This window comes from Lactuca virosa, chromosome 5, assembly GCF_052849685.1.
Source record: "Lactuca virosa cultivar CGN04683 chromosome 5, Lactuca_virosa_CGN04683_v6, whole genome shotgun sequence".
Taxonomy (NCBI): Eukaryota; Viridiplantae; Streptophyta; class Magnoliopsida; order Asterales; family Asteraceae; genus Lactuca; species Lactuca virosa.
The window spans coordinates 10,595,657-10,739,835 of NC_136430.1; the positions used below are offsets into that span (position 1 = coordinate 10,595,657).

Sequence of the window (144,179 nt, forward strand, 5' to 3'; positions counted from 1 at the left end):
AGTGATCAAAAGGAGACTAATTAAATATATGGGTTGATTGTGTAAATCATTCATTCTTATATATGTGGGCTTGTGATCCAAGATTCCTTATGTTGGACTAAGTCCATGGGGTGACCCATGGATACTCCATGGAGGTTAAAATCCATGGAGCATAAGGAATGGGTAAAGTTATGAGTTACATGGTGTAACCCTAATAGCCACCATATAAAAGAATCCCATGGCTCAAGAAATCGTGCACTAATGTGTGAATATGAGGGCTAGACGATTTCAAGGAGTGTTCCATTTCTCTCAAGTCATTCCATGTGCATTTGGTGTTGTGTGAACCATTTGAGGTGTCACACTTGGGGCACTAGGCACTCAAGCTTCATGGAGACAAGCTACATCAAACAAAGGTATGTATTCTATCCATTTGATTACCCAAGTATCAAGTATTGTATGCTAGATAGGGTAATACCTTGGAAAGTTCATAATTGCATGTATAATAGAGAAAACATAGATCCAAGGTATTTAGGGTTGCATGTACACTTAGGAGTGTTAGAATGCGCAAAACCCATCAAAATCGTCATTTACCTACCTTCAAATATTTTGCAGTTTGGATTACGGCATCCCTCTTCCAAATTGTAAAATATTGTGTAGGGTCCTAGCCTTAATATTTCATTTGGGTGTTATATTAAGGACTTAAATCAACTAACTTGAATTTCTCCCATTGTAGATGTCTAGTTCAGACAACTATGGTCTTCCTAAATCATTTGGAACAAGCTTTCCTCTTGAAGATGATGTCCCGCGGTTGGATCGTGGAAGTCATACTTCACTTCCTCCACCTCCTCCAACAATTCTCCCTAACCCACAAGTTCAAAGACTTGAAAAATTCAAGGTCACTCAAGCCCTACTTGCAATGAAACATCAAGATGGAAGGCCTGTGTGTACTCATGTCTTGGAGATGAAGTCACATATTGACAGGCTGAGAGTATTGGGTGTCGAAGCCTCAAAGGAGTTGGATGTTGACTAGGTTCTTTAATCACTTCCTGATTCATATAGTGAGTTCATTAAGGACTACTATGTGACAGACCACGACATGACCCTTGTTGATCTTACCTATTTGCTTGTTGCTGCTGAATCAGCAATGATTTGGTGCACTGGAAAAGCAAATTTGATTGGAAGATATACTCCCCAAACTTCCATGGAAATTGAAAATGGAAACATTGGAAGTCCAGAAAAGATTTCTCTTTCCAAGGGAAAGAGAAAGGCTAAGTCTAAGATTGTCCTGTGTATCATTCCCAAAGATTCCATATGTTTCTGTTGCTAAGAGAAGGGACATTGGTTGCGAAGCTGCCCTGGCTACCTGAAAGATCTGAGAAAAGGTAGAATCGAAAAGTTTGACTCTGCTTTAGGTAAGTCTACTGTCTAACTCTATTAAGTTCCTAATTGTTGATTCTTAATACATGATGTGACAAGGTTTCATTTTGATGTTTTGTAGGATCATGCAAAGGGAAGGAAGCTTGAAGGAAGAGTATGTTGAATCTGATCGCGAAGATAGATTTCAATCGCATGGTTCGAAGATCGGATTTTTGAGCTGCTGCTTAGGAGTTATGATAAATCGCTAGGAAATATGTAATAACATAGTTTTCATTTGTAATTGTATTGTAAGGAAAAGTTTTTTCCGCATTTTATAATAAATAAAATTTTGTTTTATTTTTATTATATCTCCTTGCAATGGCATTTGTGAAAATTGATGTTTGTATGTTTCTATGTTAGCAATATGAATTTGATTCTTTCGTTTGTGGTAGTGTCGAGTATTTGCCAAATAAGGGAAGATTCTCATCACCCAAGTTTCAATTGGACAGAACTTGGAATCATGCAAGTTGTGTTGTATGATGAATGAGAATTTTCATCTTTGGTAAATTAAGACTAATTCTTTGTTCACATGTATATGTGAGTCAAGTGAAGGACTAGGGGATCGAGTACACTGGGTGTGCACTGGTCAAGATCCACCACAAGGGTTGATAAGACTATTCGTCATGATTTACTATAGTTTAGTAAACATGGTTATGCTTACAAGTTTAAGTATAATTCTGAAACATTGGAAAAGGTTCAATGTATGGCAGAACGAATGAGAAGAATCAAATTAGGCAGAAAGATAAAGGTTTCTCCAATCTGAAAAGATGGGAGAGTACTTTAGTATCGTGTTTTATGATCATCTTAATGTTTTTTGGAAAAACCATATCACAATTGATCCTCTAAAGACATGTTAGTACATTTGTATGGCTAAGAAGAGGAATCGTGAATTGTTGAAATAGTTTAAATCAAGAAGATGAGTCATACTTCGTTCCCAAAACAAGTCTTAGAGTAATACTCCAATATTGTAACTCTGAGTGACATGATCTTAAGAAAGGTTTAAAACACTTATCAAATGTAGAGTAAAAGTTTTCTACTCTTGAACATTTGAAATTGGTAAGTTGTGATGTCTTGGATAAAACAAAGACCAACTAAGGCCAATTGTGTGAAGTGTTTGCCTTGATTAGAATCCGAACTAACTCTTGAATATTGGTTTGTAAAGTAATGTTCCTTGACAAAGTGAATCATATATGTCAACAGTTCAGTGGGAGTCTTAAAGACCTTGACAAGTTTCAAGAACCAATCAAGAATAAACCTATTGTTAAACACTAGCATACGACTTGAGGTTTGTGACCTATCGTGTTGACATATTCTTGTTTTTGTGTCCATTCCAGTTAAAGTTGACTATGCATGTGAGTTCTGAGAGTTCTCAATTGGTTGCATGGCAACTTGGAAGCAATGGTAGGCCCTTGTGCTGCCAGGTGGCAAGAAATTAAGATTTAACAAGTTCAGTACATATGAGTTTGGATTTGTCACTAAACATGTCTTGTGATTATGGTCGTGACAAATTCACATGGATAGGAACACATACACCATAAAATCTAAGGGTCATAAGGTTTCTTTCCGATTCATGAAAATGATTGTGAGGAAACGCTTTCACTAAGTAGATTTTAAGGAGATAGAAATTATGATATTTGCATTCAATTATGATTACGGCATCCCTCTTCATAATTTGAATTGTGAGAAATGGCAAAGGTCTAAACATTTCAGACCTATGGTTATAAGTTCTAAAATTGTTAAGACACACATGGAAACTATTGTTGGATTAATTTCTAAGTCCATAACTATATTTGGTATGTACTTGACCCGACCCGGCATGGTCCATTTGGGTTGCACTTCACCGGCACAATTTATATGGATAGTCTTTTGAGAATAGTATATTTATGATTTATATTAATATATTATAAGTTCTAACATATTAATATGGAATCATATTATTTAATTAGTATTGATCAAGAATTAATTTAGAATTAATTAAGTGATCAAAAAGAACTAATTAAATATGGACTCTTATATATATGGAATGGGCCAAGTTCATTTAGGTTGGGCTAAGCTTTCATGGATGGTCCATGGAGCTTTTAACCCATGGATCCTATGTAAATGAAAGGTCATGGGTATTAGGGTTTACATGGATGTAACACTAATCCTCCATAATATATAAAAGGGTCCTTGGCTCACAAAATTGGCACAAGTGTGTGAAAATAAGAGTGGGCCGATTTTAGTGTGCATACATATTCTCTCAAGTTCTTCCAAGGTGTTTTGGTGATTTGTGATTCCATTTGAGGCTTCCACACTATTGGGGCTAAGCTCTTAAAGCTTGAAGACATTAAGCTACATCAAAAGGTATGTCATCTAACTAGAACTTTGTAGTATAGGTGCTTCATAATATGCTAGTTAGGATGAAACCTTGGAATAGTTCATATTTGCATGTATAATAGAGAAAACATAGATCCAAGGTTTATAGGGTTGCATGTACACCATAGGAGTGTTAGAATGCTCAAAACCCAACAACTATCTAAGGAAAGGTGTATGAGTTTGAGAAGCCTAGATAGAGCCTTATCGAAGCATCTCATATCAGAAATCTGAACTTTGGTAAGAAAGTCAATAAGTATTGATTTCTAGAAGTCCAGCTGATTTCTGAATACATGTCAAAGCTAGTGGGAACATAAGTGTTATGCTAATAATAATTATTATTATGCTAGTGGGATCATAATTATTATGGTAAGTGTTGCAAGTCAGCAATGTTAATTATAGAAAACAAAGGTTTCAATTCACAAAGTTGCAGGGTTTGAAAAGTTGTTTTGCTATAATTAAGGGAGAGAAATTTATCCTTCATTTCAAAATCTAAAAGCTTAGATTGAGATTTTAATAAAATTTAGTCAAATATATATGAATGTTATGTTGGAATGGTCCAACATGAGGAAATTCTATATATGGAAATGTTAATTATGTTCTCAATTTGATTATGATTACGGCATCCCTCTTCATAATCAAAATTATGAGAACATGGCAAATAGAAATATTAGAGCAAAAGACTGATTAAGCATCATGTCTTTATGTTAGACATTATGAATCGTGTCCCATATGCTTCGGGTATAGGATCGATTGCATATGCTATAATATTCTCGTGTTCTAATTTTTCAAATGCCTAGGGCATTTAGAGGGAAAAGTATAGAACCGGATATGACTAAAGTGGTTAAACAACTGTTAAGGACAATCTAAGGTTCGCCAAAGATTGGTCGCTTAAGGACAGTTGGAAGTATAGTAATGGATGGACCATGTTGACATTATTATGAATAGACAGGAGTCTATTAATAATGAGTTGTTATATGGCAAATATGGAATGTTTCCATATTGGGAGTTGAAGAATAGATGAGAAAGTTAGAAACTTTCATGCAAGAAGGATGTTCAAAGGAATGTAGTTTGAATTTGAAACTTCATTTCCATGTAATTGTCTTGTAACAATCTCCAAAGGAATATTTTGTAATATCTTTGGTCAAGTCTTAGTGACTTTTGGCACCTAGACATTACAAAAGAATCATTGCATGATAGTTTATAAGCTAACACTTCCTAGCAGTGACAAGAATTTGGAATTCTTACACTTGCAATAAAGATTTGGAATTTTGAAATGAGCATCATTGAAATGTTTTTCAATTGATCTATTTCACAAAGTAAGGACCATAGACAAACATAGTGTGCATGCTTGGAGCATGGCATAAGTATTGTTTTAAACTTTTAATTCAAGTATTAAGTTGATTATTCGAAACATTATACAATGAATAATGAGTAATCAATGTGACTCAAAAGTTTTGAGGCCATATAGGATTAGTATTATTCTTGTGTTTCACTTTGCTTGTTTTGACTTCCCGAATAACTAGGTTATTCAAACCATCCACAGTCGATCATACTTTGGAAGTAGGTATTGAGGCAAGACTGTCATGAATGGGTTTGTAGTTTGTCTGGGACAAGGTGGCTACAGTGTTCATGAGTGCTCCTGGAATAAGATTCGAGTATTGGATTCAACCCACGCTCATTTGAATCACTTCATGGATTTTATCACGAGTGATCATGAGACGATAATATCTTATATTCTTCAAACGGAGACATGTGAGTTGTAGTTGCGAATCGGTTGCACATTGACATTTGTAAACGCACTAGTAACTTGGTTGTTATAAAACATATTGTTGTGTGTAATTCGATGAGTAAGTACAAGCGATCATTTGGGTCGAAGTTTATCCGTTCCTTTTACCCCATGTGGATAAAAGCGATATATGTGGGCCCCTCAATGATTTAGTGATGACATCAGGCCTGGACTGATTTGATTTGTTTAATTAGTCGATCGACATAAATCGGAAATCGGGAAACAACATATGGACAGAGAGAATGATTATAATCAATGTCTCAGTCGATATGATATCTAGAATGGAGGAATAATGACCCCTTATCTAATGGACACGTCATTGACTAGATCAGAGTTCGACAACAGTTTTTAAGAGCAACGATTGCTATTCGAGTTGGAGTCATGCTTGCAATAATAGTTATTAGACTTATCCAAGTGGGAGACTGTTGGATTAGGTGTCTAATCCCATAACTATTATTGGTGTGTACTTAACCCGAGAGTAGCATGGTCCATTTGGGTTGCATGGCATCGAAACATTTGGATAGACTTTTGTGAGAAGAGGATATTTATGATTTATTAATATATTATAAGTTCTAATATATTAATATGAAATCATATTATTTAATTAGTATTGATCAAGAATTAGTTTGGAATTAATTTTGTGATCAAAAGAGACTGATTAAATAAATGGGGATTGATTTGGTAAATCATTCATTCTTATATAATGGGCTTATGATCCATAGTTCTTCATGTTGGGCTAAACCCATATGGTGACCCATGGATACTCCATGGAGGTTAAAACCCATGGATCATGAGGAATTTGGGAAGTCATGAGTTACATGGTGTAACCCTAATGTGCACACTATATAAGAAGCCTTATAGTTCATGAAATTGGCACTAGTGGAAACACAAGAGGGCTAGCCAATTTTATGAGTGCAATATAATCTTCTCTCAAGTTAATCCAATTGTTGGTGGTGTTGTGTGATTCTATTTGAGGTGCAACACTTGGGGCACTAAGTTCTTAAAGGTCCAAGGCTTCTAACTACAACCAAAGGTATGTCTTCTAACTTGTTTTATTACCCAAGTATCAAAGTTTTGTATGCTAGTTAGGGTAATACATTGGAAAGATCAAGTTTGCATGTATAATAAAGAAAACATAATCCAATGTATTTAGGGTTGCATGCACACCTTAGGAGTGTTAGAATGCTCAAAACCCAACGGATTCTCCCTCACTTTGAACCGACTAAATCCTCAAAGTACACGAGGATTGAAGGATTCCCATTCCTTCTTTCCTTACAACGATTGGCACGCTGACTACCAATGTTTAACCTTGCTAGCGATCCATTACTAGCCCACTCCAAACACCGCACAATTACCGAAGACTAAATGAATGCTTTCCGAATCCCAACAATGCTGATAACTCCAAATGCCTTGAAATGATATCACGCTTAGATCTCGAAATCCAAAGAACGGATGCTCCAACCAAATCCTCCGCGACAACCCCCTTTCCTCGGCAATTCAGAAAGCCATCCCAAGCACAAATACTACGGCTGCTGAATCCTGGCGATACTGGAAGACTAGCCTGCTGAATCCTAGCCATAATTCCTTTGTTTAAAGCCCTTGAACCGATCTTGGTCCCAACCCAAGATAACAACCGAACACTTGGAACTCGCTCTATGAGATACAACCCCTTATTAACCCACTAACGATTTGTGGCATGCAAATGGCATATAACACTTCATGAAGATATAACCCCAACATAAGCAGAGAAATAACCCAACTATACATTTACCCCGAGCGATGCAAGATTCCAGAATAACATACATACTGATAAAACCATGAAGAAAACAACAGATAACATACTCGCAATGTCGCCTGCTGGAGCCCTGACCACCTCTGTCTGACACTACAAAACCCGACTCCTCTCTGTTAGGGCTCCTGCCCTACCCTCTCGTCCATTGGTGATTCTCAAGGTAGTCGGAGCAGGAACACACACTGCTCCTCCCCTCAACATCGGACGGTTGGCCTTCTTGTGGCTCACCTGTTCGTAGGAGGAGACATAACGGGCTTGCCCCCTGAGGACAATCCCTGCTAACATGACCAAATATGCCACACTTTTAATAGTCCAAACTTCTGGAACGAAAAATCCCCTCGTGTAGTTTCCTGCACATGCTGCACAGATTCCGGCCCAGCTGCCCTTTCATGCGCTGGTCAGAAATCTTGGGTCTCTTCCCGGGACGGGGTTCCACGACTTCTCAGTAGCACACCAGGGACAAGGCCCAAGATCGACGAGGCCTTAGTTTAGGAGTCCAGATAGGGTATGTTAAGTATGCACTAGTGTGTTATTTGATTGCATGTATGTGTATAGTGGGTGAGGCCTAGAGATAGGCAGGGCCTAAGAGAGACAAATTTGTATACCGAGTGGGGCTCGATGCCAGGCGGGGCCCGATGCAGCGGGCGGGGACCCAATATGTGGTTATGTATATATGGTTATGCGTATGTGGTATGCGGTAGGTTGGGGAACTCACTAAGCTTTGTGCTTATGGTTTTCAGTTTTGGTTTCAGGTACTTCCGGTAGCGGAGGGAAGAGCTCGGGATGATCGCATGGCACACACCAATAAGTTTTAGCCTGGAATGTTTTACTCTGATCAAAAGAACATGTTTTGAGATGATACTCTGATTTGATATATAAACCTTTATTATGGGTGAAATGATTTGACACTTATGATTTTATTAACGTTTTTAAAAAAAATGGTCATGATTTTTGAGATGTTACAAGTTGGTATCAGAGCCTTGGTTTGAGGGATTCGGGCACACTCTCGGGTGTGACTGAACTAAAACTGAGGACTTAGTAAGAAAATTTTCAAAAGAAAATCGTTTTATAAAAAGAACTTTGAAAAGATAAAGGATTTCGAAAAAGGAAAAAGGACTTTGAAAAGAGAAAAAGGGTGTGGTGCATGCAATCAGTCGAGCTCAAGTAAGTTCTCCCAAATTACCCATACAAGTTTATGTTGTGATATGATTATGTGATCAGAATGATAGTTTAAGGCTAAGGATCTAGGAAGGATGCCTTGTATGCCTGTTATATGCGTTTATTGAGCTGCATGCTATTATGGATTAGTCAGTGGTAGGATAGCATGTTTAGGTTATACCTAATTATATGAGCTTAGAATCGTATGCTAGTGCAGATTCTTGATATGTGAATACAATTGCTTGATTATGTGTGGGTTAGATTTTCCATTTGTCTGAATGCTGCTTGCTTTGTGCTTTGTGGGACTCTGAGTGATGGGAGTTAGCTACTAGGTGAATACGTTAAGTCACATCCCTATTGCACAGCTCTCGTCTGAGTCTAACCGTTGTAGGGATGAGTCCTCTACTCGAAGGATTATCTGAGCCTCATCACATGTGATGGTATTCAGGTAGTGGCTAATTGTCATTACGAGGAGACCTGCAGCAGCTGAGGACTGGTTTGGGGTCGGAGATTTCCCTAGGGTAAGCCTAGGATGAGTTAGTGCTGGGAGCAGAGGTAGTAGTGAAAGGGACTTGGTGGAGTCGAGGCAATTCTTGAGGAAAGTACGAATAGATGTGGAAGGTAGTATGGGCCCGTACTACTGAAAGCAGAGGATCCGTACTCGATTCAAGAGGGGTCAAGATAAAACCAGGGAACTTGTAGTGCGTGTGTGATCCCTCAGTAGTGATGCGTATTCTGATGGTTGTTATGATATGTTTTCAGCATGGTGACGTTGCGTGAGAGACCAGTGGGTGGACCAGGTGCTGGAGAGGGATCAGACTCGGGTTCAGGGGTCGAGCAGCTCTAGGAGCGGATGAGGGAGTTTGTATCAGCTGAAATTGCGCGCAGTATTCTAGACCAGACTCCTGTGATCTTTGGTACGGTCAAGGAGGGCATACTGGAGATTTTGGATGAGAGGCTGGGAGCCTTCCATGCCGAGATGGTGGCCATGATGGGAGCGCGTACATTGACATTCCGAGAGTTCAGAGCTTATGGAGCACCAGATTACCATGGGGCTAGGGACCCCATCGCTAGCATGGTGGTTGGCAGATGTCGTCAACGCTTTTCGTTCTAGCCGGTGTCCCGAGGGGGACAAGGTCCGGCTTGCCTCCTGTATTATGAAGGACAGAGCGCGTGATTGGTGGAAGGAGGTTGGGCATGCTATGAGGGATGATGTCGCGTTAGACGCGATGATATGGAGTGATTTCTCGGCCAGGTTCAAGGCCGAGTTTGCACCAGTGATTGAGGTGCATCAGTTAACGCGGGAGTTTCAGGACCTCCGGCAGACTACAGAGACAGTGGCGGAGATCACCTCCAAGTTTAGAGAGAGAGCCCTTCTCGTGTCGTAGTATGTGGCGGACGAGGAAATAAAGAAGGCTCGGTACCACGAGATGCTGAGGAGTGATATGTGACATCCCCAATTTCACGGCCAGAAAAGACCGATTTGTTTATGCTTTGTTTTATAAATCAGAGTAATCGTTTAAAGAAAACGGTTGCAGAATTTGTTCCCAAAACAAGATATGATAATAACTTATCAAAACATTTCTCAAAGAGAATGTATTTTTTTTAATAATAAAACCTCGGGATGTCATGTTCCGATACAGACACATAAGCATAAACATATCATACATTCATTTACACTAGTGATTTACATCTCTTATAATCTCTCAGTGAAATGGGTCTTCGCATCGATACCTGTGATACAAAGAAAACTGAGTGGGTCAGGCTTGGGAGCCTGGTGAGCATATAGGGTTTTCAACCCACAATAATATATTTATTATATTTAATCATCAAACAATCAACCCAATTACCCATCCCCATTATCTTCTTTATTTCTTAAGGTTTTACCCTAATAATCAACTATCCTTCATTCATTCATTCCTAAGGATTTACCTAAGGAATTGACATGAAGTCCATTGCTGCCAAAGTTTATCTATCAGGTACTAAGTCCATAGTTACCAACATTTATCTCTCAGGTACTAAATCCATAGCTATCCGGCGCTAACTCCATAGTCACCAATGTTCACTTAACAGTAGGCGCTAACTCCATAGTCACCAAGGTTTATACAATAGGCGCTAACTCCATAGTCACCAAGGTTTACTTAAAATTAGGCGCTAAGTCCATAGTCACCAAGGTTTACTTAACAGTAGGCGCTAACTCCATAGTCACCAAGGTTTACTTAACAGTAGGCGCTAACTCCATAGTCACCAAGGTTTATACAATAGGCGCTAACTCCATAGTCACCAAGGCTTATACAATAGGTGCCTAACTCCATACTCACCAAAGGTTTATACAATAGGCGTTAACTCCATAGTCACCAACTATCCCATCTACCCATGTTCTACCCAACATTTTCGTAGATATAAATACTTACATAGTTTAAATCATTTAAAACCTGTATAAAACATCAATTCCACGCCCATCTCAAATAGACAAACAATATATAACACATAGCACGTATTTCATGGCAAACACTTCATATATATGTGTTAGAAGAAAGTAACTACACACTCACACAAAACATATACTTAATACATTCAAACAATACTTGTATTAAAATCGTGTTTGTGAAAGGGACTATACACTCACACCAAACGTATACTTAATACATTCAAACAATACTTGTATTAAAATCGTGTTTATGAAAGGGACTATACACTCACTTGATCAGAAGATGATCGGATAGCACTACGGCTCTAAGAGTAGTACTTCTTCGGTGAAACTGGAAGATCTTCACACACCGGGCTTCTCGCAGGCAGAGCTTCGGCTCGGAAACTCTTTTCTTCTCGGGATCTTCGGGCTTCGGGACTTGCTTCGTGTCTCGGGATGATACCGGGGCTTCGGGGGGGGGGGGGGGGGGGGGGGTAAAAGAGGGCTTAGAGAGAGTATCGGGAGTGAGAGAGAAGAGATAGAGCAACCTAAATCGGCTGACCCTCGATTTCTATTTATAGGGTCATTTTTCAGCTCTCACGTCGTGAATTTTAAGTTTTCACGTCGTGAACTTAGTCGTCACTGCAGGCGTCATCACAGGTTGCGTCTGTCGGGCTCCAGAAGTCATAAATACTAAGTTCACGTCGTGAACACTGTATTCACGTCGTGAACTCTGACAGTTTTGGGGTTTCGCGCCCCGAACTTCAGAAATTCATAACTTTCGCATACGAGCTCCGTTTTCAACGTTCTTTATATCGACGCGTAGGTGAGACTATTCTATACAACTCTTGTTTAGACTCCATCGGCTAATTTTGAATTTATTTTTATTATATTTTTATTATATTATTTTTAGTAGGCCGGGACAGGAAAACCCCATTAGAAATTCATAACTCCTTCATCTGACGTCCGTTTTCGTCTGTCTTTTTACCGTTGGACTACTATCAACGAGATCTTTGATTCTCGTTTAGATTGTTTCGGCTAAATATCGCTCGATCTCATATTCGAACTTTGGGCTGTACACTACTAAGCCGAAACTTCGAAAAATCATAACTTCCTCATACGAAGTCAGATTTGGGCGTTCTTTTCATGCACGCTCTCGGTTTAACGTATTCTACGACTTTCGTTTAGATCACTAAATCCAAATATCGCTCTATCATCAAAATCACTATTTACGTCGCGCTGTGTCGTGCCGGTTCTGTCGCGAAACTTCGACATGTCATAACTTCTTCGTTATAACTCGGATTTCGACGTTCTTTATATTTTCGGAAACCTTGAGACATATACTACAACTTGGTTAAGATTAATCCTTCTAACTAATCTTCCATCAAAAAGTCATTTTTGATGCTTATCGTCTCTAAATTGACTAGTCCGGATCTACGGGCGTTACAATTATCTCCCCCTTAGGATGATTACGTCCCGGAATCATCAACGAAAATAGGACTTGTATAATGATTCCATACGTTATCTTCCCATCCTAAGTAATAACCATGATGCTCGATCTGGCACCTGCTCTTCGTACTAGGTTGGACTTTCAATCGTAACCTACAAGTTACAAAATAAATCCTTATTGAGGACTCCTTCTTCTTCTTAGGATAAGTACTTCCCCTTATCTATTGTAACAGATCTATGGGTCATGTTCTAATGACCTTCATCGGATGATGCAACGTCTAGACTCAAGTCTCTTAGAGTCAAATTCCAAAATGGAATATACCTTCCTTTATATTCTAATGTGATATAGTCACATTTTAACATGTAGCATCTCTAGCTACTAACGAGCGCGATGCTATTGGTCGCATTGATTTCAATCTTCTGACTTAAGTCAGATGCTACCTCGAACTTGGTTCTCCGAACCACGTAACAAACTCATTGTAGTCGGACTCAATTCGATATGACCACTAGGGTCGGAATAACAACCATCTTACTAGTCATTACCGAAACAATGGTAATGGCATACTTGAATAAAACGGAATCAATTACTAGCTTCTCGGTAACCTTGTGACTTTCCCTGATCCAAGTGTGATTCCTGTGTTTCCAGTAGTATAGATCTCTACTACTATTCACACCTACTCATACTCGTCCCAAGTATTGTCCCACAGTCCCCAAGTCCTAAAATCACAAAACAGTTTAACACATACGAATGTGTCCAATTAATCATAAAAATTCTCCTAGACTCTACTAGGACTTCTTCCATGCGTATCTTCAATCATCAATTCTACTTCAACTCGGTTGGTGATGGGAATTCCAGACGATGGGACAACTTCAAGAATTACACCAATCGTTCCATCATCCTGCCAATCGAAGGTGTACCTCAGACGTACCGTACTCCCCTAAACGTTCCGTTATTTTATCAGACATATTTTAAAGGCAAGATACCACTCTTAAGATATCTTCCGATAGGTGTCATTCACTATCATAAGCTTTTCATTTCCTCCATTTACTCAATTCTCTACGAGTCTCCACCATAACGTTTTGTACACCCAAGCAGACGTTCGGTGTACCGGGATAGAATTTAAGATAAGAAAGCTTTATTTACGATAGACGTATAAATATCATTATCACTTCGAAACGTTTACATGCTAGTTCTAATGCCGTCGTCATACGCTTAGAATCCTAAAAACATAAGGTTTCCAGATCCGGTCGGCAACAGACCATAGATTCGAACAAATAACATCATATATGGCAAACATATAACATTTAGCACATAAAAGCATTTTAGGCATCATTCCTAAAATATACTAGTGCTTGTGTCAATTTAGGTGTACTACCTAACATATTTTGGAAACACTCCTCACAATCATTACTTAGCATTCTAAGTTTAAGTCTAGAAATCCTACAAATTCCTAGTTCGCTTAAACTAATGCTCTGATACCAACTGTGACATCCCCAATTGCACGGCCAGAAAAGACCGATTTGTTTATGCTTTGTTTTATAAATCGACGCGTAGGTGAGACTATGCTCTACAACTCTCGTTTAGACTTCGTCGGCTAATTTTGACTTTATTTTTATTATATTTTTATTATATTATTTTTAGTAGGCCGGGACAGGAAAACCCCATTAGAAATTCATAACTCCTTCATCTAACGTCCGTTTTTGTCTGTCTTTTTACCGTTGGACTACTATCAACGATATCTTTGATTCTCGTTTAGATTGTTTCGGCTAAATATCGCTCGATCTCATATTCGAACTTCGGGTTGTACACTGCTAAGCCGAAACTTCGAAAAATCATAACTTCCTCATACGAAGTCAGATTTGGGCGTTCTTTTCATGCACACTCTCGGTTTAACGTATTCTACGAGTTTCGTTTAGATCGCTAAATCCAAATATCGCTCTATCGTAAAATCACTATTTACGTCGCGCTGTGTCGTGCCGGTTCTGTCGCGAAACTTCGACATGTCATAACTTTTTCGTTATAACTCGGATTTCGGCGTTCTTTATATTTTCGGAAACCTTTAGACATATACTACAACTTCGTTAAGATTAATCCTTCTAAATAATCTTCCATCAAAAAGTCATTTTTGATGCTTATCGTCTCTAAATTGACTAGCCCGGATCTACGGGCATTACACGATATCAGTCAGTTTGTGAGTCGGTCCAGCTGCAAACCGTTGGAAGATATGATCGCTCGAGCCAGAGAAAGAGAGAGAGAGAGAGAGAGAGAGAGATTGATCTAGAGACAGAAAAGAAGAGGAAGCTGGCAGAGGTTCAGGTATCTATGGGTTCGGGCAAGAGGCCCAATACATCGGATTCTAGGTCCAGAGGTCATCAGGACCGGGGCTGCTGTGGCAAGTGCGGAAGGACACACGAGGGTGCGTGTAGGAGCGGCAGTGGTTGTGATTCAGGTTGCTTCAAGTGCGGCCGGATCGGTCATTTTAGCAGAGATTTTACTACTACCACCACCCAGGGATTAGACCTGATATGTTTCCATTGCAGTCAGAGGGGCCACAAGAAGGCCCAATGTCCGAGTTTGCTTTCGGCAGGACAGGTGATAGCACCTGCCCCTGCAACCTTGAGGATCACCGAAGGCCGGCAGGGTCGGGCAGAGGCGCCTGCGGCGAGGAGCAGGGCGTATCAGTTGGTTTCAGAGGAGGCGCGAGCAGCCCTTGTTGTGGAAAGTGTGTATCTTTCATTTTCTTATCAGCTTTTATTCATGATTTTATTGTTATGGTTCTGCATCGGTATTGGTAAAGGTATTTCTGAATTTGGTGGCCTGCTTGGGATAGAGTTATATGTCATATGCATACCCTGGATTTTAGAATGATAGTTAGAGGTCGTTCCCTTTTAGAGTAGGTTACTTTGGATGCAGTAAGTGTAGCATGCATGTGTGGGAATCCGGGGTGTCTCGTTAGTTTCAGGGGAGGCAACATTTGGATATTGGTCGGTTAGATCACCAGCAGTGGTAATCATGGGTTGACAACTGGGTGGCCAGAGGACGACAGGGAGAAATGGGAATTCTTCCCAAGCGGAGAGCTGGGAGGAGCTAGTTGAATCGAAGTAGGGGAGGACCATCTGAGTAGTCAAGGGTAGAAGTAAGAGCGGAACTGGGTTGAGTTCGTAATCTTGGTGAGGAAGAAGGCAGATTAAGTTTTTGCTTGGGCTGAGGAGCCCATGAGCTGGGAGTTTGGGAAACTTGCCAACATCGAGTTCGTGTCTTCACGACTAGTTGATGATCGGTTTGGGAAACCAAGTTGGAGTTTTCCGGTAAGGGTGCGAGTTTCGGTGGAAGGTAAGACTGCGGAATGGACGCAACATTCCCCAGCAGTGAGTCAGTGAGGGTAGTGTGTAGGGTTGCGGGTAAGCCGTAGTGTTCATTAGCAGCTTATTTAGAGGAGTGTGGGCGAGGGCCCGTATCTCCTAGTTAGCATGATAGGAAGCAGGAAGGATAGCAAGCTAAGATTCGAAGAGGAGTGAGCCTGCATAGCCCTAGAAAGGCGAGACCTATGGGAGAGGCCGCTCCGAAGTATAGTTTGGGTGAGACCCGTGGGCGAGGCTCGTGTACTTATAGCAGCGCAGGTGGGACCTGATAGAGACCATAGGATCAGGGTAGGGGATCGAGGATCCCAGGGCTCCTAGAGTCAGAGTGGCTGGGTAGATAGAGCGGTTCAGGTAGCCGAATTTTCTTCGAAAGTCGGTGAGAGCGACCGAGAGATGGTTCTAGCGTTCTATCACTGGTGGGGGATCGGTATTTTGGGAAATGGCAGATCAGTTGGGACCAGGGTGGTCTCGATTCATCCGGAAGGCAGATGAGATTCATCAGGATTTCAGGTAGGAGTGGTGATAAGGGAATTAGTGCGTAAGAGCACTAAGTTGATCAGGAGATGCTAAGTCACTCACGGTGGGATTAGATAATCTCAGAGTGATTGGTTTGACTCTGTTGCGTAGCTCTCGTCTGAGCCTTAACCGTTGCAGAGATGAATCTTTTACTCGAAGGATTATCTGATTCACACGCCGGGTGGGGTTTTCAGCTTTGGAGCATAGTAAGTGAAATCATTCAGCAGGTAATAATGTGATGGCCGACACTGGGAGTGGCCGGAATTGCAGCTTCAGCAGAAGGTTTATTCTTGATGGAGATGTGAGAACCCGAACCTTTTTCAGTAAACGAAAGTTAAATCCCGTTAAATAAAAATTTCGAATTTTATTTATTTTGTCAATTTTGTCAGGCTCGTAAGGGTTGAGAACAACTTAGATTATATAAATTAAATTTATATAAGTGTCGGGACTAAAATCGTGCGAAGAATCAAGTTTTTCTACAAAAATCAGCCAATCTCGTTCATCCCGGTGTTTACGGCCGTAAACCGTTCACGACCGTAATGTCAGCCTATATATATTTTCCGGAGAGATTTCTCATTTTTCATCATTTTCACTCGAAAATCCTCTCAAATCTCTCCCAAGAAGCTCCCAAGAACATTCAAACCTTCAAGATCCAACCTTCAAATCTTCAAGTTTTCACCAAGAAATTCCCAAGAACATTCAAACCTTCAAGATCTAACCTTCAAATCTTCAAGTTTTCACCAAGAACACCAAGAACATATTCAAATCTTCAAAAGCCGCAAACCATTCAAAGGCCGCAAACCATTCAAAGGCCGAAATCAGTTCACGGCCGAAATCAGTTCACGGCCGAAAACAGTTTACAGCCGAAAACCATTCACGGCCGCAAACAGCCCCGAATCGGGAATCTTAGCTGTAAACCCACTTTTTCCACTTCGATCGAGTCTCGGTAACATTCCTTAACCAAAAGCATGTGTTTTATAACACTTTAACTAATGGGTTCGCTAATTTAAATGCAAATATGTGTTTAATTATTATTAGGATTTCGTTAATTGCCGCGTACATCAACTCGAGGGTCCTCATTTCCAGTCTCGTTGTCCGGCACATACACGCAACCAACTGTGAGTTCATACCCCTTCATTTTTACTACTTTTAATGTTTTCGGGGGAGAATACAAGTAAAATACTAGAATTTTGTGCTTTTATACAAAATGATTTCAAGCGGATTTAAAAACCTTTGCAATTGATACAAACCGAGAAATCACTACATTTTATAAAAATATTTAGATATTCTAATCCCTTATGTAACATGCTGAGCATGAGGGTAGTTTTCAATATACAATGATAATTGCAAGGTTTTCAGTACCATGCATGTTATACATTCAAACTATGTTGGAAGCATCATCGAACTTTTACAAAATTTAATACATATGAGTAAATATACATACAAAACTATAATAGGTATAGTTTGGGGTTCAACACACCGTTTTACAAGTTCAATAAAATTACACAATTACAACATATAAACTATGGTAGATGTAGTTTATGGTATACAATACTACTTTTCGAATAGAAGGGTACATTACTCCATAATTATTTAAGTATAATCATTTTTACTCTACAAGATGTACATACAGATTCAAGTTCAAAAGAGCATTACATTACACGTAAACTAGTTAATACAGGGTTGTGAGACATTACTTCAAAGTGTACCCTTCGGGGTGCGGGCTAAATCCTATCATAGTATAACCATAGTCTCCTGGAGGGAGAGCGTGAGATTTGTGAATAGATCTATTCCGGACTGACAATCCCACACCTAAACTGCTAGCTATAGTTAGGCAGGCATGCCTGGGGTGACAAATGTCATAACGCCCGACGCCTGAAGAACGTCGTAGAGGTCACTAGGTCATATCAAGCATTGTTATACGAACTCACGACAGTATAAACTAACTTTTTGTTTGCGGGATTTCATTCTTCAATAGTTTTATTTTAAGTAATAAAACTACTATACATACTGGTGCTAGCCAGAGTTTTTATACAGGACATACTATACATACTGGTGTTAGCCAGGGTTTTCATACAATGCATTACTTACATTACTGGTGGTAGCCAGGGATTTCATACAAGTACTTTCATACACAAAAACAGAATTCAATAACGAACTTACAATTGGTCTTAGGGTTTAAGACTACCTTTTTACTAAAGAAAATATTGGATTTTCTTGGAAAATACAAATTTTTTTACAGATTCATCAACAGGTTTTCATTACAAAAACATGCTTATGAACTCACCAGCTTTGATGATGATACTCTTTCAAAACCACTTGTATTGTCAGGAGATCATTAGACAGGTACTTCTGCGGGCTTTTGAGAAGACGGAGCGTACAGAGTCACATCTTCTATATTTTGCTATATTTTTTATGTATACAACTATGTATCAAACTGATGTAAATACCTTATATATATTCAATGTAATGGTTATGTTTACTTTGATTACTATGATTCAATTGTTGTGATACTATACATGACGTCCTCCACCCGTGAACGTTTCCGCCGTTTTGGTTTGGGGGTGTGACAGGAGATTGGGAAGTTTTGTGGCTGGTGGAAAGTTGCCTTGAAAAGACCAGTGACAACGCAAGGTAAAGGGGTGAACCCCTGGATGTCAATTGTAAGTGCTCGGGAAGTACCAGAAGGATTACCGGTCAAGCAAGAGTGTTGTACTCGAGGGGTTGTAGTGATTGGATTATTCTCAAGAAGATACCTTCAAGGATTGGACCGAGCAGGCAAGGTATGCGATAATTAGAAATGTCGTGAGAGGTTGCAGGATTGTTAGCCGAGGCGGACTTCGAGGACGAAGTATAGTTTAAGTGGGGGAGAGTTGTAACAACCCGAATTCAGAAGACCTAGAAAGGAAAAGAAAGACCTCAAAATCAGAAGGCGACTCGTCGAGTAGGTGGATGAATGACGAGTAGAAGCATGATTTGGGGCCGCGGGTTAAGTGACCTACTCGACGAGTCATGGGACTGACTTGGCGAGTTGGTAAGGGTTTAGGAAACCCTAAAATTCAGGCCTTGTACCCTATTTAAAGAACATTATAACACTCCCTCAGCCTCCTTGATGCTCTCTCAAGTCCAGAAGGAAACCCGAGTGCCTTCCATGAGCTTGTGAGCCATTTGTGAGCATCCTTGAGTGTTTTGGAGCTTGAAGAAGAAAGTGAAGCCTTGGGGATACAAGAAGAAACTAGTAGATCCAGAAACCTCTTGCATCCTTCTCCATTTTCTGGTAAGAAAGTTTCAACCTTGACCATTATGCACATAGATCTCTTCTTTGTCACTTTTAGGGGTTTTGGTCCAAGAACCCTAGCATGAGAGGAATGGACGTCCCAAGGGCTTATGTTTTCAGATCTAGCACCATTAAGGGTTGTTATGGCATAAAGGTGCAAGCTTTATGCTATAGGAATCACCATACAAACATAAGAAGTGTTATTTTTGCCTTTTTAGCTCAAAAGGCCACGAGTAGAGGAAAAACGCAGGAGCTTTGCATGGTTATGAGGTGGTTGGGTCCAGATCTATGTTTTGGATGCTTTAAGATCCTCTGAAATCTACTGAATAGTTTTGGATATGGAGGGACTCGGCGAGTCACTTATATGACTCTGCGATTCAGGCCGTTTTCTTGTCCAAAACCCTTATGTTAGCGGGTGTGTGTTGAGTTGGAAGGGGACTCAACCAGTTGTGTTCATTATGGACCTGAAGATCATCATACTCGACGAGTTCAAGGATGAACTCGGCGAGTCCAAGGCAATATCCCTATCTTATGAAGATGGACTCGACGAGTTCAAAGGTGAACTCGGCGAGTCAGTTGTGCAAGGGTCCCGACGTGTTTAAAGGTAAACTCGACGAGCTCAAGGAAGACTCGACGAGTAGGATCGAAGTCCAAAGTTATGTGTGGATTGTGGAACTCGACGAGTTACTGGAGCAACTCGGCGAGTTGAGTCAACTCGGAGCGTTGACTTTGACCTGGTTTGACTTTTGAGGTTATTGTGGTCTAAGTGTTATTTTGGGTATTGATAGTTCGGGGGGCCGAAGGATCAGCAGCTCAGGAGTTGCCGGTTAGCAGTCAGAAGTGTTCAGCTAGTCTTCAGCAGTGTGAGGTGAGTCTCCTCACTGTGTGCATGGGTCTACGTCCACAATACCGGCCCATTATGTTTATGTATCGTAGGAAGACACGGGGGTTAGCCCTAGGCACTTATTGTATATGTTACGGGTTACTTCCTGATGTCGGGCGAGGCCCGAGGAATGTTAGAATGCTAGAGATCTTTGTGATTCTTGCATGTGTAGGTACGATAGGTTCCGGACCGGAGATCCGATGTTGGGGCAAACCCGAAGTATGTTAGATGATAATATGTTTCCGGACCGGGAGTCCAATGCCAGGGAAATCCCGAGGAAGGTTCATATGTTGTATGTTAGATTATACTTGTTGTCTTTGTGATACTCGTATGTGCCTGGTAGGAAGCTGAGTGTGGGCGAGGTCCCGTATCTCATCACTAGCTGAGTATGGAAGGGGTTCCATATCTCAATATTAGCAGATTAGGGGCGAGGACCGATCTAGGAAGGGAGTGAGTGTGGGCAGGGGCCCGTATCTAACTAATCGTAGGAGTATGGACGGGGTTCCACGACTTCTCAGTAGCAGACCAGGGGCGGGGCCCAAGATCGGCGAGGCCTTAGTTCAGGAGTCCAGTTAGGGTATGTTAAGTATGCACTAGTGTGTTATTTGATTATATGTACGTGTATAGTGGGCGAGGCCCATAGACAGGCGGGGCCTAAGAGAGACAGATATGTATACCGAGCGGGGCTCGATGCCAGGCGGGGCATGATGCCGGGCGGGGCCCAATACAGCGGGCGGGGGCCCAATATGTGGTTATGTGTATGTGGTATGTGGTAGGTTGGGGAACCCACTAAGCTTCGTGATTACGGTTTTCAGTTTTGGTTTCAGGTACTTCCGGTAGCGGAGGGAAGAGCTCTGGATGATCGCATAGCACACACCAAGAAGTTCTAGCCTGGGATGTTTTACTCTGATCAAAAGAACATATTTTGAGATGATACTCTGATTTGATATATAAACCTTTGTTTATGGGTGAAATGATTTGATACTTATTATTTTATTATTGTTTTTAAAAAGAAATTTTTGGTCATGATTTTTGGGATGTTACACTAACCAACATTACAAGCCATAAAATGCATGGAAACTTAGATCTAGCAATCAAGGAAAGGAAAGTCATGAGCTTGAGGACTTACAAAGGTCCAAAAGCTCCTCAACTAGCTGATGATGAAGCCAAGATGCTAACAAATGCACCACCAATGATCTTCTTCTTCCTCAAAGGGCTTCAAAGCTTCAAAATCTCTTGAATAACACCAATAATGACCAAGGACTTCAATGGGGGCTGAGATTAGGGTTTCCAGAGGTCTTAGGAATGAAAGAGGCTTAGGAGAAGCAACCCTAATCATCTCATACCTTTAAATACCCGAAAATAAGGGTTTTGGAGCATCAGAGGCTTCTCACGTCGTGAGTACTTCATGCTCACGTCGTGAGCCTTAAATGTGCTTGGACAACAAGTCAACGATCACTTACCCGAACCACTCCAACTTCAAACGGCCATAACTTCTTCGTTTCAACTCCGTTTTTGATGTTGTTTATATCCACTGAAAGTTGGCGAGAAGCCCTACGCTTCTATCCACTCAACCTTACCTAAAAACGTTCCGAACAAGAACCCAAAATCCCTAAAATACCGAGATGTCAAATTACGATTATACACTTGGCCTCCGAAGACACAATCGAACACTTGGATCACTTAAACCATGGCAACTACATCCGAAATGGGATAAATCCTTCCTTTCCCGAAGCTCTGAACCCCATGACCACTGATGATTGGGCTGCATCCCCAAGCAATGGAGCAAATCTGAAACCAAGTGTTACAACTCTCCCCCACTTAAATTAGATTTCGTCCTCGAAATCGCTCCTTACTAACACCCGTATCAAAACAACAACTTGAGGAATGCAACCAAAGATTCTGCGCATAGAACAACCTTTCCAAGACACCCGAAACCCAACTGAAACTTCCATCCCGAAGAAAATCATGTTGGATATAGTGTCTAAGTCCATAACTATATTTGGTATGTACTTGACCCGACCCGGCATGGTCCATTTGGGTTGCACTTCACCCGAACAATTTATGGATAATCGTTTGAGAATAGTATAAGTTATGATTTATTAATATATTATAAGTCCTAATATATTAATATAAAATCATATTATTTAATTAGTATTGATCTATAATTAATTTAGAATTAATTTAGAGATCAAAAGTATGACTAATTAAATATGGGCTCTTGTATTTATATAGTGTGGGCTAATGCTTATTTGGAATGGGCTAGGCTTGCATGGAAAGTCCATGGATACTCCATGGAGCTTTAACCCATGGATCTCATGGAAATGAAAAGACATGGGTATTAGGGTTTACATGGATGTAACCCTAATCCACCACACTATATAAAGGAGGCTTTGGTTCTTGAAATTGCACTAGTTGATGTGTGTAAACTAAGAGGGCCGATTTCAAGAAGGTTGTGACTATTCTATCAAGTTTCCAAGTTTGTGGTGATTTGTGACTTCCATTTGAGGCATCCACATTATTGGTGCTAGGCTCTCAAACTCCAAGCAATCAACTACTACTACAAGGTAAGTAATTCTACTAGTTTTATTTGATTCAAGTACCCCATGCCATGCTAGTTAGGATAAGAACCTTGGGAAAATAATTATTTGCATGTATCTTAGTCAAACATAGATCCAAGGTTTCTAGGGTTGCATGTACACCATAGGTGTGTTAGAATGCTCAAAACCCATCAAATCAAACCCTGATCCTCCGAAGGAAATCACTCCTACCTCTCTGAAGCTAGAAATCTGCATTGGTATGACTTCCTAACAGACCACCCACACTGAACTTTACCATGCTTAGTCCTCATCGAATGGCCGACCAAACGCACACTTCAACCCTGATTATCTCGATGCTACCAACAGAACCAAGTCACTGACTAGAAATAGTTGTAGGACACTTATACTTAACAGAAGGCTCAGATAATCCTTTAAGTAGAAGATTCATCCCTGCAACGGTTAGACTCAGACGAGAGTTGCACAACAGGGTCAAATCATTTACTCTGAGATTATTTAATCACGTTGTAAGTGACTTAACATTTCCCAAGAAATCAGTTACCCATCCATACCTGAAATCTTAAAACACTAATATTGCCTAAAACAGCATGCTGCCTCCTGGCTGATTTTCAAAATCCATCGAGACCTCTCTGGTCCCAATTCGTCAGTCAGTCACCTGAAATACCGAGTTCAAGCCCGGTCGCTGAGCTTAAAAGACTCCCACACAGTCACCCCCACACGACTTTCGAACAAAATCCTCATTTGTCAATAGTTACCATTAGTTATCTTACCACTATGGATCTAACGACCTCCCGATCCAACCGATCGGGTCCATACGTTGAATCCTGACGTCATCTAATCCAAAGCTAAAAGTGAATGCTACATGACCAAAGATAGCATTATATCAAAAACGACCTTATACGGTCCATCGCCTCCTTGATCCCGTGACTGCAATGGTGTCCTTACGGTCTTATCACTGGCTCAACCAGGTCTAATTCATCTGGGAAAATCCGTAAACCAATCCGTGGATTTGCCACGCCCTCACTATTGTACCCAAACTGGTGGGTGCTACTGTTCTTTCCACGATCTAACAACACTCCCATGCTATCTACCAACCTAGTGAATGCTACGGTTACCCCCCCCCCCCCCATCTTACAATACCCTAGTACTATCGGCCAACCATGTGAATGCTACGGCTACCCCCGCAGTCTTACAACACTCTAGCACTATCTGCCAACCTAGTGGATGCTACCGCCACAACCACAGTCTTACAACACTCTAGCACTATCTGCCAACCTTGTGAATGCTACGGCTACAACCGCAGCCTTACCCCTAATCTATTAACTCGAACACACCCAAATTCGAGGACCCACTCAACCGAACACTCAAGCTGAACTCGAGTTCTGACTGGAACCTCAATCATGCTCCCAAAGTCTGCTATCAAAAACCACGAGAACGCGATCTCAATGTTGGTAAGTTTCCCGAACTTCCAACTCACACGGTCCTCAATCCAAACAGCCTCTTGGGTTGTCTTTCTTCCCGACGAGGATGCGAAACTTTTCCCAGTTTCAAAACCGCTCCTACTTCTGAATCCATGGACGATTCTCCCCCACTTTGAACCGACTAAATCCTCAAAGCACACGAGGATTGAAGGATTCTCATTCCTTCTTTCCTTACAACGATTGACACGCTGACTACCAACTTTTAACCTTGCTAGTGATCTATTACTAGCCCACTCCAAAGACCGCACAATTACCGAAGACTAAATGGATGCTTTCCGAATCCCATCAATGCTGATAACTCCAAATGCCTTGAAATGATATCACACTCAGATCTCGAAATCCAAAGAATGGATGCTCCAACCAAATCCTCCGCGACAACCCCTTTCCTCGGCAATTTCAAAAGCCATCCCAAGCATAAATACTACGACTGCTGAATCCTGGTGATACTGGAAGACTAACTTGCTGAATCCTAACCATAATTCCTTTTTTTAAAGCCCTTGAACCGATCTCGGTCCTAACCCAAGATAACAACCGAACACTTGGAACTCGCTATACGAGATACAACCCCTTACTAAACCACTAACGATTCGTGGCATGCAAATGACATATAACACTTCATGAAGATATAACTCCAACATAAGCAGAGAAATAACCCAACTATACATTTACCCCGAGCGATGCAAGATTCCGGAATAACGTACATACTGCTAAAACCATGAAGAAAAGAACAAATAACATACTCGCAATGTCGCCTGCTGGAGCCCTGACCTCCTCTGCCTGATACTGCAAAACCCGACTCCTCTCTGTTGGGGCTCCTGCCCTACCCTCTCTTCCATTGGTGATTCTCAAGGTAGTCGGAGCAGGCACACGCACTGCTCCTCCCCTCAACATCGGACGGTCGGCCTTCTTGTGGCTCACCTGTTCGTAGGAGGAGACATAATGGGCTTGCCCCCTGAGGACAATCCCTGCTAACATGACCAAATATGCCACACTTGTAACAGTCCAAACTTCTGGAACGACAAGTCCCCTCGTGCAGTTTCATTCACATGTTGCACAGATTCCGGCCCTACTGGCCTTTCCTACGCTGGTCAGAAATATTGGGTCTCTTCCCGGGACCCTCCAATGTCTGCACCTGGTCTGACCCCCTCTCACCAATGTTCTCCAAATCTATCTCCTACTTACGGGCTCTAGAATCATATCATTCAGGGTCTCGCACCCCGAAGTACTCACGGACTCCCTGATACCACCCCGCAGCATATCATGATTCCTCACTTTCTTCACCTACTCATATGTGGCATACTGCGGTAACAACAAAGCCCTCTCCTGGGGCTTGGCAGTGACCTCTGCCACAACCTCAGTAGTCTGGCGGAGACCCAGAAACTCTCGCGCCAACTATTGCACCTCGATTGTCGAAGCAAACTCTGCTAGATACACGGTCGAGAAATCATCCCATATTATAGCATCAACCACATCATCACCCAACTTACTACTAATCTCTTCCCACTAATCACGGGCCCGGTCCTTCACCAGGCAGGAAGCATATCTGACCTTTGCCTCCTCGGGGCAGAAACTCGTTCTGAACATGTTAGACATATCCGTTAACCACCTTCTATTGAGAATGGGGTCCCTAACCCCATGATAGTCTGGAGCTCCACAAGCTCGGAACTCCCGAAACGTCATCGCGCGCGTCCCTATCATAGTCATCACCTCATAGAAAAATGTGCTCATCCTCTCATCAAGGATCTCCAAAATGCCCTCCTTAACCATAACGAAGATCACAGGAGTCTGGTCAATGATACAGTGCGTAATCTCAGCTAGAATAACCTCCCTCATCTGACCATTGAGTTGCTCAACTTCAGAGTCCGAGCCTGATCCCTTACCGGCACTAGAACCGCCTTCTGGTCTACCACGTAGCGTCACCATGCTGGAAACATACCATAACAACCATCCGAATACTCATCCTATAGGAGGGATCACACACGCACTACAAGTTTCCTGGTCTTATCGCAACCCTTCTTGAATCGAGTACGGATCCTCTGCTTTCAGTAGTACGGGCCCATTCTACCTTCCATATCTATCCGTACTTTCCTCAAGAATTGCCTTGACTCCACCAAGTCCCTTTCACTAATACCGCTCCCAGTACTAATCTCATCCTAGGCTTACCATAGGGTAATCTCCGGCCCACTCTCCGCCATCAGCTTCATATGAAGTCCCTGCTATCTCTCCCTAACTAGCTCGCGAATACCATTACATATTACTAAGACCAGATAATTCTTCGAGTGGGAGGTCCTACCCTATAACGGTTGGACTCAGACAAGAGCTGCGAAATAGGGCTAGACCTAACCTTCTGAAATTATTTAGTCCTCGTAATATGTAACTTAACATATTCATTTACTAGTTAATTAAAGATAACTAGGACTCCTAAAAGCACAAAGCAAGCAAAATTCGAGCATTGAGTAACCAAAACCAGGCATATCCTAAACAGACCATCATATCACTGACTAATCAGTACTAGCATGTAGTTCAATAAGCACATACAGCAGGCATATAAGGCATCCTCCTAGATCCTTAGCCCTAATCTAGCATGAAATTCTCATACACATACAGTAGGCATATAAGGCATCCTTCCTAGATCCTTAGCCCTATTCTAGCATGCAATTCTCATAATCATATCATATATCACAGCAAACATGTATGGTATCTTGGGGAAACTTACTTGAGCTCGACCGATTGCACGCATCACACTCATTGTTCTTTCTCAAAAACCCGTAATTATAAATTTTAGAAAATTTATTTTTCTTGCAAAAACCTTTCAAACCCTCGATTTGAGTTCAGACACACCCGAGAGTGTGCCCGAATCCCTCAAACCAAGGCTCTGATATCAACTTGTAACATCCCAAAATTCAGAGCCAAAAATTTCATTTTTAATTAAGTATTTATAAAAGAGTAGTCTGAAATCATTGATAGTGCCAATTCTTATCATAGTCAGAACCAATATGTCAAATAACCAAAACATGTCATAGAAGAGTAATATCAGAGTACAACTCCCAAAGATCTCATAATGCGGAAAAATCATAATGTGATGCGCTGCGATCATGCCGGCTCCTTTCCTTTTGAAGAATAAGTATCTGAAACCAAAACTGAAAACCGTAAGCACAAAGCTTAGTGAGTTCCCCCATCATACCACATAATGACATACTGCCAGGCATTGAGTGCCCGACCTACCCTTTCAGGCATATCTAGGTTCCCGACCTACCCTGCCAAGCATATCTGGGTGCTCGACCTACCCTGCCAGGCATATCTGGGTGCCCGACCTACCCTCCGGTTTATTTCAACCGGTTACGGGGACTATTTCACCCCTACCACTACCACATAATAACATAACATAAACATACTGTCAGGCATATATGGGTGCCCAACCTACCCTCCGGTTTATTTCAACCGGTTACCGAGACTATTTCACCCCTACCACTACCACATAATAACATAGCAATAAGCACATAAATTATAACAGATAGTGGCATACCAGATAATTATCACAAAGACAATCATCTCTACTATAAACAACTACTAGTGGGCCGGCATTGGTGCCTTCGACCCACTCATACAGGAAGGTAACTCACCTCACTCTGTTGAAGTCCACCGCAAGAACTCCTTAGCTGCTGTCCTGGCAACTCCTCGAACTATCAATACCAAAATATCACCCAATTAGCAATTGGGTCCCAAACCATGATCCATAATCCATACTTGGGGTGAAATGACCGTTTCACCCCTGGCCCAACAAGATTCACAACCAAGGCCCAAAACTATCAAATCCATAAAACCCATCAATGACCCAATTTTCCAATTTGGGCCCAAACCCTTACATGGGCCTTTCCCTAAAGCCCATTTACTTTTCTGAACCAATGATTTTTCGATGGCCCAAAGGTCCAAGTCCATTGGGCCCAATCAAGGCCTAACTATATTGGGCCCACTAAGGCCCAATTCATCATCCAATGCCTATTAGGGCAAGCCCAATCAGAAGTCCATTACTCTAAAATCCTTAGTCCATTACGAGCCCAAACCAAAGGATAAGTCCAATACCAAGATAGCCAATAATCAAAGAGCACAAAACTTGCACAGGTGATTCTCACGTCATAAGCACCTTATGCTCACGTCGTAAGGTAGTGACTTTGGCCCAGAAACTTCCTCGAACATCCTCTCACGTCGTGAGGCTTCATTCCTCACGTCGTGAGTCCATATCTGACCAAAAATGAGCATTAAGCTCCTAATCCATTAAGCTTTAACATGGGACAGTCTAGAGGGTCTTCCTTGACCCCAAGGACCATAAAAATCAAAGCTTTTCAGTCACATATGTCCAATACATGTCTTAAACACCAACTCATGTCAAAATGAAGGAAAAGGTCTAAGATTCAAACTTTGAGTCCAAAACCATGACCAAAATCCATATATGAGACTTATAGGACCTAAGGTACCAATATAATCCATAAAGTTGCCAACTTTATGGACTCCATGCATGCTAACCAACATTACAAACCATAAAATGCATGGAAACTTAGATCTAGCAAGCAAGGAAAGGAAAGGCATGAGCTTGAGGACTTACAAAGGTCCAAAAGCTCCTCAACTAGCTGATGATGAAGCCAAGATGCTAACAAATGCACCACCAATAATCTTCTTCTTCCTCAAAGGGCTTCAAAGCTTCAAAATCTCTTGAATAAGACCAAGAATGACCAAGGACTTCAATGGGGGCTGAGATTAGGGTTTCCAGAGGTCTTGGGAGTGAAAGAAGCTGAGGAGAAGCAACCCTAATCATATCATACCTTTAAATACCCGAAAATAAGTGTTTTGGAGCATCAGGGGCTTCTCACGTCGTGAGCCTTAAATGAGCTTGGTCAACAAGTCAACGATCACTCACCCGAACCACTCCAACTTCCAACGGCCATAACTTCTTCGTTTCAACTCCGTTTTCGACGTTCTTTATATCCACCGAAAGTTGACGAGAAGCCCTACGCTTCTATCCAATCAACAATACCTAAAAACGTTCCGAACAAAAACCCAATATCCCTAAAAGACCAAGATGTCAAATTACGATTATACACTTGGACTCCGAAGACACAATCGAACACTTGGATCACTTAAACCATGGCAACTACATCCGAAATGGGCTAAATCCTTCCTTTCCCGAAGCTCTGAACCCCATGACCACTGATGATTGGGCTGCAACCCCAAGCAACGGAGCAAATCTGAAACCAAGTGTTACACTACCACTGGTCCTGTTACTGTCAAACTTGGACATTGGGCCTTATTGTGGCCCCTATGATTGCAATGAAAGCAAATTAGATCAGATATTGGGGTGGTGGTAGTAGTAGTAGTAGCAGTGCAATCCCTGCTAATATGACCCGTCCGACCACACTTGAAGCAGCCAGAAACACCCACCCTGCATGCCCCATTGTGCGTCTTGACACACTTGCCACAACGGCTCCGCTCCTACTGGCCTCTCGATCTCGAATCAAATACCTTGGGCCTCTTGCCCGAACCCCCTGAAACCTAAACCTGACCCGACTTCCTCCTCCTCTCCATCTCTAGATCAATCTCCCTCTCTCTTGCTCTCGCAATCATATCCTCCAGTGTCTTGCAACTGGATCGGCTCATGAACTGCCGAATATCACTTCTCAACATCTCATGGCACCTCGCCTTCTTCGTCTCCTCATCCGTCACATACTGCGGAACCAATAGTGCCCTTTTGCGGAATATAGTTGTGATCTCAGCCACCGTCTCAGTAGTTTGGCGAAGGTCCTGAAACTCCATCGCCAACTGCTTCACCTCAATCACCGGTGCAAACTAAGCTTGAAATCTAGTCACAAAGTCATCCCATGTCACCGAATCAACCGCCTCATCTAAAATCTCCATAATGCCCTCCTTGACCGTACCAAACATCACATGAGTCTGCTCAAGTATGTTGCAGGTAATCTTAGACGAAATGAACTCCCGCGTCTGATCATCCAAGTGCCCGACTCCAAAACTCGATCCCCAACCCTCACCAGCACCAGAACCACTAATCGGTTGCCTCGAAGAGTCACCGTACTGAAAATAGACCATACAAACCATCAGAACATACATAAATAATATCGAGGAGCCTCGTACTCTACAAGTTTTCTAGTATCATCGTAGCTTTCCTTGGCTCGATTACAGATCCTCTGCTTCTAGTAGTACGGGCTCATATTACCTTCCACATCTACCCGTACTTTCCTCAAGGATAGCTTTGAATCCTCCAAGTAACTCCTTATCCACACATACAAATTACAATCCCCAACAATACAGAGCTCCTAACACTAAATCTCTTCCTAGGTTTTCCTAGGGCAAACGCCACACTACTCCCTGCCATCAGCTGCAAAAGGAACTCCTTCTAACATCCTCTAACTAGCTCACGAATACAATTACATATCACCGACTCCAGATAATTCTTCGAATGAAAGGTCTCACACTACAATGGTTGGACTCAAACAAGAGTTGCGCAATAAAGTTAAAACCTAACCTTCTAAAATTATTTAGTCTCAACAATATGTAACTTAGTATATTCGCTTACTAGTTAGCTATAGTTAATGGGAACTCCTACAAGCACAAAGCAAGCAACATTTGAGCATCGAGTAATCGAAACAAGTGTAACCTATATAGGCCATCCTATCACTGACTGATCAGTACTAACATGCAAGTCTACAAGCTCACACAGTAGGCATATAAATGCATCTCTCTCAGCATTTTATCATGCAAACCTAAGCATATCCTTAGCCCTAACTAGCATGCGATTCACAAATCAAAGCTTATCATAAAACATGTATGGGTATTTTGGGAAAACTTATTTGAGCTCGGTCGATTGCATGTACCACACCCTTTTTCTTTTAATAGAAAACCCTTTTTATAAAACATTTCCTTTTGAATTTTTTTACCAAACCCTTAGTTTGAGTTTAGACACACCCAAGTGTATGTCCGAATCCCTCAAAGGTTCTGATACCAACTTGTAACGTCACAAAAATTAAGACTAAAAATTTTAATTTTTTAAATTAATAAAACCATTATCCAAATAACATCATAGAAACCAAGATGAATCAAAGTGTATCGATAACATCCAAGTACATCATAGTAATATAAAAATGCGGAACGATGTGGTGTGTGCACTGCAATCATCCCAAGCTCTTTCCCTTCGAACCAGAAGTACCTGAAACAAATATTGAAAATTGTAAGCACAAAGATAAGTGAGTTCCCCAAAATACCACATACCATACATATCAAACATATAATGGGCCTCGCCCGACATCGAGCCCCGCTCGGAACAGATCTGTCAGTCATCAGGCCCCGTCTGGTATACATATAAACATATAAACATATAATCATATAACACATGCAATAATCACAAAGATAAAAAGCATACATGATAGTCATCGGGTCTCGCCAGGTAAACATATAAACACATAACATATGCAAGAATCACGCAGACAACTAGCATCATAAACATAACAAACCATGGGTCGGCATTGGTGCCTTCAACCTACTAAACACAGTGAGGAAACTCACCTCTAGCTGTTGAATCTCTCAAATAAATCTCGGTCTGCTGGTCCGGAAAATTCCCGTGCTAACATCATCAAATAATATCCAATTAATAGTTGGATATCGACCCATACTCAAGAATCTAAGCTACTTGTCCAATATCTAGGGTAAAAGACTATTTTACCCTTTTTCCAACTTAGCCTAAAACCAAGGCCCAACCCATTTGCTTGAAAGGCCCAAATTCCTAAATGACATCCCAAGGCCTAATAAGGCCCAACTTCCAAATTGGGCCCAAAATCATCATGAACCTACCCCCAAGAAAGTCCATAGTCTATCTATGGCCCAAAGTTAAAAGTCCTTTTGCCCAACAAGGCCCAAATCCAAAAAGCCCAAAATATGGACCAAACCGATGAAGTCAAACCGAAGGTCAATCTGCTGAGTACGTGGGGTGTACTCAGCTCGTATGCTTAGCATACTCCTTGAAACATCCCAAAAATACAGTCCGAAAATTTCAAATTTTAATTTATAAATAATACCATGGTAACCCAAAACATCGTATAAAAACAATAATGATAGTATCTCAAAACATCATATCAAATACCGTATCAAATCACATGTCCAATATCATAGTAAATCATCCCAGGCTAAACGATGTGGTGTGTACAATGCAGTCGTCCCGAGCTTTTCCCCTTACTAGTGGAAGTACCTGAAACCAAAACTGAAAACTGTAAGCACGAAGCTTAGTGAGTCTCCCTAAACTACCACATACCATACACATATCACATAATCACATAACAACATAACTTGGGCCTAGCCTACTACATCGGGCCCCGCCCGACATCGAACCATATTCCAGCATTGGGCCCCACCCGGCATCGGGCCCCGCCCGACATCGGATCGAAATTCGGCATCGGGACCCGCCCGGCATCGAGCAAAGCTCGGTATACATAAGCATATCAACAAATACATATAAAAATAATCATCTAGCATACATATAAACATTCCTTGGGCTTGCCCCAACATCAGACCGAAGTCCGGAAACATTCTAACAGACACATGCAAGAATCACGAAGACACCAAGCATAAAAACATTCCTCGGGCTTGCCTCGACATCGGACTGAAGTCCGGAAACACATAAACCTACCTCAGGCACAGCCCAACATTGGAACCTAGCCCGACATATACTAGCATACATAAACGGGTCGGCATTGGTGCCTTCGACCTGTTCCTACTGGAGGAAAACTCACCTCGCAAGCTGACTGTGAAATCTCGCGATGAGGAATCTCTAACTGCTGCTCCAACGACTCCTCGGCTATCATTATCACAATAACACTTAGTCAAAATCCAATAATCCTTCTTACGGTAAAATGACCATTTTACCCCTGGTCAAAGTCAACATTCTGGTTAAAGTCAACATTCTGGGTTGACTTAACTCACCGAGTTGACCCATCAACTCGTCAAGTTATATAAATCTAAAACCCTGAAATCACGATCCAACTTGTCGAGTCATCCCCCTGACTCGTCGGGCTCCCTTGCTACTCGTAGTCGTGATAAAGCGAGTCAACTCGTCGAGTCCCTCCTCAGACTCGTCGAGATCTACTATATTCAGAATCGGGACAAATCGACTTAACTCGTTGAGTTCCTTTATGGAATCGACGAGTTCATCAGTCTGTTTGGGCCATCTTAATGGATTAAGCCCCTACTCTTCATATCCAAGCTTTATACTTCTCATATACACTGAGAATGTCCTTTTAAGGGTAAAATTTTTAACTTTACCCATTAATACCTTTACTTAATGGGTTTAGCCCAAACCCTAACTCTTTAAGACCTAGATCTTGGTCCACAAGCCATCCATACTCCAAACTAAAGCATACAAACAGAGATCTAGACCCTAAACACTACATAAACACGTAAAGCTTCCACATTTCTCTCCATGCATGGCCTTTTGGAGCTTAAAAGGCCAAAATGACATCCTATTGCTTTCATGGGGCTTCAATGGCCATAAAGTTTTCACCTTTATGCCATGAAAGCCCTCCATGATTCCAGATCTGAAGGTTTACTCATTTGGGACATCCATATCCCAAAGATCAAGCTTCTTGGAGCAAAAACCCAAAAAAGTGATAATAAAGAGATCTAAGAAGCTACTAAGCAAGTTTGAGACTTGATTACCAAAAAATAATGAGAATGAAATTGAGTCTCTGGATCTACTAGCTTTTTCTTGAATCCCCGAGCTTCTCCTTCCTTCACAAGCTTCAAAACACACCAAGATTCACTCAAAAATGGCTCATAAGCTCACAAATGCATTAGGGTTTCTGAATCTAGGGTTTGGGACTTGGAGGCTAGAAATGAGGCCAACAAGTGGGGATTAGGGTGCAAAACCCTGAAATTAGGGTTTCATTATGGCAACCCTACTCGTCGAGTTGAAGCTCTCAACTCGTCGAGTAGGTAACTTAAAATCCCGCGTCAATTATGGTTTCTACTCGACGAGTTTGGGGCTCCCAACTCGTCGAGTTGCCCTACATAAATGAATAAATTATAATTAAATGTGTACCAGGTGTTGGATTAGTGTCTAAGTCCATAACTATTTTGGTATGTACTTGACCCGATTATGAGCATGGTCCTTTTTGGGTTGCCTTCACCATAGCAATATGTAGGATGAATTAAGAAGAGAAAGGTTTAATTATGATTTATTAATATATTATGAGAATAATATATTAAAGGAGAAATCATATTGTTTAATTAATATTAGTCAAAGAATTAATTAAGAATTAATTTAGTGGCTAAAAGAGATTAATTAAACTTAGGGGACTGGATTTGTAATTATAAGATAATTGCAATTGGGCTATGGATTACCTAAATAATATAGGTTGGACGAATTCTATGGGAAGCCCATAAGGAATTCGTCCAAGGGATATGTTAAAGGAGTCCATGGGCTGCTTAGGGTTTAAGCAGCCAGATTAGGGTTTCCTAGTTGTAAACCCTAATAGCCTACATGTATATAAAGGACCCTTAAGCCCCAAAAACGTGGTGAACTATTCCTTTAGGGTTTCCAGCCATTTTTGGTGCCTCCTCTCTCCTCCCTCTTCATCCAAGTTGCTTAGTAGTGTTTGTGACTCCATTAGAGGTGCAACACTTGAGGAACTAAGCTTTCTGAAGCCAATCAAAGCAAGGATTGATTGCTATTGCTATATAACAATCAAAGGTAATTACTAAACCCTTATTTCAGTTCTTATTTGATAGATCTAGGGTTTATAGCTTTGGATATTCAATTGCATGTTCATTAGACAAACTAGATCCAAAAGCTATTAGGGTTTGCATGTACACCATAGGAATGATGTATTGCTCGAAACCCATCAGTGGTATCAGAGCCTAGGGCTGTTTGTTAGTGAATTTGATGCTTGTTTGATCGATTTTTGCATGAAAAACGAAGTTTTTTTGCCTTCTGAATCTCCGACTCGGCGAGTCAGTGGATGAACTCGGCGAGTCAGTCCGACTCGGCAAGTCCAGTCCCTGACTCGGTGAGTCCATGGATCTGGCAGCGTTTTTTGGCGATTTTGTTGCTGTTTTGGCGTTTTTTGGCGATTTTGTTGCTGTTTTTTAGCGAGTCCCTGACTCGGAGAGTTTCTCATCACCCAAGTTTCAATTGGACAGAAACTTGGAATCATGCAACCTGCATTTTGTGATGAATGAGAAACTTCATATTTGAAAATTAGACTAATTCCTTGACAAAGTGTCAAGTGAAGGACTAAGAGATCGAGTACACTAGGTTGTGCGTCGATCAAGTCCACCACAAGAGTAATAAAGATATTCGTCATGATTTACTAAAGTTTAGTAAATATGGTTATACTTATAAGATTAAGTATAATTCTGAGTTGATTGAAAGAGTTTCAATCAATAGCAGAACGAACAAGAAGAATCTAGTAGGCAGAAAGATAAGAGTTTCTCTATTCTAAGAAAAAAGAGAGTAACTTTTATTGTGTTTTATGATAGGTCTTAATGATTAATAATCATGTCTCAATTGATCCTCTAAGTGAGTCTTAGTGCAATTGCATGTCTAAGAAGAGGAATCGAGAATTGTAGAAATGGTTAAATCAAGAAGTCAATCATACTTCGTTCCAATATCAAGTCTTAGAGTTGTATTCCAAGATTGTGAATTGAGTGATAAGTCTAAAGTAGGTTTATAACACTCAACAAATGTGGAATTGAAAAAAGTCTTCTTATTCCTGCACATTTGAGATTGGTAAGTTGTGATGTCTTGGATAAGACAAATACCAACTAGAACCAATTATGTGAAGTGATAGTCTTGATAAAAACTACACTAACTCTTGAATATTTGTTTTGTCAATGAATGTTTCTTGACAAGAGAATCTTATATGTCAAGGAGTCAGTGGGAGTCTTAATGGTCTTGAAAGGTTTCAAGAACAAATCAAGAGTTAAACCTAGTTGATCATCACTAGAACACGACTTGAGGTTTATAACCTATCGTGTTGACATTATTTTGTTTATGTGCCATTCCAATTAAGCTAAATATGTATGTGAGTTCTATGAGTTCTCATTTGAATTCATAAAGAAAAAGCACCTTGATCAATGGAAAGTACATTGATATGTAAGGGTAAACCACTTGGAAGACATGGTGGGCACTCGTGTTACCATAAGGCAAGAAATCAAGATTGAACAAGTTCAGTCCATATAGTTTTGGATTTGTCTCATAACTTCGTTTTGACAATTCACATGGATAGGAACACATACATCATAAAATCTAAGTGTCATAAGGTTTCCCTCCTTCATGAAAATGATTGTGAGGAAATGCTTTCACTAAGAGAGATTTTAAGAAGATAGCAATTGTGAAAATTGTATTCTCAAATTCGATTATGATTACGGCATCCCTTTTCATAGTTCGAATTGTGAGATTTGGCAATTGGTCTGAACATTTGGGACTTAGTAACATAAGTTCTGAATTGTTTAGACACACATGTGAGCTATCTAAGGCAAAGGTGTATGAGCTTAAAAAGCTTAGATAAAGGCTTATCAAAGCATTAGGTATTAGAAATATGAACTTAAGGAATTCAATAAGCATTGTTTTCTGGAAGTTCAATTGTTTTCTAAATACATGTCAAAGCTAGTGGGAGCATAAGTGTTATGCTGGTAAGAAAATAAACATCATGTTAGTGGGAGCATGATTATTATGGTAAGTATTGCAAGTTAGCAATATTAATTATAGAAAACAAAGATTCACTTTGCAAAGTTGCAAGGGTTGAAAAGTTGTTTTGCTATAATTAAGAGAGAGAATATTATACTTCGTTTCAAAATATAAAATCTTAGATCGAGAAATGTTAATAAATTTAGTCAAGGATACATAGTGCATTCTCAAAATTCGATTATGATTACGGAATCCCTCTTCATAGTTCGAATTGTGGGAACAGGGCACATAAAATATTATGGCAGAAGGCTGATAAAGTATCACGTCTTTATGTGAGACATTATGCATCGTGTCCAATACGCTTCGGGTATAGGATCGATTGCATATGCTATAATATTTGACCATTCTAAAGTTTTCCAAATGCCTAGGGCATTAAGAGGGAAAAAGGACTAGAATCGGTTTTGACTAAAATAATTAAACAACTATCAAAGGACGATCTGAGGTTCACTGAGGATTTGTCGCTTGTGAGTAGTTGGAAGTATAGTACTGGATGGACTATATTGACATTATTATGAATATATAAGATTCTATTAAGAATGAGTTGTCATATAGCAAATATGGAAATGTTTCCATAAAATGGGAGTTGGAAATTAAGAATCTATGTAGATTAGAAACTTTTATGCAAAAGGATGTTCGAAAGAATGTACTTTGAGTGAGAGACATCACATCTATAGAATTGTTTTGTGACAATTTCTGATAGAGTACTTTGTGATTTCATTGGCCAAGTCTTGATGACTTTTGTGCTATGACTTTACGAAAGGATCGTTGCATAAAATGTTAGAATCTGACATATTCTAAAAGTGGCAAGGATTTGGTATTCTTACACTAATGATAAGGATTGGGGATTGTGAAATGAGTTTCATTGGAAAAGTTTTTCAATTGATCTATTTTACAAAGTATGGACCATAGGAAACCAAAGTGTGCATGCTTGGAGCATGGGACAATTGTGGTTATAATTCGAGAAATAAGTTGATTTTCTGAAACAGTAAGCAATGAATAATGAGTAATCAATATGGTGTTTAAATAAAAGTGTTTTTATTTACGCTCAAAAGTTTTGGGGCCATATAGGATTAATATTATTATTGTGTTTCACTTTGCATGTTTTGACTTCCAGAATAACTGGGTTATTCGAACCTCCACAGTCGGTCATACGTTGGAAGTAGGTATGAAGGAAGACTGTCATGAATCTGTCTGTAGATTGTCTAAGTGTTTAGACATAGCACAAGTTTGCTGCAGAGTTCATGAGTGCTTTAATAAGATTAAAGTATTGGATTAAACCCACGCTCACTTGAATCACTTCATGGATTTATCACGGGTGATTAGTGAGACGATAATATTGTATATTCTTGAAACCGAGACGTGTGAGTTGTTATTTGCTGGTCGGTTGCACATTGATGATAAGTAAACGCACCAGTAACTTGGTGTTATAAAACTTATTGTTGTGTGTAATTCGATTAGTAGGTGCAAGCAAGCATTTGAGTCGAAGTTTATCCATTCCTTTTACCCAAAGTGGGATAAAAGCGATATCTGTGGGCCTCTCGATGATTTGGTGATGACACTCTAAGCGCTTGGCCAAGCCGGGACTAAGTTGATGTGTTCAATTGTAGTCTGTTGTCAGTCGTCATAAATCGGAAGTCGGGAAACAGTATAGAGAGAATGATCAAATTCATGTCTTGTGTCTATACGATATCTTGAGAATGGAGGAATATATAATCCCTTATCTAAAGGACACGCGTATCTGATAAGATCAGAGTTGACAGCGGCTTTTGAAAGCTACGATTGCTGATCAGGTTCTGAAGTTATGCAAAATAGTTATTAGACTTATCCAAGTGGGAGACTGTTGGATTAGTGTCTAAGTCCATAACTATTTTGGTATGTACTTGACCCGATTATGAGCATGGTCCTTTTTGGGTTACCTTCACCATAGCAATATGTAGGATGAATTAAGGAGAGAAAGGTTTAATTATGATTTATTAATATATTATGAGAATAATATATTAAAGGAGAAATCATATTGTTTAATTAATATTAGTCAAAGAATTAATTAAGAATTAATTTAGTGGCTAAAAGAGATTAATTAAACTTAGGGGACTGGATTTGTAATTATAAGATAATTGCAATTGGGCTATGGATTACCTAAATAATATAGGTTGGACGAATTCTATGGGAAGCCCATAAGGAATTCGTCCAAGGGATATGTTAAAGGAGTCCATGGGCTGCTTAGGGTTTAAGCAGCCAGATTAGGGTTTCCTAGTTGTAAACCCTAATAGCCTACATGTATATAAAGGACCCTTAAGCCCCAAAAACGTGGTGAACTATTCCTTTAGGGTTTCCAGCCGTTTTTGGTGCCTCCTCTCTCCTCCCTCTTTATCCAAGTTGCTTAGTGGTGTTTGTGACTCCATTAGAGGTGCAACACTTGAGGCACTAAGCTTTCTGAAGCCAATCAAAGCAAGGATTGATTGTTATTGCTATATAACAATCAAAGGTAATTACTAAACCCTTATTTTAGTTCTTATTTGATAGATCTAGGGTTTATAGCTTTGGATATTCAATTGCATGTTCATTAGACAAACTAGATCCAAAAGCTATTAGGGTTTGCATGTACACCATAGGAATGATGTATTGCTCGAAACCCATCACCAGGATCCAGGCGTTACACTCCTTCCAGAGCCAGTATGCACAACGTACCAGCTGGGTACACCCAATGTACTCCCCATATTACCAACCCAACCCATTAAGCACTTAAATGGTTAAGCCAACATGCTAAACTCTCAGATCTAATTCTAAATGGGGACTTAATACGTAAAGTTGACAACTTTACAACCATGCATGACTTAATGGGCCCCAACACTAAAAAAGCTTAATAAGACTCTTAACACTTTCATGTACCAATATCTCTCATAAAGTTATCATTTTTATGAATAAGGGACCTCAATGGAGCTAAGATCTAGCATCCATGGCTTCTGGAGTAGATCAAAAGTTCAACTTTAGCTCAAAAGAACCAAAAATACATAAACGAGGCCCTAAATTAGATCTAGCATAATGAATCATCGAGTAGTGAACTTCATACCTCAAATAGCTTGCAAAGATGAAGATGAATCAGGATCTACAAGCTCACGCAACCACCAAGTGTCCCTCTTCTTTTTCTTCACTAAAACACCACCAAATCTTACTTTCAAGCTCAGAACTCACCAAAAGCACTTAGGGTTTCATTTTGAGGGTAGAGAGTGATGGAGGTTGATCAATAGAATGTCTAAAGGTGGTATAAGTTGCTTAAATAGGGTGCAAATCCTAAAAATTAAGGTTTTCCTCTGCACCACGTACGTCATGTGTACTCTACGTACGCCCTGCATACGTGGGTGAATCCCACGTCTAGAAGAGAGCTAGTACGTTAAGCGTACTTATAGAGTACTCCCTGCGTACTAGATAGGGACTAAAATGATATAGATTTTGCATTAACGGGCAAAAATGAAACATAAAAAATTACGAATGTTACAAGAAAGTTCAAAGATATATATGATCCGCATACAACTGACGTTGGAGAATCTACAGTTCAAAAAAACACCCGTGGACGACCAAGTGTGAAGAAACAACAGAAAAATAAATTCAATCCTCTAAATCAAGCTCCTCATAGATACAACTTGATAAATTAATTAGAAACTAGTTTATATTGATTTGGAATTATTATTTCTTGACTATCTTTGTTGTTCACGTTATTAGACTATAGATCCTAGTAGGGTTTAGATCTTAACTTTTCATAAAATAAATCTTGTTGTTTCTCTTGCCTAAGAATTTGTTCTTTGTAAGGATTAGTGAAACTCAACAATATTTTCTTGCGGAATGCATAAATGGTAGTAGGATTGTTGCATTGGGTATCAGTTGAATTTTTGTTGGTAGTTTGATATTGTGGATAGTTTGGGTTTTGGGATTACGAAGAATAATATGGAATATTTGGCTGGTGTTTACAGTTTGTTGGTTGCGTCTTTGGCTAGAACCACCTTATTTGGATTTTCCACGATAATCCATAGAGAGGAATTGAAGAGGTGTGGAATGTAACTGAGAGAAAATAGAATATAATGGAACTGGAATATTATCGATTGATAGGTGTCTATAGGTAAAAATGTAAATAAATAATAATAATGTTTTTTTTCTTACTCTTTGACCGATCAATGGTCAAATAGATGTATGGAATAGAAAGAAAGGAAGGCAAAGGCCACGGGCTACACAACCCGTCCAAAATGCACGTAACGTCCCAAAAACCATTGTAAATTTTTTTTCATTTTTCAAAAGATGTAACATACCAATATCATGTATTATTATTATTGATCTTAACTTTATTAAAAGTTGCACAATTGTTCCCTTGAGGAAAAAGGCTTACATTTTGGTCATATGTTGGGTGTACTTGAGGGTACGCGCAGCGTACTCAAGCAATATGGAAAACGCGGATGATCTGCTAGTACGCTAGACGTACGTGTGGTACGCCAGGTGTACTAGCCCATACTCCAAACCCTAATTTTAAGTGTTTCTCCCCATTTAAACAATCTTATATCCCCTTTGGACCATCCCTATCAACCACCATTCCCTCCTCAAACCCTAATTTCAAGTCTAAGTTGTTTTTTCAAGCATTGGGAGCTTATTGAGTGATTTTGGTGCATATTGTTGAAGAATGAGACTAGAGAAGAAGGTGTGGTTGCTTGCAAGCTTGTAGATCCAGAAACCTTTCCTCTTTGTGCATCTTTTTCAGGTATAAAGTTTATACATTGATGCGTTTTCTATTTGATCTACATGGTTGAAGTTTTATGAGCTTTGGTCCCCAAGATTGGACCTTTATGAGTTTGGAGCACTCCAGTGAATTTTAGTTGTCCTTTCATGCATTTTAGGACTTGTAGATTCATAAAATGGTTGCTTGATCATTCCATATGGCTCATGCATGAGTAAAGTATCTTAAAGTGTGTTGGAAGTTAAAGTTTGTTGCATCGGGTCCTTCATAGCCATGCAAAGGCTTAAAGTTGACGACTTTATGGATTACGACACCTTAGGATGGTCAGATATGAAGTTGGGTTAGATGCCTTGAAGGATTAAGACACAAAGTCGGTGAAAGTGGAAGCAGACGGAGTACACCGGGCATACTCCTGGCTACGCCCCGCATAGCCGGTTCTGTCCCCGATAGGTCGCTGGTTGCGTTATACGCCCAACGTACATGTTGGTCAATTGAATTTCGTTAACTTTTGTCTTTTTGGTCAAGATTTAGGGTTTTGGACCATGAGAAGGGCAAAATAGACAAAGGGGATATAAGATTGTTTAAATGTGGGATTTGGACTTGTGAGTTGAGCTTTGGACCTTAAGTATTAATTACGGTTAATTATTTCATTGAAGTATTAATTAGGGTTAATTATTTCGTTGACCAGGCGGAATCTAGATCCGGCAGTTCGGGTGTGAGATTTACTTGTCGTCAGTATCAGGTGAGTCTCCTCACTTATTCTTACCTGTGTGGTAAAATATATGTATTTGTGATGACCAACATGGTCTACTGTTATTTTGTATTATGTTGTTATGTGTGACTGAGACTGCGGATAGTCTCTAGAGTTGCTGATAACCCATAGGGCGTGTTGTTGCCTACTGGGACTGCTGATAGTCCCCAGGGTTGCTGATAACCCATAGTTGTTTATTTATGTTGTGTTGTATGTGGTATCTTGTTGAACTCGCTAAGCTTCGTGCTTATAGTTGTTGATTTATGTGTTTCAGGTACTTGAGGACTGTGGGAAGGTGTCACACCCCCAAACCAGAACGGCGGAAACGTTCGGGGGCGGAGGACTTCAGGTAAGTATCACAACACATGCAATATATTAATCAAAGTACAAACAACCATTGCATTAATAAGTATAAGTTTTACATAAATGTTTAAACATTACATATTCAAACACCAAAGTAGGTACAGTAGAAGACAAGAGTCGCGGTACGGTACTAGGTAGTCTTCTCAAAAGCTTCGGGAGTGTACCTGTCTACTGGATTCCTGAGATTGCAAGTTATTTGGAAAGAGTAGATCAGCATTTAAGTTGGTGAGTTCATAAGTATTTTAGTTCTGTTAAGTATACTCTAAGTTCTTTGGAAAAGTTCACTGGTTCCTCCAGAAAATCCTATATTTCCTGAGGTGATAGACTGATAACCTCAATAGTTTCCCTCTGTAATTACTTAGTTTATACTAATTATATATAACCCAATATCGAATGGACAGTTAAATGGGTGTATCTGCCCTAAGCCCACAACCAAACAAGGAACAGGAAGTAAGGCGAAATTCACACATTTCACTGTCAATCGGATATTACTTATGTATAACTCTGATGTAAAAACTAAGGAATTATAGAATTAACCACTAAAGGTCCTTTATGTTATACTAGTTGACTAAGTTCCAATTGTAAAAGTAGTTTAATCCCATAAACCGTTTAATTTTTAAAAGTGGTTTAATCCCATAAACTGTTTCATTTGTAAAAGTGGTTTAATCCCATAAACCGTTTCATTTGTAAAAGTATTCTTAGTTATATCCGTTCTACAGTAAAAAAATTAGTATTAATCCTGGAAAATATTATATTATCCATAATACTGCTTTGTGGCTTTAAATGTTCCAAAACCAGAAGTACAAGTATATTTACCATACTTGATTTCATGATACGTAGTTTTTACTGTAAGTAAAAACTAACAGAAGGTATATTTGGTCAGGATGTAATTATCTTTTCTTACTGTTTTAAGAGAAGTATATTACTTAGTAATTTACTCGTTGTTTTATCCATGTGAGTTCTATTAACCATACTGATATGACTGATGTGCCTGCTGCGACGTTCTTTAGGCGTCGGAAACGATATGACATTTGACACCCTAGGCCTGTCGGCCAAACTGTAGCGAACAGTAAAGGTGCGGGATTGTCAGTCCCATATAGATCTATACACAAATTCATGCCCTCCCTACAGGAGATTCTGGTTAATAAGTCAGGACTTAAGGTCGTACTTAGATAAGTACACCATGAAGAGTCTCACAAATTTATTGTTTCAACGAGATTTACGATGTATTATTAACCCGTGATTGCTAACCCTGGTACGTTGTATCGTACCCTTGTTAATGCAAACCCGGTATGATGTATTATTACCCGGTGATTGCTAATCCTGGTACTCTGTATCGTACCTTTGTTAATGCAAACCCGGTATGATGTATTATTACCCCGTTATTGCTAAACCTGGTACTCTGTATCGTACCCTTGTTAATGCAAACCCGGTATGATGTATTATTACTTCTTTAATATATTATCCTTATATTAAAAGTATTATACATATCTTGGTATAGATAAATGAATTGTTGGTAATTTCCTTGGAAAGTATACAATCGTGAATCATACTTGTATATTTAGTTTTGAATCATAAATTATACCTATTATAATTTATATGTTCTATCTGATTAGCATGAGTTCTCATGGATGAACACCTTTGCTCAGCATGATACAAAGGTAATGATACCGAATGGAGTAACCTTTTATATTCATATATATATATATATATATATATATATATATATATATATATATATATATATATATAATTAAGAAGGAAACGACCTTCGGACAAATAACATCACCTTAATTCCACATCCAAACAAGGAAAATGATTAAGATAATTCATTAGTCCTAAGCCCTTCATATCTTATTTATATATTTATACATATATAAACATGATTTTGGCGATTATAATTTGAAATAGTTTATAAAACCTTTTTCAAAGAATTTAACGGAGTTTACATCTTTAAAGATTTAACATGACTTTAAGTCATTTTGGAAGTATTTAGTAATCCTTAAAAGCATAAGGAAAGCCTTTGTGTGATTATTATCACATACAGTTATTAACACAATTTATATTGTGTTCAACTTGTATTCCCCCCCTAAAAAGCATTTAAAAACCATTAAAAAGGTAAATTATAGGGGTATGAACTCACCTTGATAAGTGGTGATTTGGGCAGCGTTTCGTTTCTATAGATGATCTTTCTCGAAGAAACCGTGAGTTTTTTAGTAAAAAACGGGCTTTATGCGGGCATCACTTCGACTGGAAAGAGGTTAGCTTCTCGAGAATTTTGGGGCTCGGGGGCTTGCTTCGGGTTTTAGACACGATACCGGGGCCTTGGGGGGTCGTGAGAAAGTTTAGGGGGTGAAAAGGTGAAAAATGGTGAATTTTGGGGTGAAAAACCTCTCAAATCCGAGAAGTCTCGGCCGAGGGAGGTGAGTCATCGGACAACTGGCGAGGAGGTGGCCTCGGTTCGGACACCTGGTGCATGCGAAGGCGAGTCAGCAGACACGCGTCAGAAGGAGGAGCGAAGCTGGAGACGGTTCTCGGATGCGTGTCGGATCAGGAGAGGACCGGACTTCGGTCCAATCAGGAGGCGCCATGACGACTTCGGACCAATCAGCAGGTGACACGCGATGTAACATCCCAAAAATACAGTTTGAAAATTTCGTTTTAAATTAGTAATAAAACCATATTCATCAAATGTCATATAAGAATCATAAACAATGAATCTCAAAATATCTTAACAACTGTCAAATATATCAGAGTATAAACATCCCAGGCTGAACAAATGGTGTGTGCACTGCAATCCTCCCGAGCTCCTCTTTTAAAAATTGAGTACCTGAAACCAAAACTGAAAACCATAAGCACGAAGCTTAGTGAGCTTCCCCAAACTACCACATACCATACAATAACATATAAAGCATCTACTGGGCCTTGCCCACTGCATCGGACCGAAGTCCGGAAACTGCATCGGACCGAAGTCCGGAACTAACCAGGGCCTTGCCCTCTGCATCGGACCGAAGTCCGGAAACTGCATCGGACCGAAGTCCGGAACTAACCAGGGCCTTGCCCTCTGCATCGGACCGAAGTCCGGAAACTGCATCGGACCGAAGTCCGGAACTAACCAGGGCCTTGCCCTCTGCATCGGACCGAATTCCGGAAACTGCATCGGACCGAAGTCCGGAACTAACCAGGGCCTTGCCCTCTGCATCGGACCGAAGTCCGGAAACTACATCGGACCAAAGTCCGAAACTAACCAGGGCCTTGCCCTCTGCATCGGACCGAAGTTCGGAAACTGCATCGGACCGAAGTCCGGAACTAACTGAACATAGTATAGCATAATCACAACTACTGGCATAAATACATATACTGCATACTGCATCGGACCAAAGTCCGGAACACATAACACAAAATCATGCTTGAATCACAAAGACATCAAGCACACTGAACTATTGCATCAGACCGAAGTCTGGAACTACTGCTAACTAAACGGGCCGGCATTGTGGCCGTAGACCCGTTCCTACTGGAAGGAAACTCACCTCACACTGCTGAAGTCCCGTAGACACAATCTCATACTGCTGAAGTCCCGCAGACTCAACCCTAGTTGCTGGATGACAGATTCCCGAACTGTCAACACAAAAATAACACCCAATTAATAATTGGGTTCTAACACATAACTATAAATACATACTTTGGATAATTACTACATTACCCCTAGCTTGGCTTACCCAAGCCCAAGGCCCAATCCATAGGACCAAAGTCAACTAAGGATCAAAGCCCAATCATATGGCCCAACTTTCCAAATTGGGCCCAAACCTCTACATGGACTTCCCTTAAGGCCCAATTGTTCTGTCCAGTCCAACATGTCTCATTCTAAGGGCCCAATATCATACAACCATCTAGGCCCAAACTATGGCCCATCTATGGCCCAATTTTCCAAATTGGGCCCAATCCTTCATATGAGCCTTACCCTAAAGCCCAACTAATTATTCTAGTCCATTTGATTATTCTTGGATGGCCTAACACAAAGCCCAAGTGAAACTAGGGTTTCACATAAAATGACGATTAGGGTTAAGTGTTTCTTACTTAACCCATTAAGGACTTAATCCATTAAGTCCTTTACTCTACTAGATAAGTGATATGGAGAAATTGGGCCTAATACACAATCCAATCTTAATGGCCCAAAAGTGGGTCCAAATAAGTCCAAGGCCCAAATACTCACACAATTAGGGTTTTCCACCCAAACATGGCCCAATAGGCCTAAAACCAATCTCTAAGCCCATTAGGGTTTTGCTTGTGGGGCACCACCCACTACCACCTCGGGTAGTGGTGGTCAACGACGGTTCACGGCGGCGGCCACCACCTTACGGTGGTGGTTAAGGTTCTTTTCATTATTCTTTGATAATTACAATTACAATGCTTAAACCAAAACTAAACACACACACTACTAACACAAACACACACACACACACAACCACCCTAGTGGTGACCGGCGGTGGTTGTTCTTGATCTTCCGGCTAGACAAAACACACACCATAAAATATGTCTCTTGCTCGGGAATTCACACGACCACCCACTTCACGGTGGCGTACGGAGGTCCGATAGCAACAGCAGCGGCAGCCACCATTTCCAATGGTGGTGGTGGTTCCTGCTCAAAAATCACACATACCACATCACAATTAATAAACACACACACACACAGCCACCTCCTACGGTGGCTGGTGGTGGCAAAGGGGCAGAAAACGGTGGCAGGGGGCGGCAGCCACCATGGTTGGCTGCCATGGTGGTTGCTTGCGATTTCTGGCGGCCTAAACACACCCCCACTCGACTGGACATGCGATCCTTCGTCACTCTAAGCTGAGCATGCGCCGAACACACCTGACACACATACTACGCCTCCATCCTTACGGCGGCAGATGGCAGCCGAAGGATTCAACGGAAGGGAAACTGTCCGGAGCACCAATGGAGACGGGGCTCGAGAAAATGACGAGGGAGAAGAGGAGAATGCATTACCGGCGGAAGAGATGCAGCAGCGACACGAGCTCGCCGGTCTTCTTAGCCCCCGATGGCGGCAGCGCGCGAGGTTTGGCTCCGAGTTCTGGCTTCTCCCTACGCCTCCGGCAGCAAAGCATGCAATGGCGGTGCTCAACAGCGTGGCAGCCGGCGACCCTATCTGATCAGAATAGTGAACAATGGAGAGGTGGTGGCGGCTGGAGTATAGCGATTAGGGTTTCACGTCTCCAAACTCACGGGAGGAAATGAAGTGACGGGTTTATCCCGTATCCATTTCAAACTTATGTGCCATAATCCCATTCTGGTCCCTCCCCCATCAATTCTTTTTCAAAATAAATCCCATATTTACTCATTAAACCCCAGCCTTAAAAACCCATTACAACTTAGGTACAAAAAGTTACCAAACAGTCCCCAATATCTTAGTTATGACATATTCTGCCCTTCAACCTCATTTCCTTTTAAATTAAATCCAAATAATTACCACGGAGCGCCTGACTTCATAAATATTTATAAAATAAGTCTCGAATTTATACTTTAACCCGCGAATAATCCCAATAATAACTTTTGGCTCCCAAGACCAACACCTGGCTATACAATTATTGAATTTAGGGCTACGATTCATTCGTTTATTTATTTATTTATTTATTTAATAAACGGGGTGTTACACGCGAGACTGCGGTCCAATCAGAAGACGCCACGTAGCAGACACATGGAACCCTCGCATGCGAGGGTGACGTGGCCGAAGAGGGTCCATGCGAAAATTCCCGGTTTTCAACATTTCTTGATTTTCGTGCCAAAAACTTGCGAAATTCATAACTTTCGCATACGAGCTCCGTTTTTGGCGTTCTTTATATGCACGCGTATGTAAAATTATACTCTACGACTTCCGTTTAGACTTCGTCGACTAATTTTGACTTTATTTTTAATATTATTATTTTTAACAGACCGAGACAAGAAATCCGTTAAAAATTCATAACTTCTTCATCCGACGTCCGTTTTCGTCTGTCTTTTTACCGTTGTACTACTTTTGGCGAGACCTTTGATTCTCGTTTAAGTTGTGTCGGGTAAATATCGATCGATTTATATTTCGAATTTTTAGCTGTCTACTGCTAAACCGAAACTTAGAAAAATCATAACTTCCTCATACGAAGTCAGATTTTTACGTTCTTTTTATGAACGTTCTCGGTTTAACATATTCTACAACTTTCATTTAGATTGTTAAGGCTAAAAAGCGTTTTATCGAAAATTTACTTTTTACACTGAACAGTGTTTTGCCGGTTTTGTCGCGGATTTTCGATTGGTCATAACTTCTTCGTTATAACTCGAATTTCAATGTTCTTTATATTTTTGGAAACCATGTTACAATCTCTACCACTTGGTTCATCCCAATTACGATTATTGATCAATTTATTTTTGACCTAAATTTGACTGGTGTCACAGAAGGCGAAGGTCTGACTGTACACACTAGCTGGGAGGATTGTTACGGGGACAGTTTGAGAAACTCTGATATTTTGTGGTAATGGTTGTTTTGGATAATTATGTGTTTGATAATTTTGTTTGTGAAACTTGTTTTTGGTAAATTTAAAATGAAAATTTTGGTCTACGATTTGAGTTATTTTAGAAGACATTATTATAAAACCCATAAAGTAATCAATCAGTGTTTTAAAACAAAACCATAAAAATCAGAGTATCAATATCATATCTCAAACATAAATCAGCAGGAGGATGTGTGCAATCACACCTTTGCCTTGCCCTGATTATCTGAAGTACCTGAAAACATTTAAATCCACAGCTTAGTGAGTTCCCCCAAAATACCCCACACAACAATACACATACAATGCATGCACACATGAGCCTACAGTTTGCGTGGTCTGCCTCGCACCGCCTACATGGCACCTGGACCGCTCTAGTGAGCCTACAGTCTACTGGACCGCCTCACAAGGCCTACATTAGCTAGACCACTCCCTTGGGCATACAATCTGACTATACCGCCTCGCAAGGCCTACAGTACACTGGACCGCCTAGGTATCTTGACCTACAACACAAAGTAGAACCGCCTCAACCCTACCACAATATGTCGACATATGCCACAAATAAACAATAACCAACAAACATAGTTAATCATACAAATCTAACAATCTAACAGATCACTACAACATGTCATCATCCTACACACAAGGATACATACTGTAGTACAAAGTATAGTGAGAAAACTCACCTTACAGTCTAGCAGATATCAACATAACTCACACAATCCAATAACTAGTCCTACATGTCACCTATACAACAATCGATGACCAATTCTTAAACTATAACCCAAAACCCTCAAATTGACTTAAAGTCAAACTTGGTCAAAAAGTCAAAACTCAACGGTCAAAGTTAACGATCAAAAGTTCATAAGTTGGTCACCACGTCATGGCTAAGCATTTGTTACGCCGTGGTGACCTCACAACAAAACTGTCGCGAATACCACTTAACACCACGTCGTGGAGGCTAAATGTCCACGTTGTGGTAACTTTCCTGAACAACTTAATGCATTAAGCTCTTAATCCTTCAAGCATCACACTCATACTCTCCAGAAGGCCTTATTATACTCCAAACATCATAAAAATCGTTGCTTTTTAGGCATGCATGTCCAATGCATGCCTTGAGCCCAAGCTAGGCTAAAAATAAAGGCAATGAGACCCAAAATTCCATGCATAACATCAAGACTCATTAAACTTCAGATCTGGAACATATGTCCACAAAGGGGACCCCAATGATCCATAAAGTTGCTAACTTTATGGAGTCCAACCACTTAAAATGCAGAGAAACCTAAATCTTGAAGAACAATGCAAAGAAACCTAAATCTAGAAGCATGAAACATAAATGTTGGAACCTGAAGACTCACAATGGTCCAGAATGTGAGCTAGAAAGTGTAGGAGGGGATTGCTTGCTGAATCTTCACACAATGGATGCCTTCTTCTCATTCTCACTAAAAATCACCACAAAACTTCAAAAACTCATCAATGGTGGCTATGAGTGCTTATAGATCGAAAGGGAGGTGATGGAGGCTGAGAGTGTGCGGACCCTAACCATCACATCCCTTAAATAGGGCTTAAAGCTCGAAAATTAAAGTTTTGTGACCTGATCGTCGCCATGTCATGGCTAACATCATGCCACTTCGTGTGGACCAAAATGAATGCGTGTTTCATCTACCCATGACAATGTAGTGGTGCATCCTTTGCCTAGTCGTGGATTATAACTTTTATCTCCAACAAAACTTAACATGAACCTTGGTTGATAGTTGCTTATATTCTCGAGTGAGAGCTAAATTACCCTTCAACGTTATTTGTGTTTTCTTTTGAAGTTGGAAACGAACCCTCAAACACCCAAAAGTCGTTTGTTCGCGACCTTCGTGGCCAAAGGCGCCAAGGGACGTATTGAAAGCCCAAAATTGACTGTTTGCAGCAGCGACATTTTCTTATTTAGGGTTTATCACTTGACGTCTGCCTCCAAATTCTCATCTAGATTACTGTATAGTGAACATTGTCCACTTCACCAATGGAATCCAACGGAGGAGTTGATGAATCGACCCGCTTGCTCAAGGAACTCCAGTCGTTGAAGGATTCCAAGCGAGATATCGAGGCTCGCATATCGGCTCTTGAAGGTCAGCTTCGACAAATTCAATCAAATCAGCAGCTCAATAAAAAGGCCTCGTCCGATTGTTCCAATGGCGGGTCGGAATTTGGACATGATTTGACTCCAGATATGATTTACAGATACAGCCGTCAACTTTTACTTCCTTCTTTTGGCGTTCAAGGTTTGTTTCTATTGTGTTTATTGGGATTGACCTTGAGTTTAGACGTGTGCGTTAAATCTGCAACAATATCTATACTAGTGCAGAAAGTGGTGATCAAAATGATTGAAATTGATTGTTTTTGCTCCAATATACTCCCTTTGCTCCATGTTTATAAGTCTACTCTGTGAAGAAAGAGCTCTGTTTTCATATCTTAAACAATCAGTGTGCGGAATTCTGTTGATTTAAAAGGTTTCATCTAATTGACTTTCTTGTTCGGTTGCAGGGCAGTCAAATCTCTTAAAGTCATCCATATTAGTTATTGGAGCTGGGGGTTTGGGATCACCTGCTCTGTTATATCTAGCAGCCTGTGGTGTAGGTGAGGTATTCTGCTTTGTTTATTGTAGATTTTGAAAATTTAATTTTTTTGGTGTTTCCAAACATTTTTATTTTTACATCTCTTAACAAATAATTGAATGTGGCCAAATCTTAACAGGTCGGTTAGGGATGGTGGATCATGATGTTGTTGAGCTAAACAATCTACACAGACAGGTATAATGATGATGCCTTGTTAATTCCAATTAATTATCATTTAAAATGTATTGATCAGCATTTATCATCATCAACCATTGTTTTCTTTCAATAATATACATCATTTTCTGGGTGCGTGTTATTTAAATCATGTCAGCAAAAAGCATGATGTTGATATACTAGTCTGTCAACATTTCAGATCATCCATGGTGAAGCATACATAGGTCGATCTAAAGTGGAATCTGCTGCTGCAGCTTGTCGTTCGTATGTTATATCTGCTTAATTAATTAATTATTTATCTCATAAATCTAGCAAAGAGTGTTTTTGTATAGTTTTATAAAAAAATTGAAGTTTGTGTTACGTTAATGCTATTAGTGTTGTGTCTCAGGATCAATTCCACCATTGAAATACTTGAACACAAAGAAGCTTTACGCACATCCAATGCTTTGGAGATTGTGAGCAAGTATCCTTCATACTTTGAAATACACCTCATGAAATTCTTTGGAGATATATGTAAATATTTTGAGTAATTCGTAGTTTTTAGATAACCATAGGGAGGGACGATTTTTGTATTTCACTCTAATATGTTTGCTGGCATAAGTGTTCCATGATTTCCTTGACTGTTAATTTCCTAGATACGACATTGTAATAGATGCAACAGATAATGCTCCGAGCCGATATATGATCAGTGATTGCTGTGTTTTGCTGGGAAAGGTGTGTTTCTTTTTGGGGAAAATTGCAGGAAATAGCAACATACTTTACTCTCTTTACCAATATAGACAAATGTACTTTACTTTTTACCCATAATACAAACATTTCTTCACCAGGCAATAATTGCAATACATAACAAATAAAGTATATGTGTAGGTAAATGTAAGTATTTAGCTATTATAGGTAAAAAAAAAATTAAGTACATTGCTATTATCAGCAAAGATATGTAAGTACGTTTCTATTATGTGCATGAAAATAAAATACATAAGTGTAAAGTACGTTGTTATTCTCTGCAATGTTCCCAGCAAGAAATGAAAGTCACATTTCTTATGCTTATCCACATTATGAAACATTAAAACTCATATGAATCAGTATTTTTCAAGTTCTGATTTGTAATAATTATATATATTTGCAGCCCCTTGTATCAGGTGCTGCATTGGGTTTGGAAGGGCAGGTACCCTTTTTCTTTCTACAAATACAAGTTGTTGATTATAAATTTATAATGTATCTATCTTACTTTTTTTTTTATTTTTTTTATTTTTTATAGCTTGCGGTTTATAATTACAATGGAGGCCCGTGTTACCGATGCCTGTTTCCAACTCCACCACCCACAACAGCATGTCAGAGATGCTCTGACAGTGGAGTTCTTGGTGTAGGTAAGCTAAACTTGTATAATAATATCAGTTGATTTACAGTATATAATATTTCATATATGTGAATTGTGATGTGGCTATATAATATATTATTATTATCATAGTTCCTGGAGTTATTGGTTGTCTTCAAGCTCTGGAAGCCATTAAAGTAGCAAGCTTGGTTGGCGAGCCACTTTCCGGAAGGATGCTTCTTTTCGATGCTTTGTCAGCCCGAATTCGTATTGTGAGTTATTATTATTATTATTATTTCATTTATTTACAACTTATTGGGTATATTTTTACTATACTAAAATTTAGGTGAAGATTAGAGGAAGGTCATCACAATGTGAAGCTTGTGGAGAAAATGCGACAATGACACAAGAAAATTTTCAACACTTTGATTATGAGAAATTCACTCAGTCACCTTTATCTCCGGTTTGTGTTTTTAACCTGGTAAAAAAAAAATATTTGTTTTTTGTGAAAGTGAAAGTGAAATTGTATGAATTTGCAGGCTCCTTTAAAGTTGAAATTGTTGAAGGAAGATTGTAGAATAAGCAGCAAGGAATATGAGGAGGTGGTTAAGAAGGGGGATGCACATGTCCTGATTGATGTTCGGCCATCTCAGCATTACAAGATTGTCTCTCTTCCAAATTCCATGAATGTGCCTCTTGCAAGTTTGGAAGATAAGTTGCCAGAAATAGAATCTGCATTGAAGTCTATTGATTCTAATGGTAATGGTGGTGTTTATGTTGTGTGTAGAAGAGGTAATGATTCTCAGAGGGCAGTTCAGTTGCTTCACAACAAGGGTTTTGTGTCTGCAAAGGATATTGTTGGTGGATTGGAGTCGTGGGCACATGATGTTGATCACAGATTTCCGACTTACTAGTAGTATGTTGTAATGTTGTTTTCTTTTGAATGGTGTTTTTGGTAGGATAAATATATAAACAATTAAGAGTTATATGTTTCTTTTATCTAAAAGTATTTATTTACCAAACTTGAATTTTAAAAGATGCTATGTGTCAAAGGTATGGAATAGTTAGGATGCTTTCGTGCAAATGAAATATACTTTCACTCTAGCAAACATAATTTTAGAAGAGATGATTATTATAAAAGCGACTAAAAAGGAGAAGCCCATTTCACATAATGTGGATCATTTATTTTACAAAAAAATATCTGCCAGTTACCTTCTTTTTAGTCACTGCCATATTTTGGTGAAATGACATTTTTTCACAAAAAGTGTTGTTACATAAAACCACAATGATAAAAGGTAATTCAAATAACTTTGGGATTAAGAGTTTTTTTTGTTTAAAATAAAAACTAAAACCAAAGGGCTTGTAGCCCAACGGTATTAGGTGGTGCCCTCCCTCTTTGAGGTCAAGGGTTCAAGTCCCGTCGTGGACATAGGTGGAATAAGTGTTGTTAGCTTAAGAGTAGAGATTAGATTTGCCGGTTCAAAAAAAAAAAAAAACTAAAATCTCCTACCGGTGAACAATAAAAGCTCCCATGGCGAACTCACCATTTCTGTTTTATTTCGTGAATATTTTCACATAACTTTATTTTTCTGAAGTGCCAAAATTCCTACATACGTAAAAAAAAAAAAAAAAAAAGCAGCTTGACGAATTGATTGATCTTCTTTCCCCCAAAATGAGTGGTCATTTTTATTTTATGATACATGTTGAAAGAGATGTTCATTTTATGATTTGGTACTCATTTTATTTTTAGTTGATTTGGTACTCATTTAATATCTAAGATTCAAGTGTTGATGCTATAAGTTTATAATCACAAAACTAAGTCGGATTACCACAAATGGAACTTCAATTTTGATATGTAAGGTTATAAGACCAAAAACAACAAGAACATTTATTGCAACTTTGTTGAAAAACAAATCCAATCATGACAAGATAATCACCAACCAAGAAGTAAGAGCTTCAACAAAGCCATTCGAATGAAGAGTCCATTTTTGGCTTGTCTAAAGTAAGCAGCTCTCGGGTCTCCATCTACTTCCACTCTTATCTACATATAGATAGACAATCATCAAACATTGTGTAAAAAAAAAAAACTCATACATGCTTAAGAGAAGAGGTTTGTTTACCTCATCAAGCCTTGGGAGAGGATGCATGACAACTGCATGGTTTTGCATAGCACTCAAAATATGAGAATCGACAATGTACTTTCCACGAGCTTCCTCATAAAGATCAATCCTCTCCCCAAACCGTTCTTTTTGAATCCTAGTTTGATACACCACATCACATTCCGATGCCACCTCCTTTAGATTCACACTTTCTTCCCATTCAACCCCCTTTGATGTCAAGTACTCCTTAATGTCATCCTATATATTATATTGTTAAATATTACCAAACCAAACCAAATCATTTATTATTATTATTATCAAGTGTACCTTCATCTTTACAACATCTGGGGAAACAAAGTAGATCTTGACATCATTGTATTTGGCTAGAAGATATGCAAGGGAACGAACAGTTCTCCCATTTGCAAGATCACCAACCAGTCCAACTTTTATTCCATCCAATTTTCCAATCTCTCTTTCGATAGTGTACACATCAAGAAGAGCCTGTTATATTTACAACTAAACTTAGACACTCTCCCTCTTTCTCTTTCACTTAACACTTAGTTATATATAATATGGCTATTGGCTGTTTCTGTTTTACTTAATATGGACAAAATGACTTAACTGGTTAACCCAAAAAATCTTGCTTAATCGTATTAAGACACTAACCCTTTACCTGTTTGTTTACCCGTCTTTTTTCCTCCCAACTTTTACTTCATATATATATATATATATATATATATATATATATATATATATATATATATATATATATATATAATTTTTTATAAATATTTTTTACACGATTTTTTATAAAAAAAAAATTTAATTTTTTTTGCATGAATCGTAAGATAATACAAAAAAGTACAATCTTTTAATCGTGAAATATTAATTGATATATTACGAAAGCATTAAAGAATCACGGAGATATACATAAAGAGTTTGACTTGTGCAACTACATATTCATGCATTCTTTTACAATTTCGATGAATATTAAATTTTTATGGGTATACTTATGAATTACAAATAATTTAAATTGATGATAAAGAGCTTTAGATTTAAGATTATTACATTTGTATTATTATTTATAGAAAATAAAGTATGGTTTATATCTTATGACAGCTTTTAAATAATCAGACCTTTGTTATTTATCATCATTTCTATACAAAGGGGCAAGTTCATTCAGTCCAAAAAAGAAACAGTCTTTGTGTGTATAAAGATTAAAGCACTTTATCAAGACAGTCATTGACACCATTACCCATTCAACCACTTTATCCATACATAACTTAATGGGATAATGAAAGAAACAAACCCTTAGTAATAATCCACATTAAAAAAAAAAAAAAAAAAAAAGATCAAAGTGTGTATACGTACGTACCTGAGTAGGATGCTGCCCTGGTCCATCACCAGCATTAATAACAGGAATGTTAGCTGTCATGGCTGCTCTTTTAGCAGCACCACTTTCAAAATGCCTCATCACAATTATGTCTGAATACCCTTCAACTGTTCTTATTGTATCTGAAAAACAGTATCAACTATCAAATCAAAATGAATCAAGTGTGTTATTGTTATAGACTTATATCAAAAAACTACCTTCGAGTGTCTCTCCTTTTGCAGCAGATGAAAACTCTCTTGCATTTTCTGTAGTCAAAACTTCCCCACCCAACCGTTTCATTGCTGATTCAAATGAAAGCCTGGTCCTTGTTGAAGGCTCATAAAAAAGAGTAGCCATTAGATAACCTTTTAAAATCTGGTTTCCACGTGACTTCTTCTCAATTGCTTCCATTTCACGTGCCACTTCAAATATAGCACTCAGAATCTCCCTATCAAACTGCTGTGCTTCAATCACATCATCAAGTTGAAACATGTCCCCTTTCAAGAAACTACGGTTCCTTTCAATATCTAGTGCCCTGCACTTGAGCCTTCTGGGTTGGCGCCAGGTCATCCAGTTATAAGGGTCACCATATATGTGATTTGTCTTGAAATGAACTGAATGCTTAGGGAAGCAACTTGGTTTATTGCACATGAGTTCATGATCTCGCAGAGTCTCATGCAATGTACATGTTGAAAATGCAGCAGATGACATTGCCTTAAGTGGATTTCACCTGAATAATGTTTTTTACAAACCTCAACGTTTAGACAGTTAATCAGGGGGTGTTTGGGTTTGAATTTTCAAAGTGAAGAAGCAAAATGAGCTGATACAAGTTATGGTATACAGGTATAATCCTAATTACACCAGAGTCAGAGTCTAATGCAGAGAGCAATTATTCTAAAAAATGTTCAGAAACCATCTTAATTAGATTGCCAAATAGCAAATATATACGAAGTCCTTAATGATACTCAGAAAGAAATGCTTTGCAAGTGGCTCTATAGTGAGGGCTATTAATGCTTACAAGAGAGAGAGAGAGAGAGAGAGAGAGAGAGAGAGAGAGTCTGCAAACGAGGGTTTTTGACGAAATGTTAGAAATACAAAGTATCAGTGAGCGAGTGTTTTTGATGAAAAGCCTAAATTGAGATGAAATTCGAACAGTAATCAGCACAATCTTATTGACACATAAAAATATGTAGGAACAATTAGAGCAACGATGAGATGGAAAATGCGAAATTACCTTGAGGATGAAAAACTCTTGCAGTTGCCGATGCGCTCAGCTCCCGACTCCGGTAACTTAAAAATGGATAGAAAATCAAATCAAATCAAATCAAATCAAATAAGCTCCTAACAGGTTTAGCTTGGCTCAAATGGAGTGATCTTGTTCTTGTGCAATAAAATAAGAATCTACGGCAACTTTGGGGGCGTGGCGAGCCGTTGGCAGTGGAGGCCTATAGCGTGTAACAATTGCATAATAACTTTTATACAAAATTTCAATCAAAATATCAAAATACGAAATCAAGAATCGATATATATATATATATATATATATATATATATATATATATATATATATATATATATATATATAAAAGGAAACTGCAATAAAGTTCCTATTGACCTTATAATCGATTTAGTCTATATATATATTTTTTATTCAATTAAGTCTCAAATACTGGTAATCGTATTCAATTTAACCTTTTTACCCGGTCAACAGGTCATCCAACTTTCAAAAATTACATTTTTGACTCAGATTTCAAAATTTATTACAAATTTGGTCCAAAATTTACATTTTTGGCCCATATTTTAAATTTTGTTACAAATTTGGTCCAAACTTTACCATTTTTGCCCAAATTTTAGAATTTTATTATGAATTCATCCTAACTTTAGTTTTTTTTACAACTTTTTTTCTAAAAAAATTATTTCTAATATGTTTTTTCTTTATAAAATCATATTTATACAAAAAACGTATTTTCACATAAAAATCTTATATTTTCTATATAAAAACTTTTTTGTATATATAAAATATCTAGTTATAAAAATATGTGTATATATATATATATATATATATATATATATATATATATATATATATATCTTACTATATTATTATACAAATCTTACTATTTCCAAAAATAGATTTAAGACGTCCAAACCATTAAGCTTATAGTACAAATAACCAAACCAATCTTATCTCATTCTTTAATTCCCGTTTCATTCAAAAATTCAAAAAATTACAAAAATGGAAATCGTCCACTTTCCCCACATGGTATTATCTCAAGCTAAACCAACATTTCTCAGTTCCCTTAAAAATAGAAATCGTCTACAACTGCCTAATGCAATAATCTTTCCTTGTCATTCGTATATTCCCTTGTTATCTAGCTTATCTTGACCTGGTATACTTCAAAATTCAACTACTTCTCATTTAATTCACCCAACTTCAAGTTCAAAAGGCTCTATCACATCCTTCGTCCCTCCATGCCATAAAGCACACCGTCAATCAACAATACAATGCTCCCTTCCCATATATCTCCCCTACACTTATCTGATCTCCATCTCCACCCGGTTTGCACTCACACCACTTCTCTGGAGAAGAACCCCACCATAATATGTCTCTATTCGTCTCTAAACCCTTATCCTGCAACCACTCTCTAACCACTCTCTGCCTAATCGTTACCAGCCATCCAATTTTCGCCCTTCGGAATTAATGACCTAGCCTCATCTCTCCACCTTCAACCACTACTACAATTACCAGACATCGATAGCAATATGTTTCCTTCTCAAGAATGTTCAAAGAAATAGACCAGGTTTATGTTGTTCTTTTCCTTTCCTCTGTATAAAATACTTAAAAAACCCCATTGTGTGGCGATTGTTGGTGCCAATTACTGTGTGATTACAACCGATACTCGAATGTCCATTTGCTACAGTACGAGTTGTTTGAACCGATTCCATTTCTATATCTCTTTATTTGTGTTTGTGTTTGCAAAAACAGAATCAAACTTATTTGATTTCGGATTTCATGAGCTCACCACTACGACCATCAGTGGCATTCACCACCGCCGTTTACTGCCTTCCTTCTCTCTTTATCTCAGTCTCTGTCACAACTAGGAATTCTGATGCTTTGTAAAACCCTTAACAAGGATAACATTGTAACTAAAACTTGAAAACATGTATGGTGCTTATTCAATGACCACAAAATTCCATCAAATACTCTATACAAACATTCAAATAGTCAACAAAAGGTTGGAAACCCTAAAAATCCCGGTTCAAGTCCATTTTGGACTAGGATTTCCTTATTGGGCCTAATGGACCAATAAACTTCCAATTTGACTATTTTGGGCTAAGAACTCTTAAATGGGCCCTAATTGGACCCACTTCCATAAAACTTAACCTTTTTGGGCCTTATAAGCCTAAAATGTGCTAGTTTATGTAAATGGGCCTTATTGGGCCATAACAAATCTAATTAGCCCTAATGGGCCATAAAACTCATTCCTTGATGTATATTGGGCCGTGAATTACTCTAAAAGGCCCAATGGGCCGAAAACCATCAAATTGGGCCCATATTATGGACTCAAGCACAAAAAGGCCCAAACCATTATTTTCCTTAGCCATTCTCGGCCAACAAGTATAAAAAAAAGGGAAATGAATGAAAGAATGGCTCCATGACACCTCATTATTGTTTAGAGGTTAAGTAATGGATTATCCAACAAACAACCATGCAAGTCTCATATACCCATGCAATTCTCTCTCTTCTCCCTCTCCTTTCTATCTTCGGCCGAAGACACACAACCCACACACACATTTCATCCATCTCTTTCAAACAAACTCTCTCTAGAAAGGTTCCTTCTTCTCCATAAATTTTTGAAGATCTAAGGTGGATCAAGGAGATTTCCACTAAAAACTCACCCCTTCCTTGGTAAGTCCTTACACATCTAAGTTGTATAACTTCATCCTTGTGCTAAGATCATTCATTCTAAGCATTTTTGTGATCATACTCTTAGAAAACCTCCATAAGTTCGAGATCAACCCAAGAAAGCTTGCTAGGGCCGAAAGTAACATCAAACTCTTCCCTTTCTTCTTCAAATCGAAAACAATAAGAAAAGGTGAGTTCATACCCCTCTATTTTCGGTTTTCATAAGTTTTATGGGGGAGAATACAAGTAAAATGTGTAGATCTATGTGTATGTGTATGTTATGTGTGATTTCATGTGTTTATGTGGTAAATATTCAACAAAAATGAAAGAAACCTCGAGATCTATGGCACAAGAAGGAAAATAAACATAATCTAAGATATATTACACTAAACAAGTCAAGGAAAATTACCCTCTAAGGTTATAATAAACATATTGCAACATAAAACTCATTTTTGGACTATATTTGTCAAATAAACAAAAGTTGGGTTAAAAATTGTCATTCACGGTTTTCTTAAGGACCAAAAGAGTCAAAACAGTTAAAATAAATGTTTTTATGAATATTATGCTCTTCAAAGGACTAGATATGTAATTTGTAGCTTAATGGGCCAATTTTTGGGCTTTTCGGCCCATAGGCCCAAAAATTGCGAAAATATGATTTTCAAGGGACTGAAATGGTACAACTCTCAAAACAGGGGGTAAAAGGGGTAAACAAAACTATTTCAGGGGTTAAAATGATTTTTTTTCCAAAAAGGATCAAAAATGTAAAGTTTTTGGAATTTGGGCCAAAATTGTAAAAGTTGCGAAAAACTTGGACTTTAACCGAAAAACTCCCTACTGAAGGGGCTGAAACTGCCAAAGAGTAAATTTTGAGCTAAAAACATTACTTAAACAAGTCTATGGGTCAAAAATGTCAAGAAAATGGTTTAAGGGCCTAAAATGTCTTTTTTTATATATAAGGGACTAAAATTGTCATTTTTATTAGAAAAAGGGCTGAATGGGTCAAACCAATATTTTGAGTCAATTATTTTATTATTAAGATATTTGGGTCAAAAAAAAAATACCAAATTACAACTTATAAAAATAGAATGAAAAATATACATATATTTTTAAATATCGTTATAAACAATCGACAAGTTTCGTGCCGTTGCGAATTTAACAATTGTTCAATCAAACTTGTGACAATTATACTATACCTAAAACAAGTAAATATTCAAATAGTTGGGCTTAAAAGATCCTAATAATGCTTATTGGGCCTTCGTGGCCCATCGACATGACTTTTGGGCCTAACAATAATAACACATGTCTATTGGGCCTCCTGTGACCCAATACATGTTTAAGGGACCCTCAATGGCTTTTATGTGTTATTGGGTCTCAGTGGCCCATTAGCATTGCTAGTAAGGTCCAATTAAATCAAATGTGAAATGGGCCAACGCGTCATTCGTATAACCAACAGCCTTAAATAACACACGTAATTAGCAGGACTTTGTAATCCTCTTCTCCTCGTTTGTTAGGCTTACCTTCAATTCAAGTAAACAAATACAGGTCGTTAATCAATGGTAATCAATTTCGTTTGGATTAAGTGAGTAATAACGGGCGACACCTCTAAGTGTCGTTCGTAGTCTGTAGTTATAATCAAAGTCTCCTGGAGGGAGAGCGAGAGTTTGTGTATAGATCTATACGGGGGTGACTCCCCCACACCTCAGCTGTTCGCTACAGTTAGACTCGGCCAGTCTAGGGTGACAAAATCTTAAGATCAATTCCGGCGTCCGCTGGAATGCCAAGACAGACGAACTAGTCATTATCATGCATGGTTATAACGACTCACATAAATAAATGAATCCAATACTATCCGAGTAATCAAGGAAAATCATAATCATTCGTTGTGACGGTATAACAATTTGAAACAATTATATTATATTATCGGAAAACATCTCGTTTTTCGAGGAAATCAACACCATTCACTTGTACTTTCAATAACTATAATGCAAAACTTCTCATTTATACACGTTTTGAAATCATTCATGCACAAACTTATGGATTTTCACACTTTGGTATAAGCAATTGTTTTTTCAGAAAATATCGGATTTTCTAGGTTTTATAAACTACACAAATCATTTTTATAACAACCCTGCTTATGAACTCACCAACATTCCATATGTTGACGTTTTCAAAATAACTTGTATTCTCAGGTAACAGGTAAGCTGAAGAGTAATACCAAGTATGTTAGGATGTTATGTTTTGAAAACTCTCAAACAATTTATGCTATGGATATGTAATATTTAGACAATGTACGTGATGTGAACAATGTCAGTTGTAATGTATTAATGCATGGTGAAGTTTATGTGGTGTTTCATGTATAATCATTGTGATGATATTCAATTTGAGTCACGCGAGCCCTCAGACGTTTTCGCCGTCTGGTTCGGGGGTGTGACAGGTTAGTATCAGAGCTCTGTTTATAGTGAACTGGCATATCTAACCACACATTGATATGCAACTATAAACCAAAGAGGGACTAAAACAACTCTGAACAAAACAAATAAAACACAACGATAAAACACCTCTACTTGTACGATATAGGAAAAAGAACATAATACCAAATCAAATAAGATAATACTGACATCTCGGTTAAGTCGGGACTGTTCCTAGTTGTATTAAGGGGTGAATGTAGCCTGATCAACTATATTTTCTCCGAAGTACAACTATCACATGCCCCGGGGAAACCTCGTTGGTCGGTAAACCTAAAAACATACCCCTTTGTTACCAAAAAGAGAACATCAACTCAAAATGCATAATAATTAGAACATCTTAGGAATAATATTAGTACATTTATACACTCTCGCAAACAGTATGACCGACTTCCATCACCCCGGAGATCCGTATTTCCCTAATCAGGGGAATAACGGATGGTTGGAGGAGGAACCTGAAGAAGACCCCGAGGAGGAGTCTGAAGAGGAACCTGAGGTAGAAGTCGAGGTCGGACCTGCTGAGCCAGTGGTGGACCTGGAAGAAGAAGAAGCCGAAGAGGACCTCGAGGAGGAACCCAGCGATGACGGTGATTCGGACGCGGAGTCCGAAGTCATCAACCCCCCTTACCCGACTAGGGTGCCCGCTCATCGGATGGGCCCGACTGGCCCTACACCCCCCTGGGGTATCGACCTTTGGAGGTGGAGCATACAACAGGGACAGCGACCCCCGTTTGGCATGGCACGCGAGTTCTATGACTTGAGGGAGGGAGGAACGGCTGCCCGCGCGCTTCCGATCATGGTGAGACGATTGCGGAACACTGGCGACCTAGCTCAGAGCACCGCCGATCAGATGCACCAGATGCGGACTAGATTTGAGCGTGCAGAACAGGAGACGCGAGAGGTTATCCGAGAGTTCCACATGAGGCAAGTGAGGTGGGAGACTCGACTCCGAGACGCGGAACGACAAGTGGCTCGCCTTCAGGGAGCGTCCACTTCCTCAGCACCACCCCCTGGCACATCCCACCATGACTAGGACTAGTCATATCCGTCTTTAGTATTATGCTTATATGATCCATGCTATGTACCATCGACTCTATGTTTAAGTGATTACACTACTCATAGAGTCGTTACGCTGCCGACCCTGCACCACTTATGTATGCTCTTTCGAGCAAATTTTCATGTATCAAAGTACGTATATTATTAATGGAAAAATATATGTGCTCTATTGTGATGTTGTTATCTGTTATGTGTTATGTATCCATGATTGTATGTTAACATGTGAAATTACTTAAGTACATGCAATACACCTAGTTTATAGGACCACAAACTCACAAAAATCATAGGCACTCAACATCTTTCCGTTCAATGACAGAAAGATGCCTCAACGACCAACCCGTGGAAACCCTGAGCCAACCCCACTAGAAATCAACTCAGCTGCATTTCAAGCAGTTGTATCTGCTGCAGTCACGACAGCCATGGCGCAAATCCACCAAGGGAACAATGGTGGAGGCAATGGACAAGGGGCTGGAAGTTCGAACAACGGAATAAATCAAGGACCTACCAAGACATGCTCTTACAAGGACTTCACCAACGCCAAGCCACGAACCTTTAATGGCACGGGTGGAATGATAACCCTAAAGAGATGGATTGAAAAGGTGGAATCAGTATTTGAGATATGCGAATGCCCCGAGGAGATGAAAGTGAAGTTTGCTGCATGCACATTCGTTGACCAAGCTCTCACCTGGTGGAATGGACATGTAGAGGCCATGACTCTCCCCGTAGCCAACGCCATGCCATGGGCGGAGTTGAAAGAAATGCTGATGGCCGAGTACTGCCCGCGAGGCGAAATTCAGAAAATGGAGCAAGACTTATGGAATCTCACCGTCCGCAACTCCGACATTGATGCATACATATCAAGGTTTAGCGAACTGTCACTGTTGTGCCCTGACATGATTACTTCAGAGGGAAAGAAAATCGAACGATTCATCTAGGCATTAACCTCCCCAATTCAAGGAAATGTGATAGCTGCAAATCCCGAAACCTTCGACAGTGCCAAGAGGTTGGCCAAGAAACTATACGACCACAACAACAAGAAGGGCGAGAAGCCAGGGGAAACTGAAGGCAAGAAGGAGAGTGACAACAAGAAAGGAAAGAATAACAAGAGAAAGGGGCGACAAGGCTCAGAGTCGTCAAAGAAGCAACAAACAGTGACAGTCAATGCTGCAACCACCCAAGTACCCTCCACACCACATGCTCCAGCCTCAGCTACTCCAAGTGCCCCTCGGCAGTATTCCGGGAATCTCCCAAAGTGCAACAAGTGCAGTCTCCATCATAATGGCGAATGCAGGGAGATACATTGTACCAGTTGCAATCAAAAGGGTCACACGGCAAAATATTGCAGGACCTATCCTCCCCAGAACCAGCAGCAAGGAAACAACAACAACAACCACAACAACAACAACAACACCAAAAACAGCGGCAATAATGTGGGACCAAGCCACACCTGCTATGGATGTGGAAAGACTGGGCATTTACGTCGAAACTGCCCCAACATCAACAACCCTGGGAATGGAGGAGCAGGAAGAGTGCTGATCATGGGTCAGGGAGAAGCAGTTCAGGATCCCGCTGTTGTCACCGGTACGTTTCTCCTAAACCACACTTATGCATGCATCCTATTCGATATCGGGGCAGACCGAAGCTTTGTAAGTAATAGATTCAAACACTTGTTAAAACAACAACCCCAGAAGCTTAATGAAACCTTTACGGTGGAAATGGCTAATGGGAAAACAGAATCCACTGGGGAAATCTACATCGGATGTACCCTAACCTTGAACCATCACGTCTTTCAAATAAACTTAATGCCTGTATCCATTAGGATTTTTGATGTGATTATCGGCATGAACTGGTTAAGCCCCCACCATGCTGAAATTATGTGTCACGAGAAGGGCGTTCGCCTTCACCTCCCAAATCGCGAAACCCTAATTATATACGAAGACAAACCTAGCACGAACCTTCGTCTTATCTCGTGCCTCAAGGCACAGAAGTATCTACGAAAGAAGGACTTGACGTTTCTGGCTCATATAGTGGATAAGTCCAAAGAAGAGGTCAATATTCGAAACATCCCAGTGGCTTGCGATTTCCCAGATGTCTTTCCTGAAGATCTTCCGGGGATACCCCCAGAAAGATAAGTCGAGTTCCGAATTGACCTCGTGCCAGGAGCTACACCCATCTCCAAATCGCCTTACAGATTGGCTCCTGCGGAAATGCAAGAGCTATCCAGCCAACTCAGCAAACTTTTGGACAAAGGATTCATCCGACCCAGTTTCTCACCTTGGGGAGCTCCGGTTCTCTTTGTTAAGAAGAAAGACGGTTCCTTTAGGATGTGTATTAACTACAGGGAACTAAATAAGCTCACTATCAAAAATCGCTATCCACTTCCGCGAATCGACGATCTATTTGACCAACTCCAAGGAGCAAGTTACTTCTCTAAGATAGATCTGCGATCCGGATACCACCAAATCAAAGTCCGGGAAGAGGATATCCCCAAAACCGCTTTTCGAACTCGTTATGGACATTATGAATTTGTCGTAATGCCCTTCGGTCTAACGAATGCCCCTGCCGCATTCATGGACCTAATGAATCGAATCTGCCGACCATTCCTCGACAACTTTGTCATCGTTTTCATCGACGATATTCTAGTCTATTCTCGAAGCGAAGAGGAGCATGGCCGACATCTCCGGCAAATCTTAGAAACCCTAAGAACTGAAAAACTATACGCAAAACTCTCTAAGTGTGAGTTCTGGCTCCGTAGTGTGAACTTTTTAGGTCATGTTGTTAGTCAAGAAGGGATACATGTGGATCCTTCTAAGGTCAAAGCCATCGAAGGATGGGCGATCCTAACGACACCCACAGAAATTCGTCAATTTTTAGGTCTCGCAGGCCATTACAGGAGGTTCATTCAAAACTTCTCCAAAACAGCCAAGCCACTTACCTTGCTTACGCAAAAGGGTGTACCCTTTGAATGGACGGATAAGCAAGAAGTTGCATTCCGAACTCTGAAGCAAGCACTCTGCAGTGCACCGGTATTATCACTACCAGAGGGAACAGAGGACTTCGTAGTTTACTGTGATGCATCGAATCAGGGTTTAGGCTGTGTACTCATGCAGCGTGGGAAGGTGATAGCTTATGCGTCCCGACAACTAAAGACACATGAGGTGAATTATACCACCCATGATCTTGAATTGGGAGTTGTGGTCTTCGCCTTGAAGAGTTGGAGGCACTACCTTTATGGTACCAAGTGCACCATTTTCACTGACCACAAGAGTCTCCAACATATTTTAAATCAAAAGGAGCTAAACATGAGGCAACGAAGATGGGTTGAACTGTTGAACGATTATGAGTGCGAAATCAAGTACCACCCAGGAAAGGCTAGCGTGGTAGCTGATGCCTTGAATCGAAAAGAATACTCGAATCGTCGTTTGAAGACTCTCTTCATAACCATTCAATCCCAACTAACCTCGCAAATCAGAGCAGCCCAGTTCGATGCCATGAAGGCAGAACAAAACAAGCGAAGCGTTACGTGGAATGGAAAAGAATTTCGAAGTGAAAGAGGACGGAGCATATTATTTCATGAACCGCATTTGGATCCCTAAACTTGGGGGATTCAGAGAAGTAGTCATGAATGAAGCCCACAAGACACGATACTCCATCCATCCGGGTTCAGATAAAATGTACTTGGATATCAAGCAACATTATTGGTGGCCTAACATGAAGGCAGAAATTGCCACTTACGTTAGCAAGTGCCTCACGTGTGCTAAAGTAAAGGTGGAATATCAGAAGCCCTCGGGATTACTACAACAACCAGTATTTCCCGAGTGGAAATGGGAAAGGATTACTATGGAATTTGTGACCAAACTACCCAAGACGACTGATGGTTTGGATACCATATGGGTAATAGTTGACAGGTTGACAAAATCTGCTCATTTCCTGCCAATAAAAGAGTCATACAAGATGGAACGACTGACAAGGATCTATATCAAGGAAATCGTGAGACTCCACGGAGTGCCAATATCTATCATCTCAGATAGAGAGAGTAGGTTTACTTCACGCTTTTGGAAATCGCTTCAGAAAGCTATGGGAACACAACTTGACATGAGCACTGCCTACCACCCACAAACGGATGGTCAAAGCGAGCGAACTATTCAAACGCTAGAAGATATGCTTCGCGCATGTGTGATAGACTTTGGAAGGTCGTGGGATACCCACTTGCCTTTGATCGAATTCTCGTACAACAACAGTTATCACTCAAGCATCAAAGTTGCTCCTTTCGAGGCATTGTATGGGCGTAAATGTAGATCACCGTTGTGTTGGGCTGAGGTAGGTGACACTCAGCTAGCAAGAGGACAAACACCAGGCAATGCATTAACGGGACCAGAAATCATACGCGAAACGACCGAGAAGATAATTCAGATCAGAGCCCGACTGCAATCATCACGAGACAGACAGAAGAGCTACGCCGATAAGCGGCGAAAGCCCTTGGAATTTAAAGTCGGGGATCGGGTGTTGTTAAAGGTCTCTTCCTGGAAAGGGGTGATTCGTTTTGGGAAACGGGGAAAACTAAACCCACGATACATTGGAACCTTCGAGATTCTTGCCCGAATCGGTCCAGTGGCTTATAGACTGCGGCTACCCACTGAGCTCAGCAGTGTACACCCCGTGTTCCATGTTTCCAATTTGAAGAAGTGCTTATCCGACGAAACCCTCGTCATTCCATTAGAAGAAATCGAAATCAATGAGAATTTCCTGTTCATCGAGGAACCAGTCGAAATCATGGACAGGGAAGTGAAGCGTACTAAGCAAAGTCGCATTCCGATTGTGAAAGTTCGGTGGAACGCGAAACGTGGACCAGAATTCACATGGGAGCGCGAAGACCAGATGAAGCAGAAGTACCCTCACCTATTCTCGCAATTTCAAATCTAGCTTCAAAAAGAATTTCGGGACGAAATTCCCTCTAACGGGGGATGATGTCACAACTAGGAATTCTGATGCTTTGTAAAACCCTTAACAAGGATAACATTGTAACTAAAACTTGAAAACATGTATGGTGCTTATTCAATGACCACAAAATTCCATCAAATACTCTATACAAACATTCAAATAGTCAACAAAAGGTTGGAAACCCTAAAAATCCCGGTTCAAGTCCATTTTGGACTAGGATTTCCTTATTGGGCCTAATGGACCAATAAACTTCCAATTTGACTATTTTGGGCTAAGAACTCTTAAATGGGCCCTAATTGGACTCACTTCCATAAAACTTAACCTTTTTGGGCCTTATAAGCCTAAAATGGGCTAGTTTATCTAAATGGGCCTTGTTGGGCCATAACAAATCTAATTAGCCCTAATGGGCCATAAAACTCATTCCTTGATGTATATTGGGCCGTGAATTACTCTAAAAGGCCCAATGGGCCGAAAACCATCAAATTGGGCCCATATTATGGACTCTAGCACAAAAAGGCCCAAACCATTCTTTTCCTTAGCCATTCTCGGCCAACAAGTATAAAACAAAAAAAAAGGAAATGAATGAAAGAATGGCTCCATGACACCTTATTATTGTTTAGAGGTTAAGTAATGGGTTATCCAACAAACAACCATGCAAGTCTCATATACCCATGCAATTCTCTCTCTTCTCCCTCTCCTTTCTATCTTCGGCCGAAGACACACAACCCACACACACATTTCATCCATCTCTTTCAAACAAACTCTCTCTAGAAAGGTTCCTTCTTCTCCACAAATTTTCGAAGATCTAAGGTGGATCAAGGAGATTTCCACTAAAAACTCACCCCTTCCTTGGTAAGTCCTTACACATCTAAGTTGTATAACTTCATCCTTGTGTTAAGATCATTCATTTTAAGCATTTTTGTGATCATACTCTTAGAAAACCTCCATAAGTTCGAGATCAACCCAAGAAAGCTTGCTAGGGTCGAAAGTAACATCAAACTCTTCCCTTTCTTCTTCAAATCGAAAACAACAAGAAAATGTGAGTTCATACCCCTCTATTTTCGGTTTTCATAAGTTTTATGGGGGAGAATACAAGTAAAATGTGTAGATCTATGTGTATGTGTATGTTATGTGTGATTTCATGTGTTTATGTGGTAAATATGCAACAAAAATGAAAGAAACCTCGAGATCTATGGCACAAGAAGGAAAATAAACATAATCTAAGATATATTACACTAAACAAGTCAAGGAAAATTACCCTCTAAGGTTATAATAAACATATTGCAACATAAAACTCATTTTTGGACTATATTTGTCAAATAAACAAAAGTTGGGTTAAAAATTGTCATTCACGGTTTTCTTAAGGACCAAAAGAGTCAAAACAGTTAAAATAAATGTTTTTATGAATATTATGCTCTTGCAGTTGCCGATGCGCTCAGCTCCCGACTCCGGTAACTTAAAAATGGATAGAAAATCAAATCAAATCAAATCAAATCAAATAAGCTCCTAACAGGTTTAGCTTGGCTCAAATGGAGTGATCTTGTTCTTGTGCAATAAAATAAGAATCTACGGCAACTTTGGGGGCGTGGCGAGCCGTTGGCAGTGGAGGCCTATAGCGTGTAACAATTGCATAATAACTTTTATACAAAATTTCAATCAAAATATCAAAATACGAAATCAAGAATCGATACCTATATATATATATATATATATATATATATATATATATATATATATATATAAATAAATAAATAAATAAAAAAAAGGAAACTGCAATAAAGTTCCTATTGACCTTATAATCGATTTAGTCTATATATATATTTTTTATTCAATTAAGTCTCAAATACTGGTAATCGTATTCAATTTAACCTTTTTACCCGGTCAACAGGTCATCCAACTTTCAAAAATTACATTTTTGACTCAGATTTCAAAATTTATTACAAATTTGGTCCAAAATTTACATTTTTGGCCCATATTTTAAATTTTGTTACAAATTTGGTCCAAACTTTACCATTTTTGCCCAAATTTTAGAATTTTATTATGAATTCATCCTAACTTTAGTTTTTTTTACAACTTTTTTTCTAAAAAAATTATTTCTAATATGTTTTTTCTTTATAAAATCATATTTATACAAAAAACGTATTTTCACATAAAAATCTTATATTTTCTATATAAAAACTTTTTTAAAAACTTTTTTGTATATATAAAATATCTAGTTATAAAAATATGTATATATATATATATATATATATATATATATATATATATATATATATATATATATATATCTTACTATATTATTATACAAATCTTACTATTTCCAAAAATAGATTTAAGACGTCCAAACCATTAAGCTTATAGTACAAATAACCAAACCAATCTTATCTCATTCTTTAATTCCCGTTTCATTCAAAAATTCAAAAAATTACAAAAATGGAAATCGTCCACTTTCCCCACATGGTATTATCTCAAGCTAAACCAACATTTCTCAGTTCCCTTAAAAATAGAAATCGTCTACAACTGCCTAATGCAATAATCTTTCCTTGTCATTCGTATATTCCCTTGTTATCTAGCTTATCTTGACCTGGTATACTTCAAAATTCAACTACTTCTCATTTAATTCACCCAACTTCAAGTTCAAAAGGCTCTATCACATCCTTCGTCCCTCCATGCCATAAAGCACACCGTCAATCAACAATACAATGCTCCCTTCCCATATATCTCCCCTACACTTATCTGATCTCCATCTCCACCCGGTTTCTGCACTCACACCACTTCTCTGGAGAAGAACCCCACCATAATATGTCTCTATTCGTCTCTAAACCCTTATCCTGCAACCACTCTCTAACCACTCTCTGCCTAATCGTTACCAGCCATCCAATTTTCGCCCTTCGGAATTAATGACCTAGCCTCATCTCTCCACCTTCAACCACTACTACAATTACCAGACATCGATAGCGATATGTTTCCTTCTCAAGAATGTTCAAAGAAATAGACCAGGTTTGTGTTGTTCTTTTCTTTTCCTCTGTATAAAATACTTAAAAAACCCCATTGTATGGCGATTGTTGGTGCCAATTACTGTGTGATTACAACCGATACTCGAATGTCCATTTGCTACAGTACGAGTTGTTTGAACCGATTCCATTTCTATATCTCTTTATTTGTGTTTGTGTTTGCAAAAACAGAATCAAACTTATTTGATTTCGGATTTCATGAGCTCACCACTACGACCATCAGTGGCATTCACCACCGCCGTTTACTGCCTTCCTTCTCTCTTTATCTCAGTCTCTGTCACAACTAGGAATTCTGATGCTTTGTAAAACCCTTAACAAGGATAACATTGTAACTAAAACTTGAAAACATGTATGGTGCTTATTCAATGACCACAAAATTCCATCAAATACTCTATACAAACATTCAAATAGTCAACAAAAGGTTGGAAACCCTAAAAATCCCGGTTCAAGTCCATTTTGGACTAGGATTTCCTTATTGGGCCTAATGGACCAATAAACTTCCAATTTGACTATTTTGGGCTAAGAACTCTTAAATGGGCCCTAATTGGACCCACTTCCATAAAACTTAACCTTTTTGGGCCTTATAAGCCTAAAATGTGCTAGTTTATGTAAATGGGCCTTATTGGGCCATAACAAATCTAATTAGCCCTAATGGGCCATAAAACTCATTCCTTGATGTATATTGGGCCGTAAATTACTCTAAAAGGCCCAATGGGCCGAAAACCATCAAATTGGGCCCATATTATGGACTCAAGCACAAAAAGGCCCAAACCATTATTTTCCTTAGCCATTCTCGGCCAACAAGTATAAAAAAAAGGGAAATGAATGAAAGAATGGCTCCATGACACCTCATTATTGTTTAGAGGTTAAGTAATGGATTATCCAACAAACAACCATGCAAGTCTCATATACCCATGCAATTCTCTCTCTTCTCCCTCTCCTTTCTATCTTCGGCCGAAGACACACAACCCACACACACATTTCATCCATCTCTTTCAAACAAACTCTCTCTAGAAAGGTTCCTTCTTCTCCATAAATTTTTGAAGATCTAAGGTGGATCAAGGAGATTTCCACTAAAAACTCACCCCTTCCTTGGTAAGTCCTTACACATCTAAGTTGTATAACTTCATCCTTGTGCTAAGATCATTCATTCTAAGCATTTTTGTGATCATACTCTTAGAAAACCTCCATAAGTTCGAGATCAACCCAAGAAAGCTTGCTAGGGCCGAAAGTAACATCAAACTCTTCCATTTCTTCTTCAAATCGAAAACAATAAGAAAAGGTGAGTTCATACCCCTCTATTTTCGGTTTTCATAAGTTTTATGGGGGAGAATACAAGTAAAATGTGTAGATCTATGTGTATGTGTATGTTATGTGTGATTTCATGTGTTTATGTGGTAAATATGCAACAAAAATGAAAGAAACCTCGAGATCTATGGCACAAGAAGGAAAATAAACATAATCTAAGATATATTACACTAAACAAGTCAAGGAAAATTACCCTCTAAGGTTATAATAAACATATTGCAACATAAAACTCATTTTTGGACTATATTTGTCAAATAAACAAAAGTTGGGTTAAAAATTGTCATTCACGGTTTTCTTAAGGACCAAAAGAGTCAAAACAGTTAAAATAAATGTTTTTATGAATATTATGCTCTTCAAAGGACTAGATATGTAATTTGTAGCTTAATGGGCCAATTTTTGGGCTTTTCGGCCCATAGGCCCAAAAATTGCGAAAATATGATTTTCAAGGGACTGAAATGGTACAACTCTCAAAACAGGGGGTAAAAGGGGTAAACAAAACTATTTCAGGGGTTAAAATGATTTTTTTTCCAAAAAGGATCAAAAATGTAAAGTTTTTGGAATTTGGGCCAAAATTGTAAAAGTTGCGAAAAACTTGGACTTTAACCGAAAAACTCCCTACTGAAGGGGCTGAAACTGCCAAAGAGTAAATTTTGAGCTAAAAACATTACTTAAATAAGTCTATGGGTCAAAAATGTCAAGAAAATGGTTTAAGGGCCTAAAATGTCTTTTTTTATATATAAGGGACTAAAATTGTCATTTTTATTAGAAAAAGGGCTGAATGGGTCAAACCAATATTTTGAGTCAATTATTTTATTATTAAGATATTTGGGTCAAAAAAAAAAAATACCAAATTACAACTTATAAAAATAGAATGAAAAATATACATATATTTTTAAATATCGTTATAAACAATCGACAAGTTTCGTGCCGTTGCGAATTTAACAATTGTTCAATCAAACTTGTGACAATTATATTATACCTAAAACAAGTAAATATTCAAATAGTTGGGCTTAAAAGATCCTAATCATGCTTATTGGGCCTTCGTGGCCCATCGACATGACTTTTGGGCCTAACAATAATAACACATGTCTATTGGGCCTCCTGTGACCCAATACATGTTTAAGGGACCCTCAATGGCTTTTATGTGTTATTGGGTCTCAGTGGCCCATTAGCATTGCTAGTAAGGTCCAATTAAATCAAATGTGAAATGGGCCAACGCGTCCTTCGTATAACCAACAGCCTTAAATAACACACGTAATTAGCAGGACTTTGTAATCCTCTTCTCCTCGTTTGTTAGGCTTACCTTCAATTCAAGTAAACAAATACAGGTCGTTAATCAATGGTAATCAATTTCGTTTGGATTAAGTGAGTAATAACGGGCGACACCTCTAAGTGTCGTTCGTAGTCTGTAGTTATAATCAAAGTCTCCTGGAGGGAGAGCGAGAGTTTGTGTATAGATCTATACGGGGGTGACTCCCCCACACCTCAGCTGTTCGCTACAGTTAGACTCGGCCAGTCTAGGGTAACAAAATCTTAAGATCAATTCCGGCGTCCGCTAGAATGCCAAGACAGACGAACTAGTCATTATCATGCATGGTTATAACGACTCACATAAATAAATGAATCCAATACTATCCGAGTAATCAAGGAAAATCATAATCATTCGTTGTGACGGTATAACAATTTGAAACAATTATATTATATTATCGGAAAACATCTCGTTTTTCGAGGAAATCAACACCATTCACTTGTACGTTTAATAACTATAATGCAAAACTTCTCATTTATACACGTTTTGAAATCATTCATGCACAAACTTATGGATTTTCACACTTTGGTATAAACAATTGTCTTTTCAAAAAATATCGGATTTTCTGGGTTTTATAAACTACACAAAACATTTTTATAACAACCCTGCTTATGAACTCACCAACATTCCATATGTTGACGTTTTCAAAATAACTTGTATACAAACACATTTTTATAAAAAAAATGTAAACAAACACGATTTTATAAAAAAAAATATAGATAAAATAGGTGTTTGTATACATTTTTTTTTGTAAAATACGTTTTTGTATACATTTTTTTTTACAAAAACGGATTTGTATATATTTATATACTTAATAATACCTATTTTTATAACTAGATATTTCATATACAAAAAACTTTTTAAAGAAAGTTTTTATATAGAAAATATAAGATTTTTATGTGAAAATACGTTTTTTTTGTATAAATATGGTTTTATAAAGAAAAAGCATATTAGAAACAGTTCTTTGAGAAAAAAATTGTAAAAAAACTAAAGTTATGATGAATTCATAATAAAATTCTAAAATTTGGGCAAAAAGGGTAAAGTTTGGACCAAATTTGTAACAAAATTTAGAATCTGGGCCAAAAGTGTAAATTTAAGACCAAATTTGTAATAAATTTTGAAATATGGGCCAAAAATGAAATTTTTGAAAGTTGGATGACCTGTTGACCGAGTCAAAGGGTTAAATTGAATACGATTACCGGTATTTGGGACTTAATTGAATAAAAAAAATATATAGGGACTAAATCGATTATGAGGCCAATATGTAGGGACTTTATTGTAGTTTTCCCTAAAAATAAATAGTGTTGATGCAAATTTATATAAAACAGAAAAAAAAATATGGTTGCTTTCCATTTTGATATAATACTGTTTATCTAGTTTAATTTTTCGTTCGGTAAAAAAACAGAAAAATGTCTAGCTCGTCAAGACTTTTCCATGGGTTCCTTGTAAGCTTCATAACTCTTCATGGACTAGTTATCAGTTATGTTGATGTTTGACTATGATCCTGTTTGATATGCGTATGAGGTCAGACATTTTTGTCTGACCCGGTAAGAAAGAAAGAATCGGTTGACTGAGAAAAGAAGTCCTCGTATTCCACTAGTGCCCTTGCGTGTGTATCCCTATACGTGTGCGTGTGTATCGTATCCCAGCAGGAAGAATCGATCCAACACCCCTTTTGCGTCTCATTCTTAATAGACTCACATAATCGATCGATCCAACACCCCCTTTGTTTTCTTAAAGTCGATCACACCCCACCAAGAATTGCACCCTCTCATTCTCTCTAGATCGGTCGATGAACTGCCTCTCCACTTCGGTTCGAATTTAATTGCAGGTATGTTTCCCCTTCTCATTTGCGTTTATATCTCCAACAGCAGTAAGAACTCAGACCCTACCCCTTCTTCTAAATCGATCACAATTCTTCTTCTTCTTTTTTGTGTGGTAAGTGTGTTATTTTGGGTTGGGGGAGAAAGGTGGCTACTTGGTGGTGTGAGTGTGTTTGTTCTATGCTTATACTAACAGTCATTCATGCAATATGAGTATGGATGGGTCTAATTGGAATGGCTATTATCAATGTGGGGATGGGTATCTTGTATATCTTGGTGTATTATCAATCTAGCATGCCAACATGTGCAATGAAAGTTAGATACTATTTGTCTCGATTTTGATCGACTGTGACGAATTCTAAGCATATGTGGAAGTGATATAGTTGGATGTAACTGTTGGATGAGATTGGATACAATGTTGATTCACTCAACAAGGTTGATCGGTGTTGTCAAAGTTGTTTTATAGTCAAGTCTGGATGCTCCCTCTGTTCCGATTATGCCCCTGGGATATATCATTATATGTAAATGGCAAGGATGTGTTGTTGGTAGTTTTAAGTGGCTACAATTGATGTTTCTTTCACAAGGTTGCTGGTAATTCTCTTGCTTTGGATGATTTTGCCCCTACACAAGTTTTATCTGGAAATGCCTTTTGCTCACCCGTTTAGTAGAGAGTTTGGTTATATTAGTTTGATGTGGTAAGTATATATTGTATATGTTGGACATTTGTTGTTGCTATTGCATTTTTCCGTATGTGTTTGGTTTGAAATCAAGTGTCTGATCAGAAGTACAATCAAGTAGCAGAGTAAAATAATTATTTTTTTTATCAGTCAATACATTCAGTCAGATGTACAATCAAACAACATGGTTTCTTACTCAGTCATGATTTCTTATCCGAATAGACATTTCCTAGTCAGCACTTTCTCAATTAGCAACTATCAAACGGGACCTAAAAGTCAAAAGCCATGTTAAAACATAAACTAATCTCGCTACTCGTTTTCAGCTCTTTGATCAATATCACTTTTATTAAAACAATCAATTTGGCAATAACCATTTGTACCGAAACACTAAAACACCGATTACTACAAGTTCAAACCGAAATAATCAGTTTAACCCAACATTTAGTTATGGATTATATACCCCAAAACAAATAAGTGTTATGCATAGTTTGAAGCATCTTTAGTGGGAGGGAGGTTATTTAAAGACAGATTAAACTTTGCAAAAATATTATAATGTTTTGTGATTTGAGTAATAAGGTTTATGAAAAACTTTTTGGAAAGTAGTGATTTCAACCCATTCGTCAATTTTAATAATGTTTATGATTCGAGATTCATGTTTATTTTTGAAAATTGTTTAAACCAAATTTTCCAACATATCTAACGGGACTTAAGATAAAATTGCAATATCCGCTATTTTTAGTTGCTTAATAACAAGCGTCGTAAATTAAAAAAACCTTTCTCCGTTAATTCGTTCCTTAACAATTTTTTTTATTTATTGTATTGTTCTTTTATCAAAATCGCAAATTATGTAATTATGTAATTATATAATTATATGAGTATAAACAGGTCTATATAGCGTCGTAAATTAAAAAAATATCAACACCTTTCTCCGTTAATTCGTTCCTTAACAAAAAAATTTATTTATTGTATTGTTCTTTTATCAAAATCGCAAATTATGTAATTATATGATTATATGAGTATAAACAGGTCTATATATATATATATATATATATATATATATATATATATATATATATATATATATATATATATATATATATATATATATATTTCATGGTAAGAACGTTTTCACCCTTTCGCCCCTTTCGTCTCATGAATACAGGAATACTTTACAACTAGATCTTGTGTACTTTTTAATGATGCCAGCAACACGACATGGATGATAATTGATATCAGATAACCTATTACTTAAAACACAAGTTATCGAAAGATTATACATGTGTGTCTATGCATGTTTAATTAATGAGGCCTTGGAAACTACTATATTTTATACGAAGAGGTAACACTTTTGACTTGTTTATATATAAGTTGGTCATTTTGAGTTTTATTTGATTATTTAACACATTAATTATTTATAAAGTTAAAAAAGGATAAGGGGGAAACAAGTGTGTAAATCTAACAAAAGTCTCCTTTCTCCCGGGCTCGATGAGTGGGTTTACATTGTGTGAAAGACGGCTTTGAAAGTTGTATCATCCAAAAATAGGACAAAACACTGGAAAGTGTTAATGGATGGATAATCAACATATATATTTATATGAGTCTCATTTGATACGTTTAGTTTATTAGAATTAGAAGTTGTATAACTCCTCAATATATCCAATGGATCACAAATAGGAATGTTGTGACCCCAACTATTGTCATAAAACTTTGATAGGATGGGATGAAATCACAAAAGAACAGAACAACCAAGATAATAGAATGAGCAGCGATGACATGATAATTAAGTTTTGTCGGCTTAAAGGAATGAAATGAATTATTCAAACAATCAAGATAAAATTCGATGACCTCCTTTGAAACATGGAGTAAAAATATAATTTCGTGATAAAATTTAAGGAGATTTGGTCATATTTTGAATTAGTTATTAAAAGAGCAAATCTATGAAAAAGTTGATCAATAAAACATGTGATGATAGATAGGCAACTGAAAAGTAAAAACCGAATAATCAGACGCCATTTCTGTTTAAAGCAATAAGAACAATAATGTTGGGCAACGAGAAACGCGTAAAAAAGGTAACGGTTACATGGGATCGCAAGTGAGAAAAGCAAGCAAAGCATAAGATATTAAACAATTTCAATAATCAATCTTGTTATTCAATCAATAAACAAATATTTGTCTGAGCCGTAGACAAATTAGGTCTCATTTTAAAAAAAATTAAATTTATTCATATATAATAGTATAATGCCATGAAACAAGACACACTAACCACATAAGATGAAATATGTTATGAATTCAAGAAGCAATAGATTTAGCAGAAGGGCAACTAAACGGGTTGATCATGTTGTGGTGGTGGCCGACCTTGAAGCATAGGGCATAGGTGGTTGAGCATCATATAGAGGCGGCATCAGGAATTCTGGAGGCTCAACAATAACAGGCGGTTCGGGTTGTTCTGGTCCTCTAGGAGGCTTCCGGGGATTAGGCGGAAACAGAATTGGAGGCTTTAAAGTTGTGGACCCCGCATAGCCACACAGTCCGTAAGTACAAAAAACAAAAAATGGGCAGCGATTGAAACACTGGCCACAATTAAACGAGTTGATATTGGTATCAACACAAACACCTCTGCAACATTGCCAATTAAACGGGCATCGAATCCCGCATAATCCACAGTTGTTCACATCCGAGGTCACCTCAACACAACGGTTATCACAACACCTTCTTCTAACCCGAGATGGGTACCCACCTTCCTCACAAACCCAACGCCGGCCCCTGCACCCTGACACTTGGCTCCTAACCCGCTTAACCCATGGCACCACAACCCGTGTCCGGTTCCCCTCGTAACCTTCCCCTCGACCAACATACAACAGAAATACAACAACCAAGAGGTTGTTGATTCGAATATGGGTTGCTCCAACCATTTGCAAGATGCATTACTTTGAAAAAAAAAAAAGGTGTCAACATATTTATAAGGCGATGAGGAGGTAAATCATGACAAACAGGAAACTAACTAATAGTCACGGGTGAGTTCATGTTTTAAGGCCGGGAGTAATTATTATTAATGTAATGTGTGAAAGAAAACGCGTTATTGGTTATGTGGGTGTGTTTTTTTTTCTTCACTATATGCGTTTTCATGTGAGTAAAGCATGATTAAAAGCCTCAAATGCCCTCTTTAGTCTTTATAGCATACATACATTCAACAAAAGGGAAGTGTGAAGATTAGGTAATGGTAAACATGGGTGGTTCTAAATAATGATGATGTAAACCAAAAACAAGTAACCAAATCAACTTGTCAGTCTTATGACTAACGGGTACAAACAAGTAACCCAACCGACATCAAGTTTATGGTGAAAATTTAAAGTAAGGGCAAAAAGGGAAATATTGGTTTTACTTGGCCTCGTCTTCTTTTTCCTCTTCCATTTGTCCATAGCGACGCTTGAACTTGGCAACCTGACCAACACTTTCAGCCATCTGGCGTCTTGCTCTGAAGTGATAAACTTTTCCAGCTTGGTGTATTTTGGTCATCATAACATGCATCAATCGCCCACTTTGGGTTACATATGAGATCCATTGCATCTGAGGGTGGATTCCTTTCTTCATTTCTTCCTGCAACTGAAACAAAATCAATCAACACTTGATACAGCTCCTAGAGAACAGACAATAAGTGAACAGTATACATTTCCTAACTGCTACACGTTATCACATAGGTGTAGTAACCATGACTCTGAGATGAGTAATCCAACCAAGCAGTGATTATGGAAACCGGATTCACCACTCTTGTACTAGACTACTACTTCTAGCTTGGTAAGGAGTTAGCATATCCAGTAGGACAAATAAGTTAGCAACAAATACACCATCTTCATTGGGGTAATAGATCGAACACTTGGTGCTCATTAAAAATAAAAACCCCTCATTTAGTTATGAAATGGAAACCTGGACCCTTGAAAATATAAGATCACGGGTTCAAATTCCCTATCAGGATGTTACTTCCTACGTTCTGGGAAGATAAACAAACGTTGATTTTCATAAGCCAAAGTAGAAGGGTGTCTAATTTGAATCCAAAACTGAACAAAAATAATTAGGGTTTTCAGTAAAACACACAGTACTGGTCGTTTATGGCTAAAACATATAAATTTTTCAGGAAAAAAAAAATGAATCATAGCAAATCAGAGATCCTACAAAGAAAGTGAAGCAAAAACGCATACAATCGAATTCAGGAGATTACGAAACGAGAAAATTTCCACATCCAATAATAGTCAACCAATTAAACCAGATATTCCCGGTAAGCAATCTTAATCAACAATGTACAAGAAGAAAAAGCTAGAAGCTCAAACCTCGTGAAAACGATGAAACTTCGGCAGTCACTGGCTCACCTTCAAGAATTCGCCGCCAGCCTCGCCTTCTCCCCTTCGATAAAGAGTGAATTACATACATCACACCCCCAGAATTATGTTTAAATGACACTTATAATCCCTAATGAAAAAAATATTTATTTGGGTGTTTGGTATCAAAACAATTAAAATTATAATTTCATATCACTCAATTCAATTTTAATAAAAAAAAAATGGATAATAACTTACTAGTATTTTTCATTTTGTACACATTTAGTCATTGAACATTTTTGTCAACATTTGATCATTTAACTTGTTTTTTTTGTCCACATTCAGTCCTTATAACCGTCTACTCCAGATTAAGCCGAAAAATAATTTAATATGATAATATAACTGTCAGTTTGTACATATTTAGTCATTAATATTTTTGTACACATTTAGTTCTTATGACCGATTTCTTCAGATTTTCCTCATGTCATCCTACGTGGGACAATCATTAATGAATAGTTCTCATACGTGGCCCGTCCTTCACTTATATCAGTAACTTAATTCACGAATCGGTCAAATAATGTTGGTACCCTAGTTTTTTCCAAGCAGAAGATGTCTTCGGCTCCAGGGTCATCTATATGTCATAGCAGACAACGAGATTCTTTGTGATTGCATCATCCTAACTCGAATTTGCACTTCCAAGACAAAAGAATTAAGGGAGACGCTAAAGGAATTTGCACTTCCAAAACAAAAGAATGCCCTAGCAAAAAGTTTCATTTATCTCCATAGTAAACAACGAGATTCGTTGTGATTGCTTCCTCCCAACTCGAATTTGCACTTCCAAAACAAAGAATTTCGTTGTCTGTTATGGAGATAGATGAAACCGAAGCCAGAGACATCTTCTTCTTGGAGAAAACTAGGGCATAAACATTATTTGACCGATTCGTAAATTAGGTTAATGATATAAGTGAATGACGAGTCACGTATAATAACACTTCATTAATGACTCTCCCACATAGGATGCAGTGAACAAAATCTGAAGAAACCGATCATAAGGACTAAATGTGTACAAAAATATTAAACCATATTTATCATAGATGATACTAAACAAATAAACTAGATATAGATATACCACAAACCACATTGATTTATAAATGATAGTAAAACACAACGACGACAACAATGGTGGTGCTGGTAGTGGCGGTGACTAAAATATTGGTGGTGATAGAGGTAGTGAATGTGGCGATGGTGGTGGCGGTGGTAATTTTGGTAGCGGAAAAAGAGGTGGTGGTGATGGTGGTGACGGCAAAGGTAGCAGAGATGGTGGTAGCGAAGGAGGTGGTGGTAGCGGCGGTGATGGAGGCGGCAGTGGTGGTGGTGGAGGAGGAGGTGAGGTGGTGGTGGTAAATGTGGTGGTAGCGCCAGTGGAGGTGATGGAGATGGTGGCGGCGAAGACGGTGGTGGTAGTGGTTCATCGCTTGGCGAAATTCACAACTATCTATATTGGCATTAAATAGCCACTTTTCTACAAGTTTTTTTTTCTTAATATCAGTAAGTCATTTATTCTTTTTTGGATCTCTTCCACAATAGTGACTCTACGTGCCTAAAATTCATAACACCTATTTGAGTCCCTCTTTCCGTCTTCTATACATCTCTATAGTGATTCAAACATATAATCGTGCTTCATTGGTGGAAGTGGCCCACAATGATAGAATTTTGGATTATTAGCCGAAGGTTAAGTATTGAACAATGACATTATTAGTTTTTCCGATGATAACCATCTTTGTTGGTATCGGAGGAGCTTGTAACGCATTTACTTTTCTCAGACTTCTTGGGTGGCTTAGCATACATATTTTCTTAAGAAAATGATTGGAAAGTGAATGACTCAATGTATATTTGTGTGAATCATGTTATTGTTTTAAGATGTTTAGATGGTAGGTGGATAAGGTGTTGGGTGAGAACTCACAAAGAGACGAGTTAAGTAGGATTGTTGGATGAGAGTGTTGTGTGGGTTCATAAACATTAGTGTTAGGTGGGAGAGTATGGTATATTTATAATAGCAATGTCAGATGGGAGAATCACTTCAAATCATAGTGGTATGAGTTTGGTGGATTCATAATATCAGCGCTAGTGATGAAGTTATAATTTGTTATATATAAATGAAAATTACATTATTTGGTTTTCCATATTTGATGTGTCACATTATGTCATCTTTAAACAAATGGTATGGATTTTTAAAGTATTAAACATAAAACTTGATACCATAAACATAAAAGTAGATCACATGAAAGTAAGTAGTATGACAAGCATGACATAAAAATTAAATAATATGATTACATAAACGTAAATTGCAAATGATTTCCTTGGCGCATCAAGTCTATTAAGGGGTTTAAAGATTATTACTTCATTGGGCCTTTCTCATTCATATGGAATTGAACGAGGATGCATTATTTTCATTCCGTATGTAGATTGATAAACCGTTGATATGAAAATTTAACAAAATGGTGAAGGTGTGTAAAACCTAGTATGGTATAATAGAGCATTGGCCTTCACACATATACAAACAATATCATGTAGATTGACAAACACTATTCATCATGCAATCATGTACATCAAAGTTGTCGTTCTTAATAAGGTATACATTCCAAGGTCCACACTCTCCTTCGCAACACTATTTGTGGGCAAGGGTAATTTCATCAATTAAAGATATTCAGATTCTCATTAATCATCATACAATATAAAAAGTAATATATGTCAATATTTGTATATTTAATTTATCTCCATCTTCACAGCTTTGAGAATACCGGTACGGTGCCATTGGAAAACCTCAATGAACATGGATATCTTTAAATTTGGTTCATTTGTTGAGAATGTGTACATAACATCTACAATATTAGAGGTCGTTATATTATAGGAAAACACACCCTTGGCTCATTTATCACAACCAATATTGTCCAAGTCATTCATGTTTTGCATGTTGAAACCAAGCCAAACGTGAAACCAGAGGTTCCACATATGTTAAAACATATTTTCCACATGGTAAACAAAAAATCCGTAAAAGAGATTTTCCACAATTCAAATTCATTATACAATAGCTCTAGCCAACACATGAACAACAAATCAAACCCATGCAGGGCCTTTATTCAATGTGAACCTAAACTTTCAAACACTCCAAATTACATAAAACACCAAACATATGCCTAGTGCTGAACCATACACTCTTGCTTCCCAGCTACGATTCCAGCCTTGTGGGACCCGGACCCATCCACATCCCTAACTTGATCAACATCTTCAACATCCCGAAGCTCATCTTCATCACCCAAGCTTCCAGCCTCTGTAACAACAACAGCACACGAGATGGCTTCAAAGATGATTGCTATGACTTCCTGAAACCTTTCTTCAGAGAGAGAAACCTCTGCTAAAAGCCTCCAAGCATTTTCCTCAGACGCACCATCATAGTCCTCCTTCCGTTTCAACACCATGTGTCCACTTATCTCCCAAACTGCTGGATTCACTTGTGTGTCTAAAAGCTCACTACTCACTTCTCCCAAAGCTTGTTTCTCCGCATAACACTGTTTTTCATTTTATTTTTTCCCATTAGAAAGAATATGACCTAACATAACACAGAAAGAAAATCAGGAAAAAAAAAAAAGGAACCTGAGGGAGGAGGAAGATGCGTCTTCCGGAATCTGATATGAGGACATTGTAAGGTATATTGTTGTCTTGAAGGCACATGCATGAATCAGAAACAACGTTTGATAAATCTTCAACTGAATATCCACCTTCAAATACAAGACCTCTAACTGGGTACTTGAGAATCTCCGAAATTACAACTCCGCCATTGAAGTCGGTGATCTTTCTAGTTGGAGCTTTTTCAATTGGAAAGGTTACAGCTAAATAGTAAGCCTGAAAGTGAAGGTGATTGATAGTGGCAAAGGCACCAAGACTATTGTAACCTACACGGAAGTATGGATTCCCAGCTTCTGATGCCATGTAAAGTGCAAGCAAGAAGCTTTCATGGTCGATCCTTTGGGGTAAACACTCCAGAATTCGAGGAATTAGAAGCACGTGTCCGTATTCGATTGGACTCACCTATTGATTAACATAGATTTATAAAGAATAAATATTTATCAATAAAAAAAACACCATATGTTTCTTAGACAATTACAAGAAGATGAAAGTAACTTACGTTTATGGCAACGACACTGGGGGAGTTATTGATGTTGATAGGAGCATTTGGATAGAATTTGACTTCACCATCTTCACTTGATTCAAACTGGAAGAGGATCTCCTCTTGCCCAACTTTAGTGAAGTTGAACTTGCTCCCATCAAACGGCTGAAGAACTTTATCCACTCGAAACTCAGTTGGTCTTTTCTTTAGGTGGCGACCCTCATTTAGTTGAGCAACAAATCCGTAATCTCCTGGAATGACCTGTTAATTGCATAGATATACATGTATATAATTAGATTTAGGGAAGATGATAACTATTGTATTTGTATGCAACAAACATTTATGAGATACAGACAACTTGATGTCTGACTACCTTTGTTTCACAGGCAGTAACATCATAGCGAAACAGGCCCCTCTCGACACGATCCTCCCACTGAAACAAACTAAGAATCTTAGCATAAAGTGACAGAGATCTAAAACCCAAAAAAGTAAATCATCGGCTTTCAGTATTACCTCTCCAAGGAGGAGGGAATCCAAGAAAGCAAAAGGAGGCTCCTTTTTGTCACTGGATTCAACCTTATCGGATTTTCTGAAAGCATACAAAGGTAGCTTTGCCCCTGAATAAAATAACAACAATACGTTAGAATGAACAACGGAGTGAAATTGTAGCAAGATGAAGAAAAAAGAGCTCGACGAAAAGCATTATAACAAACACCTGGTAGGCAACAGTCTCTCATGCAATTACGACCACAACCACCGGTCGCACCGGCGTACTCCGACTCTTCCTTTTGGTAATTGGAAAGAACAGTGGGAACCCTCTTGATCCTCAACATCTTCTTCGATTAATTGGGACGCAAGGCAAGCAAACAGATCTTGATACGAATTGTGTATATATGTGTATACGAAAAACCCCACAACTAAATAAAATGCACCTAGGCTACGATGGGAACGAAGAAGGAGTAAAAACCACCGCCGGCGAGGAAGAGGAGGTCAGAGGGACTGCCGCCTTCAGAAGGCAAAGCCCCACGTCCGCCGTGCGTAGAAGGGTTACTCTCAATAGTTATAGCTCCCTTCCCTCGTACTGATTGGGCATGTGCAAGTGGCCGCGGTGCTCCGTGTATAGCCGTGGTGTCTACAACTTGATGATCCCGGGTTTTACCCCAACACGACAATTCTCTGTGATACCAGGGAGTGAATTAGAAAGCCGGAAGAGAGAATCGTAGACACCGGAGGCAATTGTTGGAGTTGGGGATGGGATTGAATGGGTGGGAAGGAGATTAGATTATATAGGGATTATGCCGGATAACGCCAGTTGGAACTGTTGAAGGTTGTCCGAGGAGTTTCTATGGCTGAGGTTCGGCCGTGACGAGAGGAGTGTTTGAGTGGCTTTGAGTGATTTTGCTCTCGTTTTGTGGGACTAAAATTGCTAGTCGCAAATTAATTCGAGGAGGGGAAAAGAACACACAACACCATTTGACGTCGTCTTTTCCAAATTAATTTTTAATTTTTATTCACTACCTATGGATAATGGATCGCATAATATTATTTTTTACTCACACGATTTCTTAATTTATTACTGCAAAGTTTGTGTTTGGTGCGTCAGCTAACTTATTTTTCGAGTTTTTTAAGTTATCATGTTTTGCAAGCCAACAAATCCCTATTCTAATAAATGAATAGTTTTAATTTCATTTTGTCAAGTGTCAATCTAATACAACTCCTGATTAATATTATGTCATGTGTCATGTAGATATATTAGGCATTTCAAAATTCAAATTTACATTTTCTAATTATATGTTAAATTTGAAGTTATAATATCTTTAAAATTTTGATATATCTCTAATTAATAATTTATTTAAAATAATTGATTAATAATTACAAATTTTTATTATGAAAGTTTAATTAATTTTATAACTCGTGGTTCTCACGGGTTATAAACTAGTAGCTTATAAGCTAAGTCAGTTTTTTAAAAAGCTACTTAGACTAGTTTTTTAAGATTTTTTTTTTATTTTCCAAATATACTTCTTAATTAATTATTTTTTTCAATGTTCTCTTAAGCCATTTTATATTTTTCAGCTACCTTTTCAGCTAGTTTTACCAAACGATATTTTTTATCAACTATTTTTTATTTAACATGTAGCTTTTCACCATTTAGAAGACGACATCAACCCATGAAATTAAATAATTTTTTTTCGAGTTCATTACACGTCAATTAATAAAAGGCATTAGCTAAAATGACTATAAATAAAGTATGTATCGTCACATTTTGTATTTGAGTTGATGTAATTGTTGCCAACAAATATGAGTTTATCTTTTGTTTGCTTTTAAAATATAAAAGATTTGTTTGTAAAATATATTGGGATATATATGTAGAAGAAGAACAAATGTACGAAACTTGTAAGAATAATATTATATGTTTTTTAACGGAATGCTGATTAAAATTATTTTTTAAATTATTTTTTTCTAACACTGAAATTTAAATAGTTTTAGTTTATTGAAATTTAATTCATACAACTTCATTGATAATTTCTTTTTTAAGTTATTCATTCCATATAATTTGAAGCGATACATTGGGTTGCTCGTATTAAGAAAGAATTAATCGTTCAAATCTTATCTCCTTAAAAAATTATGAAGCGCGAAACATACAATGATAATGTTATTTTGTGTAACTAACGAGTGTTTTGGTCAAAAATCGACTAAGTAGATCACAACCAAAATGTATGAGAGGCTATGGTGTTGTTAGTGAAGTAATTAACGAAATTATAACAAGACTACACAAGAGATTTACAAGAAAAACCATCGATCATTACTAGGATCTCCGGCATAAAACCTTGGGAGGTGATAATGATCACTGCATTGATGATTTTATTGATTGAAATGAATTACAAAGAGAATATAATGAGTACGAGTATAAGTGCTAGTATACTATCAGAAAATTGTGTGTAGTGTGATGAATACAAGTGATTTATATAATCAAATGCTAATAACTAGAACTCTGAAAATTTCGGGATCCTCCGAGATCAACTTATAGCCGTTGCTTGACTTGGTCATCCAGGTCTTTTGCATGGTTGTGACGACTATTCGTTGAGAGTGTGACTTTGATTGGTTATTTCTACACATATGAGAAAGATAAAAGAATATATTGTCGTTATAAATATTAAAAAATATCAGTCAGGATCCTGAAGTATATTTGGGATCCTGAGGTTCAAGGATCCTGAGCCTTTGAGGATCCTTAGACTTGAGGATCTCAAAGTGGTTCCGAGATCCTAGCCCTAACAATTGCCCTCAAATTATTCATGTGAAATATTTTGGAGTTAGTTTGCCAAAATTCAAAAGAATAATTTTTAAAAAAATAAAAAGAAATAAATATGATAAAGGGTTTTGAATTTTAAACCCTAACGGATAAGATTTATCCGTTCAAGAGTCATCATAACCGGTCTAATCAATCTTTCTCTTTCTTCTGTCGTTAGCATAAATAGAGGCAATCGAGTATGGCTACTCTTCCGTACGTCTTTAGGCTTTCGTCCAGTCGTCTTCTGAAGGTACATTTCTCTCCTCTTCTCCTTAATTTTTCCTTTGAGTAAAAATGGGCAAGAAAATGACCGTGTCTCGCAAGAACATCATCGCGTCTACTGAGGATGATTTCGTCGACCAGAGGATCTTATCATACGACGAGATCTGTTCTTTCGACGACGATGATATCGAGTCGTTGAAAACAGTTGGTGCTTTCTCTAATGAAGTTGTCTTCAAATCCTTTGATCCGAAATACCAACCTGACTTTGCTTCCTCATCTTGGGCCTGCTTTCCCGGATATCCCTTTGGTTTGGGTCTAAATCACCATGTGGAGTAAACTTTAGATCCGGAGAAACCACAATGACCATTTATGATGTTTTCTCTCTCTCTCTCTCTCTCTCTTTCTCTCTCTCTCTCTCTCTCTCTATATATATATATATATATATATATATATATATATATATATATATATATATATATATATATATATATATATATATATATATATATACTAGTAGCATACCCGCGCGATGCGGCGGCGGCGATTTGTTTCATTCTGACAATTAATTTCCAAACAAAAGTTAGTGTCATTTCGACAGTTATCAAGTTGTTTCCTTTCGATTTGTTTCATTCTGACGATTTGTTCCTTTCGATTTGTTCCTTTAAGTGAAAAATAAACTGTATAACATAAAATAACCTACAACACAAATACAAAAAATTTAAAATATTTTTTGTATGATAATTTAAACCTATCTAAAATTAGTTTCAAAACGATACAATATTTTTTTTGGATTGATCTCGTAACGGTGGATGGTTCATTCTTTTTCCGGGTGGTCCGGACGATATCAAACCGGTCTTTTTTCAGTCCGGACATTTTAGTATTGGTCTCGATTCTTTCTATCCAATCTTTTGCTCTTAACATACGCTTTTGTTTATTATTCATTTCTAACAATCAAATAAACTTTAAACATAAAAACATTGAACTCCACTTCCCTGAATGTTAAGATGTCAAGAAAAATTCCTGCAAATAATAAGAAGCATTGGCCAAACCTTGTTGGCATACAAAACAACCAAAACATCTACTTCTATTTTTAAATGCACAAATTTAAACATAAAAACATTTAACACCTTAAACAACTTTACTGAAACAAATTTACACCATCCATCAATATCAACTAAAAAAAACATCACTTTAACAATTATTCATATCAAATTATGGAAATAGATATGCTAAAAGGACCATCCACAAAGATCTATTGAGAAATAAATACATAAGAAAAATGAAAAGATAAGCTAGAAATTGATTAACAAATGGAAATAAAAGCACTACTTTTGGTACAGATTACATTTAATGAAATTGTAATATATGCACAAGATTTATAAAAAAATATTTGATTAGGGCCAATAAGAACCATAAATGGCTCAAAATGACCTCAAGACAACAACCAAGTTAAATGTGTGCGAAAACAACCTGAGATCAAACACACAACACATAAACGTTACATCCTCCTCATCAAATTTTTTGAAGTAAAAAACCAAATTGTGAAGAGTAAATAAACCAAGTGATACTTTAACCTGATAAATCAACACCTGGTACTAATTTTGGGAAAAAGTCAACTGAAACATACCAATTTCTTTGACCATGTTATGCATGTGGCATGATATGCTCTAAAGGCATTTCGTGACAAAGAAAGTATCCAAGATTGCCATTTCATCTTCTTCCTCTTCAAGATGATCCTCTTTTGCAATGTCCTCAATGTGTAGACCTAAGGATCATGAGCAAGTTACAGTTACCACACAAGAAATATTCCAGGTAATGATTACTAAAAAATGTTCGGAAAGTGACAAAAATACCCTTATCATCCCCAAATAAAAGATGTATGAGTTTCTACTTCGCACTTCTCACAACAGAAAATCTGATTTCCCTTTGTCAAAATGAACCCTTAATTTCTTTAGACTCTTAAACTTCCTACTCTCCTAAAAATTTCATAAGGAATTTTTTTTTTAAAATAGACAGAAAGGAAAACAACTCTTAAAGGAATGGCATGCATTATGAAGTGAAGATAGGAAACTCCAAACTTTTGTAGAAAGCCAGCGATGTTGTTATCTTGAAGGAGTTTGTGCCCTTCTTCATGAAGCCCATAGCACTTCTCTGCTTCTCTATTAGATCAGTGCATCATAAATTAGAAAGAACGACCATTCATTTACTGAGATAAGATTTAAAAAAAAAAACTGATTTTACCTCTTCTTTCTTTTCATCTTCTGAAGCCAAAATAAGTTATGTTTAGTGGTTATGCTTAACAATGACGTTAAAAATCAAGAATTATAGATCAACTCAGTTGGATATCTATAGTTAATCAAAGAAAATCATGGAGATATACACCAACTGGAAGTAACAAAGGTTGATTCCAAGAGGAACAAACAATACAGATCAAAAAGTTAGAAAAAAAAATACAACTTGATGAATTTTAGAATTTGGAATAGAAATATAAAAACATAAAAATTGGAATAGAAACATACAAATAATTTCCAAATCAGCAACGGCTTCATCAAATGCCTGGAAAAAAGAATAAATTGGAAAAAATGGTAATTTTAGAGCAAAGGAAGCCAAAAGATATGTCATTTAAAAAAAAGAGTATACCTAGATTGTGTGTCTCTCTCAGTGTACATCTAGGTCTAGGATTTTGATAGATAGAAACAAAGAGGGCGCGGTGGTGGCTGTGAGCGTTTAAGAGCAGAAGGAGGTGGAGCGGGAAGTGGATTTTGATGGTAAACGAAGGTGAAACATATGTTGCTGGTTGTTCGGTGATGGTGAAACTCATGTTGACGGAGCAAGAACAGGAAGCGGTGATGGTGCTTCGCGGTTGTTTGTGTTGCAAGAGGCTGACTGGTAGGGGTAGAGGAGAGGGCGACATGGATTAGGTTTTCTGAGAGAAAGAAAATGAGGCGTCTTTATTTTAAACTTTGAAATGGAGAGGAATCAGATTGGTTTAGGTATGTGTGTAGGATGGGTGTGTCATGAGTTGAATGTGTTTCTTCATGCTTAATATATGGTATCGTGTGCTTTAGTGGTAGTAAAATTTAAGCATTGAATTTGATTGGTTGATTTCTATTCATATGGATTAACATTTTGGACCATTCAAATTAGATCCAATGGTTTATAATGAAGCTCCTTATTTTTAAGACTTTGGTCTTAAAATTTAGTGGGACCCAATTTATGTATGCATTATAAATTAGTATATATATATATATATATATATATATATATATATATATATAGAGAGAGAGAGAGAGAGAGAAAATATATATATATATATATATATATATATATATTATATTATAAATTATAATGTTTTCGATTTTCTATTTATAAATAGATTATAATATAAAAGAATTATAAATTTTATTTATTAAATAAAAAAATGATTTTGGTTGGATTGTTAATGAAAATGAAAGTGTTATATTTAGAGTAAATTACACGAATGGTCCCTATGGTTTGTTTAATTTGTGCGTTTGGTCCCTAACATATTTTTTTAACTCGGAAGGTCCCTATTGTTTGTTTTTGTTACGCGTTTGGTCCCTGTCTTACCTAAAAAGACTATTTTGCCCTTGATTTTTTAATTTATTTAAATAAACACATCCCCAACCCTATCCTCTTCACCTTACCTCACTTACCCCACCATTTTTCTCTATTTAAATAATAGTCTTTTTATGTAAATAGGGACCAAACGCGTAACAAAAACAAATAGTAGGGACCAAGCGCGTAACAAAAATAAACAATAGGGACCTTCCGAGTTAAAAAAATAAATTAGGGACCAAGCGCGCAAATTACCCAAACCATAGGGACCATTTGTGTAATTTACTCTTATATTTATGGAAGAAAGAGAAATTAATTTTTTAATGAATAGTTAAATTTTATTTGATAGTCTCAACGGTTAAATATATTTCATGGGTTAAAATCTCAAACTGAGATGCTCAAAGTAAATATATTACCAGATTTTAATCACTTTTAACCCCTTTTTCTGTTTTTTATTTCTTTAAAATTTTTTTTTTTTGTTAGTTTATAGTTTATAGGAACTTTATCATAAACGGGTCTGATTCGGACGGATCAGTTGAAGAACCCATCTAACCAAAATAATTTCGCGTGTCGTTTTTTTGACCCAATTTGTTTTTTTGGCGTGGAAAGTGGAATTGCCAGCCGTATCCGTCCGTCGCCGACGTCCACCCATCCGCCAGAAAAATTGCGAGATGCTTTACTTTCACTGATTGCAACTCCAGCCGTCCACATCTACCAATTACAGTTCAATAAATTCATTGCGATCTTGAAATTTCATTGACACAACACAATTGTTGTCGTTGATGTATGAGGGTTTTGGAAGATCTATACGATTAACAGCGAGAGGGGGGAGTTTGTTTCCGTTTTTGTAATGGACGAGGTGATCACAGCGGCTGATGCGTCTTCCAGTCTCCGTTCTTACTCATCAGAATCCTCCGTTTTGCCGTCGAATCTCCCTCTTCTTTCTGCTTTTCTGTCATTGTTTATCGCGCAGTTTCTTAAAGTGTTTACCCATTGGTACGTTCTCTATATCTCCTTCACGCCAATCTATTGTGTGTTTCCGATAAAACTCGGTTATTATTTGGATTTAGTGGTAGTTAGATTGGGTGTTTTTTTAGGTATTGGGATTTATTTTAGTGTTGTCTTGGAAATTTAGTTTTTTTTTTTTTTTTTTTTTTTTTTGTTACTTTGGATGTGCAGGTTCAAAGAGAGGAAATGGGATACAAGAAGGATGCTTAGCTCAGGTGGCATGCCATCATCACATTCTGCAACTGTTACAGCTCTTGCTGCATGCATAGGTTTACAAGAGGGCACTGGTTCATCATCATTTGCCATTGCAGTGGTTCTTTCATGTGTTGTACGTTTTTGTTTACTTATTAACTTCATATTAACATCATTAACATCAATTTTACTTTTTTTTTTCCTTTGACAGGTAATGTATGATGCAACTGGTGTTAGACTTCATGCTGGTCGGCAAGCTGAGGTATATTCCTTTTATGTTTGTCATTGTCAAATGTCAATGGCCTTTAACTTTTGACTTGTGACTTCTTTCATAAGTATTCTTGGATGGTTTGTATAAGAAAATCATTTGATTGTGTAAATGCAGTTATTGAATCAAATTGTCTGTGAGCTGCCTCCAGAACATCCACTTTCCAATGTCAGACCTCTACGAGATTCACTTGGTCACACTCCATTGCAGGTTTGGTTCAATCCAACTCTCTCTATATGTATTATTATTATTATTATGTAATCTACAATTCCATTGATTGTTTCAAAGATGATATTCCATTTTTCCATGCCTACAAATAGAGCCAAATCAGGCATCATTGCCTAGGTGACCAAGTTTTAGGCAGTATGAAGCTTCTTTTGAGAGAAGATTGGTTTAACTGAGAAAAATAAATAGATGGGTATAAATTAATTTTCTTAGGTTGTGTGTGTGTGTGTGTAATATAATTCAAATGAGAAAGCCCTCCCTCATATTTCCATGACCATCTCCATCTCACAAATGGCTAATTCAACATTGGGATCAAAAGATTTTCAATTACACATTTCTAAGCAACAATGCTTAATCAAGAAAAAATATTCAATGTTTGGATGTGATGAAAGATTGGAAGGTGAGAGCTTCATGTGGGTTTATTATATTAGGGTAAATCTTCAAATAACTTATAATTCTCAAACGGAATCCTTGAACTTGGCCTTTTGTTTTTCGATAAAAAGATTGGGTGTTATTTCTAGTGCATCGTGGTGAGAATGAAATATTAAAGCAGGTTATCAGAATCTTTTAAAAATGAGTGGATAAATATTATCTGTGCTTTGAAATGTGTTCTATAATCTGGATTCTGGTTGTCTCATTTTTACTTAATCTGAACAGAATAACATAATGGGTTAAGCCAGGCTTAATGTATTAAAATACTAAGCCTTTACTTATTTGTCATTCTTTTTTCCTCCCAACTCCTCTCATGCTAAAACTAATGAATATTGTTATGATTTTATAAGATATATTGAAATTCTTTTTGAGAATGTAAGGATAAAATGATCATAAATTCCATTTATCATTACCCATACAAGACTTAGTGGTTGTCCCCATTAAGTAAGAAACAAACAAACAGCATCTCATGTAGTTTCATGAAGTTGTTTGAAAAAAAAAAAAAAAAAAAACACTGATGGATTGATACCTTTGTAATGACTAATGAATGGGTTGATGCAGGTTGCAGCAGGTGCAGTCCTGGGAATAGTGATGGCTTTTCTGATGAAAATTTCAGCCTAACACTTCATTCATCATGTTTCTTTGTTTATCCTCCATTATTTAAAATCAACATTCGAAAGATAACAAGCTTCTTTTTGACTACTTGTATCATGAAAACACATTGTCAAAACTTTGTCTAGTTTCAACTTTGAATTCATGATATATTTCCTATTATCCGTGTATAAATTCTTGTTATTATTATGGTTACTTGTTTTGGTATATCATAGCAAATGTCTCCCATCTAAATATTGAAAAATCTGTTGCATCGACTTTTCAAACTCAAGATATGGCTTCTTCTTTTTTACTAGGAATGCTTGGAACCCATACTGGATTGTTGGACCCGGTTGGGTTGCGGGTCCTTTTTGGGTATCTGGTTTTCAAACGAGAACCGGAGCCTGTCCACACATTTTTAAGTAATGAAGCTTCCCAAACAAAATTTCTCTATTTTGTTGAATATGCGTGACTTTAGATAATACATGTTAATAAAAGTTTTCAAGAAAACAAACTCAGAAACTTGCTCACTTGCAATTATTTTTGAACTTAAGACATGGGTTATACAAGTATTTTGATTGATTGGCCCTCAAATTGTTTTTCTTTTTTCCTTCTAATTATTCAAATTTTCTAATTTGTAAATTGCATAACAATATGTAACAATAAATAAGTGTCTTCCTATGCGACCTTTTTGAACTAAGTTTATTGAAATTTGAGTCTTTATGGTGCACTAATTATGCATCACAACCAAAGTCTTGCGTAGTGATTTTGGAGTTCTTTAATTTGTTGAACATGTGAGCATTCATATTATCTTACTTTGTTTATATAAATTTCTAGCGAACAACGTTCTAGGGCCGTTGGGTAGCGAGTGTAAATCACGGAATACTAGAGATATTTTGGACGCGTCGTGCTTTGAACTCTAGACATATTTATTGAATTTTGCACATCAATCACTAGGTTTCCATCTTCGAGGCACTTGCCACATACATTAATGTAAACGAACCAAACGGATATGAACAATAGTTTGTTCATGTTCGTTTAATTACTAATTAATTGATTAAACGAAAAAACACGAACGGATTATTTTCATATTCATTTGTTTAACAAATTACATTGTTTGTTTTCGTTCGTTTATATTCATTAAGATGCTAAACAAACATACATGAACGAGCATAAACGAACAAACTTAAAAAAAGAAACATAAATGAATAAATATAAATGAACATAAACATCCAAATAAGAACCATATAAGTTGATTATCAACACATTTGATATGTTGATTGTACTTAAAAGTGTCACTTTGATATTTTTATGAAATCTAAATGTTGTAAATATAAATCACTTCTAGAAGCTCCACTTGTATATAAATAACCATATAAGTTGATTATCAACACATTTGATATGTTGATTGTACTTAAAAGTGTCACTTTGATATTTTTATGAAATATAAATGTTGTAAATATAAATCACTTCTAGAAGCTCCACTTGTATATAAACTTAAACCATAACGTACGACCATGAACATAAACGAAACAAGACCATTGTTCGTGATTGTTTATTTAACTAAACGAACTAAAATATTGTTGATGTTATTTCATTTACTAAATAAATGAACTTCATATCGAACAGTTTATGAACGGTCCACTGAACGTTTGATAAAATGAAGTGAAAATGTGGAATGGTAACTTAAAGATATTATTGTAGTATATTTTCTTTAAACTGTTAATTCATTCACATGTCGAAACTTGAACCATCGAACTCAAAGAAAAAAATTGTTGGATCAAAAACCCTTTGGTCTTTTAATTTGGTATTTTGTAGTCCCTTAAATTTATTTTTCTTATATATTTGTCTCAAAAATTTCAATCCATTTTTTTAGATGTCAAATATTAATAATTAACCTAAAAAGTGTTTTTTTACCATTAATATCAGTAATATTTTGAGTCAATAATACTAACCATTTTTATTCTACCAATGTTTTTTTTCCTAAGTTTAATATTTTGTGCAATTAACCCACTTTATTAAATAAAGTTCCACTTTACTCCCTTTTATATATATATATATATATATATATATATATATATATATATATATATTCTAATAAATAAATAAGTTAATTCTCCTATTGACAAGTGTCATTATATTAGAATTTCTCATTAATATTTATATGTCTTCTCATATCATGACACTTGTCAACATATTAATTATATATTTCAAATTTTAAATTTTAAATTTTCCACCCTGATTACATTAAATTTTAAATTTTAAATTTTAAATTTTTTCACTTTAATTATATTAAATTAATAGCATTAGATTAAAAAATACAATAAAATTAATACATATTATAAGGTGATATAACTTCACTTATTTATTTAAATTAACGATTATAATTTTATATAACTAAAAAAATACATTTAAGTAATAATTTATTTAAAATAATTGATTAATAATTTTGATTTTTTAATATGAAATTTTAATTAATTTTATAACAGTGGTTCTTACGTGTTATAAACTAGTATATATATATATATATATATATATATATATATATATATATATATATATATATATATATATATATATAATGTAAAACTGTATGTGAGAACTATATAATGTTCATTTTGTTTTCTAATGTCTAGAGTAAAATTGCTAAATTCCAATTACAATACAACTTTTTATGTATACAACACCACGTTCAAAATAATCATCTTTCTGTAGATAAAAGTTTTTACTCTGGTAAAAACAGATTTTTATATTTACGTTTTTTCCTCTTAAATAATTTTGATCTAACAGTTTTCAACCTTTATAATTTTAAAGTTAAATTATTGGTATTTTGTAATTTGCAATTTGGTCCCTTATTGTATTTTAAAGTTATGTTTTTGGTCCTTATATGAATTTTTTATTGTTTTCGTTTATTTTTGTCTGCCTCCTCCATACATAATTGTTTGGTTTGAATCTTATAAAAATAAATTTACAATCTAAACACGCTTGAAGTTTTAATCTATGTTGACAAATTTTCTCCCACGAAACCTTATCCGTATCGCACTGCATTTTTCAACATAGCGAGTTTCCGTAGCATCGTGAGGAGGGTCCAAACCCTAGTTATAGTTTGCCTTTAAATTCTTACTATTTTTTAACTATCTTTTATTTAATCTCCAATATTATATATTAAATTCGTAATGTTTGTATACGATTTTATTGTTTTTATAATTATATAGGTAAAATATTATACAAGAAGATAAAAGCAAAATATGAACTCCATATTTAGTAGTATTTATTTTTAGTTTCGTGTGTAATATTATATTGATTTTATTTAATGTTATTGTTAAGTATTTATAAATTTTATAAATATTACATATGTCTAAAAATAACAAATTAAGATGGGGTTTCTAAATTATTTAACTCGTGAAAGTGTATAAGTTAATTACTTTATCTTTTTAAAAATTAACTATTAAAAAAAATTAGGCCTCTCAAGGGCCCGATCTTGGGTATTCCAAGACCACATCTTACGGGATAACAACATAGTATGGATTTTGATTATGTTTTTGCCTTGGCTTCTTTTCGTAATAAGTTTCCGGACATTGACCTTAGCAGTTTTACTACTAAGGACACCGCCCACCCTAAATCCCATAATACATCGGCGAGTGACCTTTTTAGTAAAAATGTCCAAGATATGGAAGTGCATCTCGACATGACGCCTCGACAGAAAGCAGTTTTTCAGTGTTTACGTGTACCACATGCTCAAGATTTTCTTCTAGTTATCCCCATAGATGGGTTTGGCCAACATATGTCTCCTATGAAGTATCGTACTATCCTCAAATATTGACTCATGATCCCAATATTTCCAGCTGACGAGATATGTCCAGTGTGCCGCAAGGCATGTTTAGACTCTTTTGGAAAGCATGCAGTTCATTGTAAAGAACTCTCAGGGTTCAAATACAGGCACAATATGGTTAGAGATGTGTTCTTTGACATATTTAAGTGTGTCAGGGTTTCCGTAAAGAAAGAGACACCTGTGAATTTCTTGACTGACCCGGCAGAAAGAATGTCAACCTTTAGATCAGCTGACGTTTTGATTTTTGGATGGGTTGGAGGGAAACACATATGTGTGGACCTTACAGGGGTATCCCCTCTTGTGGGCTTGAGGGTTGGGGGTTTCACGGCGGTAAAGGTTGCTTTAAAAGCTGCTACAGACAAAGTCACCAAACATGAGAAATCGTGCATGAAAAATCAACACATGTTCATACCATTTGCATTTGATACGTTTAGTTTCCTCGCGCCAGATGCGGTGGAGCTTCTTCATAGAGTATAACAGATCATGCATAGCAATGTTATATCTCATACATCTATGGAAGTAGTATTCAAAAGAATTGGTTTTAGCATACAAAAGGCTTAGCGGTGCAACTTGTTACCCGTTTGTCATCTCACTCGTGTATGATGATAACTAAGATATATTAAAAATGGTCAATGATAAGAGAATGTTGAAGTTAATAGTATCTTGTTTTGATAAAGTTAGTGAAAATTATATGACAAAGCAATATATATATATATATATATATATATATATATATATATATATATATATACACACACACACACACACGAGATCAACAATAAGAGATGATCAAACAACTAATGAAAATCTTTCAATAGAACATCTTAAATATGACCAGCATTTAACTATCTATGATTCAATAATAATATTTTCCAACAAAATTAATTTTTATTTAGTTTTGCAAGTCTTGAAGTCATGTGTAACATCCGTCACTCGAGGTACTATTTATTTAAGTAGTTAATATTTGTTAATTGGACTAAACTGGACTAATAATGGGACAAGTGGATTTTTGGATCAAACCTTAAGCAAGTGGGCCGAGAACTTGGGCTGCCCATAAGACGTACATTGGGCGTAGTCTCAGTGTACGCGGGGCGTAGAGGCGCCTAGGATGCGGGGGACGCTCACACGTATCGGTTGGCTCCTCTCGAGATGCAGGAGTTGTCTACGCAGCTGCAGGAGCTGTTAGATAAGGGATTTATCAGACCGATCAGTTCACCCTGGGGAGCCCCAATTCTGTTCGTGAAGAAGAAGGACGGGTCGCATCGGATGTGTATAGATTACCGGGAGCTGAACAAGGTAACGGTGAAGAACCGTTACCCACTCCCGAGGATTGATGGTCTATTTGACCAGCTACAGGGAACATATTGGTTCTCCAAGATAGATTTACGTTCAGGCTACCATCAGATGAGGGTCAGAGACGAGAATGTACAGAAGACTGCGTTTCGGACTCGCTATGGCCACTACGAGTTCGTGGTGATGCCCTTTGGGATCATCAATGCTCCTGCTGCGTTCATGGACCTCATGAACCGTGTATGCAGACCGATGCTGGATCGGTCTGTGATAGTTTTCATCGATGACATCTTGGTTTACTCCAAGACGCAAGATCAGCATGAGGAACACTTGTGGGAGGTGTTGGATACTCTGAGGAGGGAGAGCTTGTATGCCAAGTTCTCCAAGTGCGAGTTCTGGTTGCGCGAGGTGCAGTTTCTGGGGCACCTTGTCAACCAGAACGGGATTTTGGTCGATCCGACCAAAGTAGAGGCCGTGATGAGATGGGAGGTTCCGAAGTCTCCATATGATATTCGGAGTTTCCTGGGATTGGCGGGATTTTACCGGAGATTCATTCAGGATTTCTCCAAGATAGTCGTACCCCTGACCCGGTTGACGAAGAAAGCCGTTGTCTTTCGCTGGGGGCCTGAGCAGCAGGCAGCATTTGAGACATTGAGACAGAGGCTATGTGAGGTGCCGATCCTCGCCCTGCCAGAGGGCTGGAGGATTTTGTAGTATACTGCGGCATGTCTATTTCGGGTTTGGGGGCAGTATTGATGCAGAGAAGGCGTGTCATCGCCTATGCCTCGAGGCAGCTGAAGCCTCACGAGGCGAACTACCCGACGCATGATTTGGAGTTGGGGGCGGTCGTCTTCGCTCTCAAGTTTGGCGACATTACCTCTATGGGGTCCGTTGTACCATTTACACGGATCACAAGAGTCTGAGGTACCTCATGGATTAGCCGAATTTGAACATGAGGCATCGTCGGTGGCTAGACGTGGTGAAGGATTACGACTGCAAGATCCTCTACCACAATGGGAAGGCCAATGTTGTGGCCGATGCTCTTAGCCGCAAGGCAGCCCCGATCAGATACATTTGCCTGCGGATGACAGTGGTGACTCCACTGTTGGAGCAGATCCGAGAGGCTCAGCAGGAGGCTATGAAGGAGGAACATCGGAAGAGCGAGCGTATTGTAGGACATGTTTCCTCCTTCGCCTATGATAGTCGAGGGTTGTTGACACTACACTGTAGGGTGTGGGTCCCATATCATGGGGGTGTGCGCCAGGTTCTGATGGAGGAGGCGCATAAATCCCGATTTTCCATTCATCCCGGGGCGACGAAGATGTACAGAGATCTTCGCCCTGATTACTGGTGTCCCTGCATGAAGCGGGATGTAGCATGGTATGTAGAGCGGTGCTTGACTTGCAGGAAGGTCAAGGCCGAGCACCAGAGGCCACACAGAAAGATGCAGCCGTTAGATATTCCCATGTGGAAATGGGAAGATAATACCATGGACTTCATCACCAAACTTCCCAGGACCGTGCGGGGAGTCGATTCCATATGGGTCATAGTGGATTGGTTGACCAAGAGTGCCCATTTCATACCGATCCAGGAGAGCATTTCGGCCGAGAAGCTGGCCGACATCTATATTCGAGAGGTTGTAGCTCGACACGGAGTGCCAGTCTCCGTAATTTCTGACTGAGATGTACGGTTCACTTCCAGATTCTGGAAGAAATTCCACGACAAGTTGGGTACTCGTCTAAACTTTAGCACCGTTTTGTCACCCGCAGACGGATGGTCAGAGCGAGCAGACCATCCATACTTTGGAGGATATGCTGTGGGCATGTGTCTTAGACTTCGGTGGTAGCTGCGATACCTATCTTCCATTAGCTGAGTTCTCCTACAACAACAGCTATCACACGAGTATCGATCGTCCTCCCTTCGAGATATTATACGGGAGGAAGTGCATGACCCCGATTTGCTGGGGTGAGGTGGGGCAGAGAGTCATGCGGAGTACCGAAGTGGTACTCCAGATGACGGAGAGGATCCAGCAGGTCCGGAGCAGGCTTCAGACTGCTCAGAGTCGGCAGGAAAGTTATGTCGATAAGCGTCGTTCGGACCTGGAGTTCCAGGTCGGGGATATGGTCCTCGTGAAGGTGTCACCTTGGAAAGGTGTCATCCGGTTCAGAAAGCGGGGCAAGTTGGTCCCCATGTACATCGGTCCTTTTAGGGTTGCTGCCCGGGTGGGCAAGGTGGCGTATAGGCTGGATCTGCCAGCCTAGCTCAGTCAGATTCATAGCACCTTTCACGTCTCCCAGCTGCGAAAATGCTAGGTAGACGACTCTGCAGTGGTACCTCTCGAGGATATTCAGGTGGACGACAGCCTGAACTACATCAAGCGACTGATAGCCATTCTAGATAGGAAGACGAAGGCGTTGAGGAACAAGGAAGTGGAGCTGGTGAAGGTGCAGTGGCAGCACCGCAAGGGCTCAGAGTGGACATGGGAGCCCGAGGACAAGATGAGGGAGCACTACCCCGAGCTTTTTCCAGACGCAGCAGCAGACTTCGAGGACGAAGTCTGAAATAAGTGGGGGAGAATTATAGCATCCGTCACTCGAGGTACTATTTATTTAAGTAGTTAATATTTGTTAACTGGACTAATAATGGGGCAAGTGGATTTTTGGATCAAACCTTAAGCAAGTGGGCCGAGAACTTGGGCTGCCCATAAGACGTACGTTGGGCGTAGCCTCAGTGTACGCAGGGCGTAGAGGTGCCGAGGATGCGGGGGACGCGCACACGTACGCGCAGCATACCAGGAGTACGCGCAACGTACGTGAGCAGATGCCAAAACCCTAATTTTTAGTGTTTAAGACATATAAATACCCCATTATAGCCCCCTGGCCTCCTTACCAGCCTCTTACCCTCAGAAAACCCTAATACTCCATCATACTCCATTTTTGTGTGTGTTTGACCTGTTGAGCTCATTTTTAGTGAAGAAAAGCTTGGAAGAAAAGAAGAAGAGTTGAAGAAGAAGAACTTTAGTATCTTGAGCTCAAGGATCTGGAGCTATTTCATCTTTTGGCACTCAAAGGAGGTATAAAGCTCCTAACTTTCCTCTTAGAAGCTTAGATCTAGGATTATGGAGATTTGGACCTTTTTAGGTCCAAAGGTTGGATCTTTATCATGCAACTTCGTTTTTGAGATTAGGGTTGCCACCCTTGGAGCTCAAAGCCTTCCTCTAGCAGTAAAGTTTCAACCTTTAAGGCCTTTATGAAACCATGCATGAGATCTAGCCATTTCTAGGAAGTTAGATGCTATTATTTAATGTTTGGGCTCATTTGGTGGGTTGCAAGCCACCAAGTGATCGACTTTATGGATTAAGACATTAAAGAGGAATTGGATTTCTAATTATAGCCTTTGTATTGGAGTATTAAGCACTTAATGGGAAAAGTGACTTAACAGGGAAGTACGTTGGGCGTACATGCAGGTACGCGCAGCGTACACGCCATTTAGTCAGTACGCTTAGCGTACAGAGGAGTACGCCCCACGTACTCTACAGATATGGGCTTGGCGTGTTTTGGGCCTCGGGTTGGCCCATAACTTGGATTTTGGGCCTTAGAGGGTCAGGTCTGGACTATTGGGCCCTGTGGCCTACTGTGGAGTATAATTTTGGGCCCGAAAATTTGGAAATAGAAGTATTGGGCCTTTTGCGCCATATTGGGCCATTCAAGATTATTCATTTTGGGTTAATGACTTATTGGACTTGTGAAGGGGCCCATTTGATGTGTTGGGCCCAATTTAGAAAATTGGGTCATTAGTGGACCTTAGGGAGCCTTGATGGGCCATGGATGCACTAGGTTGAATAAGTTAGAATTGGGTCTTAGGATTGGTTCGAGTTAGACCAAGGGGGTAAAATGGTCATTTTACCCTAAGTAGTATTATGGATTCTGATTGAGTATTATTATGATTATGATAGCCGGGAGTCATCGGAGCAGCTGTTAGAGGTTACTTCCTGTGAGATTCGACACTCGGTTTTACGAGGTGAGTTACCTTCCGGTAGTGGTGGGTCTACGACCACAATGTCGGCCCACTAGTAGGAGTTGTATGTTACATGATTGTCTTTGTGATAACTATCTAGGTTTGCTACTACCTGATGTGTTTTATGTGCTAGCCTGATATGATGTTATGTGATAGTAGCAGTAGGGGGAATAGTCCCCGTAATACGGTTGTTAGTACCGATGGGTAGGTCAGCACCCCAGAACTGCTTGACATGGGTAGGTCAGCACCCCAGAACTGCTTGACATGGGTAGGTCGGGCACCCCATAATTGCCCGGCAGTATGAATGTTGTATGATGGGGGAACTCACTAAGCTTCGTGCTTATAGTTTACAGTTTTGTTTCAGGTACCTCTTCATCGAAGGGGAAGGAGCCGACATGGTAGCAGCGTATCGCACACACTCGATTTCCGCACTATGATGTCCTTGGGATTGTACTCTGACATATTTATTATTTCATGACATGTTTTTATGACATTTGACTTATGGGATATGAGTTGATATGATATTGATGTTGTTTTTCAGTAAATGATTTTAATAAATTAATTAATCAAAAATGAAATTTTTGGTCTAGAAAATTGGGATGTTACAAGTTGGTATCAGAGCCTTGGTTTGAGGGATTCAGACACACCTTCGGGGTGTCTGGACTCAAATCGAGGGTTTGAAAGATTTTTACAAGAAAATCGTTTTCTAAAATTTAAAATAAAAAGGTTTTGAGAAAGAACAAGGTGTGTGATGCGTGCGACCAGCCGAGCTCAAGTAAGTTTTCCTCAAGATACCCATATGATGCGACATAAACCTCCGGCGAGCCTTCTGGTCTTCTGCTGCGGCAGAGATCTGGATATCACAGTGCAAAGTCGTTAGAGCCGCCCCAGGGACTGTGCCCCGGGAGCGGGCTCCGACGGTCAAGTTAGATCAGCTAGAAGATCTGAGATGGTCCTCCATAGCTGGAGAGAACCATCTTGGTGGTGGTGGTGGTGTATGGTGGCTGACGGCGGCGGGTGGCGGCTGAGCCACCCGGCCGGAGTGTAGTATGGCGGCTGAGCCAAGGGGGAAAATCCCCCTCCAAGGAGGAGGTACTGTTCATTATATAGGGGACAATTAGGTCAGGCCTTGGGCCAGCCCAATTCAGGCCCAACTAGCAAGGAGCTGGGCGAGGCCGCCCGGAGGCGCCGGGCGGGGCTGGCGGGCGCGCACCAGGAGAGGATGGCAAGGGAGTGCCAGGCGAGGGAGCGTCTGGCCGAGCCGGCAGGAGAGTCCCCAGCAGGGCTAGCAAGGGAGTCCCCAGCAAGGCTGGCAAGGGAGCGCCAGGCAAGGCTGGCAAGGGAACGTCAGGCAGGGCTAGCAAGGGAACGCCAGGCAGGGCTGGCAGGAGCGCGCCAGGCCAGGCTGGCGCACTAGAGCAGTCTAGGCCATGCCAATGGACCATATATCATCAAGTCCCCCCAGTCTGGTGTTATTGGTACGCGACCAATGACATCGGACTGGACTAAGTCGTATAAACCAACAGGAGAGTCCCCAGCGAGGCTGGCAAGGGAGTCCCCGGCAAGGTTGGCAGGAGCGCGCCAGGCCAGGCTGGCGCGCTAGAGCCGTCTGGGCCATGCTAATGGACCATATATCATCAAGTCCCCCCAGTCTGGTGTTATTGGTACACGGCCAATGACATCGGACTGGAACTAGTCATATAAACTATGCGTCGTCAAGTCCCCCTAGTCTGATGCGATTGGGTTGCTAACAATCGGATCGGACTAGATAAAGCACCAAAGCATTTAAATAATAAAGAGAATGACCGAACCTCGCCCACGAGAGCCGTGGGGTTATACGATGAGCCAAACGTTGCTTATGCGGCTTGAGCTGACTTGATGCTCCTTCATTGAGAGGAATGCGAGTTAATTGATGTGATGCAACGTAACTGTTGTTGTGATCATGCGGACCGAGGTTGCTAAAGAGTGTTACGCGACACTGATGTCGGTGGAATGTCGGACCAGGGTAGCTAAGAAGCGTAAGCTTGCCATTCAGTCCCTGAGACTGTTATCCGACATGATTGTTGTGGTAGCCATGCGAGATGGGATGTCACCAGTAACCATCTACATAGTCTGCATTAATAACCATCTTGAGGATCTTTCTTGCTCGGGCTACACCTAGCTGGATTGCGGCGTACCAACCCTACTCCCCCCTTTTCTTAGAGGAGGCGAGGAATAGATTCCGAGAGTTGGGCGACTAGGTTGCTAGCGAGGGTCACGCAGTGAGACTATTGCCGATAGCCAGACAATAGAATTGTTGAGGGATAGGCAGTGAGGCTATAGGTTGGGGTTGCATAGCAAGACCGTTTCCGAGAGCCAGGAAACAGAGGTGCTGTGGGGTACGCGGTGAGGCTACAGGTAAGGTTGCGCAGCGAGACCATTTCCAAGAGCCAGGAAACAGAGATGATGTGGGGTACGCGGCTAGGCTACAGGTCGGGTTACACAGCAAGACCGTTTCCGAGAGCCAGGAAACAGAGATGTTGTGGGGTCGTAGGTAGCAGGGCCGCTGTCGGGATGACCTTCTTGCCGGAGAGTATCCTCACTATGGCAGGTTGTAATGTGGATAACACTTCATCGATCGTCCGAGCACAAGAGAACCATGATGACTGTGAGAGAGGAAGCACCAAGATCATGGTGTGGAAGAAGCTTGTGATGCACGACTTATGATGCGCGACTTAGGAGAATAGCTTGGGCTTAGCAGCCAATGATCATGGAGGTGTCATGCGGAAAAACCTCGCGTGTAACAGATCGGGTTTGGCTGCTAACGATCGTAGATAGATCGCGCGAGAGAGCGTCGCGTGGAATGGATCGGGCTTGGCTGCCAGCGATCGTAGATAAATCACGCGGAAGAGCGTCGCGTGGAATGGATCGGGCTTGGCTGCCAGCGATCGTAGATAAATCACGCGGAAGAGCGACGCGTGGAATGGCCGGTGCAAGTTGCTATAATAGAGTCGGGCTGAGAAGCCAGGCGAATCGAGGCGAGGGTACTGAACCTCGCATGCGGAGCTTGCCGCTGTAATGGAGTCGGGCTGGGAAGCCAGGCGACTCGAGGCGAGGGTATTGAACCTCGCATGCGGAGCTTGCCGCTATAATGGAGTCGGGCTGGGAAGCCAGGCGACTCGAGGCAAGGGTACTGAACCTCGCATGCGGAGCGTGCCGCTATAATGGAGTCGGGCTGGGAAGCCAGGCGACTCGAGGCGAGGGTACTGAACCTCGCATGCGGAGCTTGCCGTTGTAATGGAGTCGGGCTGGGAAGCCAGGCGACTCGAGGCGAGGGTACTGAACCTCGCATGCGGAGCTTGCCGCTGTAATGGAGTCGGGCTGGGAAGCCAGGCGACTCGAGGCGAGGGTACTGAACCTCGCATGCGGAGCTTGCCGCTGTAATGGAGTCGGGCTGGGAAGCCAGGCGACTCGAGGCGAGGGTATTGAACCTCGCATGCGGAGCTTGCCGCTATAATGGAGTCGGGCTGGGAAGCCAGGCGACTCGAGGCGAGGGTACTGAACCTCGCATGCGGAGCTTGCCGCTGTAATGGAGTCGGGCTGGGAAGCCAGGTGACTCGAGGCGAGGGTACTGAACCTCACATGATTGGGCGTAGCACCCTACAATTTATGTGTCTAGCTCGTGTGACCAGTCTGAGTTAAAGCGGAATGGTACCTGGTGCTTTGCTGCATCTCTAGTCATACTAATAATTGATGCCTCGGTGTCTTGGTTGTTTGCGGAGAGCTATGTGGCAGTGCTACCTAGAGCTCGATAGTGTAGCTACTGTTAAGAGGTGCGTAGCGAGACTGCTGTCAAGAACTGGTTAGCAGGGCCGCTGAGGCTTGGGCAGCGAGCTGCTGGCAATAGGTGAGCATCACGATTATTGAGAGTTGGGTAACAAGACTACCGAGAGTTGAATTGCGAGGCTACTCTTTCGATTCAGAATATTGATGTCACCTTGGGGATACACCATCATTCATGGTGTCAGCTCTTTATGTAGTTTAACTCTTCCCCTTGGGAATAACCATCACTTCTACATAGTGTCGTACCAACACTATTCCCCCCCCCCCCATTTTTTTTCTTTAAAGGAGGCGAAGACGGATGTATAGCTGCTGAAAGGCGAGATACATAGCTGCTGGAAAGAGCTAGGCAACCCAAGTACTGACAAAGCTGGGTAGCACGGCTGGCGAGAGCTAAGCAGCGCGACTGCTGGGAGTCAGACAAAGTAGCTGCTGATGGTTGGGCTTTTCCGCTGCTGAGCTAGGTCGTGTCGCTGCTGAAGGTCGAGCTGTGCGACTACTGAGAGTTGGGCGGTAAGACTAGCGGGGGCCGGTCAACATGAATGTGAGAGCTGATTAGCGAGACTTCCCGGGATTGGTCAACACGGCTGCTGATAGCCGCTCAGCGCAGTTGCTGATGGCTATTTCGAAATTCTTCACTAGTAGTAGTAGCGTACTACTCTTCTCCCTCCCCCCCTATTTTTTTTGAAAATGCCGAGTGATCTGGGCCGCAACACATTTTCTGAAAATGCTTTTTGATGAGTTATGCAACGCCCGATCGTTAAATGGTTGATCTTGTAAATTTAGCTCATATAAGTTGCCGAGACGGCCCAAAAAATGAAATTTAGCTTGGTAGGAGCCCAAAATAGTAATAGCCCAAGGAGGAGCCCAAAGTAAATTAAAATAAGTACACTTTAATATGATTTACTTAGCCCGATGTCAAGCTCATCATAAAAAATTGTAATCCATTTGATTTGTGATAGGAGCCAAAATTCCGTTTTTTTTTTTGTTTGAAAGCATCAACCCGCGATGTATATTCTGAAAACATTTTTGTTGAGCGGGAATGTAGCGCATGAGTGCTGAGTAGTTTTTTTTGTAAAATTGGGTATTTTTTCTGTTGGTGGAATAGCCCAAGAACATAAATGAATTCTGGCAGCCCAATGATATGAGACCATATGAGAAAAACAGCCCCATAAACGTTAGCCCATTTATAGGTTATCAGCCCAAATAGTAATTCCCTTTTCTTTCATTTGTTTTGCGTCTATGGACCTGATTGTGGGCTAAGAATAGCAAATAAAGAGTACCACATAGGCCCACCATGCTCATTATTTGTGCCTGCCATCCCGTTACCCTCCTTTTCACTGAAGAGAAAACGCCCAAAAGGAAGCAGGTATTGATTGGAAGCTAAGAAATCACGGTGGTTACTCGTTGGGTTTCATCACCTGTAGATGGAGAATGGAGCAACGAAGGACGCCGGCGGTGGTCACTGCTGGAAGCGACGGTGGCTGCTATGAGGTGAGCGGATCGAGGGTCACCGTTTGAGATGCTTGGTGACTTGAGGCAGCCAATTGAAGGTGCAGCAGTAGTGGAGCCGAAAATGGGAGCCTTCAATCGATACCAATGGTGGTCCAATAGCCGGAGCTGCTGTCATTGGGAGCCGACGAGTGATCGACGGCACCTGGCTCTGGCTGCCTTCAGCAGGTCGAGAAAATAGAGGGCCGGTGATGTTGGGGGTGCGCCGTCAATCGCCATCTGAAGGGCTAGGGTTTGCAAGTGGAAGAGACCGGCTGGGCGGTGATGGTTGATCCGGAGGATGACAGGAGGTAGTATAGCGACACCGATGACGGTCTATCTTCGGCTGATAATCAGAGGCTGTCTGGTTGTGGTAGTCGACCGGTGATGATCGCATTCTGACTGTCGACGCGGTGGTTTCAAGGGCTACTTTTGGTGGGAGAAAGACACGAAGAACCCATGCCACCACAATGGAGATTTCGAAGGAGTGTGAACTAGGTGGGGTCAACTGAGGGTTTTGCCTTCGGATGGGTGAGAGATGGCCGGACTTCAACTTTCCGGGAGTGTTTGACTGGCTCGTCGCCGGTGGTTTGTGAGAGCCAAGTGGGGCCCGATTTTGCTTTTTCTGTCCATTGAGGATTGGACCACGTGGGTCCCACACATTTTTAACTTTTGGCTTATGGTGTACAGCCTGTATACACCCATACCCCCTCTCCTTTTTTTTTGGTCGGCCATGTAACGACAAAGAGCCATACAACTGTTGTATCTGGTTTTTTCTTTGTTGATATGAAAATGAATCACCATTTTGTATACTATCTCTTTTTCCCTTCTTTTATATTGGTTACTTTTTGTATCATCCCTACACCTGCTTTTTTTTTTTGACTAATCAGTAAACTGTAATAGTGGTTATGGTAAATTTTTAAGGTAAAAATGCTATCTCTTGTATTTTGGAATGTACAAAAGTCAAGCACAACTTAAACCGACTATTACACATAAATTCATTACTAAAATGAATTTTTACCAAAGATACATGGAAAATCATAAATTAAATGAAGTTTCTGAAAAGATATGAACTGAGGATGGGTTAAGACCCATCAAAACTTCTCCTCCCTTCTTTTTTTCTTTTAAAATGCCTTGTAAAATATACAAGCCATACAGCTATGTGTACAAATAGTTGTTAGAGGGATGGGATAGTACAAAGAATCATAGCTAAAAACGATTTTTGATAATATTTGAACTGAAAATGAAACAAAAATTCTTAAAAACTTCTTTTCTTCCCACTTGCTGGGCAAATCCCATATTAAAAGTGAAAAACGGATCTGAGGTGGGATGTTGCTCATAAAACTTCATTTTCTTTTCAGCTTGCTCAACAAGCTATCAAGATATGAGCAAACAGCAGACCTGGAGGAAATTTTTGTTTTCCTTTTCTAATATTTTTGAAGAAATCCCAAAAATATAAACAAAAATGGAATAAGAGCTCGATTTTTCCTGAAATGTACAAACATCTCAGCTGTGCTTACAAACAGCTGATGCATGTAGTAAAGTTGTTCATAAAAAATCTTAACTAAAGACGATTTTTGATAGTATATGGACTGAAATGAGGTAAAAACTCATAAAAATTTCTTTAATCTTCATCCTACTCAACAAACCCCAGGATATGAACCAAAAAATGATTCTAAGAAGATTTTTGCAAACTTGGGGGGTGTTTGAGTGAAGAAAATCCTATAGATCCATAGATCTGAACTAAAAAAACGTGATGGATCTACAGATCTAAAAGATGGTGAAGCAATTTTGAACAGATCTTGGCAAAAAACAACCAGATCTGAACAAATGATACTAGAAATTAACAGATCTGAGGGAACCTGAGATGGAAACACATCAGATCTGAGGGAAAATGAGGTTGAAAGCAGCTGAGGCTTTTGCTACTTGCTCGAATCCGGGATGGCGCCAAATGATGCGACATAAACCTCCGGCGACATAAACCTCCGTACTACTAAAAGCAGATGATCCGTACTCGAGTCAAGGAGGGCCGAGATAGAACCAGGAAACTTGTGGTATGTGAGACCTCCTGAAGTTATGTATGACCCTGACGGTTATGTGTTTTGTTTCAGAATGGTGATGATTACACGTCATGGAGGAGGAGGTTCAGGATCAGGATTAGGATCGGGTTCGGGATCAGGTGTTGAGCCAGTTGATGAGAGGTTACGTGAGTTCATTGCTTCTGAGATCACTAGAGGCATCCTTGATTCGACCCCGGTGATTTTCGGATCGATCAAGGAGGGGATTATTGAGCTGATGGAGGATCACCTCAGGGCGTTTAGGAGTGACTGGGTGGCTAGCCAGTCAGGGGTGCGCACACTGTCCTTTAAGGACTTCAGGGGATGCGGTGTGCCAGACTTCCACGGGGTGAAGGACCCCATTGTTGCCAGGAGATGGATTGCAAACATGGAGTCTGCTCAGTTGACTAGCTCCTGCCCTGAGGGGTCGAAGGTCCGGTATGCTGTTGGATGTTTGAGGGTCAGGGCTAGGGATTGGTGGGATTTAGTTGGTGATTCTTTGGGAGCCTCAGCTGTTGAGGCGATGACCTGGTCGGACTTTGTGACCAGGTTTAGGGCTGAGTTTGTGCCGACGGTGGAACTTCAGCAGCTGGCCAGAGAGTTTCTTGATATGAGACAGACGACGGAGATGGTGGCGGAGATTACCGCCAAATTTAGATAGAGGGCTTTATTGGTATCCCAGTATGCAGGAGATGAGGAGATGCGGAGGACCCGCTATCATGATATGTTGAGAGCTGACATCCGGGAGCATGTCAGCTACTCGGCATGCCCGACCCTGGATTCTATGATTGCCAGGGCGAAGGAGAGGGAGATCGATTTGGAGCACATCAGGAAGAGGAAGGCAGAGGGGGGACAGGTGACAGGGGTTTCGGGGAAGAAACCCAAGGGAGCCGACACTAGGTCGAAGGGCCAGTCGGGCCAGAGCCGCTGCAGGAAATACGGCAGGCCGCATGAGGGAGTTTGCAGATTGGGATCATCAGGCTGATACAAGTGCGGCAAGACGGGGCACTTCAGCAAGGATTGTACAGCCCCTACCCCCATCATTCCGACATTGGAGTTGCTGTGTTTTCACTGCAAACAGCGAGGCCATAAAAAGGCCAACTGCCCGAGATTGACAGCAGCAGCAGCGCCAGTGGCGGCGCCAGGTCCAACGACCCTGCGACTCACTGATGGCCGGCAGGGCAAGATAGAGGCTCTAGTGGTGAAGAGTCGAGCCTTCCAGTTGACTACCGAGGAGGCACGCGCCACACCCGATGTGGTGACGGGTATGATTTCTTCTCCCTAGCTTTTATTATATGTTGTCTATGATGTTTATGTGTTATGTTATGTGTTTTGTTTAGGATCGTTCCATGTGAATGGTTTTCCAGTCCAGGTGTTGTTCGATTCGGGTGCTACCCGATCATTTGTCTCTCTTGCACTTAGCAAGAAGTTTCCTGAGTCTTCGGGCATGTTGGATTGCCCACTAGAGGTCGAGATTGCTGACGACCGATCAGTTCGAGCATCAGAGGTTTACAGAGATTGTGTTTTGAGGTTGTTTGAGGAGCACTACTTGGTAGACTTGATTCCCATACCTTTGCGTGGGAACAAGGTCATCATCGGTATGGACTGGTTGAGCCCTAATGGGTATGTGATTGACTGCGCGCAACAGTTGGTACGTGTTAGGACTCCAAGTGGGGGAGAGCTGGTGATTCAGGGCGAGAGGCCACAGCGAGGACCAACTATATGTTCAGCAGCGAGGGTTAGGCGCTACCTTCAGCAGGGGTGCATCGGATATGTCGCCTACATCATGGATACCCGGGAGGAGGGTAAGGTGACTGCGAGTGATGTACCGGTGGTGCGAGAGTACCCGGATGTATTTCCAGAGGAGTTGCCTGGAATACCTCCGGAGAGACAGGTGGAGTTTAGGATCGACCTGCTCCCCGGTGCGGCCCCGATAGCCAAGGCACCGTATCGGTTGGCTCCTTCCGAGATGCAGGAGTTGTCTACACAGCTGCAGGATCTGTTAGACAAGGGATTTATCAGACCGATCGGTTCACCCTGGGGAGCCCCGATTCTGTTCATGAAGAAGAAGGACGGGTCGCATCGGATGTGTATAGATTACTGGGAGCTGAACAAGGTAACAGTGAAGAACCGTTACCCACTCCCGAGGATTGATGATCTCTTTGACCAGCTACAGGGAGCATATTGGTTCTCCAAGATAGATTTACGTTCAGGCTACCATCAGATGAGGGTCAGAGACAAGAATGTACAGAAGACTGTGTTTCGGACTCGCTATGGCCACTACGAGTTCGTGGTGATGCCCTTCGGGATCACCAATGCTCCTGCCGCGTTCATGGACCTCATGAACCGCGTATGCAGACCGATGTTGGATCGGTCTGTGATAGTTTTCATCGATGACATCTTGGTTTACTCCAAGACGCAGGATCAGCATGAGGAACACTTACGGGAGGTGTTAGATACTCTGATGAGGGAGAGATTATATGCCAAGTTCTCCAAGTGCGAGTTCTGGTTGCGCGAGGTGGAGTTTTTGGGGCACCTTGTCAACCAGAAAGGGATTGTGGTCGATCCGGCCAAAGTAGAGGCCGTGATGAGATGGGAGGTTCCGAAGTCTCCATCTAAGATTCGGAGTCTCCTGGGATTGGCGGGCTATTACCGGAGATTCATTCAGGATTTCTCCAAGATAGTCGTACCCATGACCCGGTTGACGATGAAAGTCGTTATCTTTCGTTGGGGGCCTGAGCAGCAGGCAACATTTGAGATATTGAGACAGAGGCTATGCGAGGCGCCAATCCTCGCCCTGACAGAGGGCGTGGAGGATTTTGTAGTATACTGTGACGCGTCCATTTTGGGTTTGGGCGCAGTATTGATGCAGAGAGGGCATGCCATCGCCTACGCCTCGAGGCAGCTGAAGCCTCATGAGGCGAACTACCCGACGCATGACTTGGAGTTGGGGGCGGTCGTCTTCGCCCTCAAGATTTGGCGACATTACCTCTATAGGGTCCGTTGTACCATTTACACGGATCACAAGAGTCTGAGGTACCTCATGGATCAGCCGAATCTGAACATGAGGTGGTGTCGGTGGCTAGACATGGTGAAGGATTACGACTGCGAGATCCTCTACCACCCGGGGAAGGCCAATGTTGTGGCCGATGCTCTTAGCCGCAAGGCAGACCCTGTGACATCCCCATTTTCACGGCCAGAAAAGACCAGTTTTGTTTATGCTTTATAAAAATCAGAGTACCTCTTTTAATAAAAATGTTGCGGAATTTGTTCCCAAGAAAACATGATAAATACGTTATCAAGCATTTCCGAAGAAATGTGTTTTATTCATTTTTAAAACATTGGGATGTCATCGTTAATACAAAACATAAGCATAAACAGAACTTACATTCATTATCACTAGTGATTTACATCTCTTTAATCTCTCGGTGTAATGTAACTTCATATAGACACCTGTGATACAAATAAACTGAGTGGGTCAGGTTGGGAAACCTGGTGAGTACATAGGGTTTTCAACCCACAATAATATAATTATTATGTTTAAACATCAAACAATCAACCCAATTACCCATCCCCATTATCTTTTTTTACTCTTAAGGATCTACCCTAAGAATCAGCTATTCCTCGTTCATTCATTCCTAAGGATCATCCTAAGGAATTGACACGAAGTCCATAGTTGCCACGGTTTACACAACGGGCACTAATTCTGCATAGTCGCCAGGGTTTAGGCACCAAGTCTGCATGGTCGCCAGGGTTTAGGCACCAAGTCTGCATGATTGCCAGGGTTTAGAGTACACCGGGTGAACACATCGTTCACAACACCTACAGGCAGTGGCGAAGCTTGAACAATTAACTAGGGGGGGGGGGGGGCGAAAGTATATAAATTGAAATTAACGTTCTTAAAAAAACAAATTGTTTATAAACACCAAAAACACCTAGAAAAAGAATTACAACTCAGCCCGACGGCCTTTAATGTCTTTAAATTCATCAATTACAGACTTCGAATCAATGTTTTCAGCAATTTCTCTTTCTATGTAAATCACCAAGTTGTTTGCGAGAAAATCATCCGACATCTTATTGCGAAGACGGTTCTTGAATATTTTCATTACTGAAAATCCCCTCTCTGTTGTTGCGGTAGAAACTGGAAGTGTCAAGATTAACCGAACCACTCTATCAAGCAAATAGTATGTCTCACGTTTCTGAGTTTCCACAAGACGCTTGCATAGGTCAGCAATAGTTGATACACCACTTAGTCTGGGATTCTTTGTGATATCAATATTAAAAATCTCCAATTGATATCGTAATTGAATCCTCTCTTTCTCCGTAAAATCTTCAGGATAATACTTCTCAACAAGAAGACAAATTTGATAAACGTTAATCACTTTAGAAACTAAAGTAGAACTAAGTCTCAACAACTCCATCGCCCGATCATTGAATCTACTATTCAACTCATGTAACTGTTTGTCCAATGTGGCTGTAAACAAATCCACTCGATAAAAATGTTCAAAAGTAACATGATTGTCTGTTTTTCGAGGCTGGTATCGAGTAGAAGTATATGGAGCATTCATATCTGGCATATTTATTTGATGTTTTTCACAAAAAAACTCTACTTGTGCAAGTAAAGACTCCCATCCTTTGTTTCTAAAATCATTTAGACCCTCATTTGTTGCTGAAACTAACTCCATGGCATTAAGAATATCTTGGGATTTCTTTTGTAGAGCTTGAGAAAGTATTTCAGTTTTTCCCATTACTTCCTTTATCAGGTGAAGAATAAACACAAACTCAAATGATTTCAGATAACAGTAAGCTGCATCAGCATCTCCGCATTGAGAATAAGTAGCAGATACGTCATCAATTATTCCTTGGGGAACAACAAGAGTACAAGCAAACATGTTAAGCAAACTACAAACGGAACGAAAATGAGAACCCCAACGTGTATCACCAGCTCTTCTTAATGTCCCAACTTGATTCAATCCTTTACCTAATTCGATTTCACCTAGTTCCAATAACTGTTCAATCTCAGTTGCCTTTGATTTTTGTAACTCATCATGACGCTTACTGGAAGCACAAACTACGTTAATTGTAAAAATTAAGTTTGTGAAAAACTGGTGAACCGGAATAATTTCCCTTGAAGCAGCCACCAAGGCTAGTTGCAATCTGTGAGCAATGCAGTGAACATAATATGCGTAAGGACAATCCTCAAGAACAAGTGCTTGTAATCCGTTCCATTCCTCTCTCATATTACTAGCACCATCATAACCTTGCCCACGGATTTTACTAACATCAAATTGATAGTGTAAAAGTTGTCTCCACATATTTGTTTTCAAGGTTAATGATAAGGTATCCTTAACATGAACCAAATCCAAGAACCTTTCCCGTATGATTCCTTCCACATCAACAAATCTCAAAACTATCGCCATTTGCTCTTTTTTAGACTCATCCCGTGACTCATCAACCATGGCACAAAAGTATGAATCCCCCACTTCACTACGAATATGCTTTCGAACTTTATTTGCAATAATACTAAGAATTTCTTTTTGAATGTCCGCAGAAGTATACTTTGAATTATAAGGAGCTTTCTCTAATATAACGTTTGCAACTTCATCATTATACGATGCTAGAAGTTTTAGAAGTTGGAGAAAATTACCACGATTTTTGGAATCAAGAGTTTCATCATGTCCTCGTAAAGCACAAGCTTGGAAGGTCAACCAATGAACTGTGTCAATTGACACTTTTAAGCGTAAACGGTTCTTCAATATTTGGGCTTCATTTTGCTTCACTATGATATTTTCAATGTGTACTGCTTGGTTCATCAAGTTTTCAACAAATGCAACAGCATTTCTATGTTGTGAGCAACCAATATGTTTCAAGAACGCACAATTTTTCCCGTCATTAACTTTTTTCCAATTGTCAAATCCTTTAACAGTAAATGCATCGTAACCATGAAACACACTTGGTTTATCATTAAATATATAACAAATAAAACAATAAGAACGTGTGTTGTTGGAGAATATTCTAGCCAATTAGGGAAAATGTTGAACCAAGAATATTTGAATCTCCGAGGATGTTTTGTTGAACCTTTAGCTTGATACTCCTTAAGATGTATTTGGAAAGGTCCTAAATTCAGATAAGCTCGTCTCACTTGTCCTCTCAAATTAACCGGATAATCCCACATTTGCTTTCGTTTAGCGGGATCTCTTTCTAGATTCTTCAAATCAACTTCATTAGGATTTTCCTTTTCTTGTGGTTGTGGCTCATTCTCTTGTTGTTTATCCTTTTCTTGCGGTTGTGGCTCATTCCCTTGTTGATTTTCCGTTTCTTGCGGTTGTGGCTCACTTGTTGAAGCTTTGTGACGTTTACTCTCTTCACTTTCATGATTAGTTTCTTTATCATCTGCCTTTCTTTTGTAAAAATAGTCTAAGGTTTTCATCTTTCCCATGATTATATCTATAAAAATCAAAATGAAGGAACAAGTGATTCAATCAAAATCAAAATTAGAACAATAACCAATAACTCATTTAACAATTAGCAGTGTGTGAAAACTGAAAAGTAAAACCAAATCAAATTGACAAATTGACAGCCAAATCAAATTGACAAATTGACAACCAAATCAATTTTATAAAAATAGTCTAAGGTTTTCATCCATCTTTGTTTTCAGTTAATCAGTTTTGTTTGAAGCATAACAAAATCAATTTTTTTTCTATTCCATACTTCCAGTTTGGTGTCCACTATCTAGAATAAATATACTAGAAGGCAACAGCAGCAACAGTGCAAACAGGAGGGAACACCAGCAACAGTGCAAACAGGAGAAATTGACAAATTGACAGGAGAAATTCTAGAATCCTACTATCCTAATTCCTACACCAAATCAGATAAACCAAATTGACAAATTGACAGGAGAAATTCTAACCCCTAATTTGGAGTTTGGACCGAGAGATTGAGAGAAAAGAGGAGTAACTCGCAAACAGGCAACAGCACCAGTAGTGCAGGCGTGCAGCACAACATTCAATCAGAATTCAGAACAAAGAACAAGTGAACTGGAAAAGAAAGAACAAGATTCGGGATTCCATACCTAATTTTTGGTGCGATGGTCGATGGGCGATAGCGAGAGTGAGAGTGTGAGACCAACAGGCCAACAACGACTCAACGAGCAGCAATTCAGCGACAGCAGCGACATCAAGCAGCAACGATTCAACGAAATTGGGGAAGAACCGAAGAACCGAACGTGATTTCTGCTTCTGGAGTCTGATTTGGTCGGACTATGCTTGCTTGGAGTCTGATTCGGGAGTGGCCAAAGCCCAAGTTTGAAGATAACAGGCCTTGTAATTAAATTTTTTGAAGTATATTTTCTATTTCTAGCCCAAAAATCAGGGGGGGCCACTGCCCCTCCTGGCCCCATATATACTTCGCCACTGCCTACAGGTTGCGAGCCTACTAGTGTTCCACTGGACTGTCTAGAATAGTCTGTGGTTGTCATCCATACTCTGCTAGGAAGACGAAGGCGCTGAGGAACAAGGAAGTGGAATTGGTGAAGGTCCAGTGGCAGCACCGCAAGGGCTCAGAGTGGACCTGGGAGCCCGAGGACGAGATGAGGGAGCACTACCCCGAGCTTTTTCCAGACGCAGCAGCAGACTTCGAGGACGAAGTCTGAAATAAGTGGGGGAGAATTGTAACATTTGTCACTCGAGGTACTATTTATTTAACTAGTTAATATTTGTTAATTGGACTAATAATGGGACAAGTGTATTTTTGGATCAAACCTTAAGCAAGTGGGCCGAGAACTTGGGCTGCCCATAAGACGTACGCTGGGCGTAGCCTCAGTGTACGCGGGGCGTAGAGGCGCCTAGGATGCGGGGGACGCGCACACGTACGTGCAGCGTACGTGAGCAGATGCCAAAACCCTAATTTTTTAGGGTTTAAGACATATAAATACCCCATTATAGCCCCCTGGCCTCCTTACCAGCCTCTTACCCTCAGAAAACCCTAATACTCCATCATACTCCATTGTTGTGTGTTTGACCTTTTGAGATCATTTTTGGTGAAGAAAAGCTTGGAAGAAAAGAAGAAGAGTTGAAGAAGAAGAACTTGAGTATCTTGAGCTCAAGGATCTGGAGCTATTTCATCTTTTGGCACTCAAAGGAGGTATAAAGCTCCTAACTTTCCTCTTAGAAGCTTAGATATAGGATTATGGAGATTTGGACCTTTTTAGGTCCAAAGGTTGGATCTTTATCATGCAACTTCGTTTTTGAGCTTAGGATTGCCACCCTTGGAGCTCAAAGCCTTCCTCTAGCAGTAAAGTTTCAACCTTTAAGGCCTTTATGAAACCATGCATGAGATCTAGCCATTTCTAGGAAGTTAGATGCTATTATTTAATGTTTGGGCTCATTTGGTGGGTTGCAAGCCACCAAGTAATCGACTCTATGGATTAAGACATTAAAGAGGACTTGGATCTGTAATTATAGCCTTTGTATTGGAGTATTAAGCACTTAATGGGAAAAGTGACTTAACAGGGAAGTACGATGGGCGTACATGCAGGTACGCACAACGTACACACCATTTAGTCAGTACGCTTAGCGTACAGAGGAGTATGCCCCGCGTACTCCACAGATATGGGCTTGGCATGCTTTGGGCCTTTGGTTGGCCCATAACTTGGATTTTGGGCCTTAGAGGGTTGGGTCTGGACTATTGGGCCTGTGGCCTACTGTGGAGTATAATTCTGGGCCCGAAAAATTGGAAATAGAAGTATTGGGCCTTTTGGGCCATTCAAGATTATTCATTTTGGGTTAAGGACTTATTGGACTTGTAAAGGGGCCCATTTGAAGTGTTGGGCCGAATTTAGAAAATTGGGCCATTAGTGGACCTAGGGAGCCTTGATGGGCCATGTATGCACTAGGTTGAATAAGTTAGAATTGGGTCTTAGGATTGGTTCGAGTTAGACCAAGGGGGTAAAATGGTCATTTTACCCTAAGTAGTATTATGGATTCTGATTGAGTATTATTATGATTATGATAGCCGGGAGTCATCGGATCAGCTGTTAGAGGTTACTTCCTGTGAGATTCGACACTCAGTTTTACGAGGTGAGTTACCTTCCAGTAGTGGTGGGTCTACGACCACAATGTCGGCCCACTAGTAGGAGTTGTATGTTAGATGATTGTCTTTGTGATAATTATCTAGGTTTGCTACTACCTGATGTGTTTTATGTGCTAGCCTGATATGATGTTATGTGATAGTAACAGTAGGGGGAATAGTCCCCGTAATACGGTTGTTAGGACCGATGGGTAGGTCATGTTGGATTAGTGTCTAAGTCCATAACTATAATTGGTATGTACTTGACCCGACTCGGCATGGTCCATTTGGGTTGCATGGCATCGGAACATTTGGATAGACCGTTTATGAGGAAAAGACATTTTGTGACATATTAATATATTATAAGTTCTAATATATTAATATGAAATCATGTTATTTAATTAGTATTGATCAAGAATTAATTTGGACTTAATTTAGTGATCAAAAAGAGACGAATTAAATATATGGGGATTGATTGTGTAAATCATTCATTCTTATATATGTGGGCTTATGATCCAAGATTCCTTTATGTTGGGTTTAACCCATGTGGTGATCCATGGATACTCCATGGAGGTTAAAACCCATGGAGCATAAGGAATGGGTAAAGTCATGAGTTACATGGTGTAACCCTAATAGCCACACTATATAAGAACCCCTTTAGTTCAAGAAATTGGCACTAGTGATACATATTTTGAGGGCTAGCCGATTTGAACATGTATGTCTTCTTCTCATGGTTATTCCAAGAGTTCATGATGTTGTGTGAACCATTTGAGGTGTCACACTTGGGGCACTAGGCTCTCAAGCTTCATGGAGTCAAGCAACAACAACAAGGTATGTATTCTATCTATTTTAGTATCCTAGTATCAATGTTTTGGTATGCTAGTTAGGATAATACCTTGGATAATCATATTTGCATGTATAATAGAGAAAACATATATCCAAGGTATTTAGGGTTGCATGTACACTTAGGAGTGTTAGAATGCTCAAAACCCATCAGTGGTATCAGAGCCTAGGCTTGTTTTCAATTATACTTGATGCAAATTGCTGAAAAAGTCGAATTTCGGGCATTCTAGGCACTGGACTCGCCGAGTCCACTGATGAACTCGCCGAGTCCATGAAGAAAATCATCCTACTCGGCGAGTAGGTTGATACACTCGATGAGTAGGAGCCCCTGACAGCATATCTTCGAGTTTTTTTGGCTAGAAATGGACTAGGAACATTACCATAAGCTGTTTTTGAACCTATAATCCTGTTTTGATGTGGTAATGTTCATACTAATCCAATTTCAAAGATAATTGTCAATAGATTCATGTTTTGTATTAGTTTAGTGATTAGGCTAATTACATAAAAAAGTTTGATTAAATTATCTTGTTCTTATGAGTTGCTTAGATTAATAGAAAAGTTAATTGATTATGTGTTTTCAATCCATTTTAATCTAAGAGTTGATTCTAAAATGTGTTTTTGTAACTTGTCCTCAAGTTATATGAAAAGTCACATTTAAGTTTCATAAAACTCATAAAAGTTGGTAATGGTTACAAAAATGAAGAGTCTTGTCCTCAAGTTATGGAGGTTCAAGAGTCACTTCATTAAGTAATAAAATGTGTAACCTTAATTAATTCCATAAATTACAAAATAAAGAAAAGTTACATTCTTTTATTAGTTTAAAGTCTTCCATAACTTGTCCTCAAGTTATGGAACTTGAAGAGTTTTTTTTTAATTAAAACTACTTTAAACACATAAGTTATGGAATTAATTAGTTTTGAATAGTTTCAAAACTTGCCCTCAAGTTTTGGAATTTGAAAAGTTTTCTCTTATGAATACTTTAATTCCAAGTTAGCCCTTAGAATTTTAAAAGTTAAAATTCAAACCCTTATACTATTATTATAATTTTAATTATATAGATATGTATAAGATAAAGTCAATCTTACCGTTAGTAGGCCTCATTCACGAAGCCGGTCTATAAGGGGGGTATAAGGTTACTGCCTATAAAATGGCAGTTTAATGGGTGTCCACTCTCACCCACCGCTTCCTTGACTGGTGGAGGGTCGTTAGCCGAACGGGTAGGAAAGGACTATAATTCTCCCTTCATTAAAAGTATTAATGATAAATACTAAGTAACTAAACACTTGTACATTCCCAATCTTCGTTACTTAGGAAAATGTGAAAAGGTGCTAACCCATGAAATTACACTTTGTACCTTACCAAGTCATTAGTGGAGCGTGTGTGGTTAACCGGCACACTAATAAGGACTAGTAAGAGTGGCAAAGGGTAACTTGACTCTATTATAGATCGGTGGAGCGTGTGTGGTTAACCGGCACATCGATTAGGTGATAAAGTTAAGGGTACCAAGTCAATTTGCATGGTTATTCACACCTTGTTTGTGATCCTCGGCATCCCAGTCACAAACTTGAGAGGGCACAATCGAGATTCAAACATGCCATTGAAAGTTCAATGTATCTCAAAAGATCTAGGAGTTTCAAATCCAATTAAAACTTAATTATATTTCGTTTTTCATGGTGGAAATTGGTAAATCGTCATTTACCTACCTTCAACTATTTTATAACTTGGATTACGGCATCCCTCTTCCAGTTATAAATAGGTTGTTGGGTCCTAGCCTTAATATTTCATATTGGGTGTTATATTAAGGACTTTAAATCAACTCTCTTGAATATCTCCCAAAAGATGATCTTCCCAAATCTCTTGAAACAAGCTTTCCTAAATGAAGATGATGTCCCATGGAAATCATACTTCTTTCACCTCCTCCAATTATTCTCCCTAACCCACAAGTTCCTGAAAAGTTTAAGCTCACTCAAGCAAAGGTCTATATGTGATCACATCTTGGAGATGTAGTCAGATATTGACAAGCCGGGAGAGTTGGGTGTCAAAGTCTTGAGAAAGTTGGTGACTCAACTATTTTCTAAGTCACATAGTGAGTTCCTTTGGGACTCCTATGAAACAGACTATGACAAGACCCTTAATGATCTTATCTATTTGCTAAGATCAACTTCCTAAAACTTTATGGACATTGACAATGATGACATTGGATATCCAGTAAAGCTCTCTCTTCCCAATGGAAAGGGATCAGCCATAGTCAACTCGGTTGACCAAATGGTAAAGAGAACGGCTAAGTCTGAGATAGTCCCATTATCAAGGGTCTATTGCCAAAGAAAGGGGCATTGGTTGCGAAGCTGCCAAATTTACCTAAGGATATTAAAGTCAATAAGTTTGACTCTACTTCGGGTAAAGTCCACTATCTAACTCTGCTAAGTTTCTATTCTGAGATTCTTGATACATGATGTGACTGGGTCACATGTTGATGTTTTAAGAATCAAAGAAAAAGTGAAGAAACTTAAAGAAAGAATATGCTGAATCTGATGGCATAGATGGATTTCTATCGCATAGTTTGAAGATCGGATTCTTGAGCTACTTCTTAAGAGTTATGATATATTGCTTAGGAATAAATAACAACAAAGTTTTCATGTGCTTTTGCATTGTAAGGATAGTTTTTCCGCAAAGTTTTAAAATAAAAGAAATTTTTTTTTTGATTTTATTTATTTTAAAATATCCTTACAATGGCATTTGTGAAAACTTTTGTTGCTTATAAGATTCCATTAAGAGCAAGAGTGGAAATATGAATTTGATTCTTTCATTTGTGGTAGTGTCTAAATTTACCAAATAAGGAAAGATTCTCATCACCTAAGTTTCAGTTGGATAGAAACTTGGAATCATGCAAGTTGTATAGCATGATGAATAAGAACTTTCAAGCATTGGAAAAATTAAGACTAACTACTTGTTCACATGGATGTGTGAGTCAAGTAAAGGATCGAGTACACATTCTTGTGCACTGATCAAGCCCACCACAAATAATCGTTAAGACTATTCGTCATTATTTACTAAAATTCAGTAAATATGGTTATACTTACAAGCTTAAGTGTAATTATGAGACATTGGAAAAGGTTTCAATGTATGGCAGAGCGAATAAGAAGAATCAACTTAGGCAGAAAGATAAAAGTTTCTCAAATCTGAAAAGATGGGAGAGTACTTTAGTATCATGTTATATAATCATCTTAATGATTAAGAGACCTTATCACAATTCATCCTCTAAGTGCATTCTGGTAGCTAAGAAGAGGAGCTATGAATTGTTGAAGTGGTTAAATCAAGAAGATGATTTATACTTCGTTCCAAAAACAATTCTTAGAGTTATACTCTAAGATTGTAACTTGAGTGACATGTCTTAAAGAAGGTTTAAAACACTTGTCAAATGTAAGAGTAAAAGTTTTCTACTCTTGTACATTTGAAATTGGTAAGTTGTGATGTTTTGGATAAAACAAAGACCAACTAAGGCCAATTGTGTGAAGTGTTTGTCTTGATTAGAATCCACACTATCTCTTGAATATCTGACAAGAAAGTCTTATATGTCAAGAGGACAGTGGGAGTCTTAAAGGTCTTGAAAGTCTCAAGAACTAATCAAGAATAAAACCTGAAGTTCTTCACCAGCACACGACTTGAGGTTTATAACCTATCGTGTCGACATGTCTGTGCCTATTCAAGTTGGCTTTGCATAGGAGTTCTGAGAGTTCTCAATTGGTTGCACAGCTACTTGGAAGCAATGGCAGGCCCTTGAGCTGCCAAATGGCAAGAATTTAAGATTACACAAGTTTAATTCATATAAGTGTGGATTTGTCAGTAACCTTGTCTTGTGATTATGGTTTTGAGAAAATTCATATGGATAGGAACTCATACACCATAAAATCTAAGTGTCATAAGGTTTCTCTCCGATTCATGAAAATGATGGTGAGGAAACACTTTCACTAAGTAGATTTTAGCTAGATAGCAATTGTGATATTTGCATTCTCAAAGTCGTTAGTGGAGCGTGTGTGGTTAACCAGCACACTAACATGGACTTGTGAGAAGTGGTAAAGGTCTAAACAATCGAGACTATGATTACGGCATCCCTTTTCATAGTTCTTAAAATTGTTTAGACACACCTGTGAGCTATCTAAGATAAGGTGTATGATATTGATAAAGTTTTATCAAAGCAATCTAGTATCAGAAATCTGAACTTTGGTAAGAAAGTCAATAAAGTATTGATTTCTAGAAGTCCAGCTGATTTCTGATTACATGTCAAAGCTAGTGGGAGCATGAGTGTTATGCTAATAATCATCATGTTAGTGGGAGCATGATAATTATGATAAAGATTGCAAGTTAGCAATGTTAATTATAGAAAACAAAAGTTTCAATTCGTGAGGCTGCAGGGGTTGAAAAAGTTGTTTTGCTATAATTAAGGGAGAGGAAATTATACTTCATTTCAATTCTAAAAGCTTAGATTGAGGTTTTAAGTCGTATTTAGTCAAGGATATATATATGAATTTCATGTTGGAATGACTCAACATAAGGAAATTCTATATATGGGTCCATTATTTGCGTTCTAAAATTCGATTATGATTACGACATCCCTTTTCATAATCTGAATTATGAGAACTTGGCAAATAGAAATGGAAATGTTATAGCAAAAGACTGGTTTAGTCTTTATGTGAGACATCATGGCTCGTGTCCCATATGCTTCGGATATAGGATCGATTACATGTGCTATATTTATCCTTTCTAAAATTTTCCAAATGCCCGGGGCATTAAGAAGGGAAAAGGTCTAGAACTGGATATGACTAAAAGGATTAAGCAATTGTCGAGGACAATCTAAGGTTTACCAAAGATTGGTTGCTCAAGGACAGTTGGAAGTATAGTGTTAATTCTGGAAGGACCATATTGACATAATCTGTAAGGAGGCAACTCTTGTTCAGAAGTGATAGTCAAAATGGAATATGGAAATGTTTCAAAGTTGGAAATTATTCAATCTGTGTAAGATTAGGAAACTTAATGCAAGAAGGATGTTTCCAAGGAGTTGATCTCCTTGGAATGCTCTCTAATGGTTGTTGTCAAGTCTTTCTGACTCTGTGCATAATCATTACAGGAGGATCAATGCATATAAGTTTAGAATCTAACAGATTTCAGTAAATGGCATGAATTTGGAACTCTTGCATTTGCAGTAAGGATTTGGGACTGTGAAAGAGGATCATTGGAGTTATGTTCAATTGATCTAATTCACAAAGTGAAGATCATAGACAAACATAGTATGCATACTTGGTGTATGGCATGACTAGTGTTTAGAAAACATAGTGTACATGCTTGGAGCATGGGACAACTATTGTTTTAAATTCAAGAATAAAGTTGATAGCTGAAACAGTATACAATGAATAATGTGTAATCATATGGTGATAAATAAAAGGTGTTTTATATATGTTCATAGGTTTTGATACCATATTAGATTCTATTATTATTGTGTTTCATTTTGCATGTTTTGACTTCCAGAATAACTAGGTCGTTCTTCCTGATTGACTAAGTTATTCAAACTATCCACAGTCGGTCATATGTTGGAAGTAGATATGAATCAAGACTGTCATGGGTTGGCTTGTAGAGGTCTAAGATGTTGGACAAGGGGCTACAACACTCATGAGTGCTCATAAGTTCTGAGTATTGGATTCAACCCGCGCTCATTGGAATCACTTCATGGATTTTATCACGAGTGATCATGAGACGATAATATCTTATATTCTTCAAACCTAGAGATATGAGTTGTTACTATGAGTTGGTTGTACATTGATTGCACGAAAACGCATTCGGTAACTCGGTGTTATAAAACGTGCCTTTGTGTATGATTCAACAAGTAGTAGAACAAGCCATATGAGTCGAAGTTTATCCATTCCTTTTACCTTCGGGATAAAAGCGATATCTGTGGGCCCCTCGATGATTTGATGATGACAAATGGAAGTGCTCGGCCGAGCCAGGACTGATTTGATTTGTTCAATTAGTCAGTCGTCATAAATCGGAAATCGGGAAACAACAAATGGACAGAGAGAATGATTATAATCCATGTCTCAGTCCATATGATATCTAGAATGGAGGAATATATGATCCCTTATCTAATGGACAAGTCATTGACAAAGGTCAGAGTTCATCTACAAGGTCAGAGTTCGACATCGGCTTTTGAGAGCTACGATTGCCAGTTGCTTCCTGAAGTCATACGCAATAATAGTTTTAGACTTATCCAAGTGGGAGACTGTTGGATTAGTGTCTAAGTCCATAACTATAATTGGTATGTACTTGACCCGACTCGGCATGGTCCATTTGGGTTGCATGGCATCGGAACATTTGGATAGACCGTTTATGAGGAAAAGACATTTTGTGACATATTAATATATTATAAGTTCTAATATATTAATATGAAATCATGTTATTTAATTAGTATTGATCAAGAATTAATTTGGACTTAATTTAGTGATCAAAAAGAGACTAATTAAATATATGGGGATTGATTGTGTAAATCATTCATTCTTATATATGTGGGCTTATGATCCAAGATTCCTTTATGTTGGGTTTAACCCATGTGGTGATCCATGGATACTCCATGGAGGTTAAAACCCATGGAGCATAAGGAATGGGTAAAGTCATGAGTTACATGGTGTAACCCTAATAGCCACACTATATAAGAACCCCTTTAATTCAAGAAATTGGCACTAGTGATACATATTTTGAGGGCTAGCCGATTTGAACATGTATGTCTTCTTCTCATGGTTATTCCAAGAGTTTATGATGTTGTGTGAACCATTTGAGGTGTCACACTTGGGGCACTAGGCTCTCAAGCTTCATGGAGTCAAGCAACAACAACAAGGTATGTATTCTATCTATTTTAGTATCCTAGTATCAATGTTTTGGTATGCTAGTTAGGATAATACCTTGGATAATCATATTTGCATGTATAATAGAGAAAACATAGATCCAATGTATTTAGGGTTGCATGTAGACTTAGGAGTGTTAGAATGCTCAAAACCCATCAGGTCAGCACCCCAGAATTGCTTGACATGGATAGGTCGGGCACCCCAGAATTGCCCGGTAGTATGAATGTTGTATGATATGTGGTATGATGGGGGAACTCATTAAGCTTCGTGCTTACAGTTTACAGTTTTGTTTTAGGTACCTCTTCATCGAAGGGGAAGGAGTCGGCACGGTAGCAACGCATCGCACACACTCGATTTCCGCACTATGATGTCCTTGGGATTGTACTCTGACATATTTATTATTTCATGACATGTTTTTATGACATTTGACTTATGGGATATGAGTTGATATGATATTGATGTTGCTTTTCAGTAAATGATTTTAATAAATTACTTAATCAAAAATGAAAATTTTAGTCTAGAAAATTGGGATGTTACATCATGTACGTCTTTGAGGGTGTGCGAGGTGGGCGACCGCACATGGTCATGCCATGGAGGGGGCCCAATTTTTACATACGATTTGTTATAGTAGACGAGTAATCTAGGTCCAAAAACAAAATTGATTAAAAGGTATCATCCTCAGGGCAAAGTCAATTCAACATCTTATTTTTACCGATCCAAGTCGGAAGTCGCTACGATGCTACTTATTCTTTTGAACTCGCCAAGTCGTTATAGCTGGTTGACAAGTTCTTACCACACTTAAGTATGATGAACGATTAGATACTGACGCCAATTAACTTTATCTAGAATTAAAGCTGGTTGACGAGTTCTTACCGAGTAAAACTACCAACACAACCGATGTTTAAAATATATGAAAAAAGTCGGTTTTTTTCTAATGCAATTAATGCATATAGAGTCTTGACCACTATTCTAGAAACTGTTGCGTCTACAAAAACAAGTTTCTCAAAATTGATGTCGGTAAATTGGTACTTACAATCCACAATGTCACAAGAAAAACATAATGACTTGGAAATGATAGTTATTGAGAACAATATATAAGAGAGTATTGATTGTGAATAGTTGGTGAACAATTTTAGTTCTAAAATGCTATGAGACCATCACGATTCATGTTATTATGTTCGATTATAGTTTATCTTATTGTTCTTTTTTTTAAACAATTATTGACTTATTTTAGTAATAATGAATTTTGCTTATATATAAAAATAATTATGTTTACGGCCGTCTAATATTATTTTTCGTACAGGGCCTTCAAAATCAACAAGACGCTCGTATTGGGTGTTTAATGTGTTTTGTATGATTATGTAGACCTTGTGAGCCAACCAATTACTGGCATCATTTTACATGTGAAAATAATGATACAAGAATGGCTTTTAAAACGAGCAACATATTGTGCGTTATATTCATTGCAAGTTAAAATCAGCGTAGGAGTTAGGTAATTATTGCGTCTCAAGAAGTTGGATAAAAGTTGGCCAACTTTTTCTGTACTTTTTTGATATAATAAATATTTAATATGTTAAACGTGCTTATAAGTAGGAAATTAACTAAACCAATCATATTGTAAGTTAGTAATAGAGAAAATAACTTTTTTAAAAATAATAATAACCAACAAATCCGGAATAGTTAACTCCAGATCATTACAAACATCATAAAAAAGTATTTTTTCTGAAAAAAAAATCTCACTTTGGATTCCAGAGAAAAAAAGACTCTGAATTTCAACAACAAGCGAACAAGTTTGAAATCCGATGACCAATTCCGGAATTTTGAGAAAATATTCCGTTTCTTACTAGAATCTTAAAAAAAGTTAAAGAAATATAGAAATGGGGAATATAATCGATACAAGGTCTTAAAAAACATACATTTATTGAAAAACGATGATATTGAATACTTCGAAATGAGCATTTTGGATATAAGTAGAGAGTTTTTTTGAGAAAAAAATTGTGCAAAAAGAAAAAGAAAAAAACAACTCGGAAATTTCAAGGATAACTCAGGAATGAGTCATTCCGGAAAAAGTGGTCTACATTTTTTTGGTTATTTTCTTTAAATTTGAATAAAAATATGGTTAGTTTAGTCAATTTCCCTTGATATAATCTTTTAAATAAATGAGTGAGTGTGGAAGGTTTTATGGTTGTTGATGTAGTTTAGATATTCTTTGACACGGTACATTCTTTTAATCGCTTGTTGGCTGTTATGTTTGAGATGAAGTTTAATCAGAATTTATTAAACTTTATCAAGTTTAATCTTCTTTGATCTTTTGAAGACATAACAAAGCAACCATTTTTGTAATAACTAAGGAAAACGATGCCTGGAACTGTGGAAGTAGCAGTTCATTCCTTGATTATCTTGTTTTGGTTGTATATTTCTGTCAATATGTTGTCGTCTTATAGTTTTAGGTAATGGCTTTTGAGAGAGAGGTTACGTTGTTCTTGGACGCTTGTGGGTTTTCAAATCATGAATTTAGAGCTGTATTTGGATTTATAATTTTAAGAAGAGACCAAACATAGAGGCGTCCAAGTCATGAAATTAGTTACCAAGACTATTTTATGGGCATATATTTTTAATCAGGTGTTAGAGATGAAGATGACGATACATTTATTCATGTATGTATTTGTGTTTTAAAAATAATATTCATGATTAATAAATATGGAGTGGTGTACGACAAAACAGGAATACATAGGTTGTGATTGTAGATAGATCATAGAAGAAGAAAAAGGAAAAAGAAAAATTCATCCAAAAAAAAAAAAAAAAAGCAATTTAATTGAATATACAAACAAGACATGAAATGAAAGTGAATAACTGAGCGTGGTAGCATTTAAACATTTTTCACTAGATTAACAGCACCAATTAATAACAACACAACAACCCAAACACAAACACAAACACAAACAGGCTAGCTAGCTAGTTAAAATATAAACAAACTAAACATGAACACAAAAGAGGAATCTGTAATAAGTAATAATGATAATAGAAAATAGAAAATAGAAAATAGAAAATAAAAAAAACAGGTGTGGTGTTACCGATGGGTTTTGGGGTTTGAGTTGTAAGAGAAAGAAGCATTGATATTTGATGGAGTGTGTGTTGAGTTAGTTAGAGCATGTGATCGAAGCCTCCACCTCCCTGAAGACCAACACCAACACGTGGTCCTTGAACATTATGAACCAGCTGTTGAAGCCACCTTCTTGTTGTCGGATCCTCCTAAAAATAAAATTACACACCACCATAATTTAAAACATAATCAATCACTACACAATTACTATTTACTAGTACTAGTACTAGTATATTTTACGTATTATTTTAGACTCTCCCTCCCCCAATTCATCCATAACTAACTAAAACAATCAAACTCAACCATCCAAATTTATCTACTTCCATTATCATATTTATAGCATTTTTCCTACTCCAGCATTCAATTTCAAAATATGTACCCACCTCATCCAAATACAAACCCATTTATTAACTAACTGGGTACAATGCTGGAATAAGAACAAACAAAAAACTCAAAGTAAGATGCTATAATAAGCAAAAAGTGCAGCTACATTTTGGTCGTATAATACACCTAAAATACATAGATTTTGATTATTACCATTATTATAACATAGTTTTAAGCCGTAAAATACATAAAAGGCAGGCAGTGCTTTTTATATAAATATTTCAGTTTCCCAAGTTTAACAAATTTTTGTATGCCAACTACTTTGGTTGCTTGCAAGTTGCAAGTTAAAGTGGTGTGGTCAGAATAGAAAAGTCTATGAAAAGCTAGCAGTAGCAGTGGTTTTAGTGTCAAAGTTTAGTATCAACAGCCACTAAACTTTCTGGAGCCTGGTATGCTATGGTATGGTAGATCAAGAAGGTTAACATAGAAAAAATTGATGAAACTGAAATATAGTAAGTAGCCAAAATATTATGCATTTTAGAATATATATTTAAAGTTGAAGGAAAATGGTGGTTGTTTTGCCACCTCTATGTAACTAACAGAATAACAAACAGTATACTTACACGAAGGCAACTGCTGAAAGTAGCATCTCGCAGCATATCCGGAAGACAACTCCTCAAAGCATCACATGCTCTGCAGTATGCAACATTTCAAAATGGTTTTAAATAAATTAAAAAAAAAAAAAAAAAAAAAAAGGTGAGGTTAAGTGGAAGCTAACCTGGGGTTATCTGACAATCGAAGGTAACAGCGGATAATGTGCTTCAAGAGGCGTGAAGAGGGCTGCTCAGCAAGTGCAGCCACCATATTCCCCAAAACTCTACCCACTGCAAAGAAGCGTTCTGCTGTGGTGCATATGTAGTCCAGCCCCACATCATCCAATAGAATCTTTTGAACTATAAACGTTGCAACCTAAAATCCAATCCATTCCATTCCACTCATTTAACACATATTTCATAAAAAAAAAATTCAAAAAAATCAATTGAGAAAAACCAACACTTAACTGTTTTCGACAACTCACTCCCCATTTCCATTGTGCGGAGGCACAGGGGAATTATTTCTGTTGAAAGCAGAAAGCTGATAACTTCTGTGTCATCAACCTGATAAATAAAATAATCATATTTATTTTTATATCTTAAAAACACTTATTTCCTTCCAGCCAGTATGTTTCTAAGGAAAAAAAAAAAAAAAAAAAAGTTGACATAAAAAGGCAAAGTACCTTCACCAGGGCACCAATGACACCCAAGCTAGTAAGCCTCAGATACTCAAACGGCCTCGATTTGCTTGTGGTGTTGAGAAAAGGGTATAAATATAAAGGGATATGAGCTGCAAACAACAAATTTTATCACTCATCTTCATATGCTTACATAACTACAAGGACAAGCAAGAAACAATATGAGAAAAGGCTACTAGACTTTTACTAACTTACTAATTTCTATCTAATTCACTTTTACTAATTTCTTAATAAAGATAAGTAAACAAACAGATATACAATACTTGGTTGGTCCAAATAAGCAGTAGAATAATATAAATTTCCAGTTTAAGCGATGAAAGGAAGGAAGAAAGGAAATATCATTTCTCACACACGCTCTATCCTCTCCTCTTATGTAATTATTCAGCAGTGAGCACCCACAAAGAGTATGTCCAAATTGGTTTCTGGTTCATGGGTTACAAACAATGTGGTACTACTTTTAAACACAAATTCTATGGAAAGCAAAAGGTGATTTGTTGGATGTACAAGTTACCATTCAAGAACAGCATTCTTGTGTCTGGATGTGAAGCTACACACTGCAAAAAAGGAGCACTTATGATTATGACTAACACTAGCTGTATTTTCTTGCTGGATAATAAAATGATTTTCATCATCATCTGTATACAGATGACACAAGTAAATGAATATCATTCAACCAACAGCATCAAGATTTGAAAGACTGAAAATGAAATAAAAAGGATGTAGTATGAATAACAGAAGGTGCACCTGCAGAAGAGCAAGGGCATTGCAGACTCTATTTGACTGAGCTGGAGTTAGATTGGGTGGTGATAGAAAGGGATATATTGAAACTATCTCCTGCAAGCATGCAAACACTTGGCATTAGCTAAAAAGCATGACACCAGACAACATATAATCAATTCCATGGATCTTCCAAACAAAATAAATGAATCCATATGTTATAAGCTTTGGCTGACTATAAAACCCGTGCATCTATATGCTTTTGTTATTAATGAAAACAAAAAAATTCCCAACAACTGAAACAACCTAAAGAAACTACCAACAAATAAAGGATATTTAATTACATAACTGAAGCGAAACTGAATCTTTTAACTCATACAAGAGAAATATTCACTACAAGGAAATATTGAACAGACATACATGGTATGGAGACCAAACCTATGAGAGACAACATTAAGGACTATTGTGAGACAACATTAACATCTATACTGCATATGAACTATGAAGTAGAAGTAGAAGTTAAAATCTCTTATCAGTCGGGAGCAGCATACCTGTAATAGTGCTGCAATGGTACCAAATGAATTCCACAGTAACGGAGCCAGATCTTGAAATAGCTCTCTCTTCTAAAGAAGAAACAAAAATGCAAAAAAAGAAATTAAGCATTACAGAATGAGTGCAGCCACAGTACCAAAAGAATCGCATACAGATGAGCTAAATCATGCCTATATTCATAAGACCTAATCTTCGAGGACCATTACAGTAGATAGCAAGCGATTTTGTAAAGCTGGCTGATTCTCTCGTGAAAGGAATATTAACATCATCTCTTTCATATTCATTCCAAATAAAGATAGACACAGACAATGCCTAATCTTTATCTTTATATAATTTAAGATTCTCTCGAGAAAATGAAATTGTTAGTGTCTTTCCCCATCAATAGCCCTTTGCCCTCCGGTCGCGTACACAGTTCCCAAATTGAAAAACGCAAGTGATCAAATTCACAGTCATACGCCTCAAAAGGCACAAATTCAGTTACGCTTTCACGTTCTACCATAATCTTAAACTGCTTAATCTAACTAAATCCTAAAAAACGAATAAAATTATCACGTTATCCATCACAACGAAAGTGCACAAAGTAAACATACCTTGGAGAGTTCGAGAAGAGCGTTTTCGCGAAGATCAGGACTACTGAGATCGAGTACCAATTGCTCGGCTGACTGCATTTTTCGATCGATATTCTGCTTTCCTCGACGGCGTTTGAGAACACAAACAGATATGTGGTAATTTCGCGTATGAAAAAAAAAAAACTCAAAAAGGGTCTCCTTTGATATATACCCAGTCTGAAAATAAATGTTTTTATTTAATTGTCATTTAAAGACTTTTAATTTATTATTATTATTATTATTATTATTATTATTATTATATGTTTATTTTATTTTTTGTTTTTTTTTATCTTTGTATGGATTTCTGTAAAAACAATCTCAATTGCTTATTTTTATTTTCTTTTGTCTCATTATTGGAATTTCTTTAGTATTATTGATATTGTTGTTTAGGTATTTTAAATTTATAATTTTTTTCTCACTTAACCGTGTTAACTGAGGTTCACATTCTATAATATTGGTTAGCCTTCGGTTTTATTGGCTTCAAATCAGAAAGACCTAAGATATATCAAAGTAACAACAAGCAACCAATCCATACAGAAAGTTTATAATTTTTGGAGTTGTTTTGAAACACTTTAAAGAAGAATACCTATTTTAAAACGGGTAAGTAAATAAATGTAAGAGATTTAGACTAAAACAATGTTTTGAAAACGAGATATCAAGCTTTTTGATGATTAAACATATGATGTGCAACCCTCTTACCATTTTTATGAGTATCTGCATTCAATTAGAAACTTAAAAATAATAAATTATAGCTTGAATACAATGACAAATGTGCATTAAAGGATGAGGTCATATTATGGGTTACAAAGTGATGGGGTTAAATTATTTATATGACAATAATTCAAACCAAATTGTTGATGATAAGTCTAACTTATTAAACTAAAAATAAACTATTTGTTAAACTAAATTAGTTAGAGCATCTCCAATCCTACATAAAAAAAACATCTTTTATACTATAAATTACATTATAATGTTTCAGTCGTATACTATATGTAGCGTTGATGAATAGTGTAACACTAAATATAATGTTATATTATTTATCAACACTAAATATAATGTTATAGTATTTATCAATATAGTGTTATACCATTTAACTTTGAACTTAGTTATGTTTTGTTTATTTTAAACAATTATAATGTTTATATAATAACGTTATTTATGGTATCATATATAATAACATTATTTGTGTTTTCATATTTAATAAAATCATTTATGGATGTTTTATTCATAAATATTTGATAATATAACTTATTAAGCATTTGTAATAAAAGTATATTAGTCAAGTTTATAAAAACCTAATAAATATAAGGGTTGTTTTTATAAAGTTATAAAAATTGGATAAAGAAGAATAAAATTTGGATAAGCTAAAAATAAACTATCTGTTAAACTAAATTAATTAGAGCATCTTCAACCTACATTAAAAAAAACATTTTTTTACACTATAAATTACATTATAATGTTTCAATCCTACACTATAGTGTAACACTAGTCAAAATAGGTCAATAATAATCACATGTGATTATGCCAATCATGTAATGTGATAAACTTACTATGTAGTTCATGATAAATTCTAATACACATATGAACTTTCTTTATGATACAACTCAAAGTATATGTCCATACGATTCCAAAAATATAGAGAACGTCTGAATCTGACTTCGCGTGAAGAAGTTATGATAACCGAACACTATAAACCTCTATAATAAGAGGAATTTAAAATAGACTTAGAATTAGCTATTGAAGTCTAAAAGAGAGTTGTATTACTCGTAAATACCTACGCGCGGATATAAAGAACGTCAAAAACGGAGTTCGTATGCGAAAGTTACGATCTTTCGAAGATACAGCTGTCAGAAACCATAATCCGACTGAACTCACGACGTGAGCATAGAAACTCACGACATGAGGAGTCAAATTGCCACATTTCGGACCTAGAAGATGCGTGACGAGGCTACGAAGGGATAAGCTCTAAGCTCACGACGTGAACAATGATATTTCACGACGTGAGGAGTCATATGGCCACCTTCGGAAGCTAGAAGACGGATGGCAAGTCTACGAAGAGATAAGTTCCAAACTCACGACGTGAACAAGGAGTTTCTCACGACGTGAGAGGCCAAAAACCTTCCTATAAATAGCAGGTCTGACTTCAGCTATTCCTACACCTGAACTTCTTCCCTTTCTCTCATTTGTTGAAGCCCTCTTGCATCTCGAGCCCGACGACCTCGTACCGCTGACCGTTTCTGCTTAGATTACATAAAATCACGCTACTAAGGTGAGTTTCACGGCCCCACTTTTAATGTTTTCGGGGGAAAGCGCATGCTAAATATTAAATACAAGTTAATACTATATTAATATGATAGTATGTTCGTTAATCGGGATATATTTATTTTATATCTATATAACTATCGTAAACTTGTTAGCATGCTATTGTTATAGTAATATACTAATGTAGATCTTGAGTTATACTTAGGATTCTATATATATGTTATGTGAGATATAGTTCCAGAGTTGTACTCGGAAGTTCTATATGTTAATTGATAGGTACGTTGTTATTGTTGGTTTTATGTCAAGATAAAACTAGGAACGTTATATGTTGTTATTATTGGTTTTATGTCAAGATAAAACTAGGAACGTTATATGTTGTTATTGTTGGTTTTATGTTAAGATAAAACCTGGTTTTAACTCAAAGTTATAGCTATTATACTGCCTAAGTATTATAAATATTAGGAGTAATGTTTAAAGCCTAGTCTAATAACTTAGGGTTTTAGACACGAATATGATTTTACTACTAGAACTAACGGAACTCGACAAGTCTACATGAGTTATTGTATTCATCAACTAAGATTGGAAATCTTAGGTAAAATCCTCTGACCTATAACCGCTAATCCTGTGTGAGCGAGGAAGTCGTGTATGAATAAGATACGGGTTGACAACCCCACTCGTGGTTGCTAGCTACAACCAAACTTAAGTGAGTGACGAACTCTCATTTTATTTGTTTATTGTTCCGACGTTGATGAAGCGTGTGGAACTTATCTTAAGATGCGAAACTTGTAGCATCAAGCAGAGGTTTGAAACTAGTCATACAGCCGCGGTTACAGACTCATGGTAGCAAATTGTTAGAAGCATTATACTTTGTCGTTATACAAGTATTAATGTTAAGTATAAGTTTCCCAAACACTTATACTCTAAGTACAAGGAAATTGTAGGTATACTACTTAGTCATTAAGTAGACAACTATACCTATACTACATACTCGTATAGAATTGAAATAAGATTTATACGTAGCTGTTTTTGCTCGTATAGAATTGAAATAAGATTTATACGTAGCCATTTTTACTCGTAATTGAAATAAGATTTATACGTAGTAACCTACGTTTGTATGGAATTACAAACATTTATATTTATAATATATGAGACTTATAGGTATATACTTATTTGGTAAGTAAACCATTATACCTAGGATATATATACAAAACGTTGGAGAGTCAAAATGATACTTTCAAAACTATACTTTTGAACTTGGAAAATGTATTATTTCTATATGGAGTCAAAACATGTGGACTCACCAACTTTATGTAGACGTATTTTAAAATGCATGTGTTTTCAGGAAGTTGATAACTATGATACAAGAAATGACGTTACACCGCACGGTGTTTCCGCTGACGGCCGGGGTGTGACATATACCTAACACTATATGTAGTGTTGATGAATAATGTAACATTAAATATAATGTTATACTATTTATCAATATAGTGTTATACTATTTAACTTTGAACTTGGTTATTTTTTGTTTATTCTAAACAATTATAATGTTTATATAATAACAGTATTTGTGTTATCATATATAATAACATTATTTGTATTTTCATATTTAATAAAACCATTTACGAATGTTTTGTTCATAAATATTTGATAATATAACTTATTAAGCATTTGTAATAAAAGTATATTAGTCAAGTTTATAAAAACCTAATAAATATAAGGGTTGTTTTTATAAAGTTATAAAAAATAGATAAAGAAGAATATACTTAGAATATTCTTTTTAGTGTTAAATATCGTGTAATGGCCTAATGTGTTGGAAGAATTTAATGTTTACACTATAATTATAAGTATAGTGTAAAAAAATAATGTTAAGGCTTGGAGATGGTCTTAGATAGGTCTCATATGTTAAAATTATCAAAAATAACTTAGAATGTTATTACGATATGCTAAATCAAATTTAATAGAATTTTATTGTCAAATATGTTATATGTGCATTGGAAAAATAAGAGAAAACTTCATAAATGGTCCCTATGCTTTTCATAAATCTGACATATGGTACTTAAGTTTAAAAACCTCTTAGATGGTCCCTGTGGTTTCAAAACTTTTAATGTTTAGTCCTTATTGTTCACTCCGTTATCTTTTGTTCGTTAAGTTTTATTTTATTAAAATAATCGAAGGGCGTTTTCGTCATTTCACTACCACATGGACCATTTATGATGTTTTGTCTTATTTTAAAAATAAAATTGTAACACCCGTTTTCTAGGATGGATCGGTTTAGGGCATTAAGGAGTCAAAAGTTTGGTTTTTCAGGAAAACCAAGTGTCACGACGTGACCATAGGGTGGTCACGACGTAACAAGCCAAATGAAAAACGTGCATCGGGACTGTACTCACGACGTGACACATAGGTGGTCACGACGTGAGGAAGGTTACAGCCCAAGCTCATGATCTTTTAGGGTTTCCTTCGTATTTAAACCCAATTAGCTTGATTTTAGGGTTCATTATCAGCCTCCATCACCCTCAAACCTCAGAAAACCCTAACCCTAATCTATTTTGGTGATTCTTGGCCTTTTGGAGCATTTGGTAGTGTTGTGATATGTGTTTGGGACTTAACGCCATCACTTGATGGTTCCGGCTTAGTAGAGTTGTAACAGCCCAAAAATCAAGTAGAAATTTTCAAATTTTAATTCAACCAACCCATCAAATGTTCATGTCAAACCATCATAAGTATGTCAATGTAAAAATAGTTATCAGAGTACAGTTCCCAAAGTCATAAAATACTGGACACAGGTGGATGCGTTGCGATCAGGTCGGGCCCTTCCCCTTCAAACTGGAAGTACCTGAAACATAAACTTAAACCATAAGCACAAAGCTTAGTGAGTTCCCCAAGATACCACATACCAAACATACAATGGGCCCCGCCTGACATCCATCGGGCCCCCCGGTATAGATCAATTAGTATCATGCAATGGGCCCCGCCAAACACATTCATCAGGCCCCACCTGACATCGAACCCCGCCCGGTATACATACAAACACATACAATACATGGAAGAGTCACACATACAACTATCATCCTATAAACATAAATCAAAGGGACCAACATTGGTGCCTTTGACCTGTAAATACTGTGAGAAGACTCACCTCAATTTGATGATAAACAGTCACATACACAAGTTGCTGCTACGATGACTACTCAAACTAAAAACATACAAACTAACCCTATTTACTATTTAGGGTAATAATCCACACATATAAGCCCAATTCATAATCCATCATAATAAGGGTAGAAGACCATTTTACCCTTCTCCTACTTGGCCCAACCATTATGGCCCAAAACCCAATATGACCCAAGGCCCAAACATGGCTCAAAAGCTCTTCTGGTGAGTACGCCAAGCGTACTACCCTATTACGCCCAACTTACCAGACTAATCAGATAAGGAAATCGGGGCTCAACACACTACATTGAGCGTACCTAGAGGGTACACCCATCATACTCCCCTAATGCCTAAAAGTCCATAATAAGCACTTAATGCCTAAAGTGTAGACGTCCAAATCCCATATCTAACTCTTGAGAATGTCTTAAGTGATAAAGTCATCAACTTCATGCCTTTTCATGGCTCAAAGAGGTCCAAAATCAAACTTTAACCTCCTAACTTCATATTAAGAGCAACAATTCATGCATGGTTGGATCAAAACCATAAAGATACAATTTTTATGTTCAAGGGACCTTGGAAACATCAACAAATGTTAACCCAAACTTATGGAGTATCTTTTACTCACAATAATCAACCCAAGGGACCAAAATATGCCAAAACCCTAAGCAAAACTTGATCTAAGCAATGAACCATAAATGTTAAGACATTATTGATGGGTTTTGAGCATTACAACAATCCTATGGTGTACATGCAACCCTAATTGCTTTGGATCTAGGTTTTTCTCTATTGAACATACAATTATGAATTCCAAAGCATAAACCCTAATGACTAGCATATAATTTCGAAAATCACATATGATTAGGGTTAGAAACTTTACCTTACTTGTTATATAGCAATAACAAGAACAATCCACAAAGTCCTTGACCTTTAAAAGCTTAGTGCCCCAAGTGTTGCACCTCTAATGGAGTCACAAACACTCTTGCAAAGGAAGAGTTGGGAGAGATGATAAAATCGGCCCTCTAGGGTTTCTTAAAGCATAGATCCGATTTTCACAAGGCAAGGGGTTTATTTATACTTGTGGCTGCTATGGTTCTAGGTGGAAACCCTAATTTGACTGCTTAGGACTTAAGCAGTCCATGGAACCCTTCTAGAAGGCCCCCTGGACGAAATCTATATGGGCTTCCCATATATTTCGTCCATACCTTCTATTAGGAGTCCACAACCCAATCTTGCAACTAACAGTTAATTGCAATATCAGTCCCCTCTATTTAATCAGTCTCTTTTGATCACCAAATTAATTCCAAATTAATTTATGATCAATACCAATTAAATAATATGATTTTCAAATAATATATTAATCTTGTAATATATTAATAAAATCATTCTGAGTACCAATTTATTATTCTTATAATAAATCCTACTCTCTCTCTCCACTTGTCATCCTATCAAGTTGCATGAGTGAAGGCAACCCAAAAGGACCATGCTCATAATCAAATCAAGCACATACCAAAAATAGTTATGGGCTTAGACACCTAATCCAACAGTCTCCCACTTGGATAAGTCTAATAACTATTATTGCAAGTACGATTTCAGAATCTGATTAGCAATCGTAGCTTTCAAAAGTCGATGTGGAACTTTAGTCTTATCAGTAACGCGTCCTTTAGATAAGGGATCATATATTCCTCCATTCTACAAGATATCGTATGGACATGAGACATGGATTATAATCATTCTCTATGTCCATGTGTTGTTTCCCAATTTCCGATTTATGACGACTGACAACATACTACAATTGAACACATTAACTTAGTCCAGGCTTGGCCAAGCGCTTAGGGGTGTCATCACTAAATCATCGAGGGGACCACAAATATCGCTTTTATCCCCTTAGGGTAAAAGGAACAGATAAACTTCAACTCATATGCTTGTACTATTTACTCATCAAATCACCCACAACAATGCATTTTATAACACCAAGTTACTGGTGCGTTTACGCATTATCAATGTGCAACCGACTCGTAAACAACAACTCATATCTCTCCGTTTCAAGAATATAAGATATTATCATCTCACAATCACTCGTGATAAAATCCATGAAGTGATTCACATGAGCGTGGGTTTAATCCAATACTCAAATCTTATTTCAGGAGCACTCATGAACACTGCAACAAACTTTTGCTATGTCTAAATACTTTAAACAATCTACAGTCGGATTCATGACAGTCTTGCCTCAATACCTACTTCTAAAATATGATTGACTGTGGATAGTTTGAATAATCTTATTATTCGGGAAGTCAAAACATGCAAAGTGAAACACAAGAATAATTGAATCTAATATGATCTCAAAACTTTTGAGTATAAATAAAACACTTATTATTTAATCACCATATTGATTACACATTGCTCATTATATAATGTTTCGACTAATCAACTTAATACTTGAATTAGAACAATAGTTATCCCATGCTCCAAGCATGCACACTATGTTTATCTATGGTCCTTACTTTGTGAAATAGATCAATTGAACACATTTCCAATGATGCTCATTTCACAATTCCAAATCCTTATCATAAGTGTGAGAATTCCAAATTCTTGTCACTTGTAGAATGTTTAGAGTCTAAACTTAAATGCAATGATTCTTTTGTAAAGTCAATGAACCAAAGTCACAATGACTTGGACAATGATATTACAAAATATTCCACTGGAGATTCGTTACTAAACAACTCCATGGAAACGAAGTCTCATATTCAAAGTACATTCCTTTGAACATCCTTCTTGCACAAAAGTTCCTACACATAGATTCTTAATATCCAACTCCCATTATGGAAACCTTTCCATATTTGCCATATGAAAATTTATTCTTAATAGAATCCTATCTATTCATAATAATGTCAATATGGTCCATCCATTACTATACTTCCAATTGTCCACAAGCGACCAATCCTCAGCGAACCTTAGATCGTCCTTGACAGTTGTTTAACT

At 38.5% G+C, this 144,179-nt stretch overlaps 7 protein-coding genes across 8 annotated transcripts; 2 read left to right on the forward strand and 5 right to left on the reverse strand.

Moving 5' to 3' along the window:
- Positions 1–51,316: 51,316 nt before the first annotated feature.
- On the forward strand, positions 51,317–54,666 carry CNX5 (co-factor for nitrate, reductase and xanthine dehydrogenase 5). Its single transcript, XM_079053036.1, has 11 exons — positions 51,317–51,808; positions 52,071–52,163; positions 52,281–52,336; positions 52,515–52,579; positions 52,704–52,778; positions 52,951–53,029; positions 53,442–53,480; positions 53,574–53,682; positions 53,784–53,902; positions 53,977–54,093; positions 54,170–54,666. The coding sequence occupies exons 1-11, from the start codon at positions 51,550–51,552 to the stop codon at positions 54,542–54,544; spliced, it is 1,386 nt and encodes a 461-aa protein (XP_078909162.1). The 5' UTR covers positions 51,317–51,549; the 3' UTR covers positions 54,545–54,666.
- Positions 54,667–55,455: 789 nt separating this feature from the next.
- On the reverse strand, positions 55,456–58,584 carry LOC145117556 (aspartate carbamoyltransferase, chloroplastic-like). The gene is made up of 6 exons (XM_079053850.1): positions 58,336–58,584; positions 57,320–57,831; positions 57,105–57,244; positions 56,057–56,230; positions 55,751–55,987; positions 55,456–55,671 (listed from the first exon to the last, which is right to left on the reverse strand). Exons 2-6 carry the CDS (start codon positions 57,810–57,812, stop codon positions 55,564–55,566), a joined length of 1,152 nt encoding a protein of 383 aa, XP_078909976.1. The 5' UTR covers positions 57,813–57,831; positions 58,336–58,584; the 3' UTR covers positions 55,456–55,563.
- Positions 58,585–80,742: 22,158 nt separating this feature from the next.
- On the reverse strand, positions 80,743–82,076 carry LOC145111651 (Ribosomal protein L31). 2 transcript variants are annotated; one of them, XM_079047911.1, is made up of 2 exons: positions 81,927–82,076; positions 80,743–81,198 (listed from the first exon to the last, which is right to left on the reverse strand). In XM_079047911.1, exon 2 carries the CDS (start codon positions 81,190–81,192, stop codon positions 80,980–80,982), a length of 213 nt encoding a protein of 70 aa, XP_078904037.1. In that variant the 5' UTR covers positions 81,193–81,198; positions 81,927–82,076; the 3' UTR covers positions 80,743–80,979. The 2 variants fall into 2 exon arrangements, with proteins under 2 accessions (XP_078904037.1, XP_078904036.1); XM_079047910.1 differs by having other exon boundaries at positions 80,743–81,204; positions 81,927–82,054.
- A 2,875-nt stretch (positions 82,077–84,951) lies between these two features.
- VTC5 (GDP-L-galactose phosphorylase VITAMIN C DEFECTIVE 5 (VTC5)) lies at positions 84,952–87,062 on the reverse strand. Its single transcript, XM_079048009.1, has 6 exons — positions 86,798–87,062; positions 86,596–86,699; positions 86,456–86,515; positions 86,101–86,343; positions 85,569–86,003; positions 84,952–85,483 (listed from the first exon to the last, which is right to left on the reverse strand). The coding sequence occupies exons 1-6, from the start codon at positions 86,913–86,915 to the stop codon at positions 85,112–85,114; spliced, it is 1,332 nt and encodes a 443-aa protein (XP_078904135.1). The 5' UTR covers positions 86,916–87,062; the 3' UTR covers positions 84,952–85,111.
- Positions 87,063–93,807: 6,745 nt separating this feature from the next.
- Positions 93,808–96,101, forward strand: LOC145117169 (uncharacterized). Its single transcript, XM_079053470.1, has 5 exons — positions 93,808–94,165; positions 94,349–94,505; positions 94,581–94,631; positions 94,755–94,847; positions 95,856–96,101. The coding sequence occupies exons 1-5, from the start codon at positions 94,020–94,022 to the stop codon at positions 95,913–95,915; spliced, it is 507 nt and encodes a 168-aa protein (XP_078909596.1). The 5' UTR covers positions 93,808–94,019; the 3' UTR covers positions 95,916–96,101.
- A 14,462-nt stretch (positions 96,102–110,563) lies between these two features.
- LOC145110984 (uncharacterized) lies at positions 110,564–118,909 on the reverse strand. The gene is made up of 4 exons (XM_079047292.1): positions 118,906–118,909; positions 118,470–118,808; positions 116,387–118,308; positions 110,564–111,100 (listed from the first exon to the last, which is right to left on the reverse strand). The coding sequence occupies exons 1-4, from the start codon at positions 118,907–118,909 to the stop codon at positions 110,564–110,566; spliced, it is 2,802 nt and encodes a 933-aa protein (XP_078903418.1).
- A 13,216-nt stretch (positions 118,910–132,125) lies between these two features.
- LOC145117160 (uncharacterized) lies at positions 132,126–135,926 on the reverse strand. The gene is made up of 9 exons (XM_079053464.1): positions 135,768–135,926; positions 135,177–135,248; positions 134,653–134,742; positions 134,420–134,462; positions 133,894–134,000; positions 133,679–133,774; positions 133,396–133,586; positions 133,241–133,310; positions 132,126–132,442 (listed from the first exon to the last, which is right to left on the reverse strand). The coding sequence occupies exons 1-9, from the start codon at positions 135,843–135,845 to the stop codon at positions 132,335–132,337; spliced, it is 855 nt and encodes a 284-aa protein (XP_078909590.1). The 5' UTR covers positions 135,846–135,926; the 3' UTR covers positions 132,126–132,334.
- Positions 135,927–144,179: the final 8,253 nt, after the last annotated feature.

What these genes read in the sequence shown, in the direction of transcription:
- CNX5 (XM_079053036.1), top strand. Translation starts at nt 51,550, where the DNA reads ATGGAATCCAACGGAGGAGTTGATGAATCGACCCGCTTGCTCAAGGAA. An exon ending in TCTAGCAGCCTGTGGTGTAG is followed by an intron (nt 52,164 to 52,280) that starts GTGAGGTATTCT and finishes AAATCTTAACAG; the next exon opens with GTCGGTTAGGGATGGTGGAT. An exon ending in TGTCAGCCCGAATTCGTATT is followed by an intron (nt 53,903 to 53,976) that starts GTGAGTTATTAT and finishes ACTAAAATTTAG; the next exon opens with GTGAAGATTAGAGGAAGGTC.
- LOC145117556 (XM_079053850.1), bottom strand. Translation starts at nt 57,812, where the DNA reads ATGTCATCTGCTGCATTTTCAACATGTACATTGCATGAGACTCTGCGA. An exon ending in CAGGGCAGCATCCTACTCAG is followed by an intron (nt 56,231 to 57,104) that starts GTACGTACGTAT and finishes TAAATATAACAG; the next exon opens with GCTCTTCTTGATGTGTACAC. An exon ending in CAGATGTTGTAAAGATGAAG is followed by an intron (nt 55,988 to 56,056) that starts GTACACTTGATA and finishes TATAATATATAG; the next exon opens with GATGACATTAAGGAGTACTT.
- LOC145111651 (XM_079047911.1), bottom strand. Translation starts at nt 81,192, where the DNA reads ATGAAGAAAGGAATCCACCCTCAGATGCAATGGATCTCATATGTAACC.
- LOC145117169 (XM_079053470.1), top strand. Translation starts at nt 94,020, where the DNA reads ATGGACGAGGTGATCACAGCGGCTGATGCGTCTTCCAGTCTCCGTTCT. An exon ending in ATGCTGGTCGGCAAGCTGAG is followed by an intron (nt 94,632 to 94,754) that starts GTATATTCCTTT and finishes GTGTAAATGCAG; the next exon opens with TTATTGAATCAAATTGTCTG. An exon ending in TTGGTCACACTCCATTGCAG is followed by an intron (nt 94,848 to 95,855) that starts GTTTGGTTCAAT and finishes GGGTTGATGCAG; the next exon opens with GTTGCAGCAGGTGCAGTCCT.
- LOC145110984 (XM_079047292.1), bottom strand. An exon ending in TAAGGAGTATCAAGCTAAAG is followed by an intron (nt 118,309 to 118,469) that starts GTTCAACAAAAC and finishes TTACTGTTAAAG; the next exon opens with GATTTGACAATTGGAAAAAA. An exon ending in AAAACATTGATTCGAAGTCT is followed by an intron (nt 111,101 to 116,386) that starts GTAATTGATGAA and finishes AGAAAAAACCAG; the next exon opens with ATACAACAGTTGTATGGCTC.
- LOC145117160 (XM_079053464.1), bottom strand. Translation starts at nt 135,845, where the DNA reads ATGCAGTCAGCCGAGCAATTGGTACTCGATCTCAGTAGTCCTGATCTT. An exon ending in ATGCCCTTGCTCTTCTGCAG is followed by an intron (nt 134,463 to 134,652) that starts GTGCACCTTCTG and finishes CCTTTTTTGCAG; the next exon opens with TGTGTAGCTTCACATCCAGA. An exon ending in CGATTGTCAGATAACCCCAG is followed by an intron (nt 133,311 to 133,395) that starts GTTAGCTTCCAC and finishes TGCATACTGCAG; the next exon opens with AGCATGTGATGCTTTGAGGA.
- VTC5 (XM_079048009.1), bottom strand. Translation starts at nt 86,915, where the DNA reads ATGTTGAGGATCAAGAGGGTTCCCACTGTTCTTTCCAATTACCAAAAG. An exon ending in TTACTGCCTGTGAAACAAAG is followed by an intron (nt 86,344 to 86,455) that starts GTAGTCAGACAT and finishes TGCAATTAACAG; the next exon opens with GTCATTCCAGGAGATTACGG. An exon ending in CCAGTGTCGTTGCCATAAAC is followed by an intron (nt 86,004 to 86,100) that starts GTAAGTTACTTT and finishes GTTAATCAATAG; the next exon opens with GTGAGTCCAATCGAATACGG.